Source organism: Rana temporaria, chromosome 1 (assembly GCF_905171775.1).
Source record: "Rana temporaria chromosome 1, aRanTem1.1, whole genome shotgun sequence".
NCBI classification, from domain to species: Eukaryota; Metazoa; Chordata; class Amphibia; order Anura; family Ranidae; genus Rana; species Rana temporaria.
In genome coordinates, this window is record NC_053489.1 from 407,690,519 (window position 1) to 407,834,697 (window position 144,179).

At 44.7% G+C, this 144,179-nt stretch overlaps 2 protein-coding genes across 3 annotated transcripts; one reads left to right on the plus strand and one right to left on the minus strand.

Annotated features, from left to right (window-relative positions):
• Window positions 1-21,339: 21,339 nt before the first annotated feature.
• Window positions 21,340-81,630, minus strand: CCNI (cyclin I). Of its 2 annotated transcripts, none has more exons than XM_040324106.1 (7): window positions 81,338-81,630; window positions 71,691-71,847; window positions 45,470-45,604; window positions 41,388-41,462; window positions 34,793-34,930; window positions 31,202-31,432; window positions 21,340-22,951 (listed from the first exon to the last, which is right to left on the minus strand). In XM_040324106.1, the coding sequence occupies exons 2-7, from the start codon at window positions 71,802-71,804 to the stop codon at window positions 22,496-22,498; spliced, it is 1,149 nt and encodes a 382-aa protein (XP_040180040.1). In that variant the 5' UTR covers window positions 71,805-71,847; window positions 81,338-81,630; the 3' UTR covers window positions 21,340-22,495. The 2 variants fall into 2 exon arrangements, with proteins under 2 accessions (XP_040180040.1, XP_040180035.1); XM_040324101.1 differs by having other exon boundaries at window positions 34,793-34,933; window positions 81,338-81,629.
• Window positions 81,631-106,011: 24,381 nt separating this feature from the next.
• Window positions 106,012-107,034, plus strand: LOC120931231 (paraneoplastic antigen Ma2 homolog). The gene has a single exon (XM_040342472.1). The coding sequence runs from the start codon at window positions 106,012-106,014 to the stop codon at window positions 107,032-107,034; it is 1,023 nt and encodes a 340-aa protein (XP_040198406.1).
• Window positions 107,035-144,179: the final 37,145 nt, after the last annotated feature.

Below are 144,179 nucleotides of genomic sequence, written 5' to 3' on the forward strand. Positions count from 1 at the left end.
CGGAGCAGCTACAGAGGCAGCCAGGAGCGGTTTAGATGATGAGTCAGTGAAAAAAATAGGGAGATGGGAGTCTAATAGGTTTCGTATCTATGTACGCCCTCATTTGTTAGTCCAGTTATATTAAAAAAAAAAAAAAGAGGTAGAAGAAGAGGGACCTTTAGAGGGGGGGGGGGGGGGACTGATAACTGTGTGGGGTTGTGAAGCCTATTAGTTGGGGCGGCTAGGTTACGCTGGAGATATTTTCTTTTGTCTTACAGGTTCGGCGCCGGCCCTGATATGGATCATGGGGCACTCCTATGTGTATTGGGGGGCAAAGAGGGCTGAGGCCAGACCGGAAGGTAGACAGCTGGGGTTTCCTAGGGAGGAGGCTAGGATTCGCTGGATAGGGGTGTGTGGGATGCTTTGGAGCAGGCTCGTGCCCGAGGTGCATAAATATGCGCGGCTGGACAGACCGCCCGACGTCTTGATTTTGCACGTGGGCGGGAACGACCTCGGCCTGAAGTCCATGTTAGACCTGACTAAGGACATAAAGTTTGATGTCCTCAGGCTGCGCATGGCATTTCCAGAGATGGTGGTAGTGTGGTCTGACATGGTGTCTCGCACGTCGTGGCGCCTTGCCAGATCTTGGGGGGGCATCAACAGGGCCAGGAGAAAGGTAAACAGGGACATTGGGAGGTTCATGGAGAGGAATGGGGGGTTGGTCATTCGGCACATGGAGCTGGAGGAGGGGACATGGCGGTATTTGCGCAGGGATGGGGTGCATTTGACAGATGTAGGAATAGACATGTGGGTGCTGGGGCTGCAGGACGGCATACAAAGGGCCCTTAGGGTGTGGAGGGTCGCCCAACTGTAAAGGTGTTTACAGTGGTGCGCTGTGGCGGGTGTCGGTCGTGTTGCAGGAGGAGGAAATACCAGGAAAACATGGGTCAGGACTTGTCGTTGGTATGGGTCCTGAGGTTTGGGATTACAGCAAGCGGAGGCTTAGCTGGAAGTAATGGAAATGGGGCACTGCGGTCAAGTTTGTCTTTGAGTCAGTAAGTCGGCTTGAGGCCTATTATCGGAAGAAGAAGGCCGCAGTGCAGGAATGGTACAAAAAGTTTTAATAACGTTTTCCTGCAATATTGATCACACCTTGGGTTATGGAAATCTGGTTTTGAGTTATGTTAAACTTTTATAATTTTAAATAAAGGAGGCTGCTACGGCCATGTTTACTCCACACCCTCGGTCTGGTCTAAGTTACTTTATAAGGTATAGTAATGTATGTAAGGGGTACAAATCTGAAATGACATAGATTATACAACAGTCAAGAAAAGCCCGGAGCCAAAAATAAAGAATGCCATAGGCGGAGGGCGGGCATGACGGGGGTTAAGCTGGGAAGAAAAGAGAGAGGGCAGTGGATTGGCAGGGGGAATAGGGGAGAGGGAGGGCAGGGCAGTATAAAAAGGAAGAGCCCTCCCACCTCTGTAACACTGCCCCTAGTGAATTTCCCACCCACCCTTCCCTAAGTTTGATGAATTTGTTTTTTTGGTTTGGGGGTGTCTTTTCTTTTGTGTTTCCTATCTATTCAGATTATGACGTTTGCCTGTGTCGTGGCAGTGGCGGGTGTCGGTCGTGTTGCAGGAGGAGGAAATACCAGGAAAACATGGGTCAGGACTTGTCGTTGGTATGGGTCCTGAGGTTTGGGATTACAGCAAGCGGAGGCTTAGCTGGAAGTAATGGAAATGGGGCACTGCGGTCAAGTTTGTCTTTGAGTCAGTAAGTCGGCTTGAGGCCTATTATCGGAAGAAGAAGGCCGCAGTGCAGGAATGGTACAAAAAGTTTAAATAAAGTTTTCCTGCAATATTGATCACACCTTGGGTTATGGAAATCTGGTTTTGAGTTATGTTAAACTTTTATAATTTTAAATAAAGGAGGCTGCTACGGCCATGTTTACTCCACACCCTCGGTCTGGTCTAAGTTACTTTATAAGGTATAGTAATGTATGTAAGGGGTACAAATCTGAAATGACATAGATTATACAACAGTCATGCTTCCTCCATTTTATCTCAGCAGTTGGAAATAAAAGAAGCATGATTGCTTTGAAATATACATCTCCCTCTAGTGGCTAATCAAAAAATCATGTATTAATACAGCAATGTGAAAATAAACATGGGAGCATGGGGAAAAAAATTACACTAATGCCGTGTACACATGATCAAAATTTTCGACAACGAATGTTCGATGTGAGCTTTTGGTCGGATATTCCGACCATGTGTATGCTCCATCGGACATTTGCTGTCGTAATTTCCGACAACAAATGTTTGAGAGCTGATTCTCAATTTTTCCGACAACAAAAGTCCTTGTCGGAAATTCAGATCGTCTGTATGCAATTCCGATGCACAAAAATCCTACGCATGCTCGGAATCATTGAACTTAATTTTTCTTGGCTCGTCGTAGCGTTGTACGTCACTGCGTTCTTGACGTTCTGGATTTCAGACAACATTTGTGTGACCGTGTGTATGCAACACAAGTTTGAGGCAAACATTCCATGGTTTTCTTGTCGTAAATTCCGATCGGGTGTACGCGGCATCAGGCTGGGTTCACACTTGTGCTGGTGGTTGAGTGTGTGGATCGCACCTGTTCCTGCACCCACAACCACCTGCGGCCAAACTGCACTGCTCCTTTGCAGATGCGTGAGGCTGCCATTCATTCTTAGCGGCACCCCCATGTATCTGAAACCACAATGCGTTTTCAGTTGTGGAAAATTGCATGGTGAAAAATATTTAAAGTGTAATGCGGCGTACACACAATTGGAAATTACGACAAGAAAACCGTGGATTTTTTTCTAAAGGAATGTTGGCTCAAACTTGTGTTGCATACACACGGTCACACAAATCTCAAGAACGCGGTGACGTACAAGACATACGACAAGTCGAGATCAATGAAGTTCAATAGGCAGTTCAGCTCTTCTGCTTGATTCTGAGCATGCATGTTTTTTTGTGTGTCGGAATTGCATACAGACTAGCGGATTTTCCGATAGGAACTTTTTCATTTAGAGAAATAGAGAACCTGCTTGCAATCTTATCTGAGGGGAACACCTCCAGTTAGCCACATTAGATTGCATTTTCAGAAAATTACAGGAGCTGTAGATTGAAAAGGAAGGGTAATTAAAAAAAAAAAAATCGATTACAATATGACTTGTGTCGCAATTGCTATATTTTTTTCTTTATTTGCTGTTTTTTTTCCCCATTGAAGTGGAGTTGCCCTTTAAATTACCGTATTTATCGGGGTATTGCGCGCTCCGGCATATAGCGCGCACCCCTAAAGTGGACCCGACATTCCTGTAAAAAAAGATTTTAGTACTTACAGTTTTGGTGTCTTGCACGGCGTCCATCGGCGGCCTCGTCGGGTCCGGCGTCCGTCTACGGCTTCGGGTGTCCTCTTCGTCGGGTCCGGCGTCCTTCCCGCTCAATCCCCGCGCCGAGTTTGAATACTGCGCCGGCAAGTTGAGTTGATGCCAAAGAGCTTGATTTTGGTCTCATCCGACCGCAACACTTTCACCCTGTTCTCCTCTGAATCATTTAGATGTTCATTAGCAAACCTCAGACAGTTATGTACATGTGCTTTCTTAAACAGGGGGACCTTGTGGGTGCTGCAGGATTTCAGTCCTTACAGCATTGTGTGTTACCAATTTCTTTCTTGGTGACTAGGGTCCCAGCTGCCTTGAGATCATTGACTAGATTCTCCCGTGTAGTTCTGGGCTGATTCCTTGCCCTATGAGGTGAGATCTTGCATGGAGCCCCAGACCGAGAGAGATTGTCAGTTATTTTGTGTTTCTTCTATTTGCGAATAATCGCACCAACTGTTGTCACCTTCCCACTAAGGTTCTTGGCGATGGTCTTGTAGTCCATTCCAGCCTTGTGTAGATCTACAGTCTTGTCCCTGTCATCCTTGGACAGCTCTTTGGCTTTGGCGGAAAGATTGGAATCTGATTGATTGATTACTTCTGTGGACAGGTGTCTTTTATACAGGTAACAAGCTGAGATTAGGAGCACTCCCTTTAGGAGAGTGCTTCTACTCTCAGCTCATTATTTGTATAGAAGACACCTGGGAGTCAAAAATCCTGCTGATTGATAGGTAATCAAATACTTATTTCATTTATTAAAATGCAGATACATTTTTTTTACTTTTTTTAAATACGTTTTTCTGGATATTTTTGTTGTTATTCTGTCTCTCACTGTTAAAATAAACCTACCATTAAAATTATAGACTGATCATTTCTTTGTCAGTGGGCAAACGTACAAAATCAGCAAGGGTTGAAATACTTTTTTTCCCCTCACTGTTCATGTTTCTCATCCCAGTCATATTGCTGCCCTGCATATTTCACCCGAACTGATGTTCTTGGCTCATGTACTGTGTTTTATACAAAGCATGCCTAAGGCCCCTTTCACATTGGACCCGTAGCTGCGTTGGCGGTATATCGCCGCTAAAAATAGCGGCGCTATACCGCCGAGTTTGCCGCGGGAAACGGCCGCTAGCGGTGCGGTATTAACCCCCGCTAGCGGCCGATAAAGGGTTAATACCGCCCGCAATGCGCCTCTATAGAGGCGCATTGCAGGCGGTATTGCCGCGGTTTCCCATTGTTTTCAATGGGAAGGAGCGGTGAAGGAGCGGTATACACGCCGCTCCTCTCACCGCTCCAAAGATGCTGCTGACAGGAGATTTTTTTGTCTCCCGCCAGCGCATCGCCTCAGTGTGAAAGCCCTCGGGCTTTCACATTGAGTCTGCAGTGAATGAGTTTTTCAGGCGGGATAGCAGCGCTATTTTTAGCGCTGTACCGCCTGAAAAACTCATCAATGTGAAAGGGGCCTTACTGTGATTTTTCATTTGTACACCTATTTTGTACTATTGCATCCAGTCCATTACTTCTTTGTATTGTTTTGGAAGAACCTAATAAATCTTTTATGAAACAAATAGAGGGGTGAATCTCCCTAATAAGAGATACAGATAACAAAAAACGTTCCTCTAATACAAGGAGAATCCAGCAAGTTTGACTTGTTTACCTTTTTCCATCTCTCAGGCTCTGTAAACATGACTGGGATTCCCGGCGGTATAAAGTCCGCCGGGAATCCCAAAGGGAAAACGGGAACTTGCTTGGTAAGTTTCCCTGTGTACATACAGCCTGGTTTCCCGTGGGGAAAACTGTGGGGAGAGCTTTGGCTGGGAATCCAGGCGGTGTGTATACTCCCTCGCAGTGTTTCCCCATAGGAAAACTGTCGGGAAAACTGCGAGGAAGCATACACACAGCTGGTTTTCCCGGCCAAAAGCTCTCCTGGCAGGAAAACCGGTTGTGTGTACGAGGCTTGACTGTTGTCTTCAGAGACGGCTCTCTATATAATGAGAAGGCACCATTGGCACATTTCCTGGTTAGCTCCTGATTGTTAATTTATAGTTAAATTATAAGGGTTTGTGCATACAGATGGGCTTATGGGTGTACAGCATAAAATACGTCTGCCGAATCCTGAGAACTTCGAAAGACCCCTCAGGAGATTTGCGATAATGTGTAATGAACAAGGAACACTAGCACATACCCTCTCAATAAGCTATGAGTTACTAGTGCAATCAGGAGTCCACCTTCTGAAGTGCGTTCAAGACTGGGAAAGGGATTTAGAGAAGACATTTAGTCCGGAACAGCGTCAATGCATATATAGGCGAACACACGAGACATCAATCTGCGTGAGAATACAAGAGACAAATTATAAGATCTTTCCGAGATGGTATAGGACACCAGAAAGACTAAATAAAATTTTCTCAGAGGTAACGGATAAATGCTGGAGGTGCCAGGATAGCAAAGGAACAATGTTACATATATTTTGGGATTGCCCAAGGTTGAGGAGTTTTTGGTTAGAGATTAAAAGAGCTCTTCAGCTCTGTTCAAAATATGAGATTCCTGAAGACCCAGAATTCTACCTTCTACATTTAAATCAAATATCAGAAAAAGACTACAGGGAAACAATTATACGCCACCTCTTAGATGCTGCAAAGGCATGTATAACAAAGATGTGGAAGTCATCAAGCCCACCAACAGTGGAGATGTGGATTGGTAGAGTTAAGGAAATAAGTAAATTAGAAGAGCTAGTCCTGACGGCACAATATCAAAAGGGAAAATACTTAAGAACGTGGATACCCTGGAAGACCTATACGGACTCCAGAGGAGAGGCTTAAGGAGGGTCTGGTCGAACGTTATAGAAGAAGATCGAGAATGTTAAAGTGGTACGTGTATGGCTATTTGGGAAAATACAGAATTGTAGAGAGGGGTTGGGGGCGAGGAACCTTTTGACTTTTGACCCTTTTTCCTTTTAATTTTTTTTTCTCTTTTCCCTCTTTTTTTTTTGTTGTTGTTTTGTTTTGTTTTGGTTTTGTGTGTTAGTGTTTTGTGTTGGTTTTGTTTTTCTTGGATGCCCCTCCCGGGAATCTGGGGGGGGGGGGGGGAGAAAGATATGAATGAAAGAGATATATGCCTGACTTTGACCAAAAGGTAATAGGGGATGCACAATGATAGATAGGATTGTGATTGTCGGGTTATATTATTGTTTTTGTATTATGTATTGTATTTTTTTGTCTTATAATAAAAAGAAAGTTAAATTAAAAAAAAAAAAAAAATACGTCTGTATTTACAGGTGCCCAGGAACCCCCAGGTGTGGTGTATTTCTGCCCATATTACAAAATACACTGTGCTCCTGTAATCTTGTGTAAATGCTGCTGCTCGCAGACAAGATTTGCGTATTCAAGAAAATAATTTGTGTGTGCGTGTAGTAGTGTGCATCAGCGTTCATGTGAGATTAAAGGAGCACAAAGTATTTTTTAATAGGGGCAGAAATATGCTGCAGCTGTAAACACAGGCATATTTTGCGGTTCGCTGGCGCCCATGTACCTTTAGGTAAATGAGCCCTAACACTGTACTTACCTTCTCCCTCTCAGCCGGTTTACTTCTCCATGTGGCTCTAGATGCTTTATCTTTAACAGCTTTAAATATTTTCTGTTTAGATATTTTTCTAGAGCTACTACAGTCATTAACCGCTTGCCGACCAGCCACAGTACTTACACTGTAGCAGGTTGGCACGTGCAAGCAAAATCATGTACATTAATTTGCCTGCTCGGACTAAGGGGGTCCCCCTCAGACTAAGTGGATTGCGCATCCCGGTGATCATGTGATTCATTCATAACAGCTGTGTTGCCTGTGCTGTGATTGGCCCTCGGCTATCACCTGGTACCTGGGCCAATCACAGCACCCTGTACCATTTGATTAGCTGTAGCCAATCACAGATCAACAGGGATCACAGCTGTCATGAATAGTTAACCCATTCATGACAGTTGAAAGCTTTCCTATAACAAAAAATTGAAAAAATGTCCTTTAAGTGCACTGTGTTCGGGCGCCACATCTATGCAATCATGCTCAGAAGCAATGCTAACCATAAACACAATATTAGCACAACAAGTTGCCCAAAGGGTGGTGCTAAAGAGCTGAAAGGCCACGTAGTTTTGTGTTTGTTGGTCGACAATTCTTTGCCGTTTGTATGCAATACAAGTTCCTGGCCAACGCCCTTCGGACAAAAATCCTACCCTTTGTCCAATGAAAATCTGATCGTGTGTACGAGGCTTTAGGCAGACTTCTGGGAAAATTGGCGAGCCAATCACACAAGCAGGAAATTTTGTTTCTGGGAGTGACCAGTACACACTCTGTGTACAGAACAACTCCAGGTAGCCATATTGCATTACATTTACAGAAAATTACAGTGACTGCAGCTTGAAAAGCAAAGGTCATTTTTAATAACATTCAATTACAATATGACTTGTCACAATCGTATACACTATATTATGTTTTCCCCACGAAAGTGGAGTTACCCTTTAAAATTTACTATCAAGATTTTTGACAAATTGTACAGTGTTTTAATTTTTTTTCTTGATATACCCAATTTCTACTGTTGATGCAGTATTCAAGAACCTGTATTTTGCAATATCTTTTAAAAATAATAAAAAAAGAAAAAGTTATGCCAAAAGGTTTTATTGGGGTGTGTAGGCATCAAATTAGTTGACAGGTATACAAGCTGTTTTTCAGTTGTAATATTCTATTGCCTACGTAAAGACAAACCTATTATTTGCTTGGTCGTATTGCAATGACCATACATGTATATCTTTTTACAGATGGATTCTTCTACTGTATCTGTAAATGGAGTTAAATAAGCCACTATTGGCAAATTCCACTGTACCCATTAATTGAATGTTGAAATTATTGTTTTTTAACATATCAGTAGCTATTACATTATTACTGTAGACCGGTATCCTAATTAGGCCCTGTCGCAATTGTATTGTGGGTTATATACACAGATCTCATCTCTCCCCCCATTTAGTGTTCGACTTCCTTCTGTAAAAATTGTCACTGCATATACTGTACAGTGATGCAGTAAAAATAGTGACTGTTGGGGCCTGTGTCGACTGCATCCATTTGAAATAAGTTTGAGGAGCTTCTCAGATGATTCAGAATTCATTGACGATATCATTTGACCTGTGTTTTGCATTCCAATAGACTTGAATAGGGATGCTAAATATACTTGAGGTAAACATAAGCCCTTTGACGCAGTGAGTCTGCACTAAGTAAAAGGCAGTGATAAGTGTTATTTTGCCTTACATTTTGATGATGACCCATGAAACCTGACAGATGTATTCTCTGAAAGGATTGCTGGCCATTGAGCAGTGCAGATCTATAAGAAAATGAACTAGGTGCAAACTGCACATATGGGTGTCTGGTTTTGTATGCATAATCCCTAAGGCCTCATTTGGACAGGCACTGGCACCCATACTGTATTCAGGCGCCTATGTTTTAGCATCTGCATCTGCCCTAAACTGCACATAGGCAGCCTATAGAGTTGGATGCAAACACTTCTCTGAGTGATTGAGGCAGAGATTGTGACATCATCTGCCCCACTCAGGAAGCTTTGTTTTCAATCATAGGATACAAAGTTTTCTATGAATGGCTGAGCAGTGCTAAGCCCGACTCTATTTTGCCCTTGGCGCGGGACGCAAATCTCACTTCTGGAACACATTGCTGTAGTGTATATTGTATGTAGCCGAGTTTACTTACAGTTAATACAGCCTGCCCAACCAGCGCACCTATTATAGCAGTAAATAGACAGCTTGGCCTAAATCAGTGTTTCTCAATTCCAGTCCTCAGGCCCCCCCAACAGGTCAGGTTTTCAGGATTTCCCTCAGATGAAAAGGCTGTGGTGATTACTAAGGCAGTGAAACTGATCAAATCACCTGTTCAAAATAATGGAAATCCTGAAAACCTGACCTGTTGGGGGGGCCTGAGGACTGGAATTGAGAAACACTGGCCTAAATGAACTATAAAAGGGCCATTAAATGTGGAGTAATGCCCCGTACACACGATCAGGCTTTTGCCCGGCCAAACTCACATCGGAATTTTATCGGAGTAAAAGAGAACATGTTCTCTATCTAAACTCGGATGGAATTCCTTGAAAAAACGGTCGGAATTTCAGATGAAAAAAATCAGTCAGTCTGACTCGTGTGTACGGGGCTTTAGACTTTAAACCAGTGGTTCTCATCCTCAGTCCTCAAGTACCCCCAACAGGCCATGTTTTGAGAGTTGAGAAAATAGCTGTCCAAAATACCAAGCCATTGACTCTAAATGAAAGCACCTATGCAAGATAAAGGAAAACCTGCAAACATGGCCTGTTTGGGGTACTTGAGGACTGAGGTTGAGAACCACTGCTTTAAACTATTGAAGCCAGAGACATCCAGGCAGTTACATTTTCAGAAGGAGGTTAGCAGTGGTAGTTTCTGGTTTTGTCACTAAAGGTTTTCTTTATAAAAACGATAAGAAAAAAGCTAAGCACACCAATGCAGGATGGCACTGCGGGTGTACAAAAATAACAAAGTGCCACGTCCTAACATATTGAGGAAAAAGATAACTAGAAAAATGGACTTTATAGGCACCACTGATAAAAAGTAATACATTTTATTAAACACACTATATGAATATAAAAACAGAATTTAAAAGACAGTAATTGAGAAAACACACAGTAGTCAAATATATGTCTCCAAGACAGCCGTCTACGTTAGGGGTGTACTGGTGACAATGTCCACTATTGTCATGACAGCTAGTACAAAGTATGAATTAGGAAGCTCGACATGTTTTACGAGGAACCGCTTCTTCGGGAGCTTATATACAGTTTCTCTGACACGGTTATTATGTAGGATCAAACCAAGTCAGCTTAGCTCTCCCACAGTATTCAAAATAAGTAACAAGTATTCTTAAATGTATAGTCAGTAAAGGCGTGAATGTATCCTCCATGTAGTATCCGAGAAGCACTTCAGTGGCGCAAAGGTAACCTCACAGATAAGTTGTCCATAGACTATCCATTATTAGCATCTTAGCATACACTTCTGCGGTTGTGTATAAACACTCTAAGGCGTGTGGTAACACACCTAAAGCCAGACCGCAAGAGCACACATGGGGAGAGAGGAGATACGACCCTCTGCGCTCGTTTTTTTTTTTTCATGGCAGGTGAGGCCCTGACTGCACGTCCCTGCCCAACGTGGACGACAAATATTTGTGTTTTTTTCAAGTACTGTCTTTAGATTTATGTGGTGCGTTTAATAAAATGTATTACTTTTTATCAGTGGTGCCTATAAAGTCCATGTTTCCAGTTATATTTTCCCCCTCAATTTCTTTATAAAACTCCCTAGAAAGCAGGATGATTTTTATAAAGGACCACTGAAAATAATTTTCAGTACAATGGTGGTGTCAAGAAAGATTTCACACTTGACTTTTGAAGGGGCTCATGGTAAGTATTAGGGGGTGCTGGGAGGCCTCCTACACACAAAAGTATTAACCCCCACTAGCGGCCGATAAAGGGTTAATACCGCCCACAATGCACCTCTGTAGAGGAGCATTGCGGGCGGTATTACCACGGTATCCCATCGTTTTAAATGGGAAGGAGCGGTATAGACGCCGCTCCTCTCACCGCTCCAAAGATGCTGCTGGCAGGAATTTTTTTCTCTCCCGCCAGCGCATCGCCTCAGTGTGAAAGCCCTCGGGCTTTCACATTGAGTATGCAGTGCATGAGTTTTTCAGGCTAATAGCAGCGCTATTTTTAGCGCTGTACCACCTGAAAAACTCCTCAGTGTGAAAGGGGTCTTAATGAAATAACTGTTGAAGCAAAAGTTTCTTTGAGATGTGTGGTTAAAGGTGACCAATGTTTTCCCAGTCATGTAGCCCCGACATCCTGTATCTGGTAATATAGCACCGAATACTACTGAAAATAAATCTGTAGTATACAAATACAGGGGCTGCTGATGCTGAAATCCTATGCAAATAAAACTCCTTAGAAAAAATTAGTTTCCTGACAGACTCCATGGCAGCGTACGTATGGGGTTAACCCCACCTCCTCTCCACTCCTATGGGACCCCACTCCCATAAATGTGTGTTCAGAGCCAGAGGCCACGTTCGTTTTGTGTCTTCCTCCTAAGGACCAGAATGGTTAAAATATTACCTTGGATAAAGTGCCCACGATTGAGGCCTGGTTGTTCGGCTAGCTGTGCCCCAGAAGACGTGTCGTGTCTACAGCAATCCCCAGCCATTGGCGTGATGGAGAATAGCGATGGATGTGGTGCAATGTAAAATCTCCAGCAGTCCCCAGCTGTGAGCGGGGTGAAGGATACGGCACCATGTGGAATCTCCAGCAGCCCCCAGCTATTAACGGTGTGGAAAAGGGCGATGGATGCGCTGCCATGTAAAATCTTCAGCAGTTCCCAGTTATTAGCAGGGTGGAGAAGGGCCATGGATGTGGTGCCATGTAAAAAAAGGATTTTTGTACTCACCGTAAAATCCATTTCTCTGAGTTCATAGACGGACACAGCATCCTTTGACCTTCGGGTTATGTTCTTCCTACCAGGAGATTTTAGGCAGAATTTCCACAGCACTCAAGGTGTTAAAACTTTCCCTCATGCCGCTCCTCCCAGGGGGCGTGGCTCCCCCAGGCATAACCCACACCCTGCTCCAGCAGCTTCAGTTCGTAACAAGCAGTACAAACCAAGGAGGGGTGGGTGCTGTGTCCGTCTATGAACTCAGAGAAATGGATTTTACGGTGAGTACAAAAATCCTTTTTTCTCTTTCGTTCATAGACGGACACAGCATCCTTTGACCTTCGGGACGTCCCCAAGCAGTGTCAAAAAACGAGGGGTGGGAAAAATAACACAGCAAACAACAGGTTACACCCCAAACAAAACCGGAGTTACTCAACGGAGGAACTCCAACCTTAAACTGCCGCCTGTAACACCCTGCGGCCGAATGAGGCATCAGAAGATGCACTCACATCCACCTTATAAAACTTTGAGAAAGTGTGGACCGACGACCAGGTCGCAGCCTTACACACCTGTAACACAGAGGCTTGGTGTCGGAAAGCCCAGGAGGCTCCAATCGCCCTGGTCGAATGCGCCGTGACCCGAAAGGGAGGCGCCCGCCCCTTCAGGGCGTAGGCCTGAAGCACAACCTGTCGGATCCACCTGGAAATGGTGGCCGACGAGACTGCCAGGCCCTTACTGGGACCGGACACAGACACGAACAGCGAGTCCGACTTCCGGAACGGAGCTGTCGCCGACAAGTAAACTCGAAGGGCCCGAACCACATCTAGAGAATGTAAAACGGCTTCCTTCGGGTTCTTCGGCTGAGGACATAATGATGGAACAACAATGTCCTCGTTAATGTGAAAGGCCGAAACGACCTTCGGAAGAAAAGAAGGTCGCGGGCGCAGCACCGCCTTATCCTGATGGATGACCAAGTAGGGGGCCTTGCAAGACAAGGCCGCCAGTTCAGACACTCGTCTGATAGAGGTAATAGCTACCAGAAAGACCACCTTCTGCGACAAAGTCAGCAAGGGGATCTCCCGAATGTCCTCAAAGGGGGCACGCTGAAGCGCCGAGAGGACCAAGTTCAAGTCCCAAGAAGGTAGCGGAGGGCGCACCGGGGGGGCCACATGCCGGACCCCCTGCACAAACGTGCGAACCAAAGAGTGCGCTGCCACGGGACGCTGAAAATAAACAGCCAGAGCAGAAATCTGACTCTTGATCGTGCTCAAGGCAAGAGCCTGGTCCACTCCCCGCTGTAGGAACAGCAGGATCCGGGACACCACGTAAGTACGGGGGTGCCACTTCATCTCCTCACACATAGAGATGTATGCTTTCCATGTACGATGATAAATTTTTCGAGAAGTGGACTTCCGTGCACGCATCATGGTAGAGATTACCGGGCCCGACAGGCCCCGGTCCTTCAGTACCTGGTTCTCAACAGCCACGCCGTTAAAGCCAGTGACCGTAAAGCAGGATGGAAGATCGGGCCCTGAGACAGGAGATCTTCCCTCAGAGGGAGGCGCCAGGGGGCGTCTGCCACCAGACGTACCAGGTCCGCGTACCAAGAGCGACGCGGCCAATCTGGGGCGATCAGGACCGTTGGAATCCCTTCGGCTTCCACCCTGCGCAGCAGGCGGGGTAGGAGCCTTAGAGGAGGGAAGGCGTAAATCAGGTGATATTGACCCCAGGGAGCCACTAACGCGTCTGACGCATCTGCCCAGGGGTCCCTTGACCTGGCCACAAACCGTGGTACCTTCCGATTGAGACGGGACGCCAGAAGGTCCACGTCTGGAGTGCCCCATTTTTGGCACAGGATCTGAAAAACCTCCGGGTGGAGAGACCACTCCCCTTGATCCAGAGTCGTGCGACTTAGGAAGTCGGCTTGCCAATTCAGAACTCCCGGAATGTATACCGCTGACAGGGCCGGAACGGACCTTTCGGCCCACCGAAGTATGTGAGCGACCTCCGTCGCCGCGGCCGAGCTCCTTGTGCCGCCCTGATGATTGACGTACGCCACGGCCGTGGCGTTGTCGGACTGGATCCTGACAGGACGGCCCTGCAGCTCCAGGGACCACCTGACAAGGCACAGCTTGATCGCTCGGAGCTCCAGGATATTGATCGGCAGGCGGGACTCCTCCTGAGTCCAGCGCCCCTGGGCTGACTGGGTGCCCCAGACGCCCCCCCAGCCGAAGAGGCTGGCATCCGTCGTGACCACTGTCCAGCGGCACGGAAGAAAAGACTTCCCGGACCGAAGCACCGGAGACGTCAGCCACCATGCCAGGGAAGACTTGGCCAGATGGCTCAACCGAATCTGGCGATCCAGAGAAGATGGGACCCTGTCCCATCGTGACAGAACCTCCTTCTGTAGTACCCTGGTGTGGAATTGGGCATACGGAACCGCCTCGAAGGAGGCCACCATCAGACCCAGAACCCGCATGCAGAAGCGAAGAGACGACCACTTCTGGGTCGACAACTGTCTCACTGCAGATTGCAGGGTCCGCAGTTTTTCCGATGGGAGGAACACTTTTGCCTCCCCCGAATCCAAAACCAGCCCCAGGTGTTCCAGCCTCTGGGACGGAACCAACACTGATTTTTTGAGATTCAGAAGCCAGCCGAACTCCTGCAGAGTCCGACACGTGATGGACACGTCCTCCTCTAACTCTGAGCTTGAAGAAGCTCTCAGGAGAAGGTCGTCCAGGTATCCCACGATAGCGATCCCTCGCTGCCTTAGCAAGGCCAGGATCGGGGCGAGCACCTTGGTGAACACCCGTGGTGCCGACGCCAGCCCGAACGGGAGGGCCACGAATTGATAGTGGTCCTCCCCGATCGCAAAACGCAGATATCTTTGGTGGCTTGTGCAAACGGGGACATGCAGGTATGCGTCCATGATGTCCAAGGACGCCATGAAGTCCCCCTGGTGGAGGGCCGCTATGATAGAACGGACCGACTCCATCCTGAATCGCTGCACCTTGACAAAGGAGTTGAGGGCCTTTAGGTCCAGGACAGGGCGAACCCCTCCCTTCTTGGGAACCACGAACAGATTGGAGTAGAACCCCCGAAACCGTTCCAGCGAGGGAACCGGCACAACCACCCCTCTGTCCAGAAGATCCTGGACAGCCCCGGATAGGGCTAGCCGCCGATCCTGAGGAAGCTGGAGGTTGGATGGAAAAAATCTGTTTGGGGGACAAGAGAGGAACTCTATCTTGTACCCCGAGGCGACCACCTCGCAAACCCAACGGTCGGTCAGAAGAGAGTTCCACCGATCCGCGAAGTCGTGAAGCCGTCCCCCCACCCGAGACCCGGGCGGGGGCAGACCTTCATGCGGAAGCAGGCTTGTCCGCAGGCTTGTTTGGTTTGTTAAACCAGGGGCGCTTACGCCCGGCAGCAGGGGCTTTTGCCCCTTGCGGACCTTTTCCAGACGCGCTGGGCGCACGAAAAAACCGCTTAGGGGTAGTAAAAGTAGGACCTTGCTTGCGGCGAGGTTCCTTACCCTTCCCCGACTGAGGGAGCAAGTTGCTCTTACCTCCAGTGGCATCCTTAATGATGTCATCCAGGGATGCCCCAAAGAGCCGTCCGCCCTTAAAGGGCAAATCCACCAAGGCCTTTTTTGAGGACTGGTCAGCCGACCAGCACTTCAGCCATATAAGGCGGCGCAGAACCACTGCGTAGACAGAAGCCCTGGAAAGCAAAGGAATCGAATCCATAGCCGCCTCACAGAGAAACTTCTGACCCTGAATCAACTGCTCAGCCAGGTCCCTAGAGGACTCGGAAGCACCCTGGACCTCCAGATCCTGCAGCAGGAGCTTCGCCCTTTCAGTTAGCGTCTGAGCAACCAGGGCGCCGGCCAGAGCCGGCCTTACCGCCGAACCCACCACCGAGAACAGGGAGCGGGCCACGGCCTCCACTCTCCTATCAGCGGGGTCCTTGAAAGCAGGAGCCCCCTCCACAGGCAACGTAGTAGCCTTACTCAGTCTGGACACAGGAGGGTCCACCGACGGAGGAGTGACCCACTTTTTTAAAAAGTCCTCCTCCAGGGGGTAACGGGTAGCAAAGCTTTTAGGAACAGTAAAAGCCTTTTGCGGTGTATCCCATTCCTTATACAACAAATTGTCCAAATAAGGAACACAGGGGAATACCTTAGCGGTACGCGGTGGTTTGCGGAATCCAAAAGGGACTGACACCGCTGGTGTCTCCGCCACATCCTCTAAATGAAGAGTCTCACGTACCGCAGTAATAAGAGCTCCAACAAATTCCTTGTCAGCAGACTCCGCAGCAGAGTCATCCTCGCTGTCCATGTGGGTTAAGCCCGCATCCTCTGACATGACAGAACCAGAAGCAGCAACAGCGTTATCAGATTCTGCGTCAGAGATATCCCCAGAAACAGCCTCCGGGGGGGGGGCGCTTTTTACCCCCCAACCGAGCACTGGCAGCTTCAAACCTGGTGAGAAAAGACTCCAGGACAGCCGACACCGATTCAACAGATGTGGCAGGGGGAGGGGCGCTAAGGGTTAATTCCGGCATTGTGAGGAATGAGGGGCCTGATTCAGGCTCCATATTGCAGCTGCCGTGTCACCCCCACTGCCAATGGCAGGAAAAAAGTCCCCCACAGGTCACCTCCCGGCCGCTAGAGCACAGTCTGGGGCCCCCTGAGACTCACCACCCCCCTGGTACAGCGCGGTCTGTGAAGGACAAGTGTGTGCTGAGGAGAAGCTGCAGCGCTGCGTCTTTCCCCTCAGATGATTCGCGGTCTTTTTTTTTTTTTTTTTTTCCGCCGAAACGGCCACTAGAGGCCGAACTAGTGCTGAAAACGGCGCCGGCCACAAGAAAATGGCCGCCGAATAATACAAGCGCGGCTCCGGCAAAATGGCCGCCGTTGCGCAGTTTTAAAAAGACAGTGTACCCAAAAATGACAGTACACCAAAACAGCACACAGCACACACAAAAATGCCCAGAATGTCCACCACAGTCCCCTGAGGTGACACAGAACAGCCCCAGCCATACCCGAGTGAAAAAAAAAAAAAATATAAAAAATATGAGCCCCAGGGAAAAAACCCCCTGCACAGCCGTCACCCAAAGGGGGAAGGAGGGAGAGGAATAAGGGAGAGAGGAAAGCAGGGGAAAACCCTCAGTCGACCTCCCAAGGGAAAACATTCCAGCCAGACCACTTACCTGAGTAAGGGGCCACTACTTACCTGTCCTGCGACTACCCGGCTGGAGGTATCCCAGACAGAACCAACGTCCGCGAACGGCATGGCTGTCGGCCAGACACACTGTGACAAACCATAGAGACCGGTCATATGTGTGCCCTAGAACCGAAGTTCCCCGGCCGCCCCTGGAGCAACGGGGCCCGTCGTGGACGTCCCAAAGCGGAGCTGAGGGCCGGCACACGCTCGAAGGCCGAACCTGGGGGGACTACAAGGGTCGAGGACCCAGCCTGTCACCCAGTCGGCTGTTGATAGAAGAATCGCAGGATTCAAAATAAAAATAAAATAAAAAAGCGAGAAAAAACTCGCAAAATGCAAAAAAATTTGCAAGAAAAAACTCCAGAGTCCAGGACTCCAGAGAGAGCCTGACTCTCCTGACGGTTAGGCAGAAACAAACTGAAGCTGCTGGAGCAGGGTGTGGGTTATGCCTGGGGGAGCCACGCCCCCTGGGAGGAGCGGCATGAGGGAAAGTTTTAACACCTTGAGTGCTGTGGAAATTCTGCCTAAAATCTCCTGGTAGGAAGAACATAACCCGAAGGTCAAAGGATGCTGTGTCCGTCTATGAACGAAAGAGAAATCTCCAGTAGTCGCCAGCTATGAGCGGGGTGAAGAAGAGTGATGAATGCGGCACCATGTGGAATCTCCAGCAGCCCCCAGCCACGGTGGATGCAGTGCCATGAAGAGCTTAAGCCTGGCCATTGGCAGGCAAAACAGCAGTACGGCCTAATAGCCTAGCTATGAGCAGGTGGCCCTGGGCCCATGCAACAGCAGCGTGTTCCGTATCCAGGCGTAGTCACGGGGAATGCCGTGCGCGGTGATGTATACCTTTACATTGCATATTCTATGGCAGCACTTTGTGTGTTTATCTGTTTTCTTCCAGACTATGGCAGCTGGAGCACATCTGCGTTCCAAGCCGCCATTCTCTCTTCCAGCCTCAAAGTTTGAGCAATACATGTCTGCTGCTGACAGATCATGCAAGTTCAAATTTTTCTGGGCTTCCTCCAGTCAGATTTAGATCTGGCCCTATCGTTATCCGCCATCACAGGTTTATCCAGATTTAGGCTTTTTTTCCTGTTGGACAAGGAAGCAACTAGGCTCAGACATCGGAGTAAGCAGAAGCTTCCCAAAAATGGAACCCCCCTTTTGTTCTTGACCCTTTCTAAGGAAGTGGAGCAGAGTGTTCTAGGGCTGTCTCAGTTAAAGACCTCTGTCAAGTTCACCTTTCTTGTGGCTATTACGTCGGCATATAAAGCCCCAGAAACTGAAGCATTGGCCATGGAGAACCTTTCTAAATGCTCTTTCCAGAGAGAGTGGTGCTGTTACCTATGCTCGATAAATCTCAAGGATACATCTGTCTTTCGTGGGAACCTTTAGAGTACTAACATGCGTCCTTTAGATGTGGAAAAGGTCATGTTGTGGCTTAGTTGGTTATAGTGCCTATCTAGTAATGGGGAATCCTGAGTGTGGTCCTCAATTAATAAATATATGGCTCTCTGTTGTGTAGAGCCTGCTTCTTTATCCTCGGTTTATTTTGGCTTGAAGGTCCGGTCTGTTGACAGGACAAATTAAAGTCTTTGGTTCAGCATTGCCCACCCATGAGGTACATTGCTAGTTATTTACCATACATATGCTGCCATGAAGTCCGTCAGGAAAACCGAAAATTTCCTATCAAATACTTAATTTTAATACTTAATACTTAAGCGTAATTTTCCTTCCTCTATGGACTACATGGCAGAAGGAGTTACCTCCCAGTGTCATGAGCAGGCTAGTTACGGAATGCGGCCTGTGGCTCTGAGCACAAATTTATGGGAGTGAGGTCCTATAGAAGTGGAGAGGAGGTGGGGTTAACCCCATATGAATGCTGCCATGAAGTCTATCAGGAAAAGAAAATTACAGTAAGTATTTGATTGGAAATGTTCTGTTTTCCTGGTGGCGTCTGAAAACCTGGACCAAGCAAAAAGATTAGAAAGTCTGATCTGAATACCTACAGTTTATTATCCTCATAATATAGTTAAAGTCATTGGATCAGTATAACAGTCAAGCAAATAGCATTGTCAATAGGGAAGGTGAGTAATGACAGTTTCCATATTCTCTTGAAAAGGGTCTTCTGGAAGATAGCAGATTACAACTTTCTTCCATTCACAGCAAGATATTCATATATTAAAACAAAATTTACCTAGATGACTCTTTCTTACCCATGTATTGTAAAGACATAACCTCCTGCAGTGAAATCTAAAAATAGCAGACATTTTAAATACCACTTTGGTTCTCCAAATGATCCTACTAACCAGCAGCTGGAAAAGCATGATACACGGTGGAACCAACAATTCCTATCAGACTCCAGCAGAGGGCATATGGGTTATGTGGGAAATTGTCTGTCATCTTGGTAATCAAAATGCAGAAATATGTCTAATCTGCATTCCGACTTTTAAGATGTCATTCAAGCACTCTTTGTGTGTTACTCGTATGTCAAGAAAGCAGATTGAAAAACTCTTATTCTAAATTGTGCCTGACTGGATGAATGCTAACATTTTGCAAAGCTGTATACTTACTGCAGGAGACGATGGGACTTATTCGCTTAGATAAGTATTTTAAATCAAAATTTGACAGCGGTTTCTTGAATAAATTTTTTTTAAGTCTTACGCAATTCAAATGTACTTATGGGAGAAAAATGATTACAAAGAACAAGACTAGGTAGCTGAGAACATAGGCTGGCAGATACCTTGCATGTATCACCTGTTAGCCTTCTCTAGTGGCAATGGAAATATAAAATATGCATATGTACAGTGCACAGGCCTGTTATTTTGTTGCTCCGGCTCCAGGTATTGCATTGTTTGATGACATCACATCTATTCTCCAGTACCAGGAAGGGAAGCGTTCTGACAACGGTCTAGATCTATTCCTAAAGTAGAACTATATGTTTCAAGGTGGGTGTTGGTGTGTTCAGTGTTTTTTTTCTGCCACATATAGCGTTTTGCTTTTAGGCCAAAAAGGTACATTTTGGACTTATCTGACCAGAGCACCATCTTCCTCATGTTTGCCATGTCCCCCACAAAGCTTCTTGCAAACTCCAAATGGGACTTCTTATGGTTTTCTTTCAACAATAGCTTTCTTCTTGCCACTCTTCCATAAAGGCCAGATTTGTGGAGTGCGTGACTAATAATTGTCCTGTCGACAGTTTCTCCCACCTGAGCTATGGATCTCTATAGATCCTCAAGTTATCATGGGCCTCTTGGCTGCTTCTCTGATTAATGCTCTCCTTGCCGAGCCTGTCAGTTTAGGTGGGTGGCCATGTATTGGTAGGTTTGCAGCTGTGCAATGCCCTTTTCATTTTCAGATGATGGATTGAACAGTGCTCTGTAAAATGTTGAAAGCTTGGATTTTTTTTTTCTTCCCCTTTTATAAGCTAACCCTGCTTAAAACTTCATACCTTACCTTTCTGGTGTGTTCCTTGGCCTTTATGATGCAGTTTCTTCACTAAGGTTCTCTAACAAAACCGAGTGCTTTACAGAACAGTTGTATTTATACTGAGATTAAATTACACACAGGTGGATTATTTACTAATTGGGTGACTTCTGAAGACAAATTGGCTCCCCTAAATATTAGTTAGGGGTATCAGAGTAAAGGAGGCCGAATACAGATGCAGACCACAGTTTTCAGATATTTATTTGTAAACAATTTTGAAAACCATTTATCATTTTCCTTCCACTTTACAATTATGTGCCACTTTGTGTTGGTCTAGCACATAAAATCCCAATAAAATACATTTATGTTCTGCATTAAAAATCCTTCCTGACCGCCATGTTTCAATCCAAGTATAAAGTTCCTCTTTTAATGACCCTTATATGCGAGCCAATTAGGTTATTTTGAAAGCAAAACTATCAACTCACATTTCCTTTTTGGTGGTCCCTAAACAGAAACATTAAAAACTGAGAAAGAATTTGTGTATTCAATTAGCATTGTGTACCTATGAGAACTATGTGCTTTCATCTGTATAGCTTTACTCTGAACCTACCATTTGAGCTAAAAGGTCATCCGTGGTCTCACAGTTGCTCCTTCTTCAGCTGCCAGACCTCACTTTTTCACTTATGCATGATCAATATGAAGACAGTCAGTGGACTATGGAGCAACCGTCACACCTCATGTGAACTCTTATTCTGGTTTCTCAATGCCAAAACTTAGACCTGGATAAAGTAAAGGATACAGAAATAAACCAAACAAAAAAGACTTACATTTAGGGCAATTCTTTATTGCAACCAGGAAAAACTTACATGGGAATAAAGATTCCATAGGCCATGCCTGCCCCAGACTGATCAGAGATCTTTACAAAGTATGATGTTATGAATAGTACAGCTTTACAATAGAAAGTTAAGGATGCATGCTGGGACAAACTATTTCAGCATTTATGAACTCTAGATAATGCTGTCCCAGGGGAAAATAGGAGAATCCTGATGTTTCTACAAAAAAAGATTCTAATATTCTTTAAAACCGGCCATGGTTAAGTCATGGTGCACTGTTAAAACAACAAATAAAAGTGAATGAATCAAAATAGATTAAAACCGCATCTGGTAGGTGTGTAACTATGAGTGAAAAGAAAAACATACATCTCATCAACTCACTTCAAGCAGAGAATGACTGCACTGCAGGGCCAGTTGCTATTGATCAATAAGCACAGATGAGAGTTCTAGAACTAATTAAACCGAATTCCGATTAATCTATATAGTAGGTGTCAGATCAAAAAACACACACAATGCTGAGTAAGCAGAGTGCTCTCCAACTATTACAGCACAACTAAATAACTTGATGGGACTCATGGTTATCATTTTGTCTGTTGGTCGGATAGGAATGAAAATATTTTTTAGTGTAAAGTCAGTTTTCACAAGGAAGCTGAAGCATAGGAAGAAAAAATATTTGACATACATAAAAGATAATGCTTAAGGGCATCTCGAGAACACCAGATAGAAATATGCTTGCACAAAAATGTCAAGGTGCACAGTATACAATACGCCAGCAAAACACAATGGAACTGACAATACTAAAAGTTAAACAATCTTGCTACTTTTTTTTATTGTTTTTAGGCGTTTTGGATTTTTTTTTTTTTAATATGTTTTCATTTTATGTGTTGTTTTCATATATTTTTTTTTTTTACCTATTATAATGACAGAGATGGAACTAGAATTAGCAGCATGAGAAAACAGGCAGGAATCGTAGACCTCTGTCCAGAGCTGGTATGGTATGGCCTTTACTACAATGGATATCATTCTGTATGGTTCTTGAACACAATTCCGGTTAAGGAGGCCAGGAATGCACCACATTGGAAGATGCAACTCCCAGCCTATAGGGGTGTCAGAAGGAATCTTACTCGTAGGTGTGAAAGGCTGCAATTACATGACAGACACTGCTTGTAACTGGGGACATGGGGATATGCTGCCCTCCTGCCTAGACAGGCTGCTATTGCATGCAGCAATCTCAATGCTCCCAACCTCCATAGTGGTATCTTCATTGTACAGCCTCTTGATCCCATCATAGAAATCATCAACTTCCATCTGCTCCACTTTACGCTTGGTGGAAGCCTGCTTGCAGGCAGTTGGGGCTGCTAGCCGCTGGTAGAAGAAAGTTGCTCCCTTCATAAGAGCTCCTGGTGTGCTTTTACCCTGTTTGTGGACTGCTGGCCCTGGGACAGGGGAGGGACGGAATTGGTACTCTCCTCTGTTGCAGGTCACCAGCGTCTGCTTGAAGGGGCTGTAGACATATACAGCGTTGGTAGGCAAGGAAGCCTGCAGAGGAGAAAGGTGACGTGCTGCCTCTTCCCGACAGCGAAACAGCTGGGAGCTATCCATCTGTAAGAGATCAGAGAACTAGTAAAAACAAATCCCCAATGGCTAAGACACCATGGTACAGCTAGAACTAGAAAACTGCAGTGTTGCCATTAAAAAATAAAATTATAGTTAAATATAGTAATTAATAAGTGAAATAGGTCTAAGATACATTGGATTGATCCTATATATAACAATGATAAAGAGATATCATCTCACAGTGGCAGTTCATAAAGACAATTCATGTGAAGAAACCAGTGAAAGTGACACAAAAAAAACCATATGTGAATAAAGAAAGAAGTCCCACTAAATTAAATATATAAAAGGGACATGAGAAAAAAATCAGTCCTTAAGGGGTTAAATCAAAATAAACACCCAAAGAAAGAAATTGCAGAATGGAGAGAAGTGGATTTGAGACTGACTGGTTTCATACTCAAGACAGATACCTCTGTTATAGTCATTTAGTCTGATAAATAAATTTTCCAATGAACAGAGGTCATCTTCCCAAAATAGGAGAACATCATCGATGTATCTTTTCCAAAGGCGCAATTCCTTAGGGGGATTATTGTCTATAATGTCCCTCTCCCAATATGACATGAAAAGGTTGGCGAGGCTGGGAGCGAATTTAGCCCCCATAGCCACACCACACCTTTGTAGATAAAAAAGCCCCCCGAACCAAAAATTATTATGACTGGTGGAAAAAATTTAAAGATTTATGAGAAAATCCTTCTGCACAACGGATAGGGTGTTATCATGTTGGAGATAGAATCTCACTGCCTCTAGACCATGCTCATGTGATATGATGGTATAGAGGGATGCAACATCCGCTTTCGCTAGGATGAATCCTTACTTCCAATCAAAATCAGTTAAGAGATTAATGACTTGGGTGGTATCACGCAAATATGAAGGTGTTGTAGTAACCAAGGGTTGCAAAAATTCGTCAATATACTTGCCTATTCTAGCCGTAACAGAATCTTTTCCGCTTATAATAGGGCGGCCCAGTGGATTTACCATGCTTTTATGCACCTTGGGAAAATAGTATATGACTGGTAATCTAGGTGCAGAGGGTACTAAATGTATTTTCTCTTTTTTATTTAAAATACCTAAAGAGTAACCCTCGTTGATCGAGGATGAAAGCTCTTTTTTATATTTAACTGTAGGGTTACAGGCCAGGTGAGTATATGTGGCAGTATCGGATAAAAGTCTATTCATCTCTGACAAATAATCAACTTTATTTAAAATGACAACGCCACCGCCTATCGGCCGGACATGGAGGCCAATATTATTTAGTGCGCAGATTTGTTTTAAATTGCTCTGAAACTCATATTTTTTCTTAAACTTAGGAATTTTCAAAGCTGTTATATCCTTAAGAACCATCTCCTTGAAAGTTTAAATAGAAGGAGCAAGAAAACTTGGTGGGTTAAATAAGGAAGCATTTGAAAAGTTGGTATGTCGAGTGGGAACAATATTGCTAATGTTAGTCGAAGCACTATTGGATGGTAAAACTTCTGGTTCTATTGGTTGGACCCTGATTGAGAAAGCTATCGGACTCAGGAAGCTATCGGACTCGAGTTTCCTATAGGGTTGAGAAAAAAATGTCTTCCGATATTAATTTTTCAAATACATTTATAAGCATCAATGAATGTCTCAAATTTGTTCAATGTGCGGGGGGGGGGCAAACTTGAGACCTTGGCCTAGCACAAATTGCTCACCCTGTGACAATTGAGCAGAGCTCAAGTTGAAAACGCCATTGATGTTTATTGCTTCCTTTTTTTTGCACCTGACCCTCCTCCCCCCTCTAGTCCCTCTCTGTCATCGTGTCCCCTTTTGGGTCTGAAGTTGGCCAATTGAAAAAAACTATGAGATTGGTCAGATCTTCCAGTGTTATGAGGGGATTCCTGCTGAACCTGTGTATACCTAGTAGAATGTTCGACATATTGACTAGGATGTCTGGAGACAACCGGGCCATCCTGAAAACCATCCTCATATTGTTGCGAGAGAGGAGCATATCTATTATGTGTCGGGACCGGGTTGTTTCTAGATGTGAATTTAGGAGGCTGATTATGGAAGGAATCCCTAGGGTCATCCCTCACATTATCATATCTGGGATGTCTATCATATGGGGAACCATAACTCTCTCTGGAGTCAACATATCCCCGGATAAGTGGAATCGTTAGGATGGGGTAACCCCCTCCTAGGAGACCCTCCTCTATGGAATTCTTGACTTCTGTTCTGAACAAAAACGGACCTCCGTCTGACCAGGGTGAGTATTATTCCTCCTGGGTTTATTCCTATTATTTTTAGGTTTCACCAAAGTACCTTGTTGTGTGTAGGGGAGACTCTGGTTATGTTGCCTAGCCACCCCGGCACAGCTGTTCCGAGAAGGGACCGAAAGAGGAGCAGCAAGGGGGGGGGGGGGATGAACAGAAATTTGAACGGGCTTGGGGGGATTAACCTCACTCTCCATTGCCTCGTCTGTCTTAACTTGCCACTTAAAGACCACTTTGTTCAAATAATCTGCAAAATCGCGGTTATACTGTTTCTTCTTCTTGAGCTTCATAAATTTTTGCCACCAGTCATAATTATTTTTGGTTCGGGGGGCTTTATCTACAAAAGGTGTGGCGTGGCTATGGGGGCTAAATTCGCTCCTAGCCTCGCCAACCTTTTTATGTCATATTAGGAGAGGGACGTTAGACAAAAATCTTCCTAAGGAATTGCGCCTTTGGAAAAGATACATCCATGATGTTCTCATATTATGGGAAGGTGACCTCTGTTCATTGGAGAATTTCTTTATCAGACTAAATGTCAATAACAGAGGTATCTGTCTTGAGAGTATGAAACCAGTCAGTCTCAAATCAACTTCTTAGATCTCAATATCATAGTTAAAGAAGGGGTTCTGACTACTACACATTTTAACTGCTTGCCGACCAGCCGCCGCAGTTATACGGCGTCAGGTTGGCTCCCCTGCGCGAGAGCCCGTAGCTATACGTCGGCTCTCGCGCGCCCCTCGTTACAGAGCGAGGACCGGGAGCTGTGTGTGTGAACACACAGCTCCCGGTCCGGTCAGGGAGAGAAATGCTGATCTTCTGTTCATACAATGTATGAACAGAAGATCAGTCATTTCCCCATGTCAGTCCACCCCCCCTACAGTTAGAACACACCCAGGGAACATACTTAACCCCTTCCCCGCCCCAAGTGTTAACCCCTTCACTGCCAGTGGCTTTTTTATAGTAATCCAATGCATTTTTACAGCACTGATCGCTATAAAAATGCCAATGGTCCCAAAAATGTGTCAAAAGTGTCCGAAGTGTCCGCCATAATGTCGCAGTACCAAACAAAATCGCTGATTGCCGCCATTACTAGTAAAATAAAAATATTAATAAAAAGGCCATAAAAATACCCCCTATTTTGTAAACGCTATAACTTTTGCGCAAACCAATCAATAAACGCTTATTGCGATTTTTTTTACGAAAAATATGTAGAAGAATACGTATCGGCCTAAACTGAGGAAAAAAATATGTTTTTTTATATTTTTGGGGGATATTTATTATAGCAAAAAGTAAAAAATATTCATTTTTTCAAAATTGTCGCTCTATTTTTGTTTATAGCGCAAAAACTAAAAACCGCAGCGGTGATCAAATACCACCAAAAGAAAGCTATTTGTGGGGAAAAAAGGACGCCAATTTTGTTTGGGAGCCACGCCGCACGACCGCGCAATTGTCAGTTAAAGCGACGCAGTGCCGAATCGCAAAAAGTGCTCTGGTCTTTGACCAGCAATATGGTCCGGGGTTTAAGTGGTTAAAGATACCGACCGTAATGTGTTTATTCCACTCACGAGTTGTCACCTTCATAGTTGGTTTAGTGCTGTCCCTAAGGGGCAATTTTAACCTCTTTGCCGCCTCGCCATAGACAAAAGACGTCTACAGCGCGGTGGAGTTGTTCTGGGAGGACGTCCCTGGGACGTCCTTCCAGAATCCTCCTCGGGGCGCGCTCCCGAAATCATCTGTGAGCGCCGGGTCTAGAAGACCGGGCGCATCACAGATCACGGTAAATTGCCGCTGATAGCGGGCGTTTACCACGCGATCGCTCCGACGGAGCGATCACTTGTAAACAAACCTCCCCTCTCTGTACCGATTGGTACAGTGTGAGAGGAGAGGGGGGGAGAACGGAAGCAGCAGCAGCTGCTGTGGGCTGGATCTGTGACAAATGCAGTCACAGATCCAGCCATCCCTCCCTGCGCAATACTCTGCAATAACACCAATACCCCCCATACTCTGCAATACCCCCCCCCCCATACTCTGCAATACCCCCCCCCCCCCATACTTTGCAATACCTGCTAATATGACAGAAACAAGATTTTTTTTTTAATTTTTACAGAATTTTCAGTGTTGATCAAATACCACCAAAAGAAAGCTCTATTTGTGGGGGGAAAAAAAAGGACAAAAATTTCAGATGGGCACAATGTTGCATGACTGAGTAATTGTCATTCAAATTGTGAGAGCACCGAAAGCTGAAAATTGGTCTGGTTAGGAAGGGGGTTTAAGTGGTCAAGTGGTTAACAAATCAGGAGAAATTGTACCACTTTAGTGGACTATCAACAACAGGCGCAAATTTTAAAACAGATTTTTGGAAAAAGGCTATTCAGAGACAAGCATTGAGAGTACAATTAAGATGGTCAATGATATGGATCGTAACCAGATGCTTATAAGAACAGGTAGGGCTCAATGATCACAAGTTACTCCAACCAATACTTTCTTGTCAAAAAGATTTTTGCCAAAAACTGGAATATTCTAAAAAAAACGATAGGATTTTAGGTCCTGCTATTTCAGACCGTCCAGTTGTCATATTTAAAGGAGCACCTGCTTTACGTCACAAGTTAGCCCCTAATATTATTGACCCCCCTCAAACAGTTCCTTTTTTTCAAACCATGAAGGGTTTCTTTCTATGTCGGAAATTAAAAATATGTCAGCTAAATTCTTTCAAAGGACGTAAATGAGAAAACTTTCAATCCACACACACAGGGTTTATGACATCGATTCTTTTATTACGTGCTCCAGCGAATGTGTAGTATACCTCATTCAGTGCCCATGCTCTAAACAATATATTGGTCGCACGAAGAGGGCTTTACATATCCGCTTAGAAGAGCATGTGGGGAACATAAGACGAGGGTTTCCTAAACATAACCTATCCAAGCACTATGCTAAATGTCACAATCGACAAATTGATGGGACTTTGTTTGTCCCCATTGAAAAACTCTGCCCACATTGGAGAGGCACGAATAGAGTCCGCTCTATATCCAAACTCGAGACGAGATGGATATTTGACATGCGATCCTATGTGCCTCGTGGGTTAAATGTAGATTGGGACATGGTTTGTTTTTTAAATAATGCCTAGTCAGACTGTGATTATTTAATTATTTGCCTTTAGATCTCATTTTAAACAATTTTAATTATTTCTAAATACTCATATATTTTATTATAATGATTATTGTCATTTACTGTATTTAATTAACTTATGTCTGATTATTCAAGTATATTTAATTATTATTGCGATTTATAATCTAAATTCAAAAGAAAGTTTGTAAGGAGTTTGCTGCGTTTTCTCTCTCTCCACCTTGGATGCTTTACTCCGTGTGCTTCCTCTATATTTCCACAAGATGGCGATACTTTCTCCTTTACTTAATAGGCTCCTTTCTCTGCTCTATAACAGCTGTCATTGTAGAGCCATTGACACTGTTAGCTTTCCAATACCTTTAGTTCCGTTTGCCCTTAGTTAAAATGGAGCCTCAGGACTATATAAGGCAGGGGTCTTCAAACTACGGCCCTCCAGTTGTTCGGGAACTACAATTCCCATCATGCTTTGTTATGTCTGTGAATGTTTTACAATGCCTCATGGGATGTGTAGTTCCGCAACAGCTGGAGGGCCGTAGTTTGAGGATCCCTGATATAAGGGCATGCGTGATGACGCGAGTCCAGCAGCCACTCCCAGACGACTTCCGTGGTGACGAAACGCGTAGGCGTGGCTTGCAGACTCAACGTCATTACGCTTCTAGACGAGGAAGCTCGGAGCCCACACCAACAGGAGAGACAGGAGAAGCCACCGTGCCTCCATTGTATTTTTTATTGCATTCATCTTTCTACGATCTCGTAAGTGCATAGCTACTTGGCCTAATAAATTAAAAAATGTTATGGTATTATACTATGGTCCTTTTTTCTTTTGTCTGATCGTTCGAGACAACAGATACCACTTCACATATCCCAAAGAGGGTCCGGAGGGAGACCTAAAATCCCCAGGCTTGTTGAGATCACTGTATTGGTGGTCACATTGACAGGGTAAGGAGACTGCAATACCACTATTTTGGTGCCTTCCTGGTGGGTGAAGTTCTCTCCATTCTGCAATTTCTTTCTTTGGGTGTTTATTTGGATTTAACCCCTTAAGGACTGATTCATTCTGCAAAGACTGATTTTTTCTCATGTCCCTTCATACATTTAATTTAGTGGGACTTTTCTCTTTATTCACATATGTTTTTTTGTGTCATTTTCACTGGTTTCTTCACATTTATTGTCTTTATGAACTGCCACTGTGAGATGATTTCTCTTTATCATTGTTATATATAGGATCAATCCAATGTATCTTAGTCCTATTTCACTTAATATTTTGAGTGCTGTACTGTATTTTTCACATGTTTTAGGAATTTTTTGTATCACAATTTATTTGGTACTGGCAGCTAGTTATTCATTTAACACACATCATTTGTGTATTACATTCACAATCTATTTAGCGCAGTGTTTTTCTTTGGGAATTTTTTTTGGTTTAAATATAGTAATTAAACCTGTCACCAACTACAGTGAAACAAAGCGATTTGTAAACCTATATTTGGTTTTTAAATGAGAAACATGGTATACTGGTTTTGCACACAGAAGCACCGATCCTTCTCTTCTTGGTGTGCCACCATATGAAACAGCCTCTTATTGTGGCACACCTGCAGGCTTGATCCCTAGCTACGCTGCCTGTATCTGTAGACACAGACAGTGTGTCCCTGTCTCGCTCCCTCATCATAGGATTTGATTGACAGCAGCAGGAGCCAATGGACAATGAGGAGGGAGAGAGTGGAGAGAGCTACTGCTCTCAGGCACAAGGCTGGATCGATATCCGGCCCAGAGTGGAGCTGCACACAAGTAGAGAAAAAAAAACTTCTACCTTCGCTTTTAAGCTGTGTATAATTAAAAGTGGTTGTAGACACCAAAAGGGCACTGAAATATCCCTAAACATCCCAGAAGGCGATGGGCCAGTGGATGTAGTAATCCAATCAAGAGCTACAGGGAAAATCTACATAGTACACATGCCCAGGAGCTTTACAGGAAGGTATTGAAAAAGGGACCTTGTGGTATTTGTCATGAGACAAGGTTTTAAAAGGTGGTCAAACACTACCCAAATTTAGCACTACCCTGCTATGAGCCAACAAGATGTACATGCTTCTAAATACTATACTGTGATGAAAGATTAAAGAGGCTTTCCACTACCAATAAATAAAAATGGTTCCATGTGTCCTGTCAATCAGCCCATGCCATTTTTGATAGTACAAGCTCTAACATATTAGCTCTCATTCATACAAAGCTTTAAAAACACTGCTTTTAATAGGCGTTTGACATTTTTTTTTTCGGCCTGTAAAAGTGCCTATGTGTACACATAGGCATTCACAGGTGGATTAGAACAGGAGCATTTACAGGTTGAAAAAAAAAAAAAAATCTATCACCGGCACGTTCTGGAGAGGAGCTAAAGAGCAAGAAAAAGGCTTCCGGTGCCAAAACTAGCGTTAACTCATCTAAACTCAAAGACGCATTTGGGCGTGTGTAAACGTTAATGCATTCCAGTGGCAAGATTTTTTTTTTATATTTTAGCCAATGGAATATATTAACGCTCAATGCTAGACACACCTAAAAATCGTGTGCAAATGTGAATTTAGGCGTGATTTCCAAGCTGCTTTTTTCTGCCAGGTTAAAAAGGTATTCAGAGGAAAAACGAAATATCCTGTGTTGAAAACGCTCCAAGTGGCAATTTTCAAGTTTGCTCGATTACAAAGCAAGCTAGCAGTTTTTCTAACAGTGTGTCAGATTATTGGAGACAGGTTTTAATAACATACAACAAGTGGCTAGGGAAAACTGGACCACTGTTACTGGAATTTTTTTTTTTTTTAATCCACACGAGACAGGAGCTTTTGCATTTTTGAATAAAAGTGGAAATTCCCTTCAAACCTCAGAATGTGCAACATACCTCTGCAGTCTGAAGCAGTTTGATGGTAAGCCCCAGCCAATCAGGAAGTAGTTTTTCCATATTTAGGCTGAGGACAGCCAATGCCAACATGGAGCCCTTGAATTGCAGGAGCTGGTGAGAAGCAACACACTGAAGAAGCTGACGGGTAAGCAGAGCCAAGTGTTGCGATGGATTCATCTCTGGCATCCTGTCTAACATCTGAGGGCTGCTGGTCAGTGCCATGGCATGGAACTGCATACAAAAAGAAAACCTTGAGGCATAGATTGGTGTACACGTTCACTAGAGCCATTATGATAATACTTGGATGCTCTATTGCAGACAAATCATTTAAAGTGTTACTAAACACACAACAGTTAAATCAGTCTGTATATGCAGTAAAGCATGCTTGATAAACACACTGTCGAACCTAAGGGGTTAGTCCTCTGCATTGTGTAAAAAGGCCATTTGATCCCATCTCCTCTGATCCTCTCCTCCTTCCACTGTCCCCAATATATTTCCTGATAATACAGAGCCAAGGGACATGCTTAGTTTGGTGTGTATTGCTAGGGAGTTTTTTTTTTCTTGGGAGGGTGCATGTGATCAGCACAAGGCCAATCGGCACTGCCCAGATAGAGGTCAGGGGTGCTGTATTCTGATAGGACTTTCATGGGAGAATGAAAACTCCTCCTACAAGCTTTAACCAGACACTGATAGAAGTCACAAGACTGCTGTAACTACTGATGAGAAAAGGTATTTAGCAATTCATATTTACTAAAATAATTGCATTTCCAAGTTCTGTGGGAGACCAGATATAGTGAATGTAGGGTCCTGGGTTTAGTAACACTTTAAGTATACTGTATTATACAACATAAATTCAGTGGAAGACCTTTTATGGTTACAAATTCTACAAATTGCACCTGGGTCGCACGAACCCCCTGCTAAGTCAGCAAAGCTCATACTCCTCACTGTTTGAAAAACTCTGGCTCTGACTAAACAGGTAGTGCACTGGAACTCTGCAGAGTAAGCACTGCTTGCACACAGAGACCATGGGTCCTTTATAGCAGAATGCTGGCAGAGGACAGACCTTTCTACTTAGCACGTGGCTGCTCTATAAAGAAGATTAACTGTAAGACTGTGCACCTTTTATTTTGTTGCACCTAATTAATCGATTTAAACTGAAAGCTCAGTTTGGCTTCAATGAAAGGTTTTACAGTTTACCTGGATGCTTTCGTATCATTTGTATTAGGCGCAGTATATGGAGGACCAATAATAACCTGTTTTATGTAACATCATTGCTGTATGCTAGCTGCTTCCGTTGAACTAACTGCTTGAGGACTTCATTGCACAAAAGTAAATGCACCACTGTGGTTAGAACGATGACATCATCAAGCAAAAACCACAATCATGTTTCCATACCAGTTACATAGGTGCGAATGCATTCTGTATGATGTTCTACAACTTATGGTATATATATTCAGAAAATGGCAGTGTGCATTATTTTATAGCTGAATGACAGGGATAAGTGGCAGAATTGTGAAGGGTGTAATCAAGTCAAAGCCCCCGTGTACAGCCTGAGCTAAGAATCCAAAGGTGCTTCAGAGGAATCAATCTGAAGAACATAAACAGTTAACATGAGAAACAATCACCTACAGGCCAGTTATGTGCATCAAATAAAAATGTTTAGATTGTTAGCCATTTCTACTCTAAAAATGAGACACGTCTCAAACAGACTGCAAAGTTTGAGGGTGGCCTACTATAATCACTCAACCAGTTTCAGTGTTATGAACATAGAAAACCAGCATACCGACATCCCGTCAGACATGCAGGTATCTTGTACAAATATTCATCTCACCAAAGCAATTGTCTAAAGAATGCCTGCAGTTTCCGTGGCTTCAGAAGGAAAAAAGTTAGATTTTGTCAGTTTTAGAAAATAGCAGATGGCTGCATATGAATGGAAAGGTCATTCTCTCTCCATTTTCTTTTTAACAACACTGCACAAAATGGCCCATGTAACAAATCTAGATGTTAAAAAATACTTTGGCAAATGTATAGGAAAAAGCTATAAACTTTGGGCCTAATCCTCAAAAACCCGGCGCAACGTAACTTTTTCCATTTAAGTTACACCGCCGCAAAATCTCTAACTAAGTGCCCGATCCACAAAGCACTTACCTAGAAATTTTGAGCGGTGTAACTTAAATCGGGCCGGCGCAAGGCGTTCCTCTTCTCCAGGGGGCGATTCCCATTTAAATGAGGCGCACTCCCGCGCCGGCCGTACTGCGCATGCTCGTGACGTAATTTTCCCGACGTGCATAGCGCGAAATTACGTTACGTCGGGCTTTGTGGATTGCGACGGGACAATAAAGTTGCGTCGGGTAAAAAAAAAAAAGATACGGCGCCCAAAATTTTTTTTAACATTTAAAAAAAATTGCGTCGCGAGCAAGAAAGGTCTGTTTTTACAAGGTGTAAACAGTTTACACCTTGTAAAAGCAGCCCTAATTTTGCGTTTGCAAAATAAAACTTACGGAGAAAAAACTAAGCTGAAAAGCTTTGTGGATATCCGTAAGTCCTAATTTGCATACCCGAGGCGGCATTTCGACGCGAAATGCCCCCAGCGGCGGATGCGGTACTGCATCCTAAGATCCGACAGTGTAATTCAATTACACATGTCGGATCTTCGTCCTAACTATGGAAAACTGATTCTGTGGATAAGTTCCATAGTTAGGACCAGGGATACGACGGAGTAACAGCAGTTACTCCGTCATATCTCTTTTGAGGATTTGGCTCTTTGTACTTATTGGTATAGGACTCGAACCGAGGCTGGCACTGATTACTTGACAAATGTACCCCACTTCATGTCTGGTGGGACTGCCCTTGACTACAATCCTACTGGGAGCACGTTCACCAGATTGTAAAGGAAGTAACCACTTACAGTACGTGCTTGACTTCTTCCCAGCCCAGTATTTGCTGCACTACCCCTCCCTGCCAGGCAGGAAATATCAGAAGTCTCGCAACTCATATGGTCAATGCGGCCAGAATGTGCATACCACACACTGGCATCAACCCTCGGTTCCATCTCTGAAAGAATGGTTTACAAGACTGAACAGAGTCTTGGAAATGAAGGAACCGATTTACACTTCACAAAATAAACTCTCAGACTTTATTACAACTTGGGCTTGCTGGATTCATTTCAAGTCTACCTAGACTTGCATCACTATAATGTCCAGTTGAAGGGGGTTTATTGCAACCTTTGGCCTTCGTTTCCGTAACATATCTTGGACAACTGCTATATCAGCTCTACCGGGCAGGCTACCCTTTTCCTTCCTCCATGACTTACCTGTCCTTACACTCTACATTCCCCCCCCCCCCCCCTTTTTTATATTTATTTTCTGCCCCTTTCAACTCACGTTACTCCTATTTATGTATGTTATTCAAGAACGTTTTGTTTGATCATATGTATTGTCCCCATTTTCCCCTGTGTAAGTGCTGTTTTTTTATAAAAATGGTTGTGGAAGGAAAAATACTTTGGCAATCATGTGCTTTGCTAAATATAAAAGGAGTAAAAAAAAAAAAAAAAAAAAAGAAGAAGATTCCACTTATGAGAAAGGCATTTACAATTTGAAGGAAATCCAAAGGTGTTGCCGTGTGAAGGTCCCAGTTCAGTTTGTCCAGAATAATCCTCTCCATCCGGAGGACTTCAGCTGGAGAGCAGCCGCAGTCACTTTCCTGTGTCAAAACCTTTAGGACAGGAATCTGCTGCAAGAGAAACACATTAAGACTGATTTACTAAAGGCTTCAGGAATGCTCACACAAAATTCAATTATCCAACTATATAAAAAGAAAATCTCTGTTTACTTATTTTATCTGCACATGAAGTAAATATTCATACAAATGACTCACAGAAGGTTGGAATGTAAACCAATTAAAAACATAATTTGGGTATATGTTAAAGCAGATTGACCTATAAAATGTATATCTCTGCACATGGATTATGCAGCCCATTCATTTTAATAGGCTTCAAAACCACCACAAAAGAGCACTATTTTTAGCAACACTGCACCAAAAGACCTCATTCACACCTCAGCGTTTTGGAGCTTAAATAGAGTAAAAGCAGGTTCCTCAAATTGGGACTTTAAAAACGGACCACAAACTGTATTTTCTAAAAGTATACAAATTTATTGAACATTGATATTAATCAACGACATCAAAGTGGAGATAAAAACAACACACACACACACACACACACACACACACACACACATTATATATTGGGAGCAGAAATGGAAACAACCGAACATAAAAGCCCAAAAACTGTTATGCATTGGACGCTCTGCCTTTCGAAAAACAAAATGCAGATCTTCTTTAGAGACAAAGGGCTTACAAATTTAAAATCTGTAGCTTACATCCCAGGTGTTAGTGCTCCACCCATACAAAGAGATCATAACTCAAAAAGGAGAGATATGTCCATCAGAGGCACAGGCATTAGAACAGGAAGATGGCGGCAGCCAGTTATGCGCATAGGACAAGATAGTCCCACTGAAGGGAGGCCGATATACCACAGTCAAATATCTTGGCTATCTACATTCATAGTGACTCTAGAGGGGATATGCAATATTTGTCCTCCAAACCATTGATCACGTCAATATCAGATGGAATCTGTGTCTTGGATAAAGGCATCTGAACCTTCACAGGTTATGGGCCATTACAGGGATCTACTTGATGGCTGAGAAAGCCCTATTGATCTTGAATCCAGAGTGGAATAGTGTGACCGTTTGCATCTGCTGGGTGGAACAAAGTTCCCATCTTCACTCCAAGTCGCCTGAAGCAATTTTTGTAGCTTGAATCAGGCAGATTTGAGCGTTTTTGGCACATTTTTATTCCAATAAAAATAAATAGAAACTCATAATTTGCGCGTTTTTGTGCGCATTCTGTAAAACATAAAATAGCAATATATATGTAAACTTAATTCACAAATAACTAAAAATTATCAAATAGACCAAATAAATGAATACATGAATAAATTAATCCCTAACCTAAATAATAATTAAAACACCCTAACTGAGCAAAAAAATATTATTAAACTGTGGTAGTAGTAATAATAATAATAATAATAATAATAATAATAATAATAATAATAATAATAAAGTATCCTAACAAAAAAAATAACCCCATATCAGGAAGCTAGTTTAGCTAATACAAATTTTTCTGCAGCGACATGTGCCAACACACAGACGAGCTCAGGCTAATATCCAGTGTGCACAGAAACGTAGGCGCCTCCTGACCACACTGTTGTCTTAATGTGTGTGCCCCCGGGTCACCTGGACTACTTCCATGACTGTGGCAGTCACCTGCTATCAAGATACTGGCTCCCATGCTTCTTTGAGCCTTGTACCTCTGTCACCACATTCAGGGGTGCCCGGACCAGAGCAGCAATGAAAGCCTTCTCATCAACTCGGCAGCCAACCAGGCATATGACACTCTAACCCCCCCAATACTAACCTTAACCCCTTACCCGAGAAGAAAGAAGAAAAGATTAAATACATAGCAACAAAATGATGCAACAGATTTTTTTCTCAATTTATTAAAAAAAATGCCAAAAGCTCAAAAACGCATGCAAGTCGCACATAAAAACCTCATAAAATACCAAAAAAAAAACCGCTACGCTCAGGTGTGAATGCAGCCAAATATACAGTAATGCAATTATTAGGTGCTGTAATGCACTGCAACTGCTGTGCACCAACACATGTCACTGCAATCTAGTTTTTTTCTAACTGCACTGTAAAACCTCTAACTTGTATAGCATTTAGTCATTTGCAAACAACCTATGCATGATCATAGCACTTTTTCATATTATTGTATTACAATTTTTTCAAACATTTATCATTTTATTACAATATTTTATAAGTACAAGTAAATTCCAAACTACAGGATAAACAAATCATTTTGAAAGTACTAAGCAGCTTCAAGGGATGGCACCAATAGCAATGGTCTTATCAGGGCTCAAGTGCTGAGCGACTAGCCAGGCCTTAAGGGTTACTCGCCACCAGCAGCCTCACCTGTGCCCATCAATGCAGCCTCACCAGTGCCCACCAAGGCAGCGTGACCTGTGCATAAGAGGAGAGAGGGCAGCCAGATCATCACAGAGCGGGAATTGCTTGTTGCAACAGCTTTCATTTGAATTGTCATCCTGCCTCCTGACCCGTCACCTGTGATAGACAGAATGCTGGTCCAATGACAAATCTGTTACAGCGGGCATTCCCCGCTCTGATGATCCAGCTAGCGCGCCTCTTCCTCCCCTTTCTCTTCCCCTGGGCGATCGCTGGGAGAACGGCTGCCATAATACCCCGCCTGATGGCAGTGCTCGCCCTCCCCGTTCTGAAGCAGCCCACGTTTGCCAGAAATTATTTTTCACTCGCAAAACATGAAGCCCCGAAAGAGAAGCAAAAAGGTGTCTAAAAGAGATAGTAAGTTTGGTAAAGAAATTCTGGGGGGGGGGGGGGTTTAAAGTTAACAAGATATCGTTGGCAAATAAAGATATTTTATGGGCTGAGCCAGCAGCTTCAATACCCCTTATATCTGAATGGGAACTAACCGCCTCTGCCAATGGCTTCAGAGCCAGAACAAAAAGAAGTGGAGAGAGTGGATATGCCTGGCGGGTACCCCTCCTAATGTTGAAGAGAGAAGATTGAAATCCATAATATTTAATTTTAGACCGAGGGGAGTCGTATAGAACTGTCATCCAATGCATGAATGAGGCCCCAAATCCATATTGGCGAAGTACTGACATACGATAAGGCCACAAAAAAGGTGTCAAAGGCCTTATTCACATCAAGAGACAAAAGCATAGAGTCTAGCGAGTGGTTGTGGGCTACATGTTGTAGTTGTAATATTCACCCAATAGCATCCCCTGTCTGCCTCTGCGGTATGAAGCCTACTTGATCCTTCTTAATTAAATGAGGGAGAAAACAATCTAAACGGTTAGCCAGGATTTTGGGTCAGGATTTTTAGATCTATATTGATTAGGGAGATGGGTCTGAAATGAGCCCAGGAGGAGTGGTCACTGTCTGGTTTAGGGAGCATCACAATATTAGCGGTTAAAGGGTCTGAAGTAAAGGTCTGGCCATCTTTAACCACTTGGGATCCGCGCTGTGGACAAAAAAGACGTCCACAGCGCGGCTCTCAAGTGCCGGGTGGACGTCCCTGGACGTCCTGTTGTTGTTCCCCGTGCGCGCCGCTGGGGGCGCACAGCGGGGAAACAACGTGCCCGGCGCATCGCTCCGGAGCCGATGCGAGTGCCTGGCGGGCGCGATGTCCGCCAGACACCCGCGATCGTCGGTGACACAGCAGGACGTGGAGCTCTCTGTGTCCACTTTAGCATACCACTTCTGTCAGGACCAGCACAAGATGCGTTCAGAACAGGATCATGATCGACCATGGGGCAGCTAGGATAGAGGCTGATACCACTAAGGGGATATGCCTCCTCTACACATGTGGTCTATTCTGGAGTGAGAATGATGGGGGTGGGAATAATACGGAGAGAGAGAGAGAGAGAGAGAGAGAGAGAGAGAGAGAGAGAGAGAGAGAGAGAGAGAGAGAGAGAGAGAGAGAGAGAGAGAGAGAGAGAGAGAGACCAGATCATGAAATTGTAGAGTGAGCAAATTTTTTAGAATCGGGGGAGGGAGCAGTTCGCTCCAAGGGATATTTATCCAAAGAAGGGTTCAAGGCTAGGTTCGAATCTCCGGCAAGGAGGAGAGTACCCTTGCGGTGGGATGCAAACAAGCTACAGACATGGGACAAAAAGGGGTCGGAGTTAGGGGCATAATAGGTCATGCTAGTAATCCCAGTATCTTGAATAGTACCTTGCAGCAATAGATACCCATCATCGGGATCCGCTACACGTTTAGTGCAACTAAAAGGAACCGATTTGAGGAAGGCTACAAGTACCCCTTTTTGTTTGGTTGGAGCGTTGGCAAAAAAAACCTTAGTGTAAATAGATGCAATAACAAGTGGTCTTTTTGACCCCAGATCTCATATTCAAGAGGTCCTGTCATGCTTTTTTTCCCCCCATTACAAGGGATGTTTACATTCCTCGTAATAGGAATAAAAGTGACCAAATCTTTTTTTTTTCTATAAAAGAACAGTGTAGAGCAGAAGCAAAAACACATACGTGAGCAGCATCCGCATATAAAAAATGTTAAAAAAAAAAAAACACACGTGAGGTGTCGCCACGATCGGTAGGGGCGAGAGCAATAATTCTAACCCTAGACCTCCTCTAACTCAAAACATGTAGCCTGTAGAATTTTTTAAACGTCTCCTATGGAGATTTTTAAGGGTAAAAGTTTTTTGCCATTCCACGAGCGGGCACAATTTTGAAGCGTGACATGTTGGGCATCCATTTACTCAGCGTTATCACCTGATGGGATCAGAGATTGCACCCCGAGAATTCCACCAGAATTGTGTGAATTAGCATTCAAACAGTCAAATTGGACTTAACTTTTGGAATAGGACTCTGGGAGGCTGGAATTATTGGATGGAAATTACCTATATGGTTGATTTACATTGTTAATTTACACCCACGGTTTCATTTTTTATTACATTTTTGCAGATTATGAGTCTATAACTCATGAGCCGGTTCCAGAGGCTTTCAGCGCTGTTAATGTTTTATTGATAATTGTTTTAATAATATATATGCTTTTTAAAACAAACAAAAGGTGTATTTTTTCCAAGAAAAGTGGGCTTGCAAGACCGCTGCGCAAATACGGTGTGACAAAGTATTGCAACGACAGCCATTTTATTCACTAGTGTCGCTAGAAAAAAAAAAGTATAATGTTTGGTGGTTCCAATTAAGTTTCTAGCAAGTAAGTTTGCTAGTTTCTAGCAAGAAAAAAAACAAAACTTTTTTTTAACTTGTAAAACAAGTTTGTCGACTCAAGGCGAAAAGCCGACACACAGCAGATACACCTCATTGGTGACCTGATCTAATAAAACGTAATCGCAACACACAAAAGGAACTCCACAAGTTAGCAGTAACACCGGACCCTGAGGCCCAGGGCTGCAACTTGAAAATGTGGAGGTCACAACTCAAGTGGGGACATCCAGCACATTATATGAAGGACCCTCTCGAGCTACAGATTGGGTGTTCTCACCAAGCATAATAGGCAAAAAAAAAAAAAAAAAAAGGAGAGGGAGGGAAGAATTAATGGGTACAATCCTCAGGCGACCAAATATCTGAAATAGAGTATCAGTTCTGCATGACCAGGTGCTGCCATCCCTCAACTGGGGAAGCCCAGGGTAAAGGATCGAGTGAGGGCCTCAGGGGTTCCACGGATGCGGAAGTTATCTCTGTGGGCCCTGTTCTCTGCATCCTCTAGCTTAGCCTGTAATCTTTCAAGTTCAGCATTTCATTTGTCAATTTCATCCTCATGCCCTCCAATACTGTTGTTGCAAAGTCCATACGTTGCTCCAGTTGGTTAGTGCGGTGGCCTAGCTTTTTAAGGCCCCTTACTAATTCTGCAGAGACCTTGCGGGAGGCTGAGGTTATTTAGAGTGGAATTTGTGGAGCAGGGTGTCAGAATCCATGGTCATGGGGCTTATCAGATCAGAAGGGAACTATTGCAGGCTGTCCTCTAAAAGCTGCGTGGTGTTGTCTGGCTCCAGAGGCAGTGGGGCAACTTTGCTCCTACCTTTCCTGCAGCGGGGGGAGGCCTTTTGTTGTGAGCGATAGCGCTGCTGGCTCCGGGGTGTTCAATGCATAACCACCGGGAGCCTGGTGGTGTCCGCCGCCCCGGGATGTTGATGTTGGGATGCGGGATGTGCCTTAGCAAGCCGAGTAAGAGAGGTCTGATGGCACGGAGCAGGGAGATTATGCAGCCCTCTTCCCCCATCTCACGCATTCGCCCCCCTTATTACATAATATATATGGAGCAGGGACGGAGATAGAGAGATATCTCTCTCCCGCTAAAACATATACATCAGTCCCTGCCCTCAAGGAACGTACAAGCCACAAATTTAGATAGTAGTCTATTAACCTACCAGCATGTCTTTGGAGTGTGGGAGGAAAACCATGCAGGCACAGCGCTCCCAGGCAAAACTGTTATCCACTTAGCCAAGTTGTTTTTTTCTTACATAGTGTCAGGGAGTACCTGTATGCCACTCATATGTCCACAAACTAGTTCTAAAACACCATTACATCAGTGTAATTAGGACTCACCTCATCCTCTTCAATGGTTTTAGTAGCAAGAAAGAAGCAGCTGATTGCAATGCACCTCAAGTATTTTGGATGAGCCTGTAAAGTTAAAATTAAAATAAAATTTGGATATTCATAGCCATTCCGATTATTTTATTTCCAAACCATTAACATGAGCCCAGGATATGTTCTGGAAATCAGACTCTTCTTCCCTGTCTTGGCATTAGGGGAGCCCCAAAAATGTCAAATTAGCCAACACTAAATTGTAAAAGGCAGTAGTGCGTAAACCATGAGTAGATGATCACTGGGTGGCCCTTTGTGCTAAATCTAAAAGTGGTTGTTAAGCCACTACAATAAAAACCTCCCATCCCCTCAGTAACAACATTATGTGCCCCTGTGTCTGTTATATAAAAAAGCTGCCAATCTGTACCTTTATCAGAGCATCTCCCATTGCTCACATGACTCCTTAGCTCTCTCCTCTGCCCAGGTGACAGCTATAGCGGGTGGGGCCGCGCACTGCCGCTGACGTCAGCCGGGGAGGAGAGAGCCGAGGAGTCACATGAGTGCCGGAAGACGCTCCGATATAAAGGTACAGATCGGCAGCTTTTTTATACAACACAGGCACAGGGGCACATAATGTTATGTTATAGATAGGATGGGATGTTTTTATTGTAGTTAGGATAGCAGCAGGAGGAGGGGAGGGGGCAGGCACTGACACAGAGCAGACAGGCAGGGAGGGGGGGGGGGGGGCGGAGGACGACAGAGAAGGATAGAGCAGGGCTGCGGATGATGGAGGCATGTAAACTGACCACAGTGTCTGGGCTAAGCAGCCATGATAAACAGTTGTCAGTTCATGCTTTAAGGGAACAGGATCTGTTTTTGTGGGTAACAAACACTTTAACAGTGCAGATGCAGTATGTATTATTTCAAATTAAGAGATGGATAACCTTAATATACCCAGAACATTATGGGGGTGATTCACAGAGAGTTAGGCCGGCGTATCAGTAGATACGCCGACCTAACTCAAAATCTACGCCGATGCAAATTTAAGCATATTCTGGAAACCAGATACGCTTAAATTAGGCTCAGATACGAGCGGCGTAAGTGTCTTACACCGTCGTATCCTAAAATGTAATTTTTAGGCTGACCGCTAGGTGACACTTCCATTGCGGTCGGCCTAGAATATGTAAATGAGTAGATACGCCTATTCACGAACGTACGCTTGCCCGACGCAGTAAAGATACGCCGTTTACGTAACGCACTTTCAGGCCTAAAGTTATTCCATCAAATAGCTGGAATAGTAATGTTAAGTATGGCTGTCGTTCCCGCGTCGAAATTTGAAAATTTTACGTCGTTTGCATAAGTCGTCCGTGAATAGGGATTTACAGAATTTCCGTCCACGTCGAAACCAATAGGACTGTGCGGCGTACTTTGCCGCAATGCACACTGGGATATGTACACGGACGGCGCATGCGCCGTTCGTAAAATATGTCAATCACGTCAGGTGACCCCCCATTAACATAAAACAAGCCCCCTCAGCCGAATTTGAATTAGGCGCCATTGCGCCTGCCCGATTTACGCTACGCCGCCGTAACTTAGCAGGCAAGTACTTTGTGAATGATGTACTTGCCTCGCTAACTTACAGCGGCGTAGTGTAAACACGATACACTACGACGCCGCTCTACTTGAATCTAGCTAAATGTATATGGGCCGTAAAGGACAAAAAAAAAAAAAAAAATATACAGAAATATGGGTACCTGGTATGTAATCATCTCCTTACAGCTTAGTTTGCCTAACATTGCAAGGAGTTGTTAGCAGTTTTGCATTGTATAAAATGAGCAAAATATTATGAACATTATCAAAAACAAAATGGGTAACATATGCTTTTTATATTAATCACAAACTACAGAACCCAAACGTCAAGGCCAGAGGAGAGATCATACTACTGGCATCCGTAAAGTATCTAGAACAGGGGTGTCAAACTCAATTTCGTCTAGGGCCGCATCAGCAGTGTGGTTGCCCTCAAAGGGCCAGTTGTATTTGGGTTGCACTACATACAGAGGGCAGAGTTCAGGATTACGTCAGGATTATGCTACGTACACAGTGCAGGGATTCAGGGGTACGCTACGTACTTAGTGCAGGGATTCAGGAGTGCGCTATGTACACAGTGCAGGGACTCAGGGGTGCGCTATGTACAGAGGGCAGGGATTCAGGGGTGCGCTACGTACAGAGGGCAGGGATTCAGGGGAGCGCTACGTACAGAGGGCAGGGATTCAGGGGAGCGCTACGTACACAGGGCAGGGACTCAGGGGTGAGCTACGTACACAGTGCAGGGACTCAGGGGTGCACTACGTACACAGTGGAGAGAATCAGGGGTGCGCTACGTACACAGTGCAGGGAATCAGGGGTGCGCTACATACAGAGGGCAGGGATTCAGGGGTGCCTTACGTACACAGTGCAGGGATTCAGGGGTGCGCTATGTACAGAGGGCAGGGATTGAGAATATATATATATATATATATATATATATATATATATATATATATATATATATACATACATATACACACACACACACACACACACACACACATTATATAAAGGTTGCAGGTTTTTGCTGCATTTTCTGACAGTGCGCCAAAGATGAAGCATGTAGGAATTTTAGTGTGCTTTCAGAAAATGCAGAAAAAACACACAACCTTATAGAAATCAATAGGACTGTGGGTAAAATGCAGGAAAACTGCAGATACACCAGCAATGGACCAAAACACAGCAAATCAGTGTAAACCGACCTAAAAGCACAAGGGACCAAGCACTACCACAGGCATATGACACAATTACTGCTGCTGGAGAAAAAAAAGTTAAAAAAATGAGGGGAAGGGAGATCAGAGTCACTGAGCTCACACTTAGAAGGTACACAGGATATCTCCAGGGAACATCCATCTGCTGGCTGCTCTGTGCATAATTTCTCAGCCGCTGAAAAAAAATCTTTTTTTAACCCCATTGTGTTACTGGCCGGTTAATCGATTATGAAATTAATCGATTACAATTTTCATAATCGATTAGTTTTTTTGGCCCTAGACCGAAGCCCCCAAAGCCGTCCTCGTGTCCCCAACAGACATCTCTCCCGGAGGTTACTTCCGGGTATCGCAGCTCCCGCACTGTGATTGGCCGGAGCGGCGATGACGTCACTCTGTGCATGCGCACAGGAGCTGTCAAAAAAGGCATTATCCATTCTAAAAACTGGCATTCTCAGTGCGCAGACATCGGTGCATTTTTCTCTACAAATATCTCCTTAACCGTGTAGGTCAAGGAGATAGTTCATAAGAGATCGTAAGAGATCGTGCAAGTGATCAGAGAGGGTTTACAACCACTTTAAGGCGTCAGCGTATGCGTCAGCGTATGAAGACATTTTGGACAATTTCATGCTCTCTTTTCCTACAGATATGGGTGAGCGAGTTTGGGGTGGAGGAACTTGACTGGCCTGCACAGAGTCCTAACCTCAAGCCCATAGAACACTTTTGGGACGAATTAGAGCCAGGTCTTCTCATCCAACATTAGTGCATGACCTCACAAATACGCTTCTAGAAAAATGGCCAAACATTCCCATAGACACACTCCTAAACCTTATGGATAGCCTTCCCAGAAGAGTTGAAGCTGTCACAGCTGCAAAGGGTGGGCCAACTCAATATTGAACCCTACGGACTAAGGCTGGGATGCCATTAAAGTTCATGTGCGTGTAAAGGCAGGCATCACAATGCTTTTGGCAATATATGTAATGCTTGAAAGGACTGCCAGAAACTGCAGACCAAATAGAAGATATGAGGGTCAGAGAGAGTGTGGACATGCTACATTTTTGGCTGGGTATATGCTGCAGAAGACACTACAAAAAAACATGTTACTGTTAGGGGTCCCCACAACTTGGGAAATTTTATCAAGGAGTCACGGCACTAGCAAGGTTGAGAACCACTGGTCTATAGACTGCTGAGGTCCGAGGGATGCACATTATATACCAAAGGGCTACATGTGGCCTTTGGGCCGCAGGTTGGGCACCAAGGATTTCATCGCTTCAGAAATAGGGCATAATACAGAATACAAATAATCACCTTGACTGAGGCCAAGAATCGGTCCAAAATATTTATGGCGAGGGCAAGCGTTTCTGGGTAAACCTGGAACTGGTGTCTCAACTCGGCCAACCATTGGATAACATCATCCCGCTGTTGTGGAGAAATAGCTGTATCCTGTGCAAAACAAAGAGCAGAAGTTTCATTAATAAAGTTTGGCAGCATCCACCTATGCTGGGCATACTGCTTTATTGCAGGAACATTTTGCACACAAAATAGCCAGTAACATTGTGTGCATATGTAACATATGCAACGTTCGCTATACTAAACATAACACTTTGCACTTTGACCAACTCTTCACAATCCGAGTATGAATCAATAAACAGATCATAATGATAGGTAGGAATGTTAGCAGCTAGAACTATTGCAGCCAACACAGACAAGCGACATAACACAGACAAGCGACATAAAAAAAAAAAAAAAAAAAAAAGAAGACACCTCCATTTACTGAAAAGGTCAATGTAAACCTCCAAAGGATAACTTAAGATACATTCAAACCCGTGGCTAGGGGTGCATGGTTTCCTGTGTTCAGAGACAGCTAAACAATATGCTATGGCTACATACAATTAACGATCCCTGGCCACACAGTGGAAGATTTACTATAATTGGTGCACTAACCTCTGCATGGTAGCCAATCAGCTTCTAACCTTTCAGCAATACAGCTTGTTCAAGTAAGCTTTGACAATAAAACTTGGAAGCCGATTGGTTACTATGCACAGCTGCACCAGATTTTGCATGCTTTAGTTTTAGTCAATTACCCCACACCGTCTGTGTCCAGGGTGGTTCAGAGGCTCCAATTGCAGAAAGGGAAAGGGGTGGACTACCCCAAGTGTATTTTCCAAGCCAATTGCTTTTCTCCTAAAATTAGGTCAGCTACTAGTCTACTCATTCCAGGGAAAATGTCACTTCCCCACTATGGATTTACGTCACTATTTTGACGTTAAATACCGCTGTTATGGCAGATAGCTTTTCTTTAACGGCGGGCGGTCCGCTTTAAGATAAGAGTGGTCTCTGGGCTGGATTCGCCACAAGATTACTTTTAAATCGGCAGGGGGAGAGGTGAGCCTCCTGTTGTCTCCACTGCTTCCCGGATCCGTCGGTAGCAGTGGAGACAATCTAATGTTGAGTGAAGGAATGATGGCCCCCACTCGACTCTATGCCATTGAATAACGGGAGCAACGTCAAAACGTCACTTCTGCCCAAAGGCCTTAAAAAAAAAAAAAAAAAAAAAAAATTATTGCATTCAGGTGTAAAATGTGAGATCTGAGGTATTTTTGACCCCAGATCTCACATTAAAGGAGGACATGTCATTCTTTTTTTTTCCCATTACAAAGTATGTTCCTTGCAATAGGAATAAAAAGTGATCCGAATTTTTTTTTTTAAAAGTAATTTTTTTTCTAGCAAAAATTTTAGTTTGTAAACACCAAAAAAATAGCCTTGGCCCTTAAGCAGTTAAAAAATTCTACATTTTAAATTCTACGGTGGTTGGTTGCTTTGGCCAGTCTCCTAATTTTTTAACCTGTTGCTATTGGGGGTCTCAGTTTTACTGCAGCATTTTCCATAATATAAAAGTGTTGGGTAGAGTGATTTTTTTTTTTAATTACTTCATAATCTTTTAGACAAGCCCTATATAAAGTAAAAACATAAAATGTTTATAGTAGACAGAGTGTGGCAATTCGTGCTTGTATGTGCTCATTATGAATACCGTCATGAAATCCCACAACCGTGTTGTTAAGGCTTACATTGTAAGCACGCATGCTATGCCCGAGGCTATGTATAGTCTGAAATTTAACATTATCGTAGTCATTCTCACAGGCTTGCGCACGTTTTTTTTTGTTTGCAATGCAGGACTCCCAAGGAAAGCTAGCAGCCTCGAGAACAAAAAAAAAAAAAAAAAAAAAATTAGCACAATAGCAGTCAAACCCCTGAATTAAGCAGGCAAAACAGACTTTACGAGCTTGACAAAATAATGATCATCACTACAAACTGTATCTCCGGGTCATATAATAATGCCATTCCCGTACATTATGCTCTGTGGGAAACCACCAACATCACTCAATTGTAACTTATGTAGCTTTCGGTCTCCATTTCAAGGCAGGTCCGATTTACTGGTTAGTGTACTTGGGACTCTAACCTATTGGTATCTATGGTGCCCGTCTCTTTCCTGGACGTTCTGTTCTCTCATGTCATCACCTACTGCCTTTCTTTTTAAAATGTAAGGCTCCATTCACACTTGTGGGACTTGTCATGCAACTTTGGACATCAAGTCATCCCCCATGTTTTCCAAAATGATAACCATTCATATGTGCATGGCCTAAAGTTGCAGCATCTTCAAAGAAGTTCATGCACTACCCTGGTTTGACTTTCATGCAACTTCTGAGGGTTAACATTGAAGTCTATGGCCCTCAAGTTGCATGAAAGTCGTACCTGAATGTTATACACTGCAACAGTTGTTACATAGTAGGCGAGGTTGAAAAAAAAAAAAAGAGAAAGAAAGGACACAAGTCCATCAAATGTGTGTGATTTTATGTTAGTATTATATATCACCTGTATATTGTGGTGGTTCAAGTGCTTATCTTTGAAATTATCAATGTTCCCCGCTGAAACCAGCGTCTATGGAAGTGAATTCCACATCCTTGCCACCCGCTCTTACAGTTAAGAACCCTCTACGCGGTCTAAGGTGTAACCTCTTTTCTCCTAATCTTAATAAGTGGCCACGTGTCTTATCAACCACTTATGGACCACCCGCCATCATTATACATCAGTATTTTGAAGAGAGATATTATTGTTATGGCAGCAGCTAGCTACCATAACCCTGGTATCGTCCTCTTCAGCGGGCGGCCAACTTTCAGATAAAAGTGGTCTCTCCGGCAGATTCGTTGCAGGATCACTTTTAAAATCGGCAGTGGGCCTTTTCCTAAATCTTCAGATACCTGCAGATAATGAGGGCCAGAGGGCGATTCTTTCATTGGCCGCTGCCAAAGCATTTGACAGCGTCGAATGGCCCTATTTATGGGAGGTCCCGGGTCGCTTTGGTCTGGGGGACACTTGTCAGGTGGGTGCGTTTATTGTATGCTGCCCCCACGGGTAGGCTCCGTGTAAATGGGGATCTGACAGATCCTTTTCCTTTGTTTATAGGCACAAGGCAGGGGTGTCCTTTATCACCCCTGCTGTTTGCCTTAGCCCTTGAAGTGTTGGCGGCAGCGATGAGATCGTCCCCCTTGGTCACTGGCTTTACTAGAGGTCTGTGTGAGGAAAAGATTTCCCTTTACGCGGATGATACGTTGCTGTACTTGGGGGATGTGGACACGTCCCTTACGGCGGCTATGGACTTGATTAAAACATTTTGGTTCGTTGTCAGGCTTTTCGATAAACTGGAGCAAGTCTGTCCTTCTGCCTGTGGATGGCCCAATTGCTTCATTGCCGGATGCTGCTGGGTCTCTAAAAGTGGTTTCATCTTTTAAGTATTTGGGGGCTCAGGTATCGTCCAGTCCCCAGAAGTATTTAGAGGAAAATCTCCTACCCCTTTTCAAAAGATTGCAAACAACCTGTAACACTTGGTGTAAACTCCCGTTATCTGTTATAGGTAGGATAAAATTTGATCAAGATGGTGTGGGGCCCCCAACTGTTATACATCATGCATAACTCTCCTCAGTGGATACCCCGTAGATGGTTCACTCGGATAGATACCCTATTTAGATCAATAATTTGGAAGAAAAAAAATTGCCCGCATCCAACTTTCTACATTACAATATGGTAAGAACCCCAAATTCTATTTCTTGGCCTCTCAATTACAGCCTTTGTGTGGGATGGGGTGTATTGAGGAACGTGACTCCGTGATACTTTGTTACGCACGGGATCTCGGGATGCCTCGGTTTTGGCGTGTCTGGAGGCGGGGCTTCCGCACCTGCCACAGGCGGCGCCTACCGTGGTTCTCCTTAGGAAACTTTGGTTCTTGGTGAGGTCTAATTTGAGCATTGTAGGTTTTCTTGCAGAGACTCCTCTGTGGGACAATCCCAATCTAGCGGAAGTCTATAAGCTGGACGGTTTCCTGCCCTGGAGACTGGCTGGTATTCACAATATCGCCCAAATTTATCACCAAAATGTACTTAAGTCATTTCAGAACTTACAAAATGAATTTGATCTCCCTAGGCATCAGTTTTACAGATACTTGCAACTCCGGCATGCCTTACAGGCCCAGGGTCAGATTTCTGTTCTCTGTTTGTCTAGTCATCGCTTGATAAGAGAGATATATTTTTTGGCAAGGACAAAAAAGCCCTAATTTCCCATGTATATTCCACCCTTTTATCGACTATACAAGACTCAGCGGCTTTACCGTGTAGGAGAGGATGGACGGAGGACCTGGGTGATATTAAAACGGGAAAACATGGGACATGTGTTTACAGGCAGGACCTCTTACGTCAGTTTCGCAGTCTCACTGGCTGTCTCGCCTGTTTCTGTTACATAGGGCATATCGCACACCTATTCAATTGTTAAAGCAAACCCATCTCTCCTCCGTGTTTTGTTCCTAAGATTTTATCCCAATTTATATCTTCTAGCAAGGTTCGTAGTTTAGGGAAGTTTGCTCTTTGTATTCCCCTTAGGTTTCCTATTTGTGCAATTTATACTGAAGCTAATTGACCCGTGATCGCCGTTTCCTAAACTGCCCCTTATTTCCACATCCGTGATCAAGTCTGTATTGTTGGTAATCAGTAGGTCTAGTAACACTTTGTTTCTAGTTGGTGCATCTACCATCTGACCCATGAAATTGTCCTGCAAGACATTTGGGAACTGGCGAGTTGTGCTGCAGTTCTCAATTATCACTGATCAAAGCCAAAGTCGTATGCAAGTTGCACCCATCCAAAGTTGCGTAAAAGTTGCACAAGTGTGAATAGTGCCTAATTGATGCAATGCTTACTGTACTATGGTCTTATGTGTGGCGGCAGCCATGTTGGTTTTCTCTTTACATCAGAGCCTGAAGGAGAACAGCAAAATAGTGTAATCACTAAATTTCACCCCAAATCTTCCAATAGTTGACGTCAGAGGTCTTGGCTCTCACACTGCAGATATACAGGATGCAAAGGAGTGTTTAGGTATCCTTACATACCAGAAAGTTTACAATTTTTTAAAGAAATTTTCAGACACACACACAAAAAATATTTTTTTTTTTACTTTTTCATGGTTCCTCTTGGGTGCAATTAACATTTCTAAATCTTCTTTATAAATTAACAAGATCAATTGTCAGGCTTGGGGGCCAGTGGCTAAAGCAGTGGAAGGGCTCACACAGGAACGAGCAGTGTCCACTGGCCCTAAACGGTCAGAACAAAACTAGCAACTGATCAACAATTCATAATTTTTCTAACTTTAATAAAACGTTATTGCTTGGTATTGGCTGTCCCATTTTATTTTGCTCCATTTTGCATCCATCAACTGATCAAAAACAAGTCTTTCCAAAGCAGACATTCTAGCATCTATAGTTGGTGTAAAGCATGTTGGAAATCAGACTGTTCGATTGCTGGGTAGTTACTAGTGCAAGCATATTCTCATGATTAGCTGTTAGAATTTCCAGCTAGGATCATGTGATAGGCTGTGAAAGGAGGTAAAAGGCCATGCATTAGCCTTATCTTATCACCACATAGGACATGGCAAGAAGGGTGTCATTCCAGCAGACTTTCTGTGGGAAGACAAGCAAAGTGCAGTAATCAGATTCTGCCTCAGTCACTCACATTGCCAGTGCGCTGTGATCAAAGTTCACCAGCCCTGCAAAGTATCAGGGTCATAAATCCTGGCAAACTTCCCAGATTTATTCCTAATCTACAGTCAAGGTCTTATTTCTGTAAAAAGTTTGTATTATCGTCATGCTAAGTAATCGAGAGAAGGAGGAACTATGCCAATCAGCTGTCTGAAACCAACTCCCGAGAAATTTGACGTATTATGGTTAGACACAGCTCATCATTGGTTCCATTTCAAGGCAGAAACTGCCATAATTGTTATGAAAAAACTACTAATCTAAAGCCGGGTACACACCAAGTCTTGGTTCACACTGGATGCAGATGCAGGGATCCTGTGCATCCTGGTTCAATGTTTCAGTTTAGATTTCAGCCTGAATTCGGACCTGAAACGGACCAATAGACGCACAAGACTCCTGTGCAATTCACTCTGGAGCCGCATCAGAGATATCTGGACTGGCTGCCTTACACACCGGCCGACATTCGACCCGTGTGTACGGAGCTTAAAAAGAGTGGTTAAAATTACCGGTATTTATTTTTTCCTGCCATCTGTGTATCATTATTGACATTTTTGTGTTTAATGCCGCTTTAAGCATCTTCTCATGTCTTTTTTTTAACAGTGATGTTTTATTGAGACAAAAAAAGCAGGGTTACATTGTCACATGTATACAAAAGCACAGTACAATACAAATATCAGGGGGAGGTTGTAGGGCTCATAGCGAGTCCAAGTCCCTAGCCACTACACAATGTCAGGGTGGAAAACAGGATGTCCAAACCCCCACCTGTACCATAGGAAACGTACCGGGGTCCTCAACAATGCCCGCCCCCTCTGAGGATCATACAGGAAGGGGGAGCAATAGACCAGAGAGCGCAGAGAGGGGGGGGGCTGGGGGGGGGAAGGGTGGGGGGGGAGAAAGCAATAAGGAGCAGCTTTTATTATACATGAATAGTTCAGCAGCCGAACCTGAAACCACCTCTAGCCCCTGGCATCAATCCACGCGGACCACACCTTGTCAAACTTCGCCGGGCACTGTCTACTCTCATACGTGATCCTGTACAGCGGGAGCACATTATTGATGGACCGGGTCCAAGAGTCCACCGTGGGCGGATCCGCCGCCTTCCACTTGAGGAGGATTTCCCTCCTGGCATAGAAGAGGGAGAAAGTAAAAAACAGCTTGGAGTACCTGTCCCCCTGCACCTCCTCCAAATGGCTCAGGAGGAGAAGCAGGGGCTCCACCGGGATCTGCAGCCCAGACACCGCGCTCAGGACCTCGGCCACCCGGCTCCAGTAGGGCTGGATCCTGGGGCAGGACCACACCATGTGCCAAAACGAGCCCTCGTGGATCCCACAGCCATCTTCTCATGTCTATTGGTACTGCAAGTAACTGTTCTGTTTACCTACATCTATTCCAGTTTCTGAGCTCTAAACATGTACAGTACTGTCCTAATCCACAAGTCTAATCTCCAGAACATATCTGTCAACATTATAGGTTTCCAAACTGTTGATTTGTTATTTTTAGCAGCTATTTTTTAAACTGTCTGACGACATCTGTTGGTATTGCAATGCTACAAGGACTTGAACTTACTAAAAGTAATTATTGAAAACCAAAATCCTACTTATAGTAAAAGGTGTGTATATTATTATTATTATTATTTGCATGGGTGCATAACAATATGTATCACCTGTATAAAGGTGATGTGTGCACCTGCATGTAGTATCACATTTGTGGGTAGCATAAATACCGCACATGATGAGAAAGAACATTAAAACATCAACATAACAAATAATTGGCACAAAAAAATGCAATAAAATTGTCAAACAGTATGGATAATAACATTCACATATAGACTGGGCAGCACAGAGCAAACTATTGTGGAATGGATATAAAGATTATATGGGTCAAAAAATGATTGGATATATCTGGATGGAATCCTAATTAGCGTAAAGCTACATCCTTGATGCCCGACGCGTTTCGTGTGAAAACACTCTTCAGGGGCTGATGACATAGGGTATCATGAGAAATGCAGATAGTTGGCCAATGCAGAAATGACCTGCAGCACCAGAGCATTCGACAGAACCTTTAGCACAGTGTGCATAGGACCACCCTTTTTAAATGGTCTGCCACAGTGCCTGGATGTATATACAGGCAACCACAAAATACACAAGGACCAGGAGGAAAAAGAATTCATGCAGTCAAAGCGGATAGGAGGGAGATGATGGCCGGGCTGCTGGTGGTGGGGCTGTGGCTGCTACACACGGCGGGGGCCAAGACCGTGCATGGCAGCTTCGACAGCGCCCTGGCCTGGCACATCTTCACGTTCTTGTTCCATGGGGAGCAAGCCGTGTTGCACGTTCGCATTTGCAATGTTGCAGCTGCAGTTGGAAAGGATGCTTCATTTAAAGTACCAAACTCCCTTTTTCTTCTTTTTTATTACCAATACCCGGGATGGAAGCAATTTTCCCCATGTGCTTCATTTAAAGTCCCCATATTCCTTCATATTTCAACATTCAATGGACTCCGGTGTAGTGTCACATTCCGCTCCCTATCACAGAATGCTCTGGAAGTGACGTTGCGCCTAAATATTAGACACTGCGCATGCACGATGCGTTCCAAACACTTGCACGATGCGTTCCAAACGATTTGCGACAATATAGACCAGTGAAACCGTCAGATAATGTCGGCTCCCCATCACAGATTGCTCCGGAAGGGATGTTCCGTTGCCGCCATCTTGCTACACCCCACTCCTGCACAGTAATGATAGAGTGAGAAGGGGGCAAGCGGACATCTTGCTACACCCAAAGGAGTTTTAGATTTCACATTTATTTTCAACACAAAACGGAGCTTATATGCTAAAATACAGTATTTGGAAATCCCACGGAAGGTTTACATGTTAAATTTTAAAAGCAGCAGCAAACCTGCTGACCTTCCATGTTTGCTAATGTGACTGCTGCTTTTAAAAATTTAACATGTGAACAGTCCGTCGGATTTCCAAATATTGTATTTAAGCATATAAGCTCCATTGTGTATTAAAAATCGAAAACTCCGGTGAGTGTAAAGAAATGTCCCTTCTCATGCTATCATTACTATGCAGGAGTGTGGGGTGTAGCAAGATGGCGGCGACAGAAGGTCACTTCTGGAGCAATCCATGATGGGGAGCTAAATGTGACGAGACAACTGGTCTGTATTGTCGCAAATTGTTTGGAACGCATCGCGCAGTACGAAATTTCTCGCTGCAACGTTACTTCCGGAGCATTCTGTGATAGGGAGCGGAATGTGATAATACACCGGCAGCCGATTCTGTCCCTCCTCCAGACCCTGCACTTTTTGCTTTCCAGCGTCTTCCCAGAAGCAGTAAGGGAGGGTGGGGGCACATGACTACTGTGAGTGGGGGCTCTTGACACTTGATGTAAGGGGGGGGGGGGGCTCTGGACATCTACTTATAAATATTATGAGAATAATACAATTCTATGCCAGTTGAAAAGGAGGTAGTAGATAGATTTACATAGTCCTACAGATACAACCCCTGGACTACCACCTCTGGGCCACGTGAATTCTTTAGCCCAAACAGAACTTTAGTGCAGCAATATTTTACAGTTTTCCACTGGTTCCAAAAAAGAAAAGAATTGTACCAAGTTATTTTTCTAAAGCACCTCAAATATTTAGGCTTCATGCACACTGGAGCTTTTGCAAATGCTTTCCTCCTGGCAGAAGAAAATCAGCTTTGAAAAACACGCCAAAACAACAAGCCATTTGGGGGCATCAAGCGGTTGGGCGTTTTTTTTGCCATTGGCCAGAACAATTTCTAACTGTGGGGGGAGTGTACTGACAGGGAGTACAGAGAGATCACTGATCCTACTTAAAAAGTTAAAGCGGTTGTAAACCCTCACATATACCTAGTGAAGTGACTGACCTCAAGTGATACACTGACATTAAAAGAGTTGTAAAGTAAAATCTATGCATTAAGGTGAAAAAACATCTGATGCTGCCAGCCCCCCCCGATATACTTACCTGACCCCTCGAAAGTCCCGCGCTCGGTCCCGAGATCCTCTTCGCTACTCAGCCTGCCCGCTGATTAGCTAGAGCGGATGGATTGAGAGCAGCTGTCAATCACATCCAAGTGACGCGGCGCGCCAAGTGATACAGTGAGCGGCTATGGCCGGTCGCTGTATCACGGGAGCGCACCCGCAATTACTCACCACTTGCGGGGAGAACCACAGACAGCCGCCGAGGGACCCCAGAAGACGTGGATCGGGGACACTCTGTGCAAAACAAACTGCACAGTGGAGGCAAGTATGACATGTTTGTTATTTTAAAGGAAACATTTTTTTTCCCTTTACTAACCCTTTAAACAAATCCTCCTACATATGTTGTACCGGTTTATCTGCAGCAGGGGCGTTGCTAGGTGGCAAAAAGATCAGGGGCTTCAGCCCGAAGTCCAAGGCCGGAAACCGGGGGGTAGTGTATGTGGCGCGGCTTTTTTTTTTTTTTTTTTTTTGAGCTGGGTGGTGGGGTGGTGGGGTTGTGCGACCAGTGCCCATCAATGCTGACCACTAAACTCACCTGTCTGATACTGACCTACATAGGGTAGTGACATACATACACTGACCTGCCTGACCTACATACACTCCCCAAGCGGGGATGTGGCGTGGCAGCGGCCGCATAGCAATTCCCACCTTCTGGAGCCTGCAGGCTATGATGGACGTCTTGCGGTCCTGGCATTGGCGCTGCAGGCTCCAGAAGACGGGACCTGCTATGGCACTCGACCACTTTCGTCCGCAGCCCAGAGCGCTCAGGGCCAACAATGGAATGCAGCATTCCATAGACTCTGGGCTTTTCAGGGACCCATTTGGGGCTCCTGCCCCCCAAGCCCCGCCCTCCCAACGCCCCTGATCTGCATTCTTCTCTTCTCTATAGCCATTTAAAGTTCTGAATTTTTAAAGCTTGTAAAAAAAAAAAAAAAAGGAGCAGAGAGCTGAAGTTACTCTGCAGAGCTCGGTGAGGAAAGCACACAGGAATGGAGCTGAGGCCGTCACTGTGCTGGAGCTCCCTCCCCTGCCATCATTTTTCTTTTGGTGTCACTTAAAGGGACTCCTACAAAGAAGACTGGATGGGAGATATGGGACTTTAAGGTGCATTTTGTACAAATCCATACAACACAATCAGTTAAAAAGGGAAATATTTATTAAATCACATAGAAAACGATAAAAACACTTCATACGGTGCACCAGTGTCCATTAACGATAAAGAACACTACTTTTGGAGATACACGGTTGTTTCCATGCTCTTATTCAACATGTTTCGCCGCAAGGCTTCGCCAGGAAAAGGCGTGGTGTCATAACTACTGATCATGGGTAAAGAAATATATTTCAAAAGTTTGTAAGATGTGTTCAAGTAGCCCTGAGCACCCAAATGATTAAGGACTGATCATACACCTATACCGGAACCTTCCGCGGGGAGGGGGGGGGGGTATGTCAACATAGGGTGTGTAGTAGATAGAAAAGGTAAGACTTTCAAAAATACTGTACACAGAGTGCAGGGAGCCTAATTATTCCCTAGATGGCACCAGGTACCATAATATCCAACACTGCAAACTAGATATTGGGGACGTATCCTCTCAACACTCCAGGCATCCAGTACTCGAAAGGAAGAGGTGGCCTGATGGTTAAGAGGCCCACCTAGACCTGCTCACTGTTTGTGAGAGGATCAGGCTCCCAGTTTGCAGTGCTGGCTGTTGGATATTATAGCACCTGGTGCCATCTAATGAATAATTAGGCCACCTGCACCCTGTGTACAGGATTTTTTAAAGTCTTACCTTTGTATCTACTACACACCCTATGTTGACATACCCCTCCCTGCGGGAGATCCGGGATAGGCGATCAGTCCTTAGTCGTTTGGGCGCGCAGGGTTACTTGAACAGACTCCTCTCTCACAAACTTTGAAATATACATTTCTTTACCTATTATGAGTAGTTATGACACCACGCCTTTTCCTGAGATAGCCTAATGGCGAAACATGTTGGATTAACAGCATAGAAACAACGTGTATCTCCAAAAGTAGTTTATCGTTAATGGACACTGGTGCACTGTACAAAGTACTTTTATCTTTTTCTATGCGATTTAATAAATATTAACCTTTTAAAAACGGATTGTGTTGTATGGATTTGAACAAAATGCATATCTAAAAGTCCCATATTTCCCATCCAGTGTTCATTGTATCCGCAATTAGTAGATGTTGGTGCCATATGTTGCATATATTTTAATCCTGGACCTGACCACATACCTTATCATTTTTTGAAGTTACTCATGCTGATAGCAGAGGAACCACTTTAAAAGCGGACGTAAACTCTGCCTCTCGCATGCTCCTTATCAATGCAGCGAATATGTTCACAATTTCCATTACATTCTGTCCAGATAGTAACCCCTTGTGATGTCTCTTACTTGTACTTAGTGTAGTTTGTAATTTGTTCCTCCTCGTCCGAAGCCGGCGCCATGTTGAGTCCTGTCTTCTGTGTCCACAGAGATTTGAGCTTTGCCCTTTCTGTTTCTCCCTGCTGAAATCTCGTACTAGTGCAGCGACTGTGTAGGCAAGCCCGTTTTTCATGAATACTATGGCAACCCTGTCTGACAGCGAAAATCTCAGTTGAGGCTGTGCTCTCGCAGGATTGCGGAGCAAAGCCGTAGAGAGGCTGTGATCGTGGGACGGAATGTTATTGCAAGGACTAAAGGCACGAGAAGCATGCCGTAAAAAGGGGACATTATGCACACGTGCCGACGACATCAGAGAAGTAAAACAGCAACGGATTACATGAAAAGTAAGGAGGATAGAAGAAGAGATCCAAAGACAGCAATTTGCACAGTATGTGCTGATTATTTAAATTAGGAAAATTGAACTTTGAGAGTTTGCAACCACTTTAAATGCCTGAAAAATTAAGCGTTTGAGTGGAAGTGCGCATGAGGTCTTAAAGTGGTGTTCCGCCCCCCCCCCCCCAGCAAAAAAACACACACACACACACACAGTAGCTGCTGACTTTTAATTTTAGGAATATTCTGAATTAGTTCTGGAATCCAGCGATGTAGGCACCCCAGCCAATGTTTTCATTGTCTCTCAGGTGCTGCTGCCACCATTCGTAGCAAGGGAAATGGCAGTGAAGCCTTTCAGCTTCACAGCCGGTTCCCTACTACGCGTGCGCGAAGCACGCTGCACATTCTGAATGGCTTGGCGGCGGGGGAAGGAGGAGGGGGGCCGACCTTCCAACTGAACTCGCTGCTGCGATATCTCTCAGAAGTGGGGACAGGTACCCTCTCCCCTCCCAAAAAGGTTGCAAGTGTATTACCGGAGAGGGGGAGAAAGTAGATAAGCGGAGCGTCCACTTTTAGGTGGAACTCCACTTTAATATCTGAAGCTGGTCATAGATGGATTGAAATTCAGCCAGTGTAGCAGGGACTGTCTGAATTTCGATTCACCTATGGCCATTCCCGTTCATGAGAAGTCAATCCAATGACCGACTTCTCACGAACAGGCTTGTTTAAAAAATTTGTATTCCATAGTGCCAATTAGTGCAATAAGACAGTAAGGAGTCCCCACTGTCAGCACAGCAGGGAGGATTCCACTATCCACCTTGCTTTTGTGGATGGGGGAAATGCGTTAAATTTTTTCAATCAGCCCACTGGCTGATTGGAAAAAAAAGAAATATGAAATGGATCCATGTATCACCAGCTTGAAGTCATGCAGGTTAAATTGTTTAATGCACATCACCACCACAAGCATATACATACCAATTCACACATCAAGCAATTACGTCTTCCATCTTGTCCAAACTACTGTACACCCAAGAAAATAAGTATTGGAAAAGTATTGTCAGCCCACACATGGTAGGATTTACAATTACTGGCATCAGTCTCTGCAAATACTCGGCACCTCTAGAATCACTTTTGCATTCTGCTGCCTCAGCTAGCTGCATGTCTCTTTCATCTGTTTTCTTTGTTTTTAACCTGCTCTTGGGTTTGCTTAACAATTAAATCTCCCTACAGAAAGTGATGAAATATTTGGCATTCATTGTTGAGAAGGTGAAACTGTAATAATCATAGTAGCAGTGTGCACTTTAAGCAGTGAACTGGCAACTTTGGTGTCAACTTCAAAAGTGAAATCAAGTGTGTCTCATATGTGAACTTTAAAAACCAACATAATCCCATAATCTGCATGGGAAAAAAAAAAAAATCGGTTTAGCTTTGGCTCCCACACTATATAGAGCAATACAAGAAAGGTACACAGATGCTTGAAATGTGTATTCTGCTTAAAACATGAACCTCCAAAATAAAATAAAAAATAGATTTTGATAAAGCTTCCCCATGCTTTTTTATAATTTAGGAATTCTTAATAAATGATCAAGGACATATGGGGGCTGATTTACCAAGCCTTTGCTCCATGACTCATGGAGCAAAGACAGGAGTAAAAGCCGTTTTGTCATTTACTAAAGAAATACGCTGCCAGAGCAGCATATTTCTTTATTTACTATAATGCCTAGTGCGCCCAGGAGAGGGCGCATGGTGCGCCTGTATAGACCTGGCGTACGGCATTTAGAAATGTAAATAGAAGGGGTTTGGGCGAGAGTTTATTAGGGGGGGGATGTGTGGCGATTTGGGGAAGTGTAGCGACATGTGTTTGTTTAAGTTTCCCGGGCCAAATTGAAAGTGAAAGTGTTTTTTGTGAAATCGAGCGCCGTACGCCGCAAGTAGGAATAAACCTCCGGGAGGTTTATTTGCATACTGCGCATACGTGCGGGGCAAATACACATCCTTTTATGCACGCCGTCTCACTACGCCGGGAAAATCTTGGTAAATCCCAAGCAGCGTAGCTGTGATTGCACAGCTTGAGTCGGCGCACGTGAAAGGCCGAACTGTTTTCAGCTTGCGCTGACCATGAAGGGGAACTCCGCGCCAAATTTCAAACAAAAAAACGGCGTGGGTTCCCCTGCAATGGCACATCAAGCCCCTCGACTTGGTCTGGATCATAAGAGGTTAACCTACGCTGAAAAAACAGCGTGGGGTTCCCCCAAGATCCAGACCAAACCCTGGGCTTTCTTTCCGCTTTCTTCTCTGTTCCCTCTTCTGCCTGTCTCCTCCGGGGGGCAGGGCTTCTCTCCGCTGTCTTCTTCCTTCTTCTCTTCCATTTGAAAACAGAGAAGTTTCGTTTTTTTTTTTTCCTTCACAGATCATATTTACCTAAGTGGATGCAGCATTGGTCCAATGCTGCATCTGCCCCCCACTGGCTCCAAGACTGATCAAACACTGCTTGGTCCTCGGTGCTCCCTGAGCAGAAAGCTCAGACCACTGTCCACTGAAACCGAGTCACAGGAGTGCAGAATGAACTGCACTCCTGTCATCCACAGGAAAAGTACAGTCAAATGAGCTTTGGCTATACTTCTCCTTAATGCTTGCTGACCTTCCCATAGGGAGCAGTGATCTCCGTCATGCTGTAGTGAGCCCACCCCCCCCCAGTTAGAACCACTTTCTAGGACACATTTAACCCCTTGATCCCCCCTTCGTGTTTAACCCCTTCCCTGTCAGTGTCATTTATACAGTAATCAGTAAAAAAAAAAAAAAAAAAAAAAAAAGGAAGCACAGAGGTGATCAAATACCACCAAAATAAAGCTTGATTTGTAAAAAAAAAATAAAAAATAAAGAAGAAGAGGACATCAATTGTGTTAGGGTACAATGTCACATGACGTGCAATTGTCAGTTAAAGCAATGCAGTGCTGTATCGCAAAAAATGACCACTCATTAAGCAGCCAAATCTTCCGGGGCTGAAGTGGTTAAAAACTGTATACTCTGTGGCACCATATATTTCATGATTTTTTTGCATACCTTATTTTGAAAATTTATATGGAGTACCACATTTCTATTTTCGAATCAATGCAATCTTTTTACCCCCCCCCCCCCCCCCCAACACAGCGTATTGTGCAGGATACAAGAAATAAAGGAATATGTGCACTGATCAATTTTAGCAGTTGTTTGAATTTGCCCTTTCACTAATCCTATAACTAAGCAAAATTTAGCCCTAGCAAAAAGGTTTAAAGCCTTTTATTTTTTGTAACGTTGTTATATGCTCTTTCTGCACAATTATAAAACCTGTCTGAAGACGACAAAGATATAATTTGTTTTACACCGTAATTGTTCTGCACGTACGTACGAAGCTTTGCAGAAGCAAATAAAACTTTTCCATGAGTACATACTGCATTATTACCATGATAAATGCCCCCAGGACAAAGAAACAATGTATGAACTTAAGAACACTCTGAACAATGGGGAAGCAGATGTTCAGTAATATTGCTCTGTAGTGAAAACCAGTAGGAGAATGAACAGACAAGATGTCTGAATGATCTGGGACAAATTGTACAGATGACCGATAGATGGACACTTAAATACATATAAAGTACAGTAATAAAATGGCCTAGAATAACACCTGAACCCAACCTGAAAAAAGAAATTGGTGTAGAAGAGCTCACTCTGGTTCAAAGGTGATAGATGAGCAGACTAAATATTTTGATTTTTTTTTATCATCAGTCAATAATAAAAAATGAAAAAAAGAAGAAGGTGGTACAATTTAGGATGTTAGTTGATATTATTCAAACTATGTCCCCAGACTACATGCACATCTACTATTTGAAGAAGCGCACAATTTATGCCATTTTACAGTCTCACAATACGCAGCATTCTCATTAATATTTCCATGCAGTCTTGTCCTAAAAGTATTACGGGAGAGAGAAAAATCAGACACAGCTTCCTTGTCACTTCCTGGTCATTTGCACAGCTGGAATAAGGAATCTGTGCGAACGAACGATCAGATTATCGATCAATCGCTTAGAAAGCTGTACATTTCGTATGATTTTCAGATCGTGTGTACAGGCCATAAGAGGGAGATGGCAAAACATCCAGTGCGCATGAGGCCCAACAACAACAATCAAAACTATATATTTTACAATTAACTCAGATGAGCTAAATCACAAACTGAAACCAAAAAGAAAATTAAAAAACTTTATGCACTTCCTCCACTCTCCGAGTACCTATGAGCTGGTGTTGGAACAATGGGAAGCTCCAATCTGCTAAGAGACAAGCATTTCAGAAATCTTTGTGGGGGGGGGGGGGATTTATGAAACCTGGGGATGTAGAATCTAGAGCAGCTGTGCATGGAAACCAATCAGCTTCTAACTTCAGTTTGTTTAGATAAGCTTTGAAAATAAAAGATGCTGACTGGATGCCATATGCAGCTGCTTAGTTTTAATAAATTCCCCTTTAATGAATACAAAGGGGAGTTCCAGTCTCCTGTGAAAAAAATAAAAGTCAGTAGCTACAAAAACTGTAGCTGCTGACTTTTAAAAAACAGCCACTCAACTGACTCCTTGATCCAGCGGTTTGCTCATTTTCACCCGCTGTCTTCTTTCCTCTGCGCCGGCATCTTCACTATGGGCATTCGGCTGTGAAAGCTTGCAGCATCACAGCTGGGTGCTCGCTGTGCATCGTGGGTGCAGTCTTCTGCAACCTGTCACATGTCCCAGAAGACTGCAGGGGGGGGGGAGAACTTCCACTCCAATCAGCTAGGTGGTCAGAGCGGAGGTGGGAGCAGGTACCTGCCCCCCGGTCCTCAAAAGTGCCAATCTCCAAGAGGAGCGGGGGACGATTCCTTAAACCAGTACTTCCCTTTTGGGTGGAGCTCCGCTTTGAGCATAGCCTGCAGCAGTGGTGAATCCAATGAAGTTTATTTTATCCCCCCCCCCCTTTGTGGACTGCAGGTTGGGGGGGGGGGAAATGAAATCTTTCTAGACTTGTGGCAGCACAGTAGCCAAGTGGTTAGCACTTTTGTCTAGCAGCACTGGGGTCGCTGGTTCAAATCCCAACCACAGCATTACCTGAATGGAGTTTGCATGTTTTCCTGTGCCTGCATGGGTTTCTTCCGGGTACTCTGGTTTCCAACACTCCAAAGACATGCTTTTAGGTTAATTGGCTCCTGTCTTAATAGGTCCTAGTATGTATATGTATGAATGCGAGTTAGGGACCATAGATTGTAAGCTCCTTGAGGGCAGGGACGGATGTGACTGTACAATGTATATGTAAATTGACAACGCTATATAAGCACCTGTAATAAAGAGACTGCGTCCACTGAGAAGTGGAGACATCCCTGCTAATAGGAGACCGAAGGCAGAGATGCGTTTGAGCTCACTCGCAGTTTATTCCCAAATACATTTGACCTGAAGTTGACTTCCTTTCAATGAAAATAGAAAAATTATGATCTGTGTATAACCTTACCTGTTTAACTGAATTCGATTATTGATTGATTTTTGTTGAATCGTAAATGTTAGAATACACTTATCAGTGGCTGCAGCCAAATCAATCGACAAAAGTTTAGACAATAGAGAGAGTGCCGCTGTCAGAATACAATGTCCCGGGGGGATTGGGGTTTCCTCATTCACCCTGCGTGTGTGGATGGAGGAATCAGTTTTCCCCCCATTCAGCCTGCTGGCTGAAAAAAAAAAAAAAAAAAAAAAAAAAAAGTTCATCTATGGCCAGCTTAAGATAAATTAACCTGCATCAAGATGCTTTACAGTCGCTGCGACTTGTATGGAGAGAGAAAATCTGATGCAAACAAAAACCATAAAAACACAGACCCCTAATTTATTCATGTTATAATAACGCAACCAAACATGGTTTGCCAAGGAGCACAGAAGCCACAGGCTGAGAATTTACAGAATCCATACCAACCTGTGCTTTAATTCTTTACCCAAAAAGAACATGGGATTGCAATCTCCCTCAATAATTTATAAAGCCTAAAACACCAAGTGTTTAGACTTTGTTACATTCAATCGCCATGGCATTTTCCTGCAGTTCTGATAAAAATAGTTTCAGCTTTTTGGCAGATTCTAAGTGGCGCAGAAATAAAATCAACTTTAAAAATGTGTACTTCTTTATCTCACTCCAGTCTGTAAAAACCCACTATATCCAGTGCCGTTAAAAAAAAAAAAAATAATAAAAAAAAAAAGCACCTTTTGCCAATGCGAGAATTGTAGACACACTTGCGAGATCAGAAGAACTTTTTCTATGGAATGCTCTCCTAATGGCTCTTAGCAGTCTACAGTCATAATCTCTTTCTCTGTAAAGAATAGCCTGTGATAGGTAACCAACTAACATAAGTTAGAGCTTCACGGCCATTTTACAATTAAAATTTGAATGACAGACTTCTACCAACAGGTAAACCCTAAACCCATTTTATTTAAACTCCAGCAATGAGACCATCTTCCATTCACTGTTGGGACTTTATATTCATTGTATTATTCTGTAGGAGCTTCTTCTATGTAACAAAAATGCAAATGCATGTGTACAATGTTCCATAATAAAATTTATGAAACCACCACAACCACTTCCTTTCGTGTCCTCAGATTGCCTGCAATTGTGATCTGTTTTGCTGGACACAAACTTTTGCTAGCAGAGGAAACCAGATATCTTCTACTGTAGGGATATTCAATTAGTAGACCTCCAGATGTTGCAGAACTACAAGTCCCATGAGGCATAGCAAGACTGACAGCCAGAATCATGACACCCAGAAGCAGAGGCATGATCGGACTTGTAGTTTTGAAACAGCTGGAGGGCCGCTTATTGCATAGCCCTTCCTTAAAGCGGTTCTCCACCCTAAAGTGAAGTCCCGCTGATCGGAACCCTCCCCCCCTCCGGTGTCACATTTGACACCTTTCAGGGGGAGGGGGGTGCAGATACCTGTCTAAAGACAGGTATTTGCACCCACTTCCGGCCCGGCATTCACGGGCAAAAGACGGGCATGCCGTCACATCCCGTCGCCCCCCCCGTTGTGTGCTGGGAACACTCGGCTCCCAGCACACAGCGGGAGCCAATCGGCAGGCGCCGCGCGACTCGCGCCGTAGGGAACCGGGCAGTGAAGCCGCAGCGTTTCACTTCCTGGTTCCCTCAGCGTGGATGGCGGGGGGAGCATCAGGGTGACGAGCGATCACTCGTGCTCTGCTGCGGATGGCGCTGGACTCCAGGACAGGTAAGTGTCCTTATATTAAAAGTCAGCAGCTGCAGTATTTGTAGCTGCTGGCTTTTAATATTTTTTTTGGGTGGAACATCCGCTTTAAGCCCCGTACACATGATCAGAAAACTGTACAAAAAAAATACCACTTTCAAAGCGATCGAACGGTAATCAGATTGTTAGTACATAGCTTTCGAGAGCTGATCATGACAGTTCATTCGATATTAACCGATCGGACATGCACAACATTATGTACAATGCCAGTACAGTTGTCGGTCAAAAACGCAATACAAATACATTACAACATTCTGTTGTACGAGAATTTGTGACTGACTTTAGTAAACTCTTCAGGTTTGATCTGAGATTAGCATGCAAAAAAATAAATAAAACGGACAATCATTCGTCCGATAATCTCAGTGTGTGTACCAGGCGTTCGGTTAACCACTTAAGCCCCGGACCATATTGCTGGTCAAAGACCAGGCCAGTTTTTGCGATTTGGCACTGCGTCGGTTTAACTGACAATTGCGTGGTCGTGCGACGTGGCTCCCAAACAAAATTGGCGTCCTTTTTTCCCCGCACAAATAGAGCTTTCTTTTGGTGGCATTTGATCACCTCTGCGGTTTTTAGTTTTTGCGCAAAGAAAAAAAATTGAGCGACAATTTTGAAAAGAAAAATGAATATTTTTTACTTATTGCTATAATAAATATCCACAAAAAAACTTTTTTTTCCCTCAGTTTAGGTCGATACGTATTCTTCTACATTTTTTTTTTTTTTACGAAAAATATCGCAATAAGCGTTTATTGATTGGTTTGTGCAAAAGTTAGAGCGTTTACAAAATAGAGCATAGTTTTACGGCATTTTTATAATTTTTTTTTTTTTTACTAGTAATGGCAGCGATCAGCGATTTTTATCAGTACTGCAACATTATGGCGGACACTTCGGACACATTTTTGGGACCATTGGCATTTTTATAGCGATCAGTGCTATAAAAATGCATTTATTACTATAAAAATGCCACTGGCAGGGAAGGGGTTAACACTAGGGGGCGAGGAAGGGGTTAAGTATGTTCCCTGGGTGTGTTCTAACTGAAGGGGGGGGGGTGGACTGACTAGGGGAAATGACTGATCGCTGTTCATACCTTGTATGAACAGAAGATCAGCATTTCTCTCCCTGACAGGACCGGGAGCTGTGTGTTTACACACGCACAGCTCCCGGTTCTCGCTCTGTAACGAGCGATCGTGGGTGCCCGGCGCTGATCGCGTGCACGCCTCCGCCGGCGCGCGCACACCCCTATTGGCTGCTCGGTAAGATGACGTAGATCTACGTGATCTCGCCCAGCAGAGCCGACCTGCCTCCGTATAACAGTTATACGGCGGCTGGTCGGCAAGCAGTTAAACATGTAGGAAAATAATCTATCGCTCTACTTTCAAATCTTTCACCTTTCTGTCTGTTGTACACAATCATGTGTTAGCTACATAGAGGTCTCTATCTGGTATATGTATATGTATGTATATAATTTATTTATATATTTTTTTAACCAGATAGAGACTTTATTAGCACGTTTTCAGACATGTATAAGGATATAGATATATAATAATAAAAAAAGTGCGCAAAAGATAGAGGGGGAATGAAGCACAAGTGCTATGTACCGCTGAAGGAATTTGTGGCCTCTAGTGTTTACTCTTTCGCCTGTAAAGGCATTCAGCAATCATGTCATGGTAACTGAAAGCCTCATCAGAGGCATCTTTTTTTATGTGATAGAAGGAATACTAATGCGCAAACTACAAGGGCAGTGATGATCTACAAAACTAACTAATAAAAGCAGCAGCCAACAAAAAGAGGTGTTCACACACCGATAACAAATAAAATGGGGGAATGTGGCGCTTACTAAATTAATAATCTAGATAAAAATCAATGCAAATGAATATAAAATAAATAACGTATCAAAATATCCTGTGCAAATATGCAATAAAGGTGATAAATACAATCTGTGCAAGATTGAAAAAAAATTGTAAATAAGCAAATAAATAAGCGAACATCAATTGTGCAAACAAGCAATAGTGCAAGTAGCAATTCCAAGTTTCCAAAACACAGGAAATGTGCAAAAAAGACACAGGGGCATCTATGAGAAAGTCATGTGGGCAGTGACGCAACGCGTCCGGGAAACAAAGCCGTGGTGACGTCACTTCCAGCCGCGGCCAAGATTGGAAGTTTTTTTATTCAACGCTGTATGTTTACTAAACTGTAAGTACATATTTTTATGATTATAATTTATCAAATTTACTACACCATGGAGCCCCTCCTTTTCCTTTCCATATTATTGAGCAATAATATTCGGGGGAATCTGAACGAACAGGGAATCGATCTGCCAGCGATCACTCGGACAGTGTGGATTTACCAGAGTGGCTTGTTTATGAGCCAGATGAGGTGAGATGCTGGGTGAAATGTGGGCACCTGTACTGGATGGAGGCACATGCACTTTGCATCTGATGTTATTGTATTTTATTTAGATTCTGCATTTGCACTTTGTTCTGTATGCACTTTATGTAACTGCTTCATTATTGGATTCAGAATATTTATTCAGCACAGAGATTATTTCTGCACAAATTTTGCCGGGAATGATCAGAACTGTATTTTGCTAATTTTTAAGCACAGAAGATTTTTTTGCACATTTCCTGTGTTTTGGAAACTTGGAATTGCTACTTGCACAATTGTTTTGCACTATTGCTTAATGCACAGAATGCATTAAGATAAAAAAAAAAAAAAAAAACTCCGCCTTTACAACACCTTTAAGGCAGGGTTTGACAAATTTGCTTGGAATCTAGGAGCCAGCTAAAAAAGTTAGGAGCCAGAAAACGCGCCCCGTCCCAACGAGCTTGCGCGCAGAAGCAAACACATACGTGAGCAGCGCCCGCATATGTAAACGGTGTTCAAACCACACGTGAGGTATTGCCGCGATTAGTAGAGCGAGAGCAATAATTCTAGCCCTAGACCTCCTCTGTAACTCAAAACATGCAACCTGTAGATTTTTTTTTAAACGTCGCCTATGAAGATTTTAAAGGGTAAAAGTTTGTCGGCATTCCTCGAGCGGACGCAATTTTGAAGCGTGACATGTTGGGTATGAATTTACTCGGCGTAACATTATCTTTCATAATATAAAAAAAATAAAAAAATAAATGGGGATAACTTTACTGTTGTCTTATTTTTAATTAAAAAAAGTGTAATTTTTTCCCAAAAAAGTGCGCTTGGAAGACCACTGCGCAAATACAGCGTGACAGAAAGTATTGCAACGATCGCCATTTTATTCTCTAGGGTGTTAAGATAAAAAATATATATAATGTTTGGGGGTTCTAATTAGAGAGAAGAAGATGGCAGTGAAAATAGTGAAAAATTATATTAGAATTGCTGTTTAACTTGTAATGCTTAACTTGTAATACCAACGGCCACCACCAGATGGCTCCAGCTTACACATCTGGTGGTAATAACTTGTAATACCAACGGCTCACCACCAGATGGCGCACACCACATTGCCCCCCTTCCAAGCCAAGTCGCCAGGACCCTATTTCTAGTTGCCATGGCGACCGGGATTTGTCGAGCCCTGCTTTAAACAATCGTACACCCCTTGCATCTGTGAGAATTATTTATTAGGGAAATGCAGTCTCCCACAGAGGCCAATCACATTCCACTTATGAAAATTACCTCCATTAAATGGCAAAGTCTTACCAACTGCAATATGTTACTGTGCTCTGCAACTTACTTTTAGGATGTGCCTGTTCTTTAAAAAAAAAAAAAAAAAGCCAAGGGTTCTGAATAGGTTGTGACCAACAAATTGAACTTGCTCTAGTCTTGTATCATGCCAGGAGTCTACTCATAACTCACCATATATTACCTACAGAAGACAAGTATATGCATGTACCAATACTATGGAAAAAATGCGATACCAATCTAAGAAAACTATGCAAACACTTGCCCAAGTACACAATTACGCAGTGTCTGTTTTTCGGGATAAAGAGATAACTATAAAATTCATGAAGGTAAAACAAATTCATCAGCCCAGCCGGTGCTCCAATCCTGCCTTCTTCTATATGTGAACCCAATTACTAAAGTCTCATATAAGCTATACTTTGCTAAGACCATTTTAAAAGCAAGTCTATAAAAAAAAAAATAAAAAAAAAATCAGCAGCTTAAAAAATAAATTTGCCTCAACCATTTCCTGTACTTCCTGTTAAAGGTTGACAACATTCTGTCCCTAAATGTTATCCAGCTCAATCCATATGCCTTAATGTTACAGCCGGGCAAAATAATTTGTAACACTATGCATTTAAGTAATGCTACTACACTTGTCCGTTAAAAGTAACTTAAAGAGGAGTTCCACCCTCAAAATTGACCTCCGCTTAACCCACTCCTCGCCCCCTTACATGCCACATTTGGCATGTAATTTTTTTGGGGGGGGAGTGGGGGCTTCAGGAGAAGGGGACTTCCTGTCCCACTTCCTCCTTCCGCCGAGGGGCTGCAAAGGCGATACGTCATATCGCCTTTTGGCAGCCCCTCCCTGTAGGCGATCGCCTAGGACACATGACAGGTCATAGGCGATCGCCTGTCCAATCAAACAGCGCAGGGCCGCTCGCGCATGCGCAGTGGGTGCCCGGCCGTGAAGCCGAAAGCCGTCACGGCCGGGTGCCCACAGTGACAATGAAGACGCCGGCCGGGGAGGGGGGGGGAGGAGCGGAGCCCCGGCCGGCGCGTCGCTGGAACGTGGAGCAGGTAAGTGTCAGTTTATTAAAAGCCAGCAGCTACACTTTTTGTAGCTGCTGACTTTTAATAAACTTAAAAAATGGGTGGAAAACCCCTTTAAGTGACTTAAAGTAATGCAACCACACTGAGTTCAGTATTTTTTTAAAGAAAGACTGTATGCAGATTTTTCAATAGCAAATTTGATCATCTACTTTATAGAGCCGAGTTTGAGTTAAACATAGTTTGGTTTCTAAAATGTCTAACTGTACTCAATCACATCAGTTTAAATACAGTTTGGCTGATGTATGTCAACCATAAAAAAGGCCATTATAAAAAAAACATACCTGTTAACTATTGCAAAGTTTGGTCTACGTATTTGGTGCATTGAACCATGGAGACATTCTAGAATGGTTCCTTCTACTATACTGCATTCCCACCTCTGGTCACAGATGAAAGTTACAATACAAATGGTAGACAGACACGTCCTGCGGCATTTTGTCTGCACTTACGCCATGTCAGGTTTTGTATCCTTCATTGCCTCAAATGGCTTAGGGAATTATTATTTTTTTCACCAAGAACCAGTTTTAAGTGGTACTGAGAAGTTTTACAGTACATATCACTGAGATCGAGTAGAAGACCCCGACTGGTGTCAGCACTCATACAACTGGTGGTACATATATACACCTGTAGGGCACTTCTGTTTGCCAAATTAAAATTTACCCTGACATATTAGCGGACCTTCCACCAAATGGCAAAAAAGTTTACTTGTATCTTGCCACCCCATTTCTTAAATCACAGCATAAAAAAAAAAAAAAAAGCTACGGAAAGTTAGAAAATCTACTTATATAAGGGATCATCATCTAAGATCCTGAGAATTTTTAAGAATCTCCTGCACTGTGCTGAAGCATCTTTTCATAAGATGCAAGACACTTCCCCTTCCCAGGATCTCACAGGAAGGGTTGTGTCATCCAATACGGAAGCTTGGGGTACGACAAATATATTTTCTAACATTTTTACCCACATACGTTTTTTTTTTTATAGGACTTAATGCCACAAATGTAGAATTGGAAGTGGGAAGCCACTATGCCTTTTAGTTCAAGGACCACTTTAATTATCAAGTGGTGTTGAGGAAATTTTTTGATTTGAGATTTGACTACGGTAATGCATGCAAAAAAAAAAATAAGAATTTAAATATACGTTCATGTAAATGTTTGGTTTTACATTTCTGAGCTCAAAAACAGCTCACCAAAGAGCACATTTAAAGTGATTTTTAAGAGTGCAATGGGTGTAAAAACACTAGGAAACACGTACTAACTTCAATCTTTGCCAGCTACATTCTTCGTTTGCTGAAAGGACCGCATTATGACTGAGAGGTCATTTTGTGTACAGCACAGACCTATTACACTAAAGATATGTTCTCCAACATGATACAAGAATGAGGAAGCACCTGCATATCGACAAAAGCTGCATAACTTAGGCCAAACAGGCTTTTTAAATCATCTATAAAAATACTTTTTTTTTCCCTATAGTGGACTCTTCTTAGCGTGCTAATCCATGATAAATTATACAACCACAGAAAAAAATATATATATATATATATCACAGAGTTTCAGTACACATCTGGTTTTAGCACAGGAAGCATTCATTTAAAACACACACATTTTTATATATATCTCCCCCCATTTGAAAAAAATAAAATCTTACCTGGTTGGTTGGGGTCTTGTGCACGCACACCTTCCACATCTGGGCTTCTCTAGAGACTGCCCTTTCTAAAAGAAAGGACAGTCTCTGGCTCTCCAGGGGCCCAGAGTACTTCATGGCACCCCTTGGATACGCCTGCCACCCAACCAGATACAGCTACCTGCAATACAAAAATATGGAAAAAAAAAGTTATATTCAAAATACATAACCCTTTACAGAAGAGAGGACTGCAGATAAACAGGTAAAACTAATGGAGGACTTGTTTCATCTCTGTATCACCTGAGGTTAGTCAGTTCACTGGGTATATGGAGTTTACAACCATTTTAAAAGCAGGCCAGGGAGAGAGCGCATCGCACTTTGCGCAGTAGGTACCCCGATTGTGAAGCCGAAAACCTAAAATGGCGGCGGCAGCACCTGACAGCCGATGGAAACATTGGCTGCGGTGCCGACATCGCTGGACTCTAGGACAGGTAAGTGTCCTATTGTTAAAAGTCAGCAGCTACAGTATGTGTAGCTTCTGACTTAATTTTTAAAGGGGCAGGCGGACTTCTGCTTTAAAGTGAAACTCACTTTAGATATAGCCACCTCTAAGAACAAGGAGAATTAACTCACAGATAAAGGAGATGCACAGAAAATCCATCCACTTGGCCATGATGTCAGAGATCTGGGTATGTACTGGGAAACTAGATATATGTTAAATGCAGCACAAATTTCAGCCAAACTATTTAAAAATGAACACCATGGAAAAGCACCCCCCCCCCCTCCCCCATGTTGAGGGCATGCGGCCTGGTACAGCTCAGAAGGGGGGGGGCGCTCTCTTGTCCCCACCCCCTTTTTTGACAAGCCGGTGCTCGGATAAGGGTCTGGTATGGATTTTGGGGGGACCCCATGCGGTTTTTCAGCGTAGGGGGTCCCCCTTAAAATCCATACCAGACCTATGGGCCCGGTATGCTCATGAAGGGGGAACCCATGCCGTTTTTTTTTTTTTTTTTTTTAATTGGCGTGGAGTTCCCCCTTCATGCACAAGTCGCATGCCAAAGTCGGATCTGCTAACATGGAATCAGAAAAAAAGTAGTGCAGAAACTTAAAGTCGTGCCAATATGAATGGTAGTCATTGAAAATCATGGAGAATGACTTGTCATACGATTTTTCCGTCCAAAATCGTGGTACAAGTCGTATAAGCGTGAAAGGGAACTAAGGTTTTTTTTTTTTTTTTTTATGTATAAAGTAAAACATTTTTTTGAGTGCACCAAACCCCCCCCCCCCCCCAATACTTACTAGAGGCCCCATCTCAATCCAGCAATGTGTACTAGAGCAGTGGCCCTCCCAGGTCTCTACCTCCTCGTTAGCCGAGACAGCAGCAAGAGCCATTGGCTTCCACTACTGTCAATCACAGCCAATGAGGAGAGTGGGTGGGGGGCGCTTCATTTGTAAATGGACATGCAGAGCAGCAGCTCAGAAGCGAGCCTGCTCGGGTGCCCCATACCTTGCTATGGGAGCACGTGGCAGGAGGGAAGGACCAGGATCACCGGTGGGGGGCACTCAAGAAAAGAGGATCAAGGCTGCTCTGTGCAAAACCATTGGTTAGCAGGCAAGTATAACATGTTTGTTGAAAAAATAAATAATGATTTGCCTTTAATACCACTATAACAGGCAATTAGGAGAATAGGGACGAGGAGACTGTACACAAGCACAGTCTACAATTAAACATTTGAGTATCAAGTCAGTTTTTACACAGATTCTTCAAAGTTGCTATCTAGATATTGCTAGGGTGCTAGAGAAGGAACAAGAGAACGTGCTAAAGTCTCTAAGCACAAGTACTGTTATGCCGCGTACACACGATCGGGCTTTTACCCGGCCAAATCACACCAGAATTCCATCGAAAAAATTAATAAAAAATAAATAGAACATGTTCTATATCTAAACTCTGATGGAATTCTTTGGAATTTGATGAAACTCTGACGGGGCTACACACAATCGGAAAATCCGATGGAAAAAGTCCATCTGGACTTTTTCCATCGGAAATTCCAATCGTGTGTACGCATAAGATGAGAGAAAAAAAAAAAAATGAATAATAAAAATTAATGTGCTTTGCCCATGCATGGCTAGGCAACAGGTTTACTTTAGTCCCTACTTTCCAGCAACATATACTCACCTGTTCAGCTGCTGGAGTTAGGAAAGATACCCCTCATGTAAGCTCCGATGTGCCCTAGTTAAAGCTTACACGGGTCTTACAAACCTTTAAACTTTCATGCAACAGGGAAAATGCGACAAACACCTGTGTCACATGACTGGAAGGGGAAGGGGGGGGGGGGGGACATCATCAAAATGCCCCTACATCCCAAGATATATTGGGTATTTTTCTTCTCTCCTGGCAGACATGTGGGGATTCATTTATTAAAACTGGTGTGCAAAATCTGGTAAAGCTCTGCACAGAAACCAATCAGCTTCCAGTTTTTTGTCTAAGCTTAATTGAACAAGCTGAAGTTAAAAGCTAATTGGCTACCAAGCACAGCTTTACCAGATTCTGCGTTCTCCAGGTTTAGTAAATCAAGGTGTCAGAGATGCAAAGTAAAAGGCGAGTATGTGCTGCAGGGGAGGAAAGCATTGGGTTCATTTCACACTGCAGGGATGTGGGAATCCTGAAAATCCAGTACAGGTTCCCACATCGCATGTCTCCCGCAAGCAGTTCACACTGCCCTATGCGAACTGCTGGAAGTGTCAATACAAAGTTGATGACACCCCCAGATTAGTTTGCATAAAGCAGTGCGAACTGTCAATGTGGACAGAAATCAGATCGCATGAGTGTGAACAGCCTTGCGATCCGATTCTGGTGCAGACCAAAAAAAAAAAGGTCATGTGCGAGTTTGGTCCAAACGCGATGCAAATTCAGCCATATGTGATTTGCACAGCAGTCATATGCGATGTCTGACATTGCAGCAGTGGGAACCAGCCCAGATATACATTACTACCCAATGGTTTGTGCTGCAGGGCAGTGCACCTCAGAGCAAACAAAGCATCTGTGTAAACAAGGCTCAACACTTTAAAATACAAAAAGGTAAACAATGCTACCTGAAAAACTGGGTCTTGGATGCAACCAACCACATCTTCAAAATATTTTACTAAAAATAATGACTAAAAGCCAAAATGTAGGCAGCCATTGTCAGTGCCCAACAGTTGGTTATCGCAGGTGATATTAGGACATGAAGGAACAAATACAATATGCACTTCTACCAAGACTACACTGTTACATTTTCCATCCTGATCAAATCATAGCAGTTAAGAGTTGGTTTCGGGATGTCAGGTTGGCCCATACATGGTCTGATTACTTTGGGTATATGGTCAGCTGAATGAAGCAACAGTCACCAGGCCAAGATCAGAACAAAGTATGGCATCATAGAAGCGGGTTCAGTTATGTAAACTGTTGGTGCGTCATTTAAATTGGTTGTAGAGCTCTGACATTAAAGGGGTTGTAAAGGTTTGTTTTTTTATTTTGTAAATAGGTTCCTTTAAGCTAGTGCATTGTTGGTTCACTTACCTTTTCCTTCCCTTTCCCTTCTAAATGTTTTTTTCTTTGTCCGAATTTCTCACTTCCTGTTTCTCCTCAGTAAACTTGCCACCATCATCCAAGCCGTTCTGGCTAGGGGGTTAGTCAGCCAGAACAGCTTACTAAAGGAACCCATTTAGAAAATAAAAAACAAACCTTTACAACTCCTTTAACAGTTAATAAAGCATTTTCACAAAACGCAGGTACTTAGCTTCGTTCCTGTCTGCTCTCTCCCTCCTCTGGTATCTGCGCAAGTCACTTCTGACAGTTTTCCCTGACACCAGGAAATCCTGGGAGATGGTCCTTCCTCCCCTTAGGACATAGCAGGTGATTGCAGCCTTGGCTGTGCATGTTTCCCTAAGAGGCTGCGTTGTTCTGTTAGGGCTCTTTCACGCGGAGCGGACCGTTTCTGGGTCCGCTCCGTGTGTCCGCGGGGATCCCCGCTCATCTGTCGGCGGATAGGGCGGTCCCCGCACACAGTGCAGGGACCGCCCTGTCTCTGCTCCGCTGTCCCCTATGGGGGACCGGATGCAGACGGACCATCTGTCCGTCTGCATCCGATTCGTTCCGCCGAACGGAAGAAAAATAGGGTTTCTTCCGTTCGGAAAAGCGGATCCCGACTGACGCGGACGCTAGCGGATGCTCCATCCGCTAACGGACGCGTTCCCATAGGGATTCATTACAAGTCCGTTAACGGACTTGTAATGAGCGGACGAACGGTCCGCCAGTGTGAAAGGACCCTTAAGTATTTGACATCAGATTGAAGCTAATAAATGCCATCTAAAAGGTTGCAGAGGAAAGAAGACTGCAAACAAATAGGTACAGCTTATGTAAGAGGATTTCATTCATCTTTGTATCGCCAGTGTGTTTAGTCAAGGGTTTATTATCTTTAACAAAGGAAAATTTTAGGGCTGTGGAAATTAAAGATTAAATTCCTCGATTAATCGTTCATCTTTTTTTATCGATCAAAATTCTTTTGATCAGTACTAGTGGTGCAACGGATTGTAATTGATCCATGATCTGAACGGGTCACCATATGCAGATCAGCACACCACGTGATCCGGAGCTCCGCTGCTGCCTCAGTCATAAGAAAGGCCGCGGCTTCGGCCTAGCTCCCGGAGCGGCGGCCATCTTTGTCCACCCGGTGGCAGCCTAAGCGAGTATAGGGTGGCACGCTGACGTCATCACCCGGCCTCAACTGCTCGTGTTCGGCTGGCTTCTCTGGTAAGACTAAGCAAGCACTGATCTTCCTATACAATGGGGGGAGATGTGGACCATATTACAGTGGGGGAGATGTCTGTGGACATTATATGTATGTGTGTTATAATCAATCGATTAATTGATTAAAAAAAAAAAATATTAAATCGAACATGAAAATTTTAATCAGGAACAGCCCTAGAAAATTTCAGACTTCTCAGGCTAATCTTCATTTACTGTAGCTCTCGCGTCTGAAGGTAATCTGCTAACTTTCAGCATGACCCTACACTAGTAGCATTGTGTTTGGAACATAAGTTCAATTTTCTAATGGTCAAAGCGACTGTGGTTTTCAACCATAGGCATGAGAAAATTCAGGGGCGAAGGATGGAAAATTTCCATCGAACAATTGGAATTGTAACTGTGAATGTGGTTTACATATTGAAAACGGTTTAATATGTCTGGGATTCCATTCAATAGCAAGTCTGTTTAAAATTTTAGAAGCTTTTAAAATAAATGAATAGACTTATATTTCTGTACCAACTAATTCTACTGGTGTATTACCTTCACTCTTGACCCATATACTACAAACTGCCTGTCATGCAAAGCATGATGAAACAGTTTAGATCACATGAATCTCTGCAATAAAAAAAATATTGGTTTATTCTTTTACAGGAATTTGGCAAAGCTCAAGAGATAATGACTTAATTAAAAAAAATAAAAAAAAAACCCCACACACAACCACGCCCTCGTCACCAAATCTTTAGATTACTATGGTCATAGCATAGGCTTAATGCGACTGAGCTTATGGCCAAGGCAAAAAGATAGATTCTACCCAGTGGGGGTCACAGACAGCAATAAAACCAGACAACAGTCCTAATTCTGTTCCCTATGAAGGTGCTTTCTTACAGTAGGGGGAGTGGACTAACAGGGAGTAGGAGTGAGATCGCTATTCCAGATCACTAGGAACAGCAGATCTCTCTCACCACCCGTCAGAACAGGGATCTGCCTCGTTTACATTGACAGATCCCCATCCTGCCTCTGAGAGGAGCCTTCGGGGGTCGCCTCCAGACATTGAGTCTGACGAACCCGCGCGTGCTCGCTTTCTCCCCCCACATGCAGTATATCTGCGGTGGGCGGCCGGCAAGTGGTTAAAGCAGACATGAGAAATTTAAGATAGCTGATACTTGTGAACTCCTAGTTTCCTGGCTGCTATGTTCACATAGTGATTTCACTAAAGTATGCTGCTTAGGAAATTTATGCCTTACTTATACGGCGGGAAAGGGACAACATAGACAGCCAGTTGATTTATGTTTTTACTTTAGCCTATTATGCAAACTGGAGTAATTAGTGAAAAAAAAAAAAAAAAAAAGTCAGAAATCCTTTTCATACTTGTTCTAGGTCAGTAATCAAAGTGCCAAGACAAGAGGTCAACAAGGGCAGCTTTAAAGACAGGTTTTCTGCAATGCAAACACTGTAACATCAGGATGAGGCTGGCTGTTCTTGATCGCTGCTCTTTGCGCCGACTTATTGAATCTGCAGACATGTTGCATTGATTCAAGAATATATTCCAACTACATTAGCTCTACCATATATACAGTGTGCTGGGAATCCACAACTACTACTCCGATTTATTGTAAAACAATACAATAGATCAGTATTACGTACACATGAAACTAGATAACAAAGAGGGGTCTCTTGCACATGGGGCCAAAAACGCAACATTTTCAGGCTGCTTTCACACCACTGTATATTTACCATGCTATAAAAACGCAAAAAAAAAAAAAAACACCAATCCCTTTAAATACTATAGGATTGCCAATCCGATCGGTACTATAAGCAAAAGTGGAGCACCCTCTTTTTTTTTTTATTTTCTCCTTTTGTCTTTATGAAGAAGATATGCATTGAACATATGTAAGAATATATACTGTATTCTACTAGTATTTGTGTATATATATATATTATAAAGCAAGATAGTTCTAGCCGTGATTTGTCAGAATTGTGACGATTTATGGCTTACAGCTCATGAAAACCGGCCTAAACCGAGGAAGAATTTGTATTTCTTATACATTTTTGGAGAGATTTATCATAGCAAAATCGTCAGTCTTTTTTTGTTTATAGCGCAAAAAATAAAAACCGCAGAGGTGATCAAATACCACCAAAAGAAAGCTCTATTTGTTGGGGAAAAAAAGACGTTAAATTTGTTGGGGTATAACGACCGCGCAATTGTAATTTAAGCAACACAGTGCCGTATCGAAAAAAAAATGGTCTGGTCATTTAAGGGGGTAAAATCTTCCTAGGGCCGAAGTGGTTAAAGGGGTTGTAAACCTTCGTGTTTTTTCACCTTAAAGCGGGAGTTCACCCATTTATTTGTTTTTTTACCTTTTCCCCTTAGATTCCTGCTCGTTTTGTCTAGGTGAATTGGCTAGTTGTTTTAAAATATGATCCGTACTTACCCGTTTTCGAGATGCATCTTCTCCGTCGCTTCCGGGTATGGGTCTTCGGGAGCCGGCGTTCCTTCTTGATTGACAGTCTTCCGAGAGGCTTCCGACGGTCGCATCCATCGCGTCACTCGTAGCCGAAAGAAGCCGAACGTCTGTGCGGCTCTATACTGCGCCTGCGCACCGACGTTCGGCTTCTTTCGGGAAATCGTGACGCGATGGATGCGACCGTCGGAAGCCTCTCGGAAGACTGTCAATCAAAATAGGAACGCCCAGTCCCGCAGCCCATACCCGGAAGCGACGGAGAAGATGCATCTCGTAAACCGTAAGTACTGCTCATATTTTAAAACAACTAGCCGATTCCCCTAGACAAAACGAGCAGGAATCTAGGGGGAAATAGTCATATATACGGGTGAACCTCCGCTTTAATGTATCCTATGCATTAAGGTGAAAAAACACCTTGCAGTTTTCGGCCCCCGTTTTACTTACTTGAGCCTGGAATTTCCGTGGGCGCGATCCACGCTTTCTCCACGGCCTCTCGGCTTTTCATTTGATAGATTGACAGCAGCCATTGGCTTCCGCTGCTGTCAATCAAATCATACACTCGGCAGCTAAGGACGCCAAATGTATGACACGGAAGCGCGCCCGCAAGGTAAACCCCCCTCGGGAGAGAGCTTCTCGGAGGGGGTTACCTAATGCGGGGAGGAGCTGAGAGAACAGAAGGATTGGGGCCAGAAGGAGTGGAGGGAAGTATGATATACTGTATTTATTGGCGTATAACACTCACTTTTTTACCCTGAAAATAGAGGGTAAACTGTGCTTGCGTGTAATACGCAGGGGGCTGTGGAAAGTTTTCCCCCTGAAACTTCCCTCTTAAAGTTAGGGTGCGTGTTATACGCCGATAAATACGGTATTTGTTACAATCACTTTAAAGTCTACGACACACTGAAATATGCTGCAGCTGAACGGCCCCCAACACTGTACCTAGTGGTAACCTGTGTTCCAGGCATACTTCGCCAAATGCATAGGGCCCTAAGGCCCGATACACACCTATTGATTTTTAGTGCTTTTTGCATATTTGCACTATAGAACGTGTTCCATACAAAAATCATGTTAAATGGACTGTAGTGCAAATCTGCAAAATGCATTGGTGTGAATCAGGCCTAAGGCCTGGTTGACACCAATGCATTTTTTAGTGCGTTTTCAGTTTTGCAGAAACACACTACAGTCCATTTAACATGGTTGTAGTTCACATCTGTGCATTTTATCGGACAGGGACTTTTTTTTCTGGTTCCATAGACGTCAATTGATCAAAAATGTGTATTGAAAAAACGGAAAATGCACCTGCAATATGCAAACTGCAACCTGCATAGGTGTGAACCAGGCCTAAATGTCAGTACCATTTGGTGCAACGTTCAGCCACAGCTTATTTTCAGCCTGCCATAGACTTTGACAGGGCTGCGTCTCCCGGGCACTCTAAAACAACAGGACTTGGAGGTACAGGAGCTAGACGTCCCATGTACAAGGGGCTTTAGGCTGGATTCACACCTATGCATTTTTTGTATTTTACAGATTTGCACTACAGAACGTGTTCCATAGGAAACCATGTTAAATGGACTGTAGTGCAAATCTGCAAAATGTAAAAAGCACAAAAAAAAAAAATGCATAGGTGTGAATCCAGCATTACAGGTGGAGCATTCTGCGCATATATATGCATGCATGTCACCCCCATCTAATTTGAAAGCTAGAAAAAGCAATCTGAAATTTTTACGCTCATGTTTGATTGTTTACGCCTCTATGTGCGTGTAAACGCAGGCATCATTCGGCCCATACTCGTGTTGTTTACTTTCTGCTAGCAAGATCCAGAGTAAATACAATGGTACCGTAGGCAATGAGCCTACGCTGAAAAGAAACAGATGGATGGTGAGCTCTCACAATGTTCTATAAATCACAGAATAAAAAATAAAACACACAAGAGGCTACATGATGTGACACAGGATATGGGGGACAATGCCAAACACAGACTCACACAAGCATCTGACTATAGGGGGGATGATGTCACTGCCTGCACAACGGGATCATAGGCAGAGCAGGGTATTTGTCCCAAGAGCTTGCAATCTAATGATATTTACAATGCAACAAAACAGGCGTATCAAAAAATAAAAATCATTGCAAATGAATCCTATGACACAGCATTATCACTGGAGCAACTGTGCGCAGCAACCAATCAGCTTCTAGCTTTCATTTTCAAAGCTCAACAGAACAAGCTGAAGGTAGACGCCGATTGGTCGCCCCAGTTTTAGTGATGTAATGTCCATCAATGTAAGGGCAGGTAGGTTGCCACATACAAATGACAGTGGCAAGGACATAGTGTATATAGTGTACATAAATGACAGTTTATTATGACAGCACACAGTCCACCCCCCTCAATCCCATCCCCCCCAGGTGGAGGTCATCTGACAGCTCACCTCCCCCGCAAAGCTGTAGCTTTCACTGCTCCATTTTGAGATCATCCGGTCCATTAAAAAATAATACAAATTAAATGAAAAAATAAAGAGGGATATGTCTTATAAAACGGCACCCCCATGTATTTAGATGAGGGCTTCTCCTCCGTGCTTGTGGAAGCTGGAGGGGCGCATGGTTGGAGCCTCTCCCGGTGAAGTGTCCGTCTCCTTCTTGTGCTGGGGGGAGGGGGGGAAGGTGGAGAGAGGGGTGACAACAGAGGAATGAAAGGGGGGGGGAATAAAAAAGAGAGAAAGAGGAAGGGAGGACTACTTTACTTCCTAAGGGGGTGGGGAGGGAATAAAGGGCCGGTAGGAGGAGGAAGGATATGTGTGCGGTGATAGAGCGGACAAGGAAGGGGTGTGCGCACACTGTGAATAGGGCGGGAGGAGGAGGAGGAATACACACAGTACACTGTACACAGAGGATGTCACAGTCCTCTCACACTACCTCAGAGATGCCTTCTCTTATTACACATCCCCCATTGTTCACCAAATCACAGGCTTTTGTCTCATTTCACTAACTTTTGCAAATGTTTTACCTCAAAATGATAAGTATTAAAGTCTCCACCTTTTGGGGCTCATTCACACACGTGTAAAAGACCAAGCATCAAAAGATTTCAGTGTATTCTTACATGTAGGATCCGTTCACACCTGTGCGTTCTTACTAAAACACGCCTCAGTGCATCAAAAGAGCATGAAAAATAGTCCCCTTTAAGGCCGGGTTCGCACCTATGCGAATTGAATGCGCATTAAATTTACATAGCAGGAGAATGTGACCGGTTCACATATCTCCGCAGTGGGTCCGTTGCGTTGTGCCGGAAAAAAACGTGCCTTTTTTAGTGCTTTTCAGGTTCGATTTCAGCCCAAAATTCAGGCTTAAATCGGACCTGAACCAGCACGCACGCAGCGACAATGTGAACAGGGCCTAAATCTTATACCACTGTTCATATCCAATCCTATACAACTGCTCACATCTGTGTGCTGTGTCTTTGAGCAGTGCAAAAAGCCTTTCTTGTTTAGCGCCTGTGTACTTATCAGTACAGGTGCTATGATAAATTGAGTGGGATGAGAGACTTACTTGCTCTCATCTGTGTTTGATTTGGTTAAATTTGGCTGTCGCCAGCCCCGAGCTGTTCTGTGGGTCACTCTGTTCTCCAGAGATGCTGTCTCATCTCTGGACGGTAGGTGGCGCCAGAGGGGTTCGGGCGGAGCCGCTTCTTCTCAGCAGCCAATAAGAGGAGTTTTCCCTCGCGGAGCATGCTGGGGAGGAGTATTTCTGTGGCGGAGGCCTTTGCTAGGGGTTCTTTGCGGGTTCCGGGTGCGGCACCCACCTTTAGGGTGTGCGCACATCACGGGCCCCGGCGATATGGCCTACCAGGCCGGGGCGCACGTGCTACGTGGAGTTCCCGACTCTAGGGCTCTCATGGCCCGGGGCAACTGATGCTACAAAGGAGCCCAAGTGACTTACTGGGTCCCCCAACTCTATTGAGAAGATCCCAAGCGAGTTGTGCTGTTCGATGGGGAGTTGGTCTGAGGTGAACCCGGAGGCAGGCAATCCAACAGGGCTGGAACGAACCATCAGGGATCTGGGTGACCGGACACTGACAGGTTGTATGTAGCAAACTGTCGGTCGGTAACCCTAAAATAAGGTGACCAGATTTTTAAAATGAAATCCGGGGACATATTTTTTCTTTACTAGTAATGGCAACAATCAGCGAATCTGCCCGTCGCTGCCCACCTCACAGCCTCTCAGGTCTTACTCCTCAGGCCCGGCTACTACTGGATGGGGAGCGGAGGAAAATCACTCCGCCAGGGAAGGCAGGTGGCTGGCCAGGATTTGAGCCAAGGCAGAAGAACATGCGAGCGGAGCTAAATGGGCATGCGCCCGAAACTGAAGAAATATTCCCTCCGCTCCGACCAGCACATGATCATCAGAAAGGGGCACAGATAATGGGAAAAATATAACCCGGCGAAGCGGGGGGGGGGGGGTGTAATTCTAATTTTTTTATTTAAATTCTGCACGGATTGTCTTTGAAATTGCCCCTGCCCCCTATTAAATCCAATCTGGGGACAAAACCAGGGACAGACTTGGTCCGGGGACAGTGTCCTCAATCAGGGGACTGTCCCCTGAAACTGGGGATGTCTGGTCACCCTACCCTAAAAGTATATACTAGGAGGATTCGCTCTACTATCTTTAAATCTTGTACGAGGTCTCATCTCTAAGGCCCCATTCACACGAGGCGGACTCCGTTCCTACGGAGTCCGCCTGCTCCCGCCAGCTCAGCGGGAGATCAGTCCACTGAGCGGCAGATCTCCGCTGAGCCGATGGATGACAAGCTCCTCTCTGCTCACTGAGCGGGGAGGGGCTTGTCGGGCACCGCTGTCTCCTATGGAGCGATCTGATGAAAACGGACAGCATGTCCGTTTTCATCAGACCTTACCCGATCCGATCCGCATGGACGTATGGGGACGTGCCCCCCATACGTCTGTTTTTAGCGGATCGGGGGTCGGATGTCAGCGGACATGTCTCCGCTGACATCCGACCAGGCCCGGACTGGCCATAGGGCAGACCGGGCGTTTGCCCGGTAGGCCGGGGGGGGGGGGTCCGGGCCGCCCGCCTGGCTGTGACATGCACAGCTGCAGGTTCAGGTTCCGACATGCCTGGCCGGCCACTGATGTTCTGCGCTGCATGCAGGGACATCCAGGGCCGGCCGCTAGTGGTGGTGGGAGGAGGAGGCATTCTCCGCCTACTAAGCCCATCAATGGAATCATAGGCCACCGATTTGGCATGCGCCCCACAGCCGACGGGCGCCTGGCAACCAGGAGGCCAGGAGAGGAGGAGGGAGGAGAGCCAGGAGAGAAGCCGAGGAGCCGAGAAAGAGGTCGCTATGGGCAGGTGGTGCCGCTCGCCAGTGAACACAAGTGGCTGCGCTGTGACAAGGGGAAGGCGAGCTGCTGGATGTCAGCATATCTCCCCCACTCGCCCCCCCTTCTCCTGTCAGCAGAGCGCGGCTCTCATCTTGTTGCCAAATTGCTATTGTCCCCATTGGCCTCAGTGCAGGGCCAATCAGAAGAGGCTAGCCGTGCATCATGGGACATATAGTACTGGAGGATTTGTAGGCCCCATTGCTGTCCACAGGCAGCAGACTTCAGCCCCCAGCATGCACTCTGCTGGGGGAAAGAGTGAGAGCCTGGAACACAGAAAGAGGCTGAGTGACTACTAAAAGAAAAAGAGAGGACTGTGCTGGGGGAAGCCAGAAAGAGACCCACGCTGTATCCACACCACCAGAGAGAGCCACGCTGTACCCGCACCACCAGAGAGAGCCACGCTGTACCCGGACCACCAGAAAGAGCCACGCTGTACCCGCACCACCAAAGAGAGCCACGCTGTACCTGCACCACCAGAGAGAGCGCCACGCTGTACTCGCAACACCAGAGAGAGAGAGAGCCACGCTGTACCCACACCACCAGAGAGCCACACTGTACCCGCACCACCAGAGAGAGCCACGCTGTACTCGCACCACCAGAGAGAGAGACACTCTGTCCCCGCACCACCAGAGAGAGCGCCATGCTGTACTCGCACCACCAGAGAGAGAGAGCCACGCTGTACCCGCACCACCGGAGAGAGCCACGCTGTACCCGTACCACCGGAGAGAGCCACGCTTTACCCACACCACCGGAGAGAGGGCGCGCCATGCTGTCCAGCTCCACCTAAGAGAGAGCAGGTTAGTGTCACTGGGCAGTGTGGGCACAATTAGAATCAGAGTACTAGCATTGTATGGCCACAATAGGATTGGGACATTGTAATATAAAGGGGACTGTACTGTAATCATTGCAGTGCCCCTTTACAGTGCAGTCCCCTTTATATTACAGAGTCCCTCTGGAAGAGTTGGCTGCTCAGTCTAAAATGCCTGGGCCTATTTTTTGTCCCAGTCCGGGCCTGCATCCGACGCTCCATAGGATTGCATGGAGCGGACGTTCAGGTCCGCCGTCAAAACTGACAGGCGGACCCGAACGGTCCGTCGTGTGAATGAGGCCTAAATCTTGTACTAGGCCTGTGGCAGAGGTCTCATCTTTAAACTTTGAATCCTATTAGAGCCAAGTCTGTGGCAGAGACTTGTTCCTTTCCCAGAAGTTTAAGCGGCGCTCTGGCTGCCAGGCCTGTGAGAGAGGTCTGTCCAGGGGCACTTTACCCACTCCGGCTGGAGTGGCGACGTGAGAAAGTATAACTATTGAAGGCAGGACTGCTTTCTTTATCCAAGGCCTGAATCTGTGAAGTTTATTCTTTCTTTCACCAACCTATACTATCTACTTCAAGTTGACTGTTGGTCGTGTTGACCAGGAATAATAAAAGCATTGAAAACGTCAGTCAACTGTCTGGACATTCCGTCATTGCTCTCACTGCCATCATCACCCCTAGACACATCACAGAGGTAACTTAAATACGCCGATCCCAAATCTGGTCAGCGGCTCCTCCGGGGGTAGCGCTACACTTGCATCTAGAGTGCATTTTCTTCAAGCGGAATTCCGCCCAAAAGTGGAAGTTTCGCTTTAAGGACTCCTTACCCCCTGATATGCCACATCATTGTAAAAATTAGGTACCTAAAAAAAAAATGACATGCCACTTCCACTTAGGCCTCCTAGGTGGCTCCAGTGGAAGTTTTTCTCTCCCCCTCCCTCCCTGTATTCCTCTGGGACATGTCACAGGTCCCAGAAGATTGCCCGGTTATTGAGGAGGCGCATCGTGACTCGCACATGCGTAGTGCGCTCCTGGCTGTGAAGCTGTCACACACTTGTAATGCCAGGGAGGGGCGAGGGAGAGAAGCGAGGCTTTGGGCGGCCACATCGCTGTATCGCCGGACAGGTAAGTGTGCATTTATTAAAGCCCCTTTCACACTGGGGTGGAATGTGCGTTGGCGGTAAAGCGCCGCTATTTTTAGCGGCGCTTTACCTCCAATTTCGCTGTGCTATTCAGGCCGCTAGCGGGGGTGGTTTTACCCTCCCCCCGCTAGCAGTCGAGAAAGGGTTAAAAACTGCCGCAAAGCGCCTCTGCAGAGGCGCATTGCCGGCAGTATAGCCACGGGGGTCCCATTGATTTCAATGGGCAGGAGCGGTGGAGGAGTGGTATACACACCGCTCCAAAGATGCGGCTAGCAGGACCTTTTTTACCGTCCTGCCAGTGCACCGCTCCAGGTGGATGGGGATATGTTCACAATCCATCTGGCAAATCAGATCAGATGACAGTTGGATGCAAACAGACAGGCGGTCCATTTCTATCCGAATGCCAAAGTGGGCTGTGTCCGTCTCTGCTCAGCATAGTGGTGCGGACACAGACCTGTCATCCGCCTGCTCAGTGGGGATCAGCGGAGAGGTCCCCCGCTAAGCCGGTGAATCTGCTTCATGGAGTCCACCAGGGGTGAGCTGGGCCGGGGGGCAGGGTGGAAATTCCCCCCCCCAGACCATCTACCTTATCGTTAAAACGGCCGCGGCGCTGCCTCAGCCTGTGTTACTTTTTTCTTTTTCAGTGTGTGACTGGCCGGGCCGAGTTACACTAGAAGGTGGCCGCCGACTGTCTGGCTGCTGCTATGCTGTACCCTGAGAGTTGTCCTGGCGGTGGGAGGAACATTCGCTTACCCCCTGGCCAACTTTTAAAATGCTTTTGTAAAAATGCTTATTACTCTTCTGACTCAAAGATGCTTGTATACCGGTGCCGGTGTCATGTCTCCGCCCCCTCTGTGCGATCGGTTTTCCCTTTGCATGTAGATGTGAGAGTCAGGTGTCCACAAACTTTTTTCCATATAGGGTCCATTTTGCACTAAGAATCCTGATGCTGATGACAACTGACTAGAGAGGGTGAAACAAATGTAGAAAAATGAGGGGGTCCAGCACTGGCTGAAATGCTGCAATACCTCTCACCCTCTCCTCACTAGCAAGAAAGAACACCTCACTGTTCCAGCCAACAAGGAAACAACACTGTACAAACAGGAGTGTTCTTGTCCTCTATATTAATCTTGTTGATGTCGAGTTGTCACCAGCATTATGTGGGGGGGAGTAGAAGGTATAGTCTTTTGAAGAAGGGTTCATGGTGCGCCAGGAGTCGTGTAACGTTAGCCGGTGTAATAATTTTTTAATTAAGTTCAATGTCCTATATGGGGTCTTGGATGAGCCCGACGAGGTGTCTAGAAGGGGGTTGAGTGCTAAATTAAAGTCTCCACCTAAAATCACTAGACCAGAAGCAAAGAGCTCCAGTGATTCTATTATATCTTGAAAGAACGGGGCGTGAAGTCTATTGGGGGCGTAGATGTTGGCCAGGGTCACAGACTTATTGTAGAGTGTGCCTTTTATGAACAAGAATCTACCCTCTCTGTCTACTTTAGTATCTAAAATTTGGATGGGACAGTGCCTTGATATTAATATAGAAACCCCTTTGCTTTTGGAGTCTGAATTAGTGGTGTGTATTATGTGGGAAAAGTATTTATCGGTAAAGGTGGTATAGTTATCGGTTTTGAAATGTGTTTCTTGTAAGAAAATTATATCTGAACCAGATCTTTTTAGAAGCAACAATAGTTTTGATCTTTTTTCCGGTATATTGAGGCCTTTGGTGTTCATGGAGTATAATTTGATCCTCCGTTTCGAAGCAGCCACATTGCCAGTGGAAGAGGACATTTTAGTAAATAGAAAGGAATTAGGTAAATAGTTTCTAAAGAAGGGGAAAAAAAACTCAAATGACAACAACTGAGGAAAATGAAAAATGGGAGGAAAGAAAAAGGGTCTATCTCAAACAGATTCCTCTCTACTAAACTAACCCAGAGAGGGTCGTGATAATATAATTTGAAAATCAATAGAAAAAGAATAAGAGATATTCTAAAGTATATCCGAAACCTCCTGCAGGAGGATAGATACAAAAAATATAAAATGTAACAACGTCTCTTTGCCCTAAACCAAAAAGGTGAAATAGGCAAAGATAGTAGCTACTTGGGGGTTGAAATATAGTCAAGTCCAAAAATAACAATAAGACTTAAACACTGCCCGCCGCCACAACTTTGTCTATTATATAAATTGTACTTAATAAGGCGGATATATTATAGTAGCTAACCACTATTTTTATTGAAAAACAAATAAATAAATAAACAACAAGAATCACAAGTGTTTCTTGTATGTTCTGGTTATCTTACTTTGTTTGCTTACCACACAGCTGGTAATCATGCAAATCATCAGCCGAAATGCAAACAAACATATTGCCCTTGTAGGGTACACACTCCTTTATTGCAAAGCGGGGTTATAAAAGAAAATGAATTCATTTAACAGCCATAACTTGTAGCATGGATTATGTGATCATACAAGGAGCGTTACAGATCTAATATACTGTGCAATTAGATATAATATTTGGAAATTAACATAACTAGAGTTAAGCTATTTCTCTTCAATACCCATCAGATGCAACTTCAAGAGTGAATGGGAAACTAGGGGTAGAGGAAGAACTGAATACATATTAAGGGCAAAATGAAACATCACATAAGATATCAACATTCTTTCCTTGCCCTCCTGGGCTTAGGCGAAGCTGCCGCTCGAGGAAAGGTCTTTGAATCAGCGCTGGATGGTAGCCTATTATCAGATGATAGGGATCGTCGTCTCCGGGATCTGGTGGAAGTTGTCTCCATCATTTCGTCTCTGGCAGTGTCTTTTGCAGGGGTCTTAGCACGGAAGTCGGCATACCAATTTGGTAGATCCATGTATTGCATGTCCATCGATTTACAGAATGCCTGAAGGTCTTCCGGTACTCTCAGAATTTCAATACGTCCCTGATAATTGGCTTGTAGACCAAACGGAAACCTCCATTTGTAAATGATCCCCTTGTCACGCAAAATGTCTAACAGTGGTTTCAAGTCCCTCCTATTTTGCAGGGTAATTTGAGATAAGTCCTGATAAAAGGATATGGTGTAACCCTCATACACATATTTAGCTCTCAGTCTGGCATTTCTGAGTATGTTTTCCTTAAGCTGGAAATCGTCTATGTGACAGATTACATCCCTGGGGGGATCAGACGGTTTTCCTCTTGGTCTAAGCGCTCTATGGATGCGCTCCATTTTGATGGTAGTGAGCGGGGGTCGCCCCAGTAAGTTGTTAAATATTTCTGTTATTATTGGGGTAAGTAGATCAGGTTCCACCGATTCGGGGAGCCCTCTCACTCTTATGTTATGTCTCCTGCTTCTATTTTCCAATTCCTCTACTTGCCGATTCAATTCTCTAAGGTGTAGAGTATTGGCATTGACTTTGGAGTTTACATGTCGCAGCGCTGCTCCTTGTTGCGCACTAGTTAATTCCACCTCCTGAACTCGCGCTGCAACCGCGCGTATCTCCACACTCAATTCAGCTATGACAGCTGTCAGGGTGGTCTTAATGTCAGCCGCTACTATGTGAAGGTCATCAAGGCTGAGATTGTGTGGTATCTCGTTTGTGGTTGTCGGTCCCCTTTCGTTGTACGAGGGGACCGGATTAAGTTCCAGTAATTGGGCTCCGTTGTTCCCAAGGGGGAGAATATGTGGTTCCGCCATTGCGGTACTGGGCTCAGCAATTTAAGGAGTGATAACTTTCTTAAAAAGACTCCGTTATGTGCGAAATTGGTATCAAAAGATTCCCCGAGGTTACGGGGTGTCAGGTGGTAAAGATGGGATGATCGGTCCTCTTACCGGCGCCTATAGGTTCAGAACTCTGATCGTGGCGGCGGGAGCTTTCCGCTCAAGCTGCCATTCCTGAGCTCGGCTAGACCACGCCCCCAGGAATAGCCTGTTTTCTGGCATCCAAGAACACTGGGAAGCAGGGACATCAGGTGTCCTAGCAACTAAATGTAGCACTATCCCCGGAGGAGCTGCTGGTTTGTTTTGGGTCTACGCCGTGGACTGACAACTCATGGGGCCCCCGGGCAATAGAAGATTATGGGGCCCCCAGGCTTACAGATGGCCACCACGCCAGGAGGCAGTGTAGAGGCGTGGCAGCTAAAATCTCTGAATTTTAACATCAAAAGCATGCCAGTTTCGGACATATCAGGGACAGATGTAAAAAAAACACAGATTTTTACATACTGTCCCTGGTTTTATTGAGCCTGGCAACGCTGATGGGGCCCCCTAGAGGCATGGGGCCCTTGGGCAGTGCCCAGGAGTCCCAATGGTCAGTCCGCCCCTTCAACAAAGCATACACATTGAAACGCCCCCTTGCCAAGCCTCACCCAGCTCTCTGTCTCTCTACAATGCTATACAAGGTAATAGAACCAATTACTCAATCAACGAGCAATAAAATGAATATCGGCAATATGCAACATTAAACAGATAGCCCTTGAGCATTATAGCTATAGCCAATCAATATGGTTTGGCGGGGCCAGGCCAAACCTCAATATCATTTTATACTAACAGTTCATCCACTTGTGCGTTGGCATGCGTTGACAAGCAAAGAGCAATTTATAATCCAAAAGGGAAATAGTAAACTGGTGAAAGTTTCCTGAACAGTCAACCCGCAAAAATGGATATCAGCCATCCGCCCTCCCGCAAGACAGTCAGTACTCTCGGGCAAGTGCCCGTCTCACCCAACCGGTTCAGGCCTTGTCCTTCTGTGGCACTTCGTCCCCGATCTCCAGTCATAGTCCTGTTAGCCGGCAGCCTCCGATTCTCAGACAGGTCGCAGGGATACTGGAAGCCCGTCCGATCACTCCGTCTCTTCTTCTCAAAGGCACTCCGCCCGGGCGTATGTAGGCCTTAGCTGCGGCCTACCCCCCGTGGAGACACTTCTGCCAGTGTCCTCCTGGGTTGAGAAGGCCGTCCTGAGAGAGCGCGCCAAACATGTCCTCTCCCTTAAATTACCTCCCCCAGCAGGCGGTGCGGAAGGCAAAGCATCTTGGGGTTGTACAGCTGCTCTCTGGGTAATGTAGTTTATTACAGGCCAGGCTAATGGAGTCTCTTCTCCTCCTGAACTCAATTCCCCAACATTCTCTGTGGTACCAGAACAAAATGTAAACAACAGGTGGCTCTAACCCATCTCGGCCACAAGAGGGAGCTGAGATCCTTCACGATCAGCAATGGTAGTCTTTTATATCACATCGAAAAGGGTGATACCCCGCTACACAAAGATACTAGACGACAGGGACTGTCTGTGTCCTAGAAACGAATGACACCAGCCATCAGGGGCTGCCTGCATCTTAGCAAACAAGGAAACTAGGCAGCAGGGGCATCCTCTGTCCTAACAACCAAGGACGTTGCCTGCATCCCAGAAACCAAGGAGACTAGGTGACACTCACTGTTTGCATCCTAGCAACCAAAGACACTGGCACTAGACAAAAGGGGCCACCTATAACCAAGGATGCTAACATTGTATGCATGTAAACATAGCACAATATTGCATACAGCATATGAAGAAGATTTTAGGTAGGATATTGCTGCCAGCAGTCGAGTCATTTGCCCCTGTGTATGAGTCCTAAAAGGTAATCTTAAGTGCCCCTTGCAGTGTTATAATTTGTCATAACCCCTGTCACTGTGGCTGTTTTCTGGACAGCTTTCTCTACATGTCAATTTGTTCATTACGAAAAATATGGGTATAGACACATGAGAGCTGTCTAGGATGTAAATTTTCGGGCCACGAAAGAAAAAACCTAGAGAAGTGGCCCCATGGAATTGTTACCCCTTTTGTTTTTAAACTAATAATAATCTTAATAGAGGGCTATAGTGACTGTTAAAGCTTTAGTTCACCTTTGCACTTACCTCCTGCGATCCTGAGCTGTCAAGGCTCCCTCAAGCCACTCCACCGGTCTGGGGATTTAAAATCCCTGTGTAAAAAAAAAAAGGGAAAAGGGAATGGGAAAAATTTGCGCTTAGTAAGGAATGTATATTAATAAAACAATTAAGATAGGGTCCTGAGAAGGACGTCCTGCTGCTAAACACTACAACTTAGATATAAAGTGTAAAGAAAAATGTGCAAAAACAGTGTAGCTCTACACTGTTTTTGCACAGATTTAAAATCCCTGTTGCTTTCTCTTCTCTCCATCCAGCGCTGCCAGTATGGACTAGACAGATTTGAATTGATCAGCACTGTCACATGGACAGTGCTGACCAATCAGAATCCATCTGGTCTTAATATAGAGAGCTATGATGACTCTTAAAGTTAGTTCACCTTTACAGAAAATCTGTAAAGGTGGCCTAAGAACCAGACTTCCTTCCCACACCCCAATCCCAGCTGTACTTACCTTCATGATCCAGCACTGTCAAGGCTCCTGCAAGCCACTCCTCCGGTCCGGGGATTTGAAAATTCCTTGCTGCTTTCTTTCCTCTCCATTTAGCGCTGCCAGTATGGACCAGAGAGATTCTGATTGATCAGCATCGTCCATGTCCATTACTCTAGGCCAGGGGTGTTAAACTCAAGATTAAATGTCCAGCGCATCCCCTCCCCTTTCATTAGATGTCAAGAGCCACCCCACCATCAGAAGTTGAGTCCCCCTTACATCACAGTGCACCCCCCTTTCCTTATGCTGCTGCTGGGAAGAAGCTGGATGCATTGCTTAAAAACAGAAAATAAGGGTCTGGAGAAGGACCAGGGGAGGGCTGGAGCTCTCCGGAAGCTGCAGCAGAGGTGTGAGGGCAACATGTAATGGCCTGGATGGCCGGATTCGGCCCGCGGGCCTTGTGTTTGACACCTGTGCTCTAGGCAATTTAAAACCTACAACTCACTGACTATGCTAATATACAGTGACGTGTGGGTAAAGTTTTGGGTTCTCAAAGACCTGGAAATTATTTCAAGGGTACCTCCATGACAAAAAGTTTGATAAAGTCTGCTCTACAGCATGGGCCCCCCAAATGTTCTAAACAAAGGGTAAGTTTACTGTCCTTCAGACTTTGGAGGGACCGAACTTTGGACAGTGGGAGTAGAAAATGCCCCAGTGTCAGTGTGAAAGGACAATGTTTCAGGCTTGGTTGTGGTGGGAGTAAAAAGATTATATAGCAGCTGTGGCCAGTAGGAGGAAAAGCACCCCATCAATTGTATTAACGGGAGGTATTATGCCCCCATGTTGATGTTGGTAGAAGGAATAGTGCCCCCTTTGTTGGTGTCAGTGAAAAGAATAGTGCCCATTGTTGGTATTAGTGGAACAAATAATGCCCTGTCACTGCTGTCAGTGGGAAGAATAATGCCCCCTGTTGGTGTCAGTAGAATGAATAGTTCTACATCAGTGTCAGTGAAAGGAATTGTGTCGTATTGTTGACATCAGTGGGAAGAACAGTGCCCCACTGTTGGTATCAGTGTAAAGAATAGTGCCCTATTATTGATATCAGTAGAAGGTATCAGTGGGAATACAAGTGACCCATCATTGGTATGAGTGGGAGGCATAGTGCCCCATCATTGGTATCAGTGGAAAAAAAGTGTCCCTAACAGTGGAAATAATAGTGCTCCACTACTGTTTTTAGTGGACGTAATGGCATCATATCAGTGGTGTCAGTGGAAGGAGTAGTGTTTTATATCAGTGGGAGAAATAGTGCCCCATCGTTGGTATCAGTGGGAGGAATAGTGCCCCGTTATTGGTATATGTGGGAGAAATAGTGCCCCACTTTTGGTATTAGCACTGGAAGGAATAGTACCTTATCAGTGGTATCAGTGGAATAAATAGTGCCCCATAGTTAGTATCAGTAAGGAATATTTGCATAATCAGTGTCAGTGGAAGGAATAGTGCCCTATCAGTGTCAGTGGGAAGAATAGTGCCCTATCAGTGTCAGTGGAAAGTATAGTGCCCTATCAGTGTCAGTGGAAGGAATAGTGCCCTATCAGTGTCAGTGGAAGGAATAGTGCCTTATCAGTGTCAGTGGGAAGAATAGTGCCCTATCAGTGTCAGTGGAAGGAATAGTGCCTTATCAGTGTCAGTGGGAAGAATAGTGCCCTATCAGTGTCAGTGGAAGGAATAGTGTCCTATCAGTTTTAGAGGGAAGAATCGTGCCCTATCAGTGTCAGTGGGAAGAAACGTGCCCTATCAGTGTCAGTGGGAAGAATCGTGCCCTGTCAGTGGGAAGAATAGTGCCCTATCAGTGTCAGTGGGATGAATAGTGCTCTTTCGGTGGTGTCAGTGGGAGGAATAGCGTCTCATATCAGTGGGAGGAATAAAGTCCCATCGTTGGTATCAGTGGGAGGAATAGTGCCCGATCATTGGTATCATTGGGAGCGATAGTACCCCATAATTGTTATCAGTGGGAAGAATAGTGCCCTATCAGTGTCAGTGGGAAGAATAGCGCCCTATCAGTTTTAATGGGAAGATTCGTGCCCTATCAGTGTCAGTGGAAGGAATAATGCCCTATCAGTGTCAGTGTGAAGAATGGTGCCCTATCAGTGTTAGCGAGAAGAATAGTGCCCTATCAGTGTCAGTGGGAAGAATAGTGCCCTATCAGTGTCAGGGGGAAGAATAGTGCTCTTTCAGTGTCAGTGGGAAGAATAATGCCCTATCAGTATCAGTGGGAAGAATAGTGCCCTATCAGTATCAGTGGGAAGAATAGTGCCCTATCAGTGTCAGTGGGAAGAATAGTGCCCTATCAGTGTCAGTGGGAAGAATAGTGCTCTTTCAGTGTCAGTGGGAAGAATAATGCCCTATCAGTATCAGTGGGAAGAATAGTGCCCTATCAGTATCAGTGGGAAGAATAGTGCCCTATCAGTGTCAGTGGGAAGAATAGTGCCCTTTCAGTGGGAAGAATAGTGCTCTTTCAGTGTCAGTGGGAAGAATAATGCCCTATCAGTATCAGTGGGAAGAATAGTGCCCTATCAGTATCAGTGGGAAGAATAGTGCCCTATCAGTGTCAGTGGGAAGAATAGTGCCCTATCAGTGTCAGTGGGAAGAATAGTGCCCTATCAGTGTCAGTGGGAAGAATAGTGGCTCTTTCAGTGACAGTGGGAAGAATAGTGCCCTATCAGTGTTAGCGGGAAGAATAGTGCTCCTTCGGTGGTGACAGTGGGAAGAATAGTGCCCTATCAGTGTTAGCGGGAAGAATAGTGCCCTATCAGTGTCAGTGGAAGAATAGAGCCCTTTCGTGTCAGTGGGAAGAATAGTGCTCTTTCAGTGTCAGTGGGAAGAATAGTGCCCTATCAGTGTCAGTGGGAAGAAAAGTGCCCTATCAGTGTCAGTGGGAAGAATAGTGCCCTATCAGTGTCAGTGGGAAGAATAGTGCCCTTTCGTGTCAGTGGGAAGAAAAGTGCCCTATCAGTGACAGTGGGAAGAAAAGTGCCCTATCAGTGTCAGTGGGAAGAATAGTACCCTATCAGTGTCAGTGGGAAGAATAGTACCCTATCAGTGTCAGTGGGAAGAATAGTGCTCTTTCGTTGTCAGTGGAGGGAAAAGTGCCCCATCGTTGGTATCAGTCGGAATAGTGCTCCTTCGGTGGTGTCAGTGGGAGGAATAGTGTCTCATATCAGTGGGAGGAATAAAGCCCTATCGTTGGTATCAGTGGGAGGAATAGTGCCCGATCATTGGGAGGGATAGTACCCCATCATTGTTATCAGTGGGTGGAATAATGCTCCATTCCAGGGTCCGCAAGTATATTATTCTATCTGACACTACTTAAGTGCTGGGCGCAGTGATTTGGTACAAAATGTGCTTAGCAAAGTGTGGATGAGTATTGATACTTGCACCAACCATAGTGGAGAAATTATTCTATAGAGTACATGTTCATACTTTTTTTCTCTTTTGTTTATTCAGCAAAATAATGTAGTCGTAAGCATGTTTTTTCCTCCTAACATTTAGCCACAATGTAAATACAAATATGAGTTTTTCGTGTAAAAAAAAAAAAAAAAGCTTGAGCATTCCATTTTATACAGTATTTGGTGCTGCCTATTCAGTTGCGATGCGGGACATACCCATACTTAGGCACTGAGTTTATTAATTTCCACATACTTTCACATAAACCTCAAAACCCCATAAAGCCCATGCAAACAGCCAGTGAACCAAACTATACTATTACCCAACTCCTGCCAATTTCTTTTAGTTTTGGATAGAGTGAGTCATTTCTGAAAGGTTTTGTTCCTGTCTGTGACTCCTTGGGGGGGTTTCCCTCACTTCCTGTTCCTTTGATGCCACAGACAGGAAGACACAGCAATAAAAACATTGTCAGGGGTTTTAACCCTTCCTTACTCTCCTTGCCATCTAAAAGAAACATTCCAGTAAGGAGAGTTTATGTTTCCCAACAAGCAGTAGTTGTGTGGACTTCAGTAACTGTAAGGCCGAGTACTCACGGCAGGACATGTCCGATGAAAACGGTCTGCAGACCGTTTCCATCGGACATGTCTGGCCGGGGACTGCCCGGGGACTTCTGTTCGATGGCTATACACACCATCGAACAGAAGCCCGCGCGTAAACATTACGCGAGGCGTGTCCGCGGTGTCGCCGCGTCGATGACGCGGTGTCGCCGCGACAATGACGCGGCGACGTGGGCGGGCCGCCTTAAAAATGCTTCCACGCATGCGTCGAAGTCATTCGACGCATGCGAGGGATGCGGGCGGCAGGACATGTACGGTAGGTCTGTACAGACGACCGTACATGTCCGGGCGGACAGGTTTCCAGCGGACTGTTTTAAAACAAGTCCGGGAAACAGTTGTCCGCTGGAAACCTGTCCGATCCGTCCCAAAATGGTCCGCTCGGGCCAACACACGGCCAAACATGTCTGCTGAAACTGGTCTGCGGACCAGTTTCAGCAGACATGTTTGGTCGTGAGTACGGGGCCTTAGAAGAACGTGTTAACAGTGGCCAGGGACAAGGGTAAGGAATCAGTTGAGGTCTTATGCCGCGTACACACCATCACTTTATGTGATGAAAAAAAATGACGTTTTTAAAAACGTCACTTTAATTGACTGTGTGTGGGGGAAAACGTCGTTTTATGTCTTGTAAAAAACGACCAAAAAAAATTTAAGCATGCTTCAATTTTATGTGTCGTTTTTCAAAAGTGCACTTTTTACTTCACAGAAATTGACCGTGTGTAGCAAAAAACGTCGTTTTCTAAGACGTTTTTTCATCCACGCATGCCCAGAAGCTACTTATGAAGCAAGCTTCAATGGTAAAACGTGGTGAGAACGTAACCTCACTTTGCAAGATCATTGTGAGAAAACGATGGTGTGTAGGCAACTTCGTCTTTGAAAATTGAAGTTTCAAAAACGTCATTTTTTACTTCACAGAAAGTGTCGTTTTTTTTCATCACATAAAGTGATGGTGTGTACGCGGCATTAGAAGAAGCAGCAAGGAAAAGAGAATATGGTTCCCCCTTTCCTGCTACATCTGAAGAGAGAGATGGGGGGTTGATTGATTGCAGCTGGAGAGGAACTAATGGAGGTGCGTGTAATGATCCTAAGACCCCTTTCACACTGAGGAGTTTTTCAGGCGGTACAGCGCTAAAGATAGCGCTGCTATACCGCCTGAAAAACTCCTGCCCAGCTACCTCAATGTGAAAGCCGGAGGGCTTTCACACTGAGGCGATGCACTGGCGGGAGATAAAAAAATCTCCTGCGGCTTCACCGCTCCTTCCCATTGAAAACCATGGGAAACCGTGGCAATACCGCCCGCAATGTGCCTCTGCAGAGGCGCATTGCGGGCGGTATTAACCCTTTATCGGCCGCTAGCGGGGGTTAATACCGCAACGCTAGCGGTCGATTCCCGCGGCAATCCCGGCGGTATAGTGCTGCTATTTTTAGCGGCGATATACCGCCAACGCGGCTCCCGGTCCAATGTGAAAGGGGCCTAAGGCCTAGTAGGATCCAGCATTTGTTAGTGGACGTTTCGATACAAAGCTCTATTTTGGGTGCACCCCTGGTATGTGCAGCACCCAGCTACTGCTGCTGTGGAAACCTGGTGGAGAGTATAAACATAGCTCCCAACTGTCCCTGATTTCGAGGGACTGTCCCTGATTTGGAGCAATGTCCCTCTGTCCCTCTTTCCTCCTCATTTGTCCCTCAGTTTGGTCTGATCTATATAGATGTATATAAAATACACTTTTTATCTATCAAAAGGTGTTTTCCAGTGCTAAACCTTTCATCTGATTTCTTCATTTGTTGCATTTGTACATTCCAAAAAACAATATAAAGGAATAGTAGTGGTAAAAAAAGCACTTGTGAGTTTAACCAATCTTGTTTTTTTTTTTTGTACAATTCTTCTTCAAGGGGCGTGGCCAGGGGTGTGTCCTATGCCTGCATACTTTTGCTGTTAGGTGTCCCTCATTCCTATCTCAAAAAGTTGGGAGGTATGTATAAGTCTAGTGATAATGTCATTACTCTGATATAGCACATTTGCCACTACACAACACTTTCCCCTCATCTTGTGTAGTAGCTGACTTCTGAACCCCCTCTAAACTCACTGGGCCGGATTCAGAAAGAGATACGCCGGCGTATCTCTGAGTCTGGCCGGTCGTATCTATGCGACTGATTCAGAGAATCAGTTACGCATAGATATCCCTAAGACCTGCCAGGTGTAAGTGTCTTACACCGTCGGATCTTAGGCTGCAATTTCAGGCTGGCCGCTAGGTGGCGCTTCCTTATGTTTTACGTGAGGAATATGCAAATTAGGATTTACGCCGATTCAGAAACGAACGAACGACCGCCCGGCGCTTTTTTTTTTTACGTCGTTTGCATTGGGCTTTTTCCGGCGTATAGTTACCCCTGCTATATGAGGCGTAGCTAATGTTAAGTATGGCCGTCGTTCCCGCGCCGAGTTTTTAAATTTTACGTCGTTTGCGTAAGTCGTTCGCGAATACGGCTGGACGTAATTTACGTTCACGTCGAAACCAATGACGTCCTTGCGACGTCATTTAGAGCAATGCACACTGGGATATTTTACGGACGGCGCATGCGCCGTTAAAAAGAAACGTAAAAAACACGGGGTCAAGACAAATTTAAATAATACATGCCCCCAACATCCCCATTTGAATTACGCGGCCTTACGCCGCAACACATACGTTACCTAGCCGTAACTAAGAGCGCAAGTTCTTTCTGAATAAAGAACTCGCGCCCAAAGTTAGAGCGGCGTAACGTATCGGAGATACGTTACGCCGGCCGGACAGATACGCTCAGGTGTCCGAATCCGGCCCACTCTTTAAGCCGAACATCTTGAGTGCCTGTGTTCAAAAACGAAAATGAAAAATGCATAGACGTGAACGCAAAGCTCTTAACTGTCCCTGATTTCAAAGGACTGTCCCTGATTTGGAACAATGTCCAGTTGTCTCTCTTTCCTTCTCATCTGTCCCTCATTTTGGTCTGATCTATAGAGTAGTATAAAAAAATTCACTTTTTATCTTTCAAAAAGTGTTTCCCAGTGCTAAACCTTTCATCCGATTTCTAAATTGCTGTATTTGTAAATTCTAGAAGCCAATATAAAGGAATAGTAGTGGTAAAAAAAAAACATTTGTGGGTCTAGCTAATCTTTTTTTTTTGTATAATTCTCCTTTAAGGGGGTGTGGCAGTGGGTGTGTCCTATGACTACATACTTTTGCCAATAGGTGTCCCTGGTTCCTATCTCAAAAAGTTGGGAGGTATGGTGAACGTGTACCACAGGAAACCAAAATGGACTGTAGCAAAAAAACAAAAGAACAAAAGCTGGACAGCCGCACTCCAAAATTTTCTTTAAAAGAGATGTCTTTATTTTCAACTGTGCATACAGTCACTGCAAGCCCACAAAAATCAGTATGGCCAACGTTTCGCACTGGCGTCAGTGCTTAGTCATGGCTAAGCACTGACGCCAGTGCGAAACGGACTGTAGTGGGTTTCTGCAAACTGCAGACGGACTGCAACGGACAAAAAAATGCATGGGTGTAACTCAAGGGTTAAACCAGACACAATACAATCTGATCATATAGTGTTTGTACAAGTCAACTTTAGCTTTTCCAAAGCTATGTAATACGAGGATCTATCTAATCTATATAATCAGTTTATAACTACAGCCGTGGCCAAAAGTTTGGAGAATGACACAAATATTACTTTTCACAAAGTCTGCTGCCTCAGTTTTTTTATGCCAATTTGCATATACTCCAGAATGTTATGAAGAGTGATCAGATGAATTGCAATTAATTGCAAAGTCCCTGTTTCCAATGAAAATGAACTTAGTCCAAGAAAAAAAAAAGGGCCAGCAAGCGCCAGGAGCAGTTGATTCAGCTGCAAGATTGGAGAACGGTCAGTACAGAGCTTGCTCAGGAATGGCAGCAGGCAGGTGTGAGTGTGCATCTGCACCAGACATCCCAAGTCTTCAGTGAGTCACAGGAGTCTCCCACATTTGGCTGCGGGCTCACGGACACCCAAGAGCGCCGAGCGATCTTCCAGCTGAGCCACAGACAGATGACAGAGAAGCCCGAGCGGCCGAATGGAGTACGGGCTGCTCTGTCTTCTGTCTGTGGCTGAGTGACAGGCGGATGTGATGATGTCCCCATCTGTGTGAGGTGGAGGACTGTAACAAAGTCCGCCTCCTAGATAGATGGAACAGTGATCCAATGATACATTGAATCAGTGTGACGTGTATCATAGGAGGCGGGAATTAGTTACAGTTGCCGCCGGGATATTCAAATCCATTTCAGAGCTCTGTGTGATCAGGCTGCATTTCACGGGCACTGATAAGGCTGCATTTCATGGGCACTGGTAAGGCTGCATTTCATGGGCACTGGTATAGCTGCATTTAATTGGCACTGATCAGGCTGAATTTAATTGGCACTGGTAAGGCTGCATTTAATAGGCACCGGTAAGGCTGCATTTAATTGGCATTGGTATGGCTACATTTAATTGGCATTGGTAAAGCTGCATTTAATTGGCACTGGTAAAGCTGAATTTAATTGGCACTGGTAAGGCTGCATTTAATTGGCGTTGGTATGGCTGCATTTATTTGGCACTGGTAAGGCTGCATTTAATTGGCACTGATCAGGCTGCATTTAATTGGCACTGGTAAGGCTGCATTTCATTGGCACTGGTAAGGTTTCATTTCAGATGTCTGCTGTACGCACAGTGAGGAGAAGACTTTTGGAGGCTGGGCTGGTGCCTTTCCAGGAAAAACATCAGTGACAGACTGATATTCTGCAAAAGGTACAGGGATTGGACTGCCGAGGACTGGGGTAAAGTAATTTTCTCTGATGAATCCCCTTGACAATTGTTTGGGGCATTCAGAAAAAAACTTGCCCGGAGAAGAAAAGGTGAGTACTACCATCAGTCCTGTGTCATGCCAACAGTAAAGCATCCTGAGACCATTCATGTGTTGGGTTGCTTCTCAGCCAAGGGAGTGGGCTCACTCACAATTTTGCCTAAGAACACAGCCATGAATAAGGAATGGTACAAAAACATCCTCCGAGAGTAACTTCTCCCAACCATCCATAAACAGTATGGTGAGGAACAATGCCTTTTCCGGCATTATGGAGCACCTTGCCATAAGGCAAAAGTAATAACTAAGTGGCTTGGGAAACAAAACATCAAACTTTTGGGTCCATGACCAGGAAACTCCCCAGACCTTAATCCCATTGACAACCTGTGGGAATTCGCGTATCTAGCTGATTTACATATTTCGACGCGTAAATCAGCTTACACGCCCCTAGCGGCCAGCGTAAAAATGCACTTAAGCTCCGACGGCGTAAGATCCAGTCGGATAGAATAGAAATCTATGCGTAACTGATTCTAAGAATCAGGCGCATAGATACGACGGCTCGGATTCGGACTTACGCCGGCGTACATGGCGCTACGCCGTCGTAAGTCCTCTGAGAATCCGGACCATTGACTCTTTGCATAATCTTAATAGAGAAAATTTAGTGTCTGTGATACTTTATTTGCACTTACATACAATTTTTCAGGACAAGCTTTCGGGGTATGTCCCCTTCTTCAAGTTCCAAGCAGTACCTTGAAAAAGGGGACATACCCCGAAAAAGATTGTCCTGAAAAATTGTATATTAGTGCAAATAAAATAAGTATCATGAACAGTATAAAATAAGTATCATGAATTGTCCCTGTCACTATTTCACTAATACGGCTACAATCACCTCAAGTACTCATAAACTTAATGTAATTGTCAATAAAAGCCTTTGACACTTATGAAATGCTTGTAATTATACTTCAGTATACCATAATAACATCTGACAAAAAGATCTAAAAGCACTGAAGCAGCAGACTTTGTGAAAATTTATATTTGTGTCATTCCCAAAACTTTTGGCCACGGCTGTAATTAGACAGGCGCCTGCACTATATAGTTGTTGGTAGATCTAAAGGAGATTGTACGATCAGACTGTAACGTGTGTGGTGAACTTAAAGCGGTGGTTCACCCTCCATAGCAACATTTTAGCATAAAATTAGGCATAGTAGCGCGAGCTACAGTATGCCTGTCTTGATTTTTTTAGCGCGGTACTCACAGTGCAATCATACATTGAAGATTCCGACTCCCCGCGGGGAATGGGCGTTCCTATCCAGACGGAGGATGATTGACGGCCGGCTCTGGCACGTCACGCTCCCCGAAGACAGCCGGAACAGGTCTCGGCTCTTCACGGCGCTATACGGCACCTGCGCACAGACTATGCGCAGGCGCCGTGAAGAGCCAAGCCTATTTCGGCTATTTCCGGAGAAGCGTGACGTGCCAGAGCCGGCCATCAATCATCCTCCGTCTGGATAGGAACACCCATTCCCCGCGGGGAGTCGGTATCTTCAATGTAGGATTGCACAGTGAGTACCGGGCTAAAAAAATCAAGACAGGCATACTGTAGCTCGAGCTACTATGCCTAATTTTATGCTAGAAGAAAACATTTTTTTTTTTTTTTGTTTATAGGGTGAACCACCGCTTTAAAGCATAACTAAAGAAGAAAGTAAATGTAACATTCCTTAGATGTATTTTTTCCAGGCTTTTTTGCCTTTATCCCCTTCACGCCGAGCGTACGTATATATGCGTCCTCGGCTTTAGGGGGTTACACCGGGATGATGCCCGCAGCTGCACGCATGATCCCGGTACCGATGCCGATAAAAGCCGCTTTAAATCTTTGTCGAGCACTGACTGGCAGGTGGAACCTTTATTGCCTTACTTTTGTTCCTCTGGGGAATGTTGTAATCACCAGACACTTCCTCCTTCTAGTTTGAGAGAAAGGAGGTCTTCATTTTGTTCCAGTATTTACAGGCAAGCTAGCAGTACCGGGTGGTAAGGTGATTGTTCATGGAAGTTTTCTAAAGTTTAAAGTTTGCACCCCTTGGCAAGCATAGCAAGGCTGCATAAAGGTGCATTGTCATTGTCAGTATATACATAGCTCCCAACTGTCCCTGATTTCGAGGGACTGTCCCTGATTTGGAGCAATGTCCCTCTGTCCCTCATTCCTCCTCATTTGTCCCTCATTTTGGTCTGATCTATATAGATGTATATAAAATGCACTTTTTATCTATCAAAAAGTGTTTCCCAGTGCTAAACCTTTCATCTGATTTCTAAATGGCTGCATTTGTAAATTCTAAAAGCCAATATAAAGGAATAGAAGTGGTTAAAAAAAGCACTTGTGGGTTTTTTTGTACAATTCTCCTTTAAGGGGGCGTGGCAAGGGGTGTGTCCTATACCTGCATACTTTTGCTGATAGTTGTCCCTCATTCCCATCTCAAAAACTTGGGAGGTATGGTATATATGTTTTAGGCATAATTTTTGTCCATGCTGTTAAAAGATAGACAATGCACATGTTTGAACATATAGTCATGTTTCCTTAGATCAGGGGTCTCCAAACTTTTCAAACAAAGGGCCAGTTTATTTTCCTTCAGACTTTAGGGGGGCCGGATTGTGGCCAACAGGGGCAGAAAATGTCATGGGCCCATCATCAGTGAGAATAAACATGGCCTCAGTGTTGGTGGTCAATAGGAGTGGTGCCCCTATATTATAGGGTGACCAGACATCCCCAGTTTCAGGGGACAGTCCCGTGATTGAGGACACTGTCCCCGGACCAAGTCTGTCCCTGGTTTTGTCCCCGGATTGGATTTAAGAGGGGGCAGGGGCAATTTCAAAGAAAATCAGTGCAGAATTAAAAGTCCCGGCCAGCCACCTGCCTATCTCCTTGCCTTCCCTGGCGGAGTGATCTTCCTCCGCTCCCCATCCAGTAGTAGCCGGGGCCCGAAGAGTAAGACTTGAGAGGCTGTGAGGGGGGGGGGGGGCAGCGACGGGCAGAGAGTCGCTGATTGTTGCCATTACTAGTAAAGAAAAAATATGTCCCTGGATTTCATTTAAAAAATCTGGTCACCTTACTATAGTAGAAGGAATAGTATCCCATCATTGGTATCCATAGAAGAAAAAATGCCCCATTGTTGGTGTGAGTGGGAATAATAGTGCTCCAAGGGCCGGATAAAGGCTACCAAAGGGCCACATCTGGCCCTTGGGCCGCAGTTTGGAGACCCCTACCTTAGATGTTAATGTAAATTTAGATATATGTGTATAGATAACTTAACACCACTTTGTAACTCCACATTTTTAATTCTGTTGTAACCCCCTTTTTGGTGATTTCTGTAAACTAATGTATTGTATGTCATTTTACAGTTTTCACAGTGCAAATGGTGCTTATAGCGTTTAAGGAGTTTAAAGATTAACCTTTGAGGCAAAATAAATAAAAGTATAGCACCTGTAGCCCTGTTGTGATTTTCAGCCATTTAAGAGGATGTAGATATATATATATATATATTGCAGCAGGTGGAGCCAGAGAGCACAGATTTGGAGGCTGCAGTACAGAACAGACATAGAGATACATTTCTACAGCAAGGGGCTGGATAACTGCATTTCCCAGGAGGCTGTGAGACAGGAAGTTCCGGGAGAGAGGGGAGTCAGGAGGAAGTAGTGAGGAGAGGGAGTCTGGAACAAGGACCCAGGCAACACAGAACTGCATCACAGGGTGATTTAAGACGGTTTGTGTCAGAGCTGTGTGTTTGCCACTGAGACACAGGCTCTATGCAGTAGTGCTTGGAGAGACTGATGTTCGTCTACTGAAACAGAGAGAGACTGTGTTTTGAGCGATCGAACTGAGGCCTGGTCGCAGGGCCGATCCAGCCACCGGAGTAATCCAGCTTGCCCAACTGAGTGAGTGGAGCTGACGGAGGTTATTGCCAGATTCCCCAGACGGCCCCTAGACGATCTGAGATGTCCTGCCGGAGGCTTTAAAAGACTGCATCCATTTCACAGACGTCGGTCTGAGGAGAGAGGGACATTCGCTTCCGCAGACAATCATCCTCCTTTCCCAAAGAGACACTAGAAGTGGTGAGCGGCCTTTGGCCATTGCAACAAGTGTACTTCCTACACCAGGGCCCCAACGTTGGCTAGCCTAGGACAGTACTACTGGCCAGTAGTTTAGGGTGGGGTAGATACCGCTAAGTATATATATATATATATTACTGTTCATTGCATTCAATCTAAATGTATTATCTCATCCTGTTATTAGTTGTATTATATTAGTGGTGAGACATTAAGGGCTTTTGCTCTATCCCACAGTTATTAAATCTGTTATAAAGCTTCACAAGGTGTGCTGGTGTGCTGTGGATTCATTGTTTGTGGTGTGTCACAGAGGTGAGACAGAAGACCCGATAATTCAGCGGCTCCTTCGGGGGTGAGCGCTACACGTGGGGGCCTCGTCCGGGATTTCTTCTGATACCTCTCGCAAAGTGATAACCGCACAAACGAGCCAGCAATGGATCCAAACACCACAGCAGAGTGGTGCAAAGAACAAAATGGCCAATTAGGGCTGAGTATAGTAATGGACATTCCTGCTGACAAATGGACAGAGGAACAGATCCGTCAAGCAGTAACTACACTAGCACCTGACCAGAAAGTGTTTGTAATAGACACGAAAATAGATCAAAAAGTCTCCCATACCTATGCCCTACTAGAATGGAAGAAAGGAGTCCCAACCTGCTTCCAGGGTGATAGCATCCAGCTAGCCGGAGAAGTTAAAGCACGGTTATTCCCTCTACTCACCTCAGCAAGTTGTCTGGAGGGACCAAGCCAGACCATGTCAGACACAGTGGAAGTAACTACCACTTCTGTACCAACCACTAACTACCCCCCAGCTTCCTTCTTCATGGACATAGGAAAACTGGTAGAGAGCATTAGAAAAATGTCCTCGCCATCTGTGAACTATGGCTACAGGAAGTTGAGAATTTCTTCTGGAGTGCAGCCTGTACCTCCTGGAGAAGAAGAGTATGAAACCTGGATGGAACAGGCTATGCAAGCACTGGAAGAATGGGATGTTCCAGAGGCTCAAAAGAAACAACGCATTACTGAAAGTCTGAAAGGCGTTGCAGCAGAAGCCATCCGAAATTTTAAATTCAGTCAGGAGTCTTGTACAGCATATGACTATCTTCGCATGCTACAAGATGAGTTTGGGCGCACAGAGAAAGCTACAGATCTAATCTTCCTATTTGAACACATGTTTCAACGGGAAACTGAGCAGCTTTCCGAGTATATTCGACGACTAAACAAAATGCTATACCAGATTGTACTAAAGAAAGGAATAGAAGCCAGGGATATGGATCAAGTTAGAATGAAACAGATCCTGAGAGGCGCTCTGAGTTCCGATCCTATCTGGATCCAGTTGAAGACCTTACAAGGGGGTACCTCTTTGCGATACTCTGATCTCATTAAGATGGTAAGGGAGGAAGAGGCTATCCTAGAGGAGAAAAAGAAGGGCTCAGGATTTACAGTTTCCTGCTGAGGTTCGAACGCTCAATGTGTCGAATGGGAATTCAGAAGTGGAGAAATTAAAGGCTCAAGTTTCCCAGCTGACGCAAATGCTAACCCTATTGTCTGCAGGTGTCAAGTCGCCCCTTGAAAAAGTCACTTCAGAACCAGTTCCTGAATCTACTACTCAGGTGGTGCCTATCAAGAAACCGTCAAACATCTGCTATAATTGCGGAGGAGTGGGTCATTACCGAAATACCTGTCCGAGCCCATCGAATTCAAGAGGAAGTTATCGACCGGAAACTACAGAGGGCCCCAGTGAGGGAGCAAACTGGGTGCCCAACTACTGAAGACTGCTCTGATTCCCAGGATACCAATAAGAGGCCCAAGTCTTTACCCAGAGCCTCACCTGCTACGACAAAAAGATCCCCTCCCCTGGCGTCTGGTCCTGTGTCAGAGGGAGGCAAGGCACACCCACAACCTAAACACCCGGAAGGGGGAAGAAAACAACCACCACAAGCGAGGAAGAGGGCTAGAGTGCAGCCGACTGGGTCTATGCCTTCTACTACTCCGAAGAAGTTCCCTGACCAGTTGATAGGCCCTTCACCCATTATCCCAGTTCAAGTAGAAGGGGTTTACACGAAGGCTCTCCTCGATTCAGGTGCTCAAGTAACACTGATTTACCGGGACTTCTACCAGAAGCATTTGAAGCATCTACCCCTGATGGAGTTAGAGGATCTCGAAATCTGGGGTATTGGGACTCAGAAGCTTCCATATGATGGGTGTCTACAAGTGAAGCTGGAGTTCAGTTCGGCAACTGTTGGACAACCAGGGGTCTGTGACGCCTTAGCCATTGTATGTCCCCGCCCACCAGGAGCTAATCGAAGTTCTATGATTGTGGGAACAAATACTGACTTGGTGAGACGCCTTATAACTCCATTAGTGACGGAAGAGAGTTCTACTTCAGAGGAGATGCACCCGATGTTGCGGCCAATCTACCAGCGGATTATTCAAGAACAGAGGGCCCCTGCAGAAGTGGGACGGCTTTGGAGATTAGAAAGAGCAGAGAAGGTCTTACAGCCAGGCGAAATGACTAGTTTCCGGGCCTCAGTCAAGTTGAATTGGTCACAACCAGGCCCCTATGTGGTCCTGGAAACTGATCCCAGAAATATGAAGAGATCTGGAGTGGAATTGGTGCCTGAGATAATATCCATCAGAGCTCTACAGCGGGCCCGTGGGAGAGTCTCTGTAAGTGTATGCAATGTGTCAGACTCCCCAGTGACCTTGAAGGCACGGATGCCGATTGGACAAGTGGCCACTGCCACACCCCTCTCACCCACTGAATTGATAGAGGGAGTAGACAGAGAGATCCAAGCTGAACGATTCTATCCTAAAGATGCCCCTATCTCGCCTGAGTGGAAGAAGCGAATTCAGTCTCAGCTCCTCAAGTGGCAAGATTTATTCTCCAAGGATGAGTTTGATGTGGGGTGTGCTAGGAGCACTCAGCACCGCGTTCGCCTCCAAGATGACAAGCCCTTTCGAGAAAGGTCACGGCGAGTCCCATTGGGAGATCTAGATGACCTAAGGGAACAGCTGGCTGAATTGAAAAGGACCAGGATAATCCAAGAATCCAGGAGTCCTTATGCCTCACCCATCGTGGTAGTTCGCAAGAAAAACGGTTCCATCCGTTTGTGCATAGACTACTGCACACTCAACCAAAGAACCATTCCCGACCAATACACTACTCCTCGAATAGAAGATGCCTTACAGTGTCTGTCAGGAGCAAAGTGGTTTAGTGTACTTGACCTGAGAAGTGGATATCACCAGATACCCATGCATCCTGAAGATAAAGAGAAGACTGCTTTCATCTGTCCACTGGGATTCTTTGAGTTTAATAGAATGCCCCAAGGCCTTCTAGGACTGCTCCAATGAGCCATCTGCAGAGTCAAGGGCCTATGGACCTGGTGTGTATTGACTTCCTGTGCTTAGAGCCTGACACTAGTGGACAGGGAAATATCCTAGTGGTGACAGACCACTTTACCCGTTATGCTCAAGCTTTTCCAACCAAAGATCAACGTGCTCCTACTGTAGCCAAAGTCCTAGTAGAAAAGTTCTTTGTTCATTATGGTCTACCTCAGAGGATCCATTCTGATGAAGGCAGAGACTTTGAAAGTCGACTCATCAGGCAGCTCTTGGATCTATTGGGGATTCAGAAGTCAAGAACCTCCCCCTATCACCCCCAGGGTGATGCACAACCGGAGAGATTCAATCGGACTATACTCAATATGTTGGGAACACTGTCGATCAGGGAGAAACAGCACTGGAGTCGGCATATCTCTACCATTGTGCATGCTTACAATAGCACAGAAAGTGATGTTACAGGATACTCACCGTACCGCCTCATGTTTGGAAGAGAAGCCCGATTACCAGTAGATTTAGCTTTTGGCCTCTCCCTTGACCAGACGTCTATTGCCTCTCACCAGGGTTATGTGGATAGACTGAGGAGAAACCTGGCTTCTGCATTTGAGAAGGCCCGTTTGACATCCGGGAGTAGAGAACAAAGAAACAAACGGAACTATGACTTGAGGGTTCGGGTACAGGATCTACAGCCAGGTGATCGAGTTCTATTGAGAAATTTGGGTGCTTCGGCCAGGCACAAACTAGCTGATAGATGGAGCTCTCAGATCTACATCGTCTGTAAACAATTGCCTGGCCTGCCAGTGTACCAGATTCGACCAGAGGGAAAGACCGGGCCACTGAAGAATTGGCATCGGAATCATCTCCTACCTCTGAATGAAGCTGTGCGGGTACCAGATAGAGATGAGTCTCCTTCACCCATTCCATCCAGATCCCGTCAAGCACCTGTTACTCGGTCCCAACAGCCACCTTCTACAAGAGAAAGTGAGGACGACAGCGATGAGGAAGATGTGTGTCCGAGTTGGATGTGGCCATCTGAACCTATGGATGTTCATCCAACTATTATGACTCCTGAGCCGGATTTGAGCAATCTGAGACCAGATGCCCCTGAATTTGTGCCTCAAGCAAACAAGGATAATTCTGTACCCTCTCAAGTGGAAAGTCTCTTGCCGGAAACCTCAGTGCTAGAAGATGCCCCTGTTCAGCCAGTTGAAAAGGAAACTGAATTCCCTCAGTTAACACAGCAAGTAGAAGAGGACTCAGCAGATGAAGGCCCATCCGGGTTTCTAGAATCAAGGTCCAAACGACTGGTGCGACCTCCTCAGAGACTCACTTATGACTCACCAGGGAACAGCACAGAGGAAGCTATCACTACTGTACGCAGATCACCCAAAGTGTCCACCCTAACCACAGAGGTATCAAAGGACTTGTGTCCAATCCCGACCATCAGCACACCTTGGTGGAGTGTTCCTCTGCCCCCTCCACTTGCTAGACATTGTCATAGACTGCATCTATCTATGCGCAGTAAAGGTATTCAGATGGTCTAGTATAAACTTTATATGTGCCTTTCATACTGTATATATTGTCTGTAGAACTTACAAATACAGTTTACCCTTTGGGGGGGACCCCAAAGACTTTAAGTAGGGGGAGAATGTAGCCCTGTTGTGATTTTCAGCCATTTAAGAGGATGTAGATATATATATATATATATATATATATATATATATTGCAGCAGGTGGAGCCAGAGAGCACAGATTTGGAGGCTGCAGTACAGAACAGACATAGAGATACATTTCTACAGCAAGGGGCTGGATAACTGCATTTCCCAGGAGGCTGTGAGACAGGAAGTTCCGGGAGAGAGGGGAGTCAGGAGGAAGTAGTGAGGAGAGGGAGTCTGGAACAAGGACCCAGGCAACACAGAACTGCATCACAGGGTGATTTAAGACGGTTTGTGTCAGAGCTGTGTGTTTGCCACTGAGACACAGGCTCTATGCAGTAGTGCTTGGAGAGACTGATGTTCGTCTACTGAAACAGAGAGAGACTGTGTTTTGAGCGATGAAACTGAGGCCTGGTCGCAGGGCCGATCCAGCCACCGGAGTAATCCAGCTTGCCCAACTGAGTGAGTGGAGCTGACGGAGGTTATTGCCAGATTCCCCGGACGGCCCCTAGACGATCTGAGATGTCCTGCCGGAGGCTTTAAAAGACTGCATCCATTTCACAGACGTCGGTCTGAGGAGAGAGGGACATTCGCTTCCGCAGACAATCATCCTCCTTTACCAAAGAGACACTAGAAGTGGTGAGCGGCCTTTGGCCATTGCAACAAGTGTACTTCCTACACCAGGGCCCCAACGTTGGCTAGCCTAGGACAGTACTACTGGCCAGTAGTTTAGGGTGGGGTAGATACCGCTAAGTATATATATATATATATATATATTACTGTTCATTGCATTCAATCTAAATGTATTATCTCATCCTGTTATTAGTTGTATTATATTAGTGGGGAGACATTAAGGGCTTTTGATCTATCCCACAGTTATTAAATCTGTTATAAAGCTTCACAAGGTGTGCTGGTGTGCTGTGGATTCATTGTTTGTGGTGTGTCACAGAGGTGAGACAGAAGACCCGATAATTCAGCGGCTCCTTCGGGGGTGAGCGCTACACACCCATCAGAAGCTCTCCTCTCTTTATTTATTCAAAGCCAATGGGGCCGCTACAGTAATATTGACATATAATCGCACACATAGGTTGGACTTGAGGAACTTGTGTCTTTTTTCAACCTCACCTACTATGTAACTATGAAAAAATGTGGGTATGGGGGGACCAAAAAATGCAAAATCTCAGATTAAGCCCCCGTTCACACTGGTGTGACTTGTCATGCGATTTGACTGTTCAGAATCGCATGACAAGTCGCATTCTATTTGTGCTTATTAAACTTCACTTCGGTGCTACTCCGACCTGCACTAATTTGAAAAAGGTTCTTCCACTATTTTTAGCGATTTAATGTGCGACTAGCATTGATATCTGTGCATGAAATCGTACAGATGTCAGCAAGCCGCACATGAAATCGCACTGACTGGCGGCTTTGTAGTTGTCTAAGCTGAGAGTGTCTGTTACACTTTTTTCACACTGTCCAAAGCCAGCACTAACAGTCCCCCCCCCCCCTCAATACACACACACACACAGAGAGGGGAGAGTAGAGAGGGCTTGACCTGCACCTCTCCCCCCCCCCCCCCCTCTGTGTCTGCCCACACTCCAATCCCCTGCACTGTGCCTCAGGAAAAGGAAAGTTGGGGCCTGAAATTTGAAGTCCAGCAGCCTCAGATACTTCTGAATGAGAAGTGCTGACTGCTAAGGGGTAAGTGAGCTCACCATCCATCCCTGTTTGGGACTGAAGTCTGCCCCCTTCTTTCTCCTGCCTCTGAGTGAGTACACTAATGCCCCGTACAGTCTGATGGACTTTTTCCATCGGATTTTCCGATCGTGTGTAGCCCCATCTGTGTTTTTTCATCAGAAATTCTGATGAATTGCATCAGACTTTAGATATAGAACATGTTTTATATTTTTCCGATGGCATTCCATCGGAATTCCGATGTGATTTGGCCGGGCAAAGGCCTGATCGTGTGTACGCAACATAAGGCAAATCAGGGTTCTTAGAGCACCCCTTACATCAGAGTTTACCTTTACACCAGAGGCCACAGTGTTTCTCCTTACATCAGAGTCTTCTCCGTACATCAGAGTTCCCAGTGTTCCCCCTTAAATCAGGGTTCCCAGAGCATCCCTTATGTCAGAGTCCCCAGAGTTCTCCCTTACATCAGAGTCTGCAGAGTCCCCTCTTACAGTGAAAGGGAACCCTGCGAGTTCAAATATAAAAGAAAAACTCTGCAGGTTCTGATGTAAAAGGGGAACTCTGCGGATTCTGATGTAAAAGGGGAACTCTTCGGATTCTGATGTAAAAGGGGAACTCTGTGGACTCTGATGTAAAGGGGGACTCTTGTTATTAACTTCATATGATTAGAAATGCTATTTAATAGCAAAATATATGTATAGTTTATACTATAAATAAAAATTGCCGTACGCCACTAAAATGTTCGGGTTTGAAAAGGTGGCAAGCCTAGTGTGGGTCCTCTAACTCACACTGGGGTAGATTCAGGAAGCAATTACGCCTGCATATACATAGATACGCAGCGTAATTGCTAAGTAGCGCCGGCGTATCAACTTTCTGTATTCAGAAAGCTCGATACGCCGACTGTAGCCTAAGATACGACTGGCATAAGGCTTTTATGCCGTCGTATCTTAGGGTGCAATCTGACGCTGGCCGCTAGGTGGCGTTCCCGTAGTGGTCAGCGTAGAGTATGCAAATTGCATACTCACGCTGATTCACAAACGTAGGCGCGCCCGGCGTTCGAGTTTTATGTCGTTTGCGTACGTCGCTTCCGTCGTAAGGCTGCTCCTGCTATTAGGAGGCGCAGCCAATGGTAAGTATGGACGTCGTTCCTGCGTCGCGATTTTCGAAATTTGCGTCGTTTGCGTAAGTGGATCGTGAATGGCGCTGGACGCCATTTACGTTCACGTCGAAGCAAATGACGTCCTTGCGCCGTCATTTACCGCAATGCACGTCGGGAAATTTTCCCGACGGAGCATGTGCAGTACATTCGGCGCAGGGAACGCGCCTAATTTAAATGATCCACGCCCCCTACGGGATCATTTAAATTACGCGCGCTTACGCCGGCCCCTTTTACGAAACGCCGCCGCAAATTACGGAGCAAATGGTTCGTGAATGAAGCGTAGCTCCAGTAATTTACGGAGGCGTAGCGTAAAAATGGTACGCTGCGCCGCCGTAGCAGTGCGTGCTCGTACCTGAATCTACCCCACTGTCTATATTCGGAAACAAACACTCGCACCCACATTGATGTCAAGTTGGAACCAATGACTGTGTCCGTACAGCTGCTGCAACCCAATAGGCATGAATGGGACTGCCTGCACAGGGATTCACAGAACATCTGGGCATCTACTGTGGACAAGCATGACCCCTTACACGAATTAACACTTAGATATGCCCCTCTGAACAAGGCCTTATAGTGTCGAACATTACATTTCTAAATACAACAACTTACAAAGCATTGCCTGTCTCTGCACCCAGCTACGTCACCAACCAAATCTCAAAATTTTCACCCAAACCATCCTCTCTGCTCCTCTCACGATCCTCTGTTCTCCAGGTTCCTCGTCAACTCTCTGCCTGTTGTCCTCCAGGACTTCTCCAAAACCTCTCCCCTCCTCTGGATCTCCCTTCCTCAATTTGTCCAGCTATCTCCTACTCTTTCCTACTTCTACCTACTAAAGGTACAAAATAGAGGGGATGGGACCTTTATAGGTGAAATAAGTACTAGATGCACCTATAAAGTCCCATCCCCTCTATTTTGTACCTTATATGTTTTTATGGGGATGTTGGTGCTGCAATATAGCATTACATTGATTCTGGGGTTGACTACTTATCACACACAAACTATACCTACTAAACTCTACTTTTACTGTCTCCATCAACTCATTCCCCAAAGTTATTACCTTTTGTGTCACCTCCCCTATAGATTGTAAACTCGCACAAGCAGGGCCCACCTAATGCCAGGTACACACAATGAGATTATTGGACGAATTGTTTTTTTTTTGCATGCTAATGTCATATCGAAAATTCTCTTACAACAGAATAAAAATTCAGAAGTGTTCAGACTATTTTACTGTAATCAGATTGTAAATTGCATGAGCTCAGCTATCCTCACGTCAACATAAGCCAGCACCAGACTATTTTTCCTAAGTTTACAGTGCGGAGGGATCAGATCTGCTGGCTGGTTGATGAGTGACCTCTGTGTGACGTCTGTCTCCCTGTGTGCTGTGTGAAGAGTCACTAACACACCAACAGACACACCCCTCTCTCTCTCTCCCTGCCTGAGAAACACTGGAGACATAGCAGCCTATTGTTCTGTCAGCTGGGAAGGAGGTGTGTCTGTTCAACCAATGGGCTGATGCAATGTGGAAAACCACGCCCACCGCTGGCCTGACACTGCTTCTCAGTGTTTATAAATCTGTATAGGAACACAACATTCCACCCTTGTGTATATATAGAAAATATGTGGGGCGGAATGTAATCAGATGCGAATTTTAATGTGTATTTAAACATCCATTTTTAATCCCAAAGGTGCAAAACATACGGTACTTTTTTATCCTTCTTTTAGTAATATAAATAGATGATTATTACAGAGATTACAATCAAGTATCTTAAAGCGGTTGTAAACCGCATAAACATTTTTTTTTTTCAAACCTGCAAGGCAAAAGGCATAATCAGCCAGTATGCACCGCATACTGGCTGATTATGAAATACTTACCTCGGAACAAGATGAAGAACACTTACCTGGTCCACGCCGAGCGAGATGTCATCTTGCTCCGGCGTGTCTTCCGGGTATCGCAGCTCCATCGCTGTGATTGGCTGGAGCGGCGATGACGTCACTTCCGCGCGTGCGCGCGGGAGATTTAAATTCGGCAAGGTCCGGCGGCTGCCGGTCCTTTCGCCGTGGATTCCCCCCTGCGCATGCGCCGCTGCAATCAGCGGCGCATTGCGAGGGGAATATCTCCTAAACCGTACAGGTTTAGGAGATATTCTTTATACCTACAAGTAAGCCTTATTATAGGCTTACCTGTAGGTAAAAGTGAAAAAAGTGGGTTTACAACCACTTTAAAGGGGTTGTAAAGGTAAAAGTTTTTTACCTTAATGCATCCTATGCATTAAGTTAAAAAAAATCTGACAGCAACGCCCCCCCCCCCCCCCGAGCCCCCTGTTTTACTTACCTCACCGCTTGAAAGTCCCGGGCGCGTGCTTGTCATCTTGTTCGGTTCCCAGCCTGGCCGTTGTTTGGCTAGGCTGGGAGGGCTTGATAGCAGCACAGCCATTGGCTGGCGCTGCTGTCAATCACAGCGGATGACGCGGCGCGCCGGGCCGAGTGATACAGTCGGCGGATATGGCCGCCGATGTATCTCGGGAGCGCGCTCGCAAAAGCTTTCCACCATGCGAGGGAGCTCGCATGAACGTGGAAAGCTTTTGCGAGGAGGGGCAAAGACAGCCGCCGAGGGACCCCAGAAGACATGGATCCGGGTCACTCTGTGCAAAACGAACTGCACAGCGGAGGTAAGTATAACATGTTTGTTATTTAAAAAAATATATATTTCTGCCTTTAGTGTCCCTTTAACCTTTGAGTCCCAGAGCCTTTTACTCCCTAAGGGCCCTTTCACACTAGCGGACCGTATGTCCGCATTTTCATCCGTCCGTTTGCGGGTGAAAACGGGACATACATGGGTCCCTATGTGATTACGGGTGTCAGCGCTGACACCCGTAATTTGTCCGCCTCCGCAAAGATCCGCATTTGCAGACGGAAGAAATCCTATTTTTCTTCCGTCTGCCGGATCGGATTGGATGAACACGGACATACGGTCCGTGTTCGTTCCGATCCCCCATAGGGGAGAGTGGAGGAAACACAGGGCGGTCCCTGCACAGTGTGCGGGGACCGCCCTGTCGGCTGCCAGCTCAGCGGAGACACATGGAGACACATGGAGCGGATCATTACTGATCCGCTCCGTGTGAAAGGGCCCTAATGCTGGCTGCGCCTGCTGCCACCTGTTTGGCTCCTCAGCTGCCTCGGGGGAGCCTGGGGTGGGGGGGTGGTTTCATCTGGAGGTGGCTCATCCCCAGGTGGGCCAGTCCTGGCAGGTGACGGCTGCCTGCCCTCCAAGGCAACAGCAATCCGGGTGAGTACCAGATTTGTTTGGGCCTGCATCCTCAGCTGGCGGGTGAGGTTAGCCCTCTCATTCCGTTGCCTCCGTCTCCCCTCCTCCTGTATGGCAGCGGTGTTGGCGTTTAAAGCCTCAATAAGGCTATCCGCCTTGGTCACCAGGTTGGCAGTGGTGGCCTGCAGGTCAACCACACAGGTGGCCACTGCAGAGCTGTTGCAGCTCACCTCCTGCACTGCCTCCCGTATTTGGCCAGCATTCTGAGCCATCTGCTGGAGGTGCCCGGCTATCTCCCCCATATGCCGGGTCTGCTGGCTCTGATCCAGGGCAATTTGGTCCTGGACATTCACCGCTACACCCCTCGTCTTCCCGGTCGCCTTTCTTGGGGCAGAAGAGGCGACTGAGCGGGTGTAGGGTGAGCCCCTTGAGGTGGTTCCCCTGCTGGTGGGAGATGCAGAGGGGCTTCCCATCATGGGGGTGGAGGTGTGAGAGGGCCCAACCATCAGAATGGACTCCTCTATAATCAGACCGATCTGGCCTAGGTCCACAGATTCCTCCACCACCACCTCAAGAGGAGAGGTGTGGACAGTCCCCTCCACCGCATCATCTTGGGGGTCTTGCTGAGGCTGCTCCTCTGAAGATGTGGTGGGACGGCCACCGACACCAGATGGGCCCGCCCCCTCCTGCACATCTGTGGATGACATAAAGCAGTCACATGTTGGGGGACCCACACACTTGTCACATGTTCCCTTCCCCCACCCACACATGCTACACACCAGATAGGGAATATAAAACACACTTACCTGTCCTCAAGACCTCTTCCCGGGAATCAAACCCCTCTACTCCCTCCACCTGCTCCTTATGCAGACACTGGGCGATCCTCTCATCCTCCGGGGTCAGCTCGACATCGCAGGGTGGTCCACCCCCAGTGCCAGTCCGGTGCTTATTGATTTTTGCCAGCTTCTCCCGCACACAGAGCCGCATATCATTTATTTTTTTATTTATGTCCTTTGCAATGCGGGGGACATTGCCAAGGGCATTGACCCGAGTGGCTATAGTGTCCAGGATCTCCTGCTTCCTGGCACAGGTGGTATTCCTACTTTCCGGAGCATGGAGGAACTGATCAAACTCCTCCATCCCAGAAATGATTATAGCCCTCTCCTGGGCAGTAAAATTATTTTTCCTCTTGCTGACGGGAGCAGCCATCGTCCAGAAAAAAGAAGCAAGTCACCAGCAAAATTACCTTGCTCAGGGGGGGGAAAGCAGGATGTAATTTTGTGTCGGACGGACGCATGTCTGGGCGTATTTATGCGCTCGACGCAAGCCAATAAGCCGGCGTACATCGGGAAGTTCGGCCGACCTAGATGCGCGCATGCGCACAAGAAAGCGCTCCGACTTAGACATCACTGCGCATGGTCCGTTGAAGTTAGGCTGGGCGCAAGCCACTGCACCACACTCAGACAATCATTTGCATAAGTTCACACCCACTTCCACTTCCACCGGCTTAAGCCTCCAATTTTAGGTTCGGCCTGCGCAAATTGGAGAGCAAGTGCTTTGTGAATCATCAAATTTGCTCTCCGACTTATGCCGGCGTAGCGCATATACGTTGCGTTACGCCGGCCCAAATATGCGCCCATCTACCTGAATCTACCTATATGGTAGCAAACCCTCCCTGCAATAGTCCTTTATGGTGTTTCTTTTGGGTCTTACTGCTCCCCTGATGCTGTATGCTATTTCTTCCTCGGTTCAGTACGGAACCCACCAGATTACTTCACAGGTCCCTGAACAGCTTGCTTAAGTACCCTGCTGCAGGAACCATTCATTTTAATGTATTACCTATAACCTGCACTTCTTTAATTTTGCACAATGTCCTAGTAGATAACCCCATACACATAGATATCTGCTGTAATTGCCCTAAAAAATATACTGATATTCAGGGGTATAACTAGGAATTACAAAGCTCAATAGCTAAGATGTTTGGTAGGTGGCCTACAATACAGCATATTTATACCTCTGAACATTGCGGTCAAAGGTGGACAGCATAAAATTCACCCCTTGTTACACTTCCCTTAACCTGCACCTTCACTCTCCCCACCTACTTTCCGGCATTCCACCCTACCTCCCTGCTTTCGAAGCCATTGAATTTCTTTAAATAACTTTATCTTGGAACACATCTGTACACTTCCTGGATTCTTGCCTAGGCACATGCGACGCAGTGCATCATCATGAAATCAGCTAGCTCTTCCTGGATCTTGCAGCCGGCCCCCCTGATGACATGCTGAGGCACATGTGGGGCCTGCCTCCAAGAGTGCAGCTCCTGATAACATCACAGTTGGTGACTAGGAATGAGCTTCGTGTTTGAGTCGAACCCATGTTCGACTCGAACATGGCATGTTCGATTGTTCGTCGAATTGCGAACATTATGGACCATTCACAGCAAATTCAAGTGGCGCGTCACGGCCCATAATTCACTGCGGCATCGCAGTGCATTGCTGGCTGATGATTGGCCAAGCATGCACTATGACCCTGCATGCTTTGGCCAATCACAGCGCGGTAAGAACGGAGAGCCATAATTGGACAAAGCCAGGGTGGCTTTGGCCAATTATGTCTCAGGGGGTTTAGTACACGCCCCACACTATATAAGGCCGCCTACGTGGCGCCTATGTGGCAGCCTTGTGTAGTGTGTTGCGGCGGTGGTGAAAGAAAGAAAGACAGAGAGAGAGAGAGAGAGAGAGAGAGAGACAGTGTCATTTCATTTGAGTTAGATAGAGCAGGCAGGTGAGTCAGTTAGCTGCAGTTACAGTGTGTAGAGGATATATATGCATCCCAGGTGTTGTGTGTGTGTATGTCACCGCTGTCACCGGACATGTCACCGCTGACACCCGCTGCTCCATAGAGGTAAATGGAGCGTCCGATCAGGTCCGCCTAAAAAACTGACAGGCGGACCTGATCGGAAAGCCTGTGTAGAAGGGGCCTAAGTGCTTTCTGACTTTAAGCACATATGCGAAACAGGTATTCTCACTTTTCTCTGACTTCACTGGTTGCGTACTTGTTCTGGTTTTCTTACTCAAAAAGCTAAATCCTGAGACCAGTGTTGCCAACCTCCCACTTCCTCTCCTGGTGCAGTGATGCCAGAAGGAAGATCACCTCTCCCCCTCTGCACAGCCAGGCGCGCACTGCGCATGCGTCAATGGCCAGGAAATCTTCTGGGACCTGTGATGTGTCCCAGAAGATTGACCAGCCATTCACAGCACGCAGTGCATGCCTGGCTGTGAAGCTTTGAAGCCACAGCTGGGCGCCCACAGTTAGAATGCCGGTGCCACAGGGAGGAGGGGGAGAGGAGCGGGGCTTCGGGGGACCGCATCACTGGATCGTGGGACAGGTGAGTGTCTGGTTATTAAAAGTCAGCAGCTACATTTTTTGTTGCTGCTGACTTTTAAATGGCTGGAACTGCACTTTAAACACAATATGGAAACACTGACATTACCTATAAAAAGTACTTTGCCTGGTTTACACAGCACGACAAATTATTAACCCCTGATATTTACAGACAGTTGTAAAAATCACAGATTTTTACAAACTGTCTGTAAATTTACGGTTGGTAACCCTGCCAGAGATTGCCATGAAAACTCATATTTCTATCAGTAAAATTTCCATTTATAAATTATGCATTTATATCAATAACCTGTAAAAAATATTATGCAAGAATTATAAAAATATATATAAAAGTGTAGCGCCCCCTTGCTTTCAGCATGGGCACTACGCTAAAGTTAATGGTGAATGGGAGAGTTCTGTTGCTCCCATTCGTGAATTGCTTAAATTTGGGGACTTCTGTCATTCCAGAAATGTCCACTGGGCCAGTCTGTGGTCCAGGGATGCAATATCATCCCTGGCCAGCAGTTGGCGCCAGAGGGGTTCTGGCAGAGCAAGTTTTCCCCAGCAGCCAATTAGAGAAGTTTCTCCTCGCAAGGCATGCTTGGGAAGGGTATATCTGTGACAGGTGTCATGTGTTCTAAAATCTTCGCGGGGTCCCCGTTCCAGGTGCGGCATCCACCTTCAGGGTGCGTGCATCCATGGACCCCGCCGGCATGGCCCACCTGGCCAAAGTTGCAGTCTACGAAAACCCTCATCCGGAGGTACAAGGGGACGCCAGTGACTGGCTGGGTTCCTGATTCTATTGAAAGGATCCCAGGCTGGGTGCCGTACAATTGGGTAGTCGGTTTGAGGAGGATCCGGAGGCAGGTCGTCCAACAGAGCCTGAACAAACCAATTGGGGATCCGGTGACCAGAGTACTGACAGGTATGTTGCTGTCATCTGGTGACCAATGCAGAAATCTACTGGGAGGATTTGCTTAATTTATCTACCTAGCTCAGTTATTGTAATTGGCCCGTGAGACAGGCCTGCATCCTCCCAGAAATCCTAAGTGACACCTTGGCTGCCAGACTTTTACAAAAGGGTCTGTCCGGGGGCACTTTACCCACTCCAAGCAGAGTGGCGACAAGTTACAAATTGGTACTACGCAGAGCGGTACTGACTGCTCCATCTAATATCCAGGCCTGATACTGCAAGGTTCTCTTTTTCTCTCCCTCATCAACCTTGACCTTCCCAATTGATGTTGATGTTGGCCGTGTTTGGCCTGGAAAATAAAGCATTGAGAAAACCTTTATTCACTGTCTGGACCTTCGCTCACTACCTCTGTTCTCACAGCTACACCCCTAGACCACGCCAGGGTAACTTAGTAGGCCGATCCCAAAATCAACCAGCGGCTCCTTCGGGGTGAGCGCTACAAAAGGAAGATTAAAGTGGTTGTAAACCAATTCAAAAATTACTAGCTCATTATGAATTACTTACCTTAGATTGAAGCCCCAGCTGCGGTCCTCGTCTCCCCCTCCGGCAGCGACATCTCTCCCGGGGGTTACTTCCGGGTATTGCGGCTCCGGCGCTGTGATTGGCCGGAGGTGCGATGCTCGTGGGAGCCGCCAGTAACGGCACGGTCACTGAAGCAACAGCACATAGGTGCCATTGCTTCAGTTTGCCCCAGTGCGCATTTGCCGATGACATCGGCACATGCAAGGGAAAGGGGATATCTCCTAAACCGTACAGGTTTAGGCGATATTTAGGGTAGCTACAAGTAAGCCTTATTATAGGCTTACCTGTAGCATAAAGTGGTCTGTAAGGGTTTACAACCACTTTAACATGGATTAATGTCAGCACATCATGTTTGTGCCACAATTTGCTAAGTAACTCTATGTCACTGACAGCGCTTTCATCCTTCAAGTAACCTTGCATATTTTTGTTACCATAATATGAGTTTTTAAAGCAGCTTGCTGCTGCCAGTGGGGCTGCTTAAATATTAACTGATCCAAAGCTATTACTAACACAACAGAGCACAGTACAGTACAGAGATCATGCTTTCTCTTAGGATGAAGTTGTTAACAATATGATACACTCATTTATCTACAGAATTACATTTACTGACACATAAGTCACAGAACTAATAATGTATGACCATCAATGTAAAAAAACATAACTTTGTTAGCTAAAAGTCAAAGAAGAGCCCAGTGTACACAGGTTTCCAGCATACAAAACAGATGGCCATTGTAGGGACAACTATTCAAAGCAGCCTCGGTATCTAATGTAAGTCACAATAGGATTGATTTACTAAAGGCAAACAGACTGTTCACTTTGCAAGGGAAGTTGCACTTAGCTAGGGACTTTTCACCAGAGTCTAGTGAATAAGGTGAATGAAGTCTTCGCCATCCAATCATATGCGAGCAAAAATGCATTTTTTTTTATTTTTCTTGCACATGATTGGGTATTCTATGCAAAGTTACATTTCACCACAATCACTAAACTCTAGGGAAAATTCACCTTCAAAGTGCAAATTCCCTTGCAAAGGGAATAGGCTATTTGCCTTTACTAAATCAACCTCAATGACTCAGCTAGTTGATATACACAGAGCTTTTTTTCTTAGAAAATAGGTGCAGGAACTCAACCACGACCCCATTCAGATTTCACAAACAGTAGAAGGGTCCTAAAGGGGCATTAAATACCAGGATTGCATTACATACAGAGTGCAGAGTTCAGGGGGTTACACACAGAGTGCAGAGCTGTCACTTGTAAACACAGAAACCAGACTTCTGTGTTTACAAGTGATTGTGGTGAGTAGGTACCAAAGGGTCTGAGCCAGAGGTGGTGGAACTGAGTTCCCCCAAGTTCCCCCTGAAAAAAAGCCCTGGATATACAACATTTGCTATCTGGGAAGTACAGAGGTTGCAGCATCTGGGCATATGGACACATGATACCCAAGCACATCATACACCTCCTTAATTGCTAGCTGTGTGCCCACATTACATCCTGTAATATAGTATATATATTTTCACATCCTCTTTTAGCTGTTATGAACCACTGCTAATATTTTTCACTAAATGTATTGATAAAAATTGGAAATACAATGTTCTTGTTTACCTTATTGTTGTAATGGCAACATAAATTGTGATTTAAAGCCGTTATTTGGCTTTCTCAAAGCATAATCTGGTTTTCATATAGGAAACAGAATGAAAGCTGAAATAAAATATAGTTTTGGTGAAAAGTTGAATCAATGGGGTTTAATTCTCTGAGCGTTTTACTTGGTAAGATTTACCAAGTATTCTGTTAATAGTTATAACATCCCTGTTGGTGGGTTCAAACATACAGCCACTAGATGGTGCACCGAATGGAAATTTTGGTGACAAAACTGAAAATGCAAGATGCACTTGGGTGAAAACTGAAACATAAAAAGTTTTTTTTTTAAATATATATATTTTTAATATATAATTGTATTATGTTCGACTTTTTAATCAATATCATGAATTTAAATAAACATGATTTTTTAGTCGGCCATTAAAGGCACCTTTAGTGCAAGAAAAGCTCAAGAAAAATGTATCCCTTTAAATTCTATGTATGTCTAGGTATGCAACTGATCCGTTGCACTTCTGTTGTGGTGTTAAAAATGCAGCTTGCTGCATTTTTGGTCAGGTAAAAAAAAAAATCCCGCCAAAAACGCACCTCCCTGTTGAAATGCACTGAAAATCACATGAGTGACATGGCCTATGAAAAAACACACCGCATTTCACCATGCCTACCATTCACCGTTGCATCATTGTACACTTTGCATGGTGAAACTTCTTTAGCCCAAGGAAAATTGTCCATATCATTAAAAAGGTCAGTCAGTTGTGCTTGCTTCCCAGGCCAGAAGTTCCTGCTTTTGTTGGTTTCCATTTATCCATGTTTATGGATGCAACCTTTTCCATTGATATTGCACATCTGCATACACATTGATCTTTGATTATGCCTTTTTTGCTGCCCTGTACCTTTTTAGCAAAGTCACAATAACCAGATTTGGACAAAAAATATAAAAATAAGAAACACTACATTCCTCTAGGTTAGGCCCCCAATATTCCTGTTTCCTACTGGAAATCCTTATGTGCCTATTGATATAAATATAACAATGTTTGAAAGTGAAAACAAACACAAAAATTTAGCAAACAGAAGCAGAAATGGACTAACAAATCTATAAACGTTTAGAAGAATGGACGTGCAAGACGCACATTTGGGTGCCATTTATTCTTTGGCACCACAAACGGTGCGATTTTGGCGTGATTGTCACAATTTTGAAATGATTGTCACGCAACTAAACTGGCAAAAATTGTGGCAAAACACATATCCTCTGATGCATTTCACTCGCAATGAGTTTACTAATAGGACTGGCAGTTGTGTCAATGGAGCTCAGAAACTAAACCAGAAACTCGGGAGTCAACTGCAGTGTGGGGACAGATTCTCAGAGTGAGGGTTTTGCTCAGTCATGACACAGGTGCACTTCTCAATGCAAACCAGTAGAGGGAATGTGGGAAAGCCTAAACTAGCTCTAAACAAATTGCGGCCCCAAGGTCACAGCCAGCCCTTTGGCTGACCCCATTTGGCCCTCGATGCCTCCACTGTCACCATGTCTCTCTGAGCCTGTCATTTTCCCCACTGAGATGCATGCTGGCAGATGTTCGCAAGAACTGGAAGGAGGAGGCCTGAGGAGCAGCAGGGAGGCTCAGCTCTGACGTAAGAGTGTTTCCTAAACCCCACAGCCACTGCATCCAGGAGTAGCAGAATTTTGTAATTGCGATGAAGTACTAGGCTTGTTAATTAATTTCATTGGGCAGAATAATATGTGCTTAACACCTAAGCGCTTAACATGCCTAAACGCATTGCAAGTTAACAAGCATCAGGCGTTTTTACTGCCAAAACTCTGCTGCTAGGAAGAAAGGAATCTAGCAGAGTTAGCAAAACATCCAGTGTGCATGAGGCCTAAATCTGCCAAAAATTATTGTTACATCTGCCAAAAATGGCAAAAAAACAAACATGACTATCAGCAACTTGGTATCATAGTTTATATAAAGATGAATAATGGTAGAGTTTGAATCTTGTCATGAGCAGCACAAGGCTCAATATGATCAAAACAAAGCAATTACAGAGGTCACACAGAACTGGCAAAACTATGCTTATTTTATATGACTTGGTACAATCAAAAGGGGTGGGGTGAAGGCAATATTAAAAAAAAATTAACAATTACATTTTTATACAAATTTGTACAAATTTATTAAAATGTATGCAAGCATACAGAAGGCATGAAAAAAAAAAAAACATTATATATCAAAGACTATACCATTTATGAGAATCACAAGTCTAATAAGCAGAATGAGAAGAACATTGCTGAGTGACTACCAGCTCATATTCAAATTTAGAAAAGAAAAATAACCTCTTGAGTCCCTTGGGCTTGATCTATTGTATAAAACATTTATAAACAAAAGAACAATAATAAATACTATATATATATATATATATATATATATATATAAGTAGGCCAGTATGGTGGCCTGAGTTTATGGGAGGAGCCCGGAGGGTATTTAAGCAGCCCACTCACACATGCTCTTTGTCAGTTCAGTGTGCGGTACTACATGTCACTGGGCCGACTCTTCCCAGCTCACCTCATGTCCGTGAGTCTGCGCATTCAATCGCATTCGACATCACAAGCGCATTGCGGCTTCTCCGTTCATGGTCTTCGTCGGTGGTTCCCGCTTACTCTCGCAGGTAGTTTTCAAACCTTTTTCGTATCATGTGCAATCTTGCAATTTGTTATGCTTCCTATCCTGCATCCCTCTTGTAAAAAAGCTGCCTCTGAGTTATTGTTGCTCATGTTCCAACGTCATTCGGCACAGGCTTGGTACGTTTGTAACTTCCTCCTGCCAAACATACCATTCATTTGTAAATCCAAGCCTCCAAGCCACTGTCGGTCGTTGTCTGATATCACTCACCACAGGCTTCACTGGTTATAAAATTCACTGTCCATGGGGTTGTTGTCTCATCCATTTGGAGATTAGCATGTATTTTTTGTATGGGTTCTTTGGCAGATTGAGGTGGTAATTGGACTCACCTGGTGCCTTGTCTGCACTTGATTAGCCTGGGGGGATGGGTGGTTGGTAGGTGTTCGGTTTCACAGCAAGGGGTAGCATACACTCTACAACCAATTCATATCAGATTCGTTCAATACTCCTTACTGCTGATTCGTATCGGATTAATTTCATGCATTTTACAACCGTTTTGTATCAGTCATTTCTCTTTATAACTGATTTCTAGAATGTAATAAGAAATCTTTCTTGCAACATCTTACTTAGGTGTAAAGAAGGTTCTTCTTCTTGTATTTACCTATATGGTGACAATCTTTGGAACTCTGTATTTTAATTTAACATTTAAACATTTTTTGATGAATATGTACAATTGTGAATAAAACCTTTTTTACTCTCAATATCCTGTATATTTTGAAATATTATTAGTGCCTTAAAATTCCACCCAGGGGAACCCCCCTTTTTCTTCTATCAGATACATTGCATACTTTCTACCGTTGCCATTCGTTGTTTCCCCCATGCCGTGTGTTTAGTTCCCGCAGCGGAACAAAACTAATTGTTTGTACACGGTTCTTCTCCCTCATTTATTTACCAAAGTTATTGCCTGTGCGTCAGGCATGGCGCCACACCACACTCGTCGGATGTGTTGCACACCCACTCCAGTCCAAAGCAAACCCAGTCGCACGTTCACTGTCCCAGGTAGGATTCGTTAGCTTGTTTGTCATGTAAAATTCGTGGCCACTCGTGGTGTCACCCATACCATATGTTCGGTTCCCGCAGTGGCGCTTACAAAATTATTCGTACGCACTTCGCACTCTATTTTCTACACCAAACCTTGTTGTTTTGCCCCATGCACAGCATCACGCTACACCTTCCCGATATGTTTCACTCCAGCCACAGTCCGCCGCAAACTCACTCACATGGCCCACTGTCGCAAGTAAGGTTTCTTATTACATTCTTTATGTCCTATCAATTTACTACTATTCGTGGTCTCCCATATCATTCATTAGCGGCCCCTACGAATCAAACGGACATTGTCCTTATAAGGTACAAACAAACCAGGTGTTTCTATCCTTTCTCAGTAACCTAATTCTTATTGATCGAGACCTTGCAACCATGCAAAATCATCTCAGCAGCCTGACACCCTTGTTGAGACCCTTGCAAACGCAATACCGTCTCAGCAGACCCACACTCATCGAGACCCTTGCAACCACGCAAAATCGTCTCAGCAGCCTGGCACCCTTGTTGAGACCCTTGCAAACGCAATACCATCTCAGCAGACCCACACTCATCGAGACCCTTGCAACCATGCAAAATCGTCTCAGCAGCCTGACACCCTTGTTGAGACCCTTTCAAATGCAATACCGTCTCAGCAGCCCCACACATCGAGACCCTTGCAACCACGCAATACCGTCTCGAGCAACCTCCCACTCGTCAAAGACCTTTGTGACCATGCAGTCTCGCCCCAGCAACCTGGCATTCATTGACACCCTTGCAGCCAGACAGATCACCTTAGGCCTCATTTACACTGCTGTTGGTAAACGGATGTTTAGGAACAGTTGGGTGTTTTTCAGCCACCACTGATCTTTCCTCTGTTATCTTATCAGTACATCTACACAGGATCATTTATAGTAGTTTCTAGGCAGTTAAGTTAGAAACCTTCCCAAAAAAAATAGGTTCAGACGGATGTTCAGAGGCATTCGAAACACCAATGCCTGTAACAGCTTGTAAACACTGCCAGACGCGGTAACTCATGTTTACCAGCGTTTCATTCAGTCGTTTTCATAAAAAAAAATGAATATTGTCTCAGCAACTTGACACTCATTTGAGACCCTTGCAAAATGTAATATCATCTCAGCTATCTCACACTCGTCTAGACCTTTGCAACCACACAATCTCGTCTCAGCAACCTGACACCCGTTCAGACCTTTGTAGCCATACAAAGGCGTCTTAGCAACCTGACACTCATTTGAGACCATTGCAAACGCAATATCGTCTCAGCAACCTGACACCCATTCAGACCCTTGTAGCCATACAAAGTCGTCTCAGCGGCATGACACTCATTTGAGACCATTTCAAAATGCAACATCGTCTCAGCAACCCCTCACTTGTTGAGACCCGTGCAACCACACAACGCCATCTCAAAACAAACCTCATAATCATCGAGACCTTTGCAACCACGCAATATCGTCTCAGCAAACCAGACTGAGACCCTTGCAACCACGCAATACCGTCTCAGCAAACCAGACTGAGACCCTTGCAACCATGCAATGCCGTCTCAAAACAAAACTTCATACTCATCGAGGCCCCTGCAACCACACAATATCGTCCCAGCAACCTGACACTCACTGACACCCTTGCAACCACACAATATTATCTGCAGTAGTATAAAACACCTTGCAGCACGCACCACGTGCAAACCTGAATACAAACTAAACTTGCAAACACACCCCAGTGACAAACAATCAGCCACACAAACACACAGTGGCACCCAGTTGGCCATTCATCTTCAGTGGCACGCGGGCCACCCATCTTTTCTCTGTGTTTTTCGAGAGCCCGGAGCCCATCAATTGTCACCACTGTGCCATGCCATCAAACGCAGCCACTGTGCCATGCCATCAAACGTCACCACTGTGCCATGCCATCAAACGTCACCACTGTGCCATGCCAAATGCAGCCACTGTGCCATGCCATCAATTGTCACCACTGTGCCATGCCATCAAACGCAGCCACTGTGCCATCAATTGTCACCACTGTGCCATGCCATCAAATGCAGTCACTGTGCCATCAATTGTCACCACTGTGCCATGCCATCAAATGCAGTCACTGTGCCATGCCATCAAACACAGCCACTGTGCCATCAATTGTCACCACTGTGCCATGCCATCAAATGCAGTCACTGTGCCATGCCATCAAACACAGCCACTGTGCCATCAATTGTCACCACTGTGCCATGCCATCAAATGCAGTCACTGTGCCATCAATTGTCACCACTGTGCCATGCCATCAAACGCAGCCACTGTGCCATCAGTTGTCACCACTGTGCCATCAAACGCAGCCACTGTGCCATCAATTGTCACTACTGTGCCATGCCATCAAACGCAGCCACTGTGCCATCAATTGTCACCACTGTGCCATGCCATCAAACGCAGTCACTGTGCCATGCCATCAAATGCAGCCACTGTGCCATCAGTTGTCACCACTGTGCCATGCCATCAAACGCAGTCACTGTGCCATGGAGGGAGGCGACTGGAACAGAGAAGACAATATGAGAAAATGATAAATGTGACAGTCTGGGGTCTGCTCTGCTGGGGGCCCCGAGCCTGCTGGGGGCTGAGCAAACACCGTGGAGGTTACCCTTTGCTATCACATTGGTTTAGAGTCTAAAAAAAAACCTGGCTCCTAACTTTTTTATTTGGCTCCTAGATTCCAAGCAAATTTGTCAAGCCCACAGTATCTCACAAAAAGTGAGTACACCCCTCACATTTTTGTAAATATTTTATTATATCTTTTCATGTGACAACATTGAAGAAATAACACTTTGCTACAATGTAAAGTAGTGAGTGTACAGCTTGTATAACAGCCGGTTCACACAGGCGCGACCTGACAAGTCGTGCTCCGTTCTGTACTATGGAACCGTTCTAATAGGAGCAACTCAAGTCGCTCCGACTTAGAAAAAGGTTCCTGTACTACTTTGGGACGACTTCAGGGCGACTTGCATTGACTTCAATACAGAAGTAATTTTGCAAGTCGCCTCTGAAGTCGTGGACAGATTGCCGAGTCACTCAGCAAGTCGTGCTTCCCCTGTGTGAACCGGCTCTAATGCCGCATCCACACGACCGTTTTTAATGTCATGGAAAAAACAGCGTTTTTCTCGTCGTGATTCTGGTCAAGCCTGCCTTGCATACACACGATTGTGAAAAAAAATGCTTGAGCAAAGCGTGGTGACGTACAACACGTACGACTGCACTATAAAGGGGAAGTTCCAATCGAATGGTGCCACCCTTTGGGCTGATTATGCAAATTTTCCTTCTCATAACTTGCTTCTGAGCATGCACGTTTTTTCCCCCGTCGTTAAAGCCTACACACGACCATTTTTCATGACGAGAAAAACGACGACGTGAAAAACGTTGGGAAAAAATAGAACAGGTTCTAAATTTTTAATGCCTATTTTTCTCGTCGCGAAAAATGCTCTGGAGCCTACACACGATTGCTTTTAATGACCAATTTTAAAAATGGAATTTTTCTCGTCATGAAAAACGGTCGTGTGTACGCGGCATAACAGTATAAATTTTCTGTCCCCTCAAAATAACTCAACACACAGCCCTGTCTAAACCGCTGGCTACAAAAGGTGAGTACACCCCTAAGTGCAAATGTCCAAGTTAGGTCCAATTAGCCATTCTCCCTTCCTGGTGTCATGTGACTCGTAAGTGTTACAAGGTCTCAGGTAGGAATAGGGAGAAATTGTGTTAAATTAGTTTTTATCGTTCTCGCTCTCTCATACTGGTCACTGGAAGTTCAACATGGCACCTCATGGCAAAGAACTCTCTGAGGATCTGAAAATAATAATTGTTGCTCTACATAAAGATGGCCTAGGCTATAAGATCATTGCCAAGACCCTGAAACTAAGGTGCAGCACGGAGACCAAGAGACCATACAACGGTTTAACAGGACAGGTTCCACTCAGAACAGGCTTCGCCATGGTCAACCAAAGACTTTGAGTGCACATGCTCAGTGTCAACAATCCTATGCAGATGTCTCCCTTAAAAAAGCTGAACGAAAATGTTTTTTTTTCTTCAACAACCATATTTTGAAGAGGGAGAAGACACAGGTCACTTATTGGCCACCATAGTAAAAGCTCAGAAACCATTAGCCCATGTGTCAGAACAGCACCGCTTTCGCGATATCCTCTGTTTTCTGCATTTTTTTTTCTTTTTATTTGTAAGGTGTCCTACCTGGATGTTGACTTGAAACATTTTTTTGATTCTATTCTTTTGCCAGTGTTATCTATCATTAACACTACGGCTCTGGATAAACCTTAGAGGAATTGCAGACTGCTGCTGCTGCCAGTTTACCTAACAACAAGGCACTGGGTGCTGATGGTCTGCCAGTAGAAGTCTATAAAATGTATGGTGCTATATTATTACCTTATTGGAGGTGTTTAATGCAGCATTAGAATCCGGGTGTCTCCCTTGCTTGATGAATGAGGCTGTTATTATAGTTCTACTCAAGCCTGCTAAGAATACCAGTAATCCAGAATCATATCGTCCGATCTCATTACTTACCTTGGACGTTAAGCTTCTGGTGAAAATATTGGCTACACAGTAATTGAAATTAATCTCCAAAATAGTTCATCCAGATGAGTCCCGATTCATTTCAAATAGGTCTACCACCATAAACATCAGATGTTTTTTCCTCAACCTGCAAATACTGACTGACAACATGGGTAACAGGGCTATCTTGTTGCTGGATGCGGAAAAAGTATTTGACAGTATTGAACTGCCTATCAGTGCCCACCAGTGCCGCCCATCGGTGCCCTTCAGTACAGCCTCATCAGTGTACATTAATGAAACAGAAAAATTACCCGTTTGAAAATTTTATAACAAAATATAAAAAAAATATAATAAAAAAAAAAAGAATCTGTCTTTTTAATTTTTTTTTAACAAAAAAGAAAAACCGCAGAGGTGATCAAATACCACCAAAAGAAAGTTCTATTTGTGGAAAAAAAAAAAGATTAAAATGTAATTTGGGTACAGTGTTGCATGACCGCGCAATTGTCATTCAAAGTGTGACCGCACTGAAAACTGAAAATTGGTCTGGGCAGGAGGGGGGTTTAAGTGCCCAGTAAGCAAGTGGTTAAAGAGGTATTGAAGTACATTTTATAAACAAAAAAACACTAACAGGCAGGGTTTTTTTTATTTATTTTTTAGCAAAGTGGTAATATTCAAAGCAAACTCACCCATCCACCTGTGTCTCTGTGTAACTTTGAAAAACCACCCCTTCTAGCTGTGACCATCTTGAGTAAGGGCATTTACTTCCTGAAATCCATCTGCCCTTAGTTCAGTCCTGCAGGCAGGAGGGTGTGTTCATCTGAGGCCCCGTACACACGGCCGAGGAACTCGACGTACCAAACACATCGAGTTCCTTGGCCAGTTCAGCCCTGAAGCCGCCGAGGAGCTCGGCGGGCCGAGAGCTCCCATAGAACAACGAGGAAATAGAGAACATGTTCTCTATTTCCTCGCCGAGGTCCTCGTCGGCTTCCTCGGCCGAAAGTGTACACACGGCCGGGTTTCTCGGCAGAATTCAGTCAGAAACTCGGTCGGAAGCTGAATTCTGCTGAGGAAACTGGTCATGTGTACGGGGCCTGAGAAATCTCCTGCACTCCAGAAAAAAAAAATGCCCATGAAATCTTCATGGGATGTATGACATCATTTTGGCCTAGGCAAGAACCCGGGCAGCAACTGAAGATATACAGTGCTGTGAAAAGGTAATTGTCCCCTCCCATGCTGAATTATGAATGAACTGTGATTAACCACAATATTTTGGAAAGCTGAGTTCAATTACACTTGCCACACCCAGGCCTGATTACTGCCAGACCCGTTGAATCAAGAAATCACATAAATAGAAGCTGTCCGACAAAGTGAAGCACGCTAACAGATCACACATCATGCCACAATCTAAAAAAAAATCAAGAACAGATTAGATTAGAAACAAAGTAATGTAGATGCATCGGTCTAGGAAGGGTTTCAAAGCCATTTCTAAGGCTTTGGAACTCCAGTGAACCACGGGGAGAGCCATTATCCACAAATGGAGATAATTTGAAACAGTGGTGAACCTTCACAGGGGTGGCCAGCCTTCAAAAATTACTCCAAGAGCATGACGATGACTCATCCAGGAGGTTATAAAAGAACCCAGAACAACATCTAAAGAACTGCAGGCCTCACTTGCCTCAGGTAAGATTAGTGTTCAATATTCAATAAGAAATAGACTGGGCAAAAATGGCATCCATGGGAGAGTTCAAAGGCCAAAGCCACTGCTGACCAAAAAGAACACTTTCATCAGACGATCGGTTCGTCTGATGAAAACGATTGTTTTCATCAGTTGAACCGATCGTGTGTGTGCCCCATCGTTTTTTTATCCATCGGTGACAAAACTAGGAAATTAAATAAAATTCAAATTATCTGATGGTTAAAAAACCGATATAAAAAAACGATCGTCTGTGGGCATGTCCATCGGTTAAAAATCCACGCATGCTCAGACTAAATTAGGAGACGGGAGCGCTCGTTCTGGTAAAACTAGCGTTCGTTATGGAGATGGCACATTCTACATTTTTTAAAATCTTGCATCGTTTAATGCAGCGCATTTTTTTTCTTCGTTCTAATGCTAGAATAAAGAAGTTGTTTTGCTGATGTTATTTAGACAGAGTTCTCACATACTGACTTCTTTTAATTTTTGCTTGTGATCTCATGAATAATGTTTATTTTTATTTTTTTAAAAAGCCAGATCTCCAAAATAATTTTCTTTACTCCACATTTCCCTTTTTTTTTTAGTTTTGACTTTTTTTTTTTTATATTTTCAGGTGATATTTTCTATCGAGTTATCACAACAATATTCTCTCTCCCCTTTGTTAATTACACATTGTATTTCTGAAATGTTTTATGGCTATTCACCAGAAAAACACATAGACAAGTATTTAACTTAAATTAAATCTCCATTTATTCTAGTCAAAAAAATTAAAGATGAAGGGCAACAATTGAACAATCAGCCAAATTAATGCAAACTTTGGACCCCAAAGGTAGATTCCACCATGATAAACAACAAAATAAATAACCTGAGGAGTCCCTCTAATTGGGATCACAATCTGGTCCCCAAATCACTGAAATCAGGAGCAGCAGCAGATATCATACATGTCCCCAAGCTGTGGTACTCCCAACAACAACCTCAGTTTTCTGGCAGATCAGCTTGAAGCCAGGGAATCACTTTCTGGTCTTCCTTGAAGCCTTCTTTCCACGGCTCCCTGCAGCGTTCCTTCCACTGCTCCCTCCACGCCCCCTTGCAGGCTGTGGTGCTGGTGATGAGAATGTGGCAGCAAGAGGAGGAGGAGGAGAAGGATAGGCCAGGTCACTGAGGTGTGTGGTCTCAGTCAGCAGGCCCCTTCTTCCCCTCTGAATCACAGTGGCAAAAATGTCTTCAGCCAGGGCCCGTTGTCCCTCCTCCATTTTCTGCAGTTGGTCTGCCAGGTAGCAGCTGTAACCCTCTACAGGGTTAAGGGGGGCTTTCATGATCGCATCTGCCTCCCTAATAACCTGCAGAGACTCCTCCTCCAATTGGGACATGCGCTTTGGTCTTTTTGGTCTCATTTGGAGTGGAGGCACCTGTGATTCAGTGCTCCCATTCAGCCTCCTCCTGGCTGCCACTCACCCCTTCCTCCTCCTGGCTGCCACATTCCAGAGCCTCCTCCTCTTGGCTGAGCTCTTCCTGTGTATAAAAAAGGGACATGTTTTTTTTTCTTGCTTCATCAATCACACACATTTTAAAGCTCATGACTGTTGCAATTAGAATGTTATTATCGAAATTGAACAGACTCTCATTCTGACCCCTGCAGTTGGCATCCCTGTCACACTAATATCTGGTCATGCCTTTTTTTACGTTTAAATCTTTAATTTTGGTTAAAAAAAAATCTTGTTAAACCAACAATAATTCAAGGCTAAGAAATATGTTGCAAACTACTATACCTGACTGAAGATGTTCAGATCTGACTCTTCAATCTCAGCCTGCTCCTCGGCACCCTCTGCAGCGGTGGAGGGAAGACTGGAAAGGGATTCTCTGGCTTCTATCTGATCGTGTTTGTAGTACCACAGCTTGGGCTCATGAACTTTATCTGCTGCTGCTCCTGATCCTGATCTCAGCGAAGCACGGACCTCTTTATATTGCTTCTTGTAAGCATTCCTCAGGTTATTTATTTTGTTGTTTATCATGGTGGAATCTGCCTCTGGGTTCCATGTCTGCATATAAATGGCTAATTGCTCAATTGTTGCCTTTCTTACAACGCTGTTGTGATAATGCTTGTTCTTTATCTCCCAGGGGTTTCTCATTTCTCTGTATTTGTCGATGAACCTCATCATATTATCCGGTTGTCTCAATTTATCCTTAATAATTGCTAGAAGATCAAACAAAAGACATATAAACACTAGGTCAGCTTAAATTGTCCTAATCTTATCACAATCTAGACCTTTAACCTCCCTGGCGGTATGATTATGTCTGGAATTTTGTACCAAAAGCGGTACAATTATTTTGCATGGAAATTTGGCGTTTTATACTGTAGGCCTGCAATTCCTAGGAATAACTCACTTACAGTAAATCTGTCCAAACAAGAGTCTAGTAGACATCCTGGGTATGATAAAGTTTGAAACACAAAATCATAAATTATAATATAATAAATAACTATAAATAATTATATCAAATAATAATGTAATTATAATAAAAATTATTATTATTCAGAGAATCAGTTACGCATAGATTTCCCTAAGATCCGACCGGCGTAAGTGTCTTACACCGTCGTATCTTAGGCTGCATATTTACGCTGGCCGCTAGGTGGCGCTTCCGTATAGTTAGGCAATGAATATGCTAATTAGGTATTTACGCCGATTCAGAAACGTACGTCCGGCCGGCGCATTTTTTTTATGTCAGGCTTTTTTCGGTGTAAAGTTACCCCTGCTATATGAGGCGTAGCTAATGTTAAGTATGGACGTCGTTCCCGCGTCGAGTTTTGGAAATTTTACGTCGTTCGCGTGAGTCGTTCGCGAATAGGGCTGTACGTAAGTTACGCTCACGTCTAAAGCAATGACGACTTGCGGCGTAATTTCGAGCATGCGCACTGGGATTTTTTCACGAACGGCGCATACGTCAGATACGTGGGGTCACAGGGAATTTACATAAAACACGCCCACATCATCCCCATTTGAATTAGGCGGGCTTACGCCGCCACACACATACGTACCCCGTTGTAACTAAGGGCGCAAGTTCTTTCTGCATACGGAAATTGCGCCCTAAGTTACAGCGGCGTACCGTAGCTGACATACGTTACGCCGCGCCGGCAGATACTGCAATGTATCTGAATCCGGCCCAATGTGTCAACATGTGCTATCTGCCATCACAGGATATCCATGTCTGTGCTTTGTGGGTGCAACCCCTTCCTCGCTACTCAAGTAGGTGAGAGGAAGGGGTTGCACCCCCCAAAACACATTCATGATGGCAAATAGCACATGTTGACATTTGGCATGGGATCAGGATAGAAATCCCCATTTTGCCCAACAAAATGTGTGCATCTTCAAATTTTGGCTTGTTCCGGGGTGACATCACCCCATATCATGTGTTTTCTAATAAGGTTGAACTTTGTAAGTTCCATTGTTTGTAGATATTTGCTTGTTTTAAACATGCCTTGCCTTAAGGCCCAAAAATAAAAATAAATTATTTTTCTACCAAAAAATTAAAAAATCGCACAAGTTGTGCACAGAATAAAACCCCCCAAAAAATAAAATAAAAAATTGTATTTTTGTACCAGAAAATTAAAAAATCGCACAAGTTGTGCACAGAATAACGCACAAAAAAATATAAAAATGTGTGTGGCTTCTTCTTTCTATGCTCAATACCAGTTTGAACATGTATTAAAAGTGAGTGATTACTGTGACAATTGTGGTTATTTACTAAAACAGAGAAATACATTTGGCACTACAAGTGCACTAGGAGAACCAGGGAGACAGATAAAAGAAACACAAGCAAGAATGACAAACATTTTTTTTCAAAGATCAAATTTGGTGTTTATTTTTTTGGTCTGTAAAAAATTAAATATGCTCTGGCATAGCGATGGCCCCCCTACCCGTGAAGTACTCCACGTATTTTTGATGTAAATCTCGAGCAGTTCGGGGGGGCCAAGCCAGTACGGCCATTGTCCAGGCCAGTCAGGGTTTCAGAATGTCCTGCCTCAGGTCCAAGGTTTGAAAGGTAGGAAACTGAATGTCTGCGCAGAAAATTATGCAGCAGCAAAATACTATGGTGTTCAGTTTATATTCCGCCACGTGAATGGCTGTCAGAAACAGGCGGAACCAGCTGGCCATTATCCCGAAGGCATGCTCGACAACCCTCCGGGCTCTGGCCAGCCGGTAATTAACCACTTTACCACCAGGCCAATTTTGGCACTTCTCTCCTTCATGTAAAAATCAAAATTTTTTTTGCTTGAAAATTAATCAGAACCCCCAAACATTATATATATATATATATATATATATATATATATATATATATATGTGTGTGTGTGTGTGTGTGTGTGTGTGTGTATGTATGTATGTATGTATGTATATATATATATATTTTTAGCAGACACCCTAGCGAATAAAATGGCGGTCATTGCAACTTTTTTTCTCGCACGGTATTTGCGCAATAATTTTTTAAACTCCTTTTTTGGGGAAATGAATTAAAAATTAACAAAACAGTAAAGTTAGCCCAATTTTTTTGTATAATGTGAAAGATGATGTTACGCTGAGTAAATAGATACCTTTAAAATTGCGCACACTCATGGAATGGCGCCAAACTTCGGTACTTAAAAATGTCCATAGGCGCTTTAACATTTTTTACAGGTTACTATTTTCGAGTTACAGAGGATTTCTAGTGCTAGAATTGTTGCTCTCGCTCTAACGCATGCGACGATACCTCACATGTGGGGTTTGAACGGTGTTTACATATGTGGGCATGCGTGTTCGCTTCTGCGCGCAAGATAACGGGGACAGGGGCATTTTGATTTTTTTTTTTTTACTTAATTCTTTTTATTTTTACACTTTTGTTTACATTTTTTTGATCATTTTTATTCCTATTACAAGGAATGTAAACATCCCTTGTAATAGGGATCAGTGTGACAGGTCCTCTTTATGGAGAGATGTGGGGTCAATAAGACCCCACATCTCTCCTCCAGGCTTACAAGCATGAAATTGGTGAAAAAAAAATCACCGATCACATGCCGACAGCCACAATTGCGGCTTTGTTTACTTCCGGGTACCGGGCATGACGTCATAACGTCAGGGACGTCCTCGGTCGGCATGGGGTTAAAAACCCTCCTCTCGGGGTGAGGGTCCTCTGGGGAAATGGCCTCATCAGGTGTGGTCCCAGCCCGAAAGCTTCATCCGCGAAAAACACAAACGGGAGTCCCTCCACATTATCTTCATCCGGTGGCAGTGCCAGGCCACCAGTCTGGAGACGTTGGGCAAACTCTGTTTGCGCGAATACTCCGCCATCTGACATCCGGCCATTCTTCCCCACGTCCACATACATGAATTCATACTGTGCCGACACCACAGCCATCAACACAATACTATTAAATCCTAAGTATGACCCCGAACGGGGTGGCGGCACTATGCGGACGTGTTTCCCATCAATTGCCCCTCCGCAGTTAGGGAAGTCCCTCCACTGAGCAAAATGGGATGCCACAGTCTGGCATTCCTGTGGCGTGGAAGGAAACTGTGGAGTCAAACAAAAAAAAAACATTAGTACTTTTGCACATAAACATTGCAATCAGATTACAAAAAGACATCCTTGTCCAACATCAGTATAACATTTATTTGAGTGAGTATTTCAAACCAAAAATAAAATGGGCCGACTTATCAGACTCCTCACCCCTCTGATGGCCCATTAAACATTCTAAGGGGGGAGGGGGGGGCGAACTACAATGGAGCAGACAAAATACAAGTTTGAAACAGACTAGGCTAGGTGTGTTTGGGCCTAGGATAGCATGCTGGAGAGGTTAGTGAAGGGAAACATGCATGTAGGCCAAAAAAGGAGACTTAAAAGCTTACAGCATGCATGGGGACAAAGGGGACATTCACAGCATATTACAATCATGGTAATTAGGGAATGATGAAAGGAATACAAGACATTGGCATACATTAAAGACATAGGGCCAGATTCACGTAGCTTGGGCGCAGCGTAACGTAACCAATTTATGTTACACCGCCGCAAGTTTTCAGATTTAGTGCCCGATCCACAAAGCACTTACCTGGAAATTTGCGGCGGTGTATCGTAAACACGTCCGGCGCAAGGCGGCCCAATTCAAATGGGGCGGGTACCATTTAAATTAGGCGCGCTCCCGCGCCAGACGTACTGCGCATGCTCCCGTCGCAAATTTCCCGACGTGCTTTGCGTGAAATTACGACACGCCAACGTTTTGAGAATCGCAACGTCATCAAAGCACTTACGCCGGGAAAAATATATATTTTTTTAAAAATTCAAAAGCGACGCTGGTTTACGACGTGAACTCCCCCCAGCAGCGGCCGCGGTATTGCATCCTAAGATCCGACAGTGTAAGTCCATTACACCTGTCGGATCTAAGGGATATCTATGCATAACTGATTCTATGAATCAGTCGCATAGATACTCTGAGAGATACGACGGAGTATCTGAGATACTCCGTCGTATCTCTTTTGTGAATCTGGCCCATAGATTCTGATGTTAAAGGAGAAAACTTACCTTAATATAGTCCTTCTGCATTACTTGGATAATGGCAGAACACGTCTTGGGGATGATGATCCCAAGCGCCTGGGCGGAGATGTCTGTTGAGAACTTAAGGGTCCTGCAGGCTTCTCCCAGTCGCCAGGTACCTCAACACGGCAATGAGCCTCTGCTCAGCAGTGATGACTTGGCGCATCACAGTGTCCTGCCTCGTGATATAGGCGGGGGGAAATATCCATCAGACGGTGAAAAACGGGGTCCGTCATACGGAGAAAGTTCCTGAAATCATCAGGGTTATTCTCCTGGATTTCCCTAAGCAGAGGCACATGAGAGAATTGATCACGCTGGCGCAAACAATTCTTGGCCCATGAACTCCTCGCCATGTTCAAGGCCACAGATCGGGTAACATTACGAACTGCCGAAGCAAGCCCATACGCAGCACGAACTCGAGATTGAGGACGTACTTCCAACATGGCTTCAAACTGGTCAGCTGGTCAGAACGCACTTAAAACAGAACGCACCTAGGAACAGCAAGGCCTATAAAGAACGACCTGAAAAACAGAAAAGGAGCAGACAGGAATGCACTGCAAAACAGATACGACCTGACTGTAAGCACTGAAAGACAGATAGGAACCCACAAGCACGAACTGAACACCAGAAAACGTTCTGAAAAGCGCGAATCAGCTCTAACCAAACTTTTACTAACACGCGGTAACACAAAATCAGCAAAAGCAGCCCAAAGGGTGGCGCCATTGGATAGTGCCGTTGTACGTGGTGTACGTGACCGCGTTCTGACACGATTGGTTTTTAAACCCATGGTGTGTAGGCACGACTGATGAAAGTCAGCTTTATCGGATATCTGATGAAAAAATCCATCAGTCCGTTTTCATCGAATGAACCAATCGTGTGTACAGGGCATAAGGCTCATCTCACATTTAACAAAAAACATCTTGATTATCCCCAAGACTTTTAGGAAAATATTTTGTGGACTGATGAGACAAAAATATAACTGTGTGGCATAAAACTAATACAGCATTTCATAAAATGAACAGCATAGCAACAGTCAGACATGGTGGTGGTAGCGTGATGGTCTGGGGCTGCTTTGCAGCTTCAGGACCTGGACAACTTACCATAATTGATGGAACCATGAATTCTGAGCTCTACCAGAAAATCCTAAAGGAGAATCAGTTTGTGACCTCAAGTTCAAGTGCACTTGGGTTATGCAGCAAGACAATGATCCGAAACACAACAGCAAGTCCACCTCCAAATGTATCCATCAAAGCAAAATGTAGGTTTTGAAGTGGTCTAGTCAAAACCCAGACTTAAATCAAATTGAGATGCTGTATCATGACCTTACACATGCCATTCATGCTGGAAAACCCTGTGACTGAATTAAAACAATTCTGCAAAGAAGAGTGGGCCAAAATTGCTCCACAGCAATGTGAAAGACTCATTGCCAGTTATCATCACAAACACTTGATTGCAGTTGTTGCCACCAAGGGCGGCACAACCAGTCATTATGTTTAGGAGGCAATTCCTTTTTTCACAGCATTGTGTATATATACATCAACATTTTTTAAATCAAGTAGATAAAATATACCTTCCTATATATTTACTAATGCTAGCAGCATAGCGATTAAAAATATTTACTGTTGATGAAGAGAGTAAAGTTATTCTGGAGGCATTTTTTCCTCTGTTACCTCTCTCCTGTGGATAGACTCAGGTTGGGAGGCTTCAGCAGAGGCCTGAGCTGTATTAGACATTTGTGAATATAGCCAAGAGCCGCACAAGCACCAGGATTTAGACGATTGTGTCATCTCTGCTCTAGTATCCAGGACACAGTTGATAACGTTGGATAAACAAAGGTGGCTCAGTCCTTTTGGAGAGGCAAGCACATAATAGGTATTGTCAGGGTGAGAACTGTGATTTCTGAGAGGTAATAAATACCTCTAAGTGTAATGTTGGCGATACAGGGATTTAAATTTGGCTCGTTCAGCAGGAACCACCGGAATTTCAATCCATGTATGGCTGTTCCTGTTAATGAGAAATCGATCTATTGATCAACTTTTGACAAATGGGACTGCTGGAAAATTTCAGTTCGATCAGCGCTGCAGCCAATAGGCTGATCTGTGTATTCTGATGGCGGGGAGGTGAGGGAGTCAGACTACAAAGAGGAGGCATCCATCATCCACACTGAATCTATGGGTGGGGGAATCAGTTCAGTGGCAGCCAAACTATTAGTATGCACCCATGCCTTAATGTTAAAAAATATATATGATGCTAGGCCCACTTTAAGACAACCTGTCATGAATAGACCTACACTATATTAAAAGAAGTATTGGGGCGCCTGCCTTTACACGCACATAAACTTTAATGTCACCCCAGTCTTAGTCCGTAGGGTTCAATATTGAGTTGGCCCACCCTTTGCAGCTATAAAGATCTGTCCACATGGTTTAGGAGTGTTTCTATGGGAATGTTTTAACATTCTTCCAGAAGCGCCTTTGTGAGATCAGGCACTCATGTGGACAAGAAGGCTTGGCTTGCAGTCTAGACTCTAATTCAAACCAAAGGTGTTCTATTAGGTTGAAGTCAGGACTCTCTGCAGGCCAGTCAGGTTCCTCCACCCCAAACTTGCTCATCCATGTCTTTATGGACCTTGGTCTGTGCCTTATAAGTTCCCTTCACTGGTTTGGGCCTAACAAATTAGGTGTGATTTTTGTCTAAGCTTCTTTCCTGGTGTGTAATTATGAAATGTTTGCCATGTTTATTCTCCAGGAAATTAAAGACAACGTGGTAAGTATTTTCTTTTTACTGCAGTGGTCCTCAGCCCTCAAGTACCCCCGACAGGACATGTTTTGTGGATTTCTCTTATCAAGAATTGCTGTCCAGACTGTCGTTTAAAGCACATGTGCAAGATTAAGGAAAACCTGTAAACATGGCCTGTTGGGGGGGGGGGGGGGGGGTATTGGTGGACAGGCTTGAAGTGCTGATTTACAGCACTGTGCTTAAATCTAGCGCAAGGCAATCCTATTCTAATTGTGGGTGTTTGAGGGAAGCCAAGTGAGTGTTAGACCCCCATGCAAACTCCGGGCAGATGGTGTCACGGGTGGGATTCGAACCAGCGACCCTTTTGCTTCTAGGTCAAAGTGCTATACACTACACAACTGTGCTGAACGAACATGATTGCAGCTGAAAGCATGAGATCTTTTTTTTTTTTCAATACCATGCTTTCCAGCCTTATTGACCCCGCCTCTCTCCATAAAGAGGACCTGTCTCACACTAGTCCTATTACAAGGGATGTTTACATTCCTTGTAATAGGAAGAAAAGTGATCCAAAATAAAAAAAAGTGACAAAACAGTGCAAAAAGAAAAATATTAGGTAAAAAAAATAAAAAAAAATAAAACACCCCTGTCCCTAGTAGCTCGCACTCAGAAGCGAATATGCATGTAAGTCCCGCCCACATATGTAAACACCATTCAAACCACACATGTGAGGTATTGACGCGTGCGTTAGAGCGAGAGCAATAATTCTAGCCCTAGACCTCCTCTGTAACTCTGAACTGGTATGAAGCATCACCTATGGATATTTTTATGTCCCGAAGTTTGGCGCCATTCCATGAGTGTGTGCAATATTAAAGCGTGACAAGTTAGGTATCTATTTACTCGGTGTAACATCATCTATCACATTATCCATACAAATTGGGCTAACTTTACTGTTTTGTTATTTTTTAATTCATGAAACCGTTTTTTTTTTGGGGTAAAAAAAAAAGGCGTTAGAAAAATTATTGCGCAAATACCATTGGAAATCAAATAAAAAATGACCGCCACTTTATTCCCTAGGGTGTCTGCTAAAAAAAATATATATAATGTTTTGGGGTCCTGAGTAATTTCCCAGGAACAAAATATAATTTTTACATGAAGGAGAGAAGTGCCAGAATAGGCGCGGTATGGAAGTGGTTAAAGTGAAACAATAAAAGTGAAATATTCCTTTAAATGTCATACAGGGGGGGAGAACTGTCCCTGTACAAGATGTCATTTCTGAAGTGAAAAAAAAAGTAATTTAAAAGTACTCATGGCTATAAAGAATACAGTCATTGCTCATTAAAACTTAAAAAAAAAAAAATGTGTGGCGGTTCCCCCAAATTCAATTACCAGGCCCTTCAGATCTGGAATGGATATTAAGGGGAACCCCGCCTTAAAGAAAAAATGGCGTGGGGTCCCCCCAAATATCCATACCAGGCCCTTCAGGTCTGGTGTGGATTTTAAGGGGAACTCCACCCCAAATTAAAAAAAAATGGCGTGGAGTCCCCCTAAAAATCCACACCAGACCCTTATCCGAGCACGTTAACCTGGCCGGCCGCAGAAAAGTGGGGGGGACAGAGTGCGGCCCCCCCTCTCCTGAACCGCACCAGGCCACATGCCCTCAACATGGGGAGGATGTCCCCATGTTGATGGGGACAAGGGCCTCATCCCCACAACCCTTGCCCGGTGGTTGTGGGGGTCTGCGGGCGGGGGGCTTATCAGAATCTGGAAGACCCCTTTAACAAAGGGGACCCC

What these genes read in the sequence shown, in the direction of transcription:
- CCNI (XM_040324101.1), bottom strand. Translation starts at nt 71,804, where the DNA reads ATGAAGTACTCTGGGCCCCTGGAGAGCCAGAGACTGTCCTTTCTTTTA. An exon ending in ACAAGACCCCAACCAACCAG is followed by an intron (nt 45,605 to 71,690) that starts GTAAGATTTTAT and finishes TGTTTTGCACAG; the next exon opens with GATACAGCTATTTCTCCACA. An exon ending in AAACCATTGAAGAGGATGAG is followed by an intron (nt 34,934 to 41,387) that starts GTGAGTCCTAAT and finishes TTTCTCTTGCAG; the next exon opens with CAGATTCCTGTCCTAAAGGT.
- LOC120931231 (XM_040342472.1), top strand. Translation starts at nt 106,012, where the DNA reads ATGGATCCAAACACCACAGCAGAGTGGTGCAAAGAACAAAATGGCCAA.